The 144,179-nt window shown below is 41.3% G+C and overlaps 7 protein-coding genes and 1 pseudogene across 11 annotated transcripts; 4 read left to right on the forward strand and 4 right to left on the reverse strand.

The window, feature by feature from the left end:
• Nucleotides 1-15,141: 15,141 nt before the first annotated feature.
• On the reverse strand, nucleotides 15,142-69,162 carry ube2f (ubiquitin-conjugating enzyme E2F (putative)). 4 transcript variants are annotated; one of them, XM_031877901.1, is made up of 10 exons: nucleotides 62,842-69,162; nucleotides 60,393-60,566; nucleotides 58,781-58,810; nucleotides 56,665-56,730; nucleotides 49,167-49,234; nucleotides 46,297-46,367; nucleotides 45,971-46,028; nucleotides 36,377-36,409; nucleotides 35,284-35,346; nucleotides 15,142-18,074 (listed from the first exon to the last, which is right to left on the reverse strand). In XM_031877901.1, exons 2-10 carry the CDS (start codon nucleotides 60,505-60,507, stop codon nucleotides 18,024-18,026), a joined length of 555 nt encoding a protein of 184 aa, XP_031733761.1. In that variant the 5' UTR covers nucleotides 60,508-60,566; nucleotides 62,842-69,162; the 3' UTR covers nucleotides 15,142-18,023. The 4 variants fall into 4 exon arrangements, with proteins under 4 accessions (XP_031733761.1, XP_031733760.1, XP_031733763.1 ...); XM_031877903.1 differs by lacking the exon at nucleotides 15,142-18,074 and adding an exon at nucleotides 45,039-45,082 and having other exon boundaries at nucleotides 35,258-35,346; XM_031877900.1 differs by lacking the exon at nucleotides 15,142-18,074 and having other exon boundaries at nucleotides 34,950-35,346.
• Nucleotides 69,163-69,966: 804 nt separating this feature from the next.
• Nucleotides 69,967-76,132, reverse strand: LOC116400187 (putative methyltransferase DDB_G0268948). Of its 2 annotated transcripts, none has more exons than XM_031877897.1 (6): nucleotides 75,815-76,132; nucleotides 75,544-75,704; nucleotides 74,358-74,574; nucleotides 72,867-72,970; nucleotides 72,598-72,735; nucleotides 69,967-72,338 (listed from the first exon to the last, which is right to left on the reverse strand). In XM_031877897.1, the coding sequence occupies exons 1-6, from the start codon at nucleotides 75,923-75,925 to the stop codon at nucleotides 72,242-72,244; spliced, it is 828 nt and encodes a 275-aa protein (XP_031733757.1). In that variant the 5' UTR covers nucleotides 75,926-76,132; the 3' UTR covers nucleotides 69,967-72,241. The 2 variants fall into 2 exon arrangements, with proteins under 2 accessions (XP_031733757.1, XP_031733758.1); XM_031877898.1 differs by having other exon boundaries at nucleotides 75,544-75,715; nucleotides 75,815-75,844.
• A 2,626-nt stretch (nucleotides 76,133-78,758) lies between these two features.
• On the reverse strand, nucleotides 78,759-81,944 carry LOC116400191 (putative methyltransferase DDB_G0268948). Its single transcript, XM_031877905.1, has 6 exons — nucleotides 81,650-81,944; nucleotides 80,546-80,706; nucleotides 80,207-80,423; nucleotides 79,567-79,667; nucleotides 79,168-79,305; nucleotides 78,759-78,987 (listed from the first exon to the last, which is right to left on the reverse strand). The coding sequence occupies exons 1-6, from the start codon at nucleotides 81,758-81,760 to the stop codon at nucleotides 78,897-78,899; spliced, it is 819 nt and encodes a 272-aa protein (XP_031733765.1). The 5' UTR covers nucleotides 81,761-81,944; the 3' UTR covers nucleotides 78,759-78,896.
• Nucleotides 81,945-90,880: 8,936 nt separating this feature from the next.
• Nucleotides 90,881-91,812, forward strand: LOC116400195 (olfactory receptor 142-like; annotated as a pseudogene).
• An 8,149-nt stretch (nucleotides 91,813-99,961) lies between these two features.
• Nucleotides 99,962-100,852, forward strand: LOC116400199 (olfactory receptor 6N2-like). The gene has a single exon (XM_031877913.1). It carries the CDS (start codon nucleotides 99,962-99,964, stop codon nucleotides 100,850-100,852), a length of 891 nt encoding a protein of 296 aa, XP_031733773.1.
• A 9,610-nt stretch (nucleotides 100,853-110,462) lies between these two features.
• On the forward strand, nucleotides 110,463-111,392 carry LOC116400198 (olfactory receptor 142-like). Its single transcript, XM_031877912.1, has one exon. It carries the CDS (start codon nucleotides 110,463-110,465, stop codon nucleotides 111,390-111,392), a length of 930 nt encoding a protein of 309 aa, XP_031733772.1.
• A 12,817-nt stretch (nucleotides 111,393-124,209) lies between these two features.
• Nucleotides 124,210-125,151, reverse strand: LOC116400196 (olfactory receptor 142-like). Its single transcript, XM_031877910.1, has one exon. It carries the CDS (start codon nucleotides 125,149-125,151, stop codon nucleotides 124,210-124,212), a length of 942 nt encoding a protein of 313 aa, XP_031733770.1.
• A 4,644-nt stretch (nucleotides 125,152-129,795) lies between these two features.
• On the forward strand, nucleotides 129,796-130,722 carry LOC116400197 (putative gustatory receptor clone PTE03). Its single transcript, XM_031877911.1, has one exon. The coding sequence runs from the start codon at nucleotides 129,796-129,798 to the stop codon at nucleotides 130,720-130,722; it is 927 nt and encodes a 308-aa protein (XP_031733771.1).
• The last annotated feature ends 13,457 nt before the right edge of the window (nucleotides 130,723-144,179 follow it).

Consider the following 144,179-nt stretch of genomic DNA (forward strand, 5'->3'; position numbering starts at 1 on the left):
GCACGCCTACACTTCCCCAACACCATTTGTACTTTGTGCCAAAAGCTCTTGGAAAACAAAGGGTAATGTTTGCTGTAAAATGTCAAATATTTGTTGGCGTGACTTCTAATGACTGACTTGTAAAATATATGATCATGAGGAAAAGCTGAATAAAACATCTGATTAATGTGTTTGATACACTGGGGATTAGCACTTATGTTTCTTACGGGTTGGGTGGGATGGTATAAAAGGCTTTTGTTAACTAAGTGTTAAATATGAATGACGAATCCTGCAATAATGTATGCGTGGCTTAGTGCAGTCAGTCATCATGAATGCACTAGGTTCAAGCCCCCGTGTAATTCGCTGAAGTGTGAAAAATATGACAAAGGCAAAACTATATTTAGTAAAGTGAACAGAAAATAAAGGCCTCCTGTTCATACGTGAAGCTTCGTGACCTGAAGAATTATCCGCAAATGGAGGAATCGAGTCGTAACACTTTCCCCTTTTCACACAGATGCATTGGGGAATAGCACTGTTGCCTGAACAGAGAAAGAATAAATGAAGGTGCAGTCACACAGCATTATATCTTGCACTATAATGCCTTTGTGTTGGTGCTCTCAGAGGACAAGTCAGTGTTAAATCACAAAGTAAGGGTCAATTAAGCTCAGGTGTCAATTAGAGCAAACAGCTTCTTCTTAATTGATATTTATTAGATAAAATGGCTAACTTGTCCTCTCAAAGTCAGAGTCCTTAAGGTTTTTGGGGAAAATCCAAGTCTCAAGACATTTCAGACAAGTCTAATAAGTCAAGGGTCAAGACATTTATAACATTTATGAGACAAGTCTCAAGTTATTTGAGACAAGTTTAAGTCAAGCATCAAGTCATTCGAGACAAGTGCAAGTCTCAAGTAAATCAAGACAAGTTGAAGTAAAGTCTTGAGTCATTTGAGTCACATCCAAGACAAGTTTGACGTCTTTCCAACCAAGTTTCAACCATAGACTGTATTTGAGAAGTGGACGTAGTCGCCGTGACGTCAACCATTGGTTTGTTGAATACAGTTTTGAAGTGTCCAGTTTTGATCGTCATCTTGGTTTTTGGCCGTAGCCATCTTGATTTTTTGCAACCAGAAGAGACACAAGAATTCAGGAGCTACAACCGAACGCTGAATAATGATGATATTTTTAGGCTACTAAAAATGTTACAATTGACTTCCATGAACAAAAACACACTGTGAAAGGGTTGAAGTTCTAAGACGAAAACACAAACAACTCCGGGACCGGACAACACCGCGGTAGCGACATGTCAATCACAAGGTAGCCCCACCCTATAGCATACCCTGCTTTATTGTCTATTTTAATCTAAATGGGACCTTAATTTATTAAATGGACATCATGCTGTATTGGAGAAGACTTGAAACTAGCAATTGAAACCATAAACTCATGTTTACAATGTTTACTGAGGTAATAGATCAAGTGAGAGGTACTGTAATTTTCTCATAGATCATTTGGCAACCAGAGGAGTCGCCTCCTGGTGGGCATGAGAAAGGATGCATGTTAAAGGCACTTCAACATTGCACTATTCAGACCCATAGGTTGCCCCGATTTCAAATTAAGTCTCAAGTTCATCAGGGTAAGTATTTTGAACTCTGACTTTTAAAATGATGGTGTTGAACATTTCACATTCCTGTGTCAATCCACTACTTATTTTATATAGTTGACGACTCCTTTCAGTGCACAGGCCTAACAATTAAATATTCAAGGTTATGCAAGGACTGCTGTACGCTGCTGTATTTATTTTTTTAGTGTTCTGGGATTTTACCAGTTATGTCATGAATGTTTTTGCTTTCATTTCAGTCATGTGAGTCTTGAGTCTGTAGTTCTATGCACACTTTGTCAACGCGTTAGTCCTTGCACTATTAAATAATAATATATGAAAAAGCAGTTGGCACCCTTTTCCCTCTAGTCTCACCATGTAACCATTGTTATACAGAGGTAGAAGAGCACTGATATGATGTGTGTTCTGTTAGTCAGATAACCCAGAAAGTTAAAAAATAAGTGTTTTGTTTACAAAAAATACGCTTTTGTCCTTCTATCACTATTGGATGTGTTGGATGGATGGTGATTAATTTGTCACCCTTTCTAATTTGGTATTTTCTATGCTTTTCATACATGCAACAGTTTGTCTATTTATTTTTGCTCAGGATAAAGAATAAAATCCCTTGTTTATTATAATAATTGGCGTCGGCATCATAATATCTCACCATGTCCCTTGATGCTGTGACACAGCCACATTCCTCTTTATGTGGCAGCAACACTCCTCTCTTTGAGAGTGTGTGTTTTTAGATTCGGCAGCTGTTCATGAAGACATGTTGACGTTAATTGGTTAGCTTAATCCCCAGCTGTCCCACAGCACTTTTGGTATCATGGTGTACACAGCATGTTGTGTTCTGACATTTACAGGAGTCAACCAGGGCCTGTATATTACAATACATGACAGTCATTTAGCAGATGCTTTTATCCAAAGCAATTTACAATTCAGATTCTATCACATTTCTACACCATAGGCATAACTACAGGAGCAATTTTTGGGGTTAAGTGTCTCGCTCAAGGACACATCGACATGCAACTAGCAGAGCCGGGGATCGAACCGCCGATCCTCTGATTGAAGGATGGCCCTGCTCTCCACTTAGCTACATTCGTACATTATGGTCTAACTCAAAGAATCACAAACTTGATTTTTATTGGCTTCGCAATAAGCTGACTTAAATCTTAGAAACTGAAAGCAAAATACCTACCGCAAGCGAAGGAGTTCAAGTATCTTGGGGTCTTGTTCACGAGTGAGGGCAAGATGGAGGGGGAGATCGACAGGTGGATCGGTGCTGCTGCAGCAGTAAAGCAGGCGCTGCACCGGACCGTCTTCGTGAAGATTTACCGGTCGGTCTACGTTCCGACCCTCACCTATGGTCACGAACTCTGGGTCGTGACCGAAAGGACAAGGTTGCGGCTACAAGCAGTCGAAATGAGTTTCCTCCGTAGGGTCGCCGGGCTCAGCCTTAGAGATAGGGTAAGGAGCTCGGACATCAGGAGGGAACTTGGAGTTGAGGCGCTACTCCTTCGCGGCGAAAGGAGTCAGCTGAGGTGGTTCGGGCATCTAATCAGGATACCTCCTGGGCGCCTCCCACTGGAAGTTTTCCGGGCACGCCAAACTGGTAGGAGACCCCGGGGAAGACCCAGAACACGCTGGAGGGATTACATCTCCCAGCTGGCCTGGGAACGCCTCGGAATGAGCTAGAAAATGTTGCGGGGGAAGGGAAGTCTGGGTCAGCCTGCTTGGCCTGCTGCCACCGTGACCCGACCCCGGATAAGCGGAGGAAAATGGATGGATGGAAAAAAATGGATGAAAACAAAATAGAAATGGTCATTAGAACGCCACAACCTAATGCTAACATGTTATTTGCTCTGCACCTAGCATAGTTTTTGATGTAATTTAATGGAGGCACTAATGTTAGCGAACTTATATCTTGTTGACAAAGGCTAACTCACTTACATGCTAATTGGCAACCTATCGGTTTTGAGTTGCAACGGGAGAATCGTTTCCTCTATGTGTGGTTCATAACGTCCACAAACAGTGGCAGGCTCACTTCCTAGCTTGTCCATATTTATCTCCATCTGCCATTACAAATCAAGTCAGCGCTCTTTGTAGCATGTCTTGCCTCTCTTTGAACACTTTGTTCATTCATCTACAAGCCTGTCAGTTAGATGCTCCTGTTTTAGTTAGCATAGTTAACATGCAGTACATTGATATAATTCAAAAGTTTTTTTGGACAGGTGAACATAATTAATAAATAACAAATTGAAAATCTATTCACAGTCTGACTGTACTGTCAAACAATGTGTTTAAGAGGGCTTGCTGACAGCCATGACCTTTCTCCACCCACGCTAACTCATCATATTAAAGACTGGACTCTCCCTGGTGAATTATTTATGGAGCAGAAAGGCAATCTGAAGAGATATAGATGCTGAAGCCACACATGACTGCAAGGGCAGCAGCCATTTTGACAGCAGCAATGATGCACCGCACTGTCAATTATTGTATAATGGCCAAGGACAGTGAGTGGGTTGAGGTCAGAGAGAGAGAGAGAGAGAGAGAGAGAGAGAGAGAGAGAGAGAGAGCAGGCTCAAAGATACAAAAAGTCAAAAATATTTGCCCCAAAGTCTGTTTGCTTGTTTTGTTGTTCAGATATTAAATCTAAATACCTCTGCTGAATAGCGTCTCCTTTACTTTCTCCCCTCTATAAGGAAGGCAAAAATTAAATGTGTTAAAAAAACAAGACAAAATTAAACCAACAGCACAGATTAAAAACAGATATGCAAAACACAGTATATGAAACTTTTTAATTTTATCAGAAGTAGGTTTAGAAAATTAAGCTTTTAATTTCGTAATTTTATTTATTCATGTTATACAACCCATAATCACCATCCTCAGTTCTTAAGGTTGCAGCTAATGTTTTTACAGCAAATTGCTTCACCTCCTTCATATTTCTAATAGGTGATGTATGGTAATCCTTATCGGGAAGAGGCTGTAAATAGCTGCACACCATTAGCTGCAGTTTTATTTTTTACATGATCATTTTCAGCAGTCACTAACGGATGTGCTGCAGAAGAACAAGAGGGGTATGAAAATGTACCTCTTCCAATTGAAATGAGTTCTTTAGTCTTACCGGTAGAGTATTCATTTGCATCCAAAAGGACGCTTGAGAGAAATCTGACATCGTAATATTAGGTCTCACCGTTTTTTCCAAGTGTCAGAAAACTCCAGAGTTGACCCATTTTACCACACAGGAAGGCACACAACTTATCAGCACTGTCTATCTATGTCATGCACGCAGAAACTTTATCTCTAAGCTGAAAACTAAAGCGACAATTATGTCTTTAATGCCCCTCTTTTCCTGCCCCCCCCCCCCCCCCCCCACCCCACCCCACACACACACACACACACATTGAGGTTATAAAAGGTAATGTAGCCATCCACCACATGCTCACAGAAACAGAAAGAAAACCTTTAAACCCTTTGCCACGGGCAGCACAGTTAAGAAATATAATGATAAATTGGCATGCAGTGTGATTCGGCTGCAGGGTGGTGCATGTGAGATGAAGCAAGACGAAGACAAATGAATGAAATCAACGCATTAACGTAATTACAACATTGGATGACAATACAAATCCTTCCGCAGACATATTTAGTTTACGCATTACTGCAGACAGAACGCTCGGGGCCGTACCAGATACCACACTGAAAGCACACACCGCGGGCTTTATATTGTGCGGCTCTGTTTTCATCATGAGGATTAACTGCTTCTTGTCTTTGAAGAATAATAATCCAAAGATCACTTTACTCCCTAACGCACATGTCTCTCCCGCTCAGTCGCTCTGTTGCCACTGTAAAGTTTGTCGCCGCTGCAAATCATAAGAGCAGGTCTGTTTATATCAGGGCGGAGGAAGTAAACGGAAGCTCCCTCTCTGGAGGAGTACTCTACAGCCCTCATGATGTATAAGTGGCCCGAAGACAAGAGAGGTGCAAGAAAGATGTCCTTTGATAGTTCAAATGCTGTCTGCTTTGTATAACATCATTCAAAGGTCATCCTGCTCTAAATATTCTGGTTAATATTGTATGCTATTTATACCGTCTGAAATATTGAGACTTGACGCAACGCGGCCCATTCAGCAGCCGTTCTGTAGCTTTCAACTTTATCCCTTGTTCTTCGTCTGCACATCGAGTTGACAGACTTTAACGAAGTTTTAAAAAAATGTCCTACTTATCCATGTTGGTGTCCAAAAGGACACAATTGACAAAACAGCCTCACCACGAGGTGCGTTTACGAGATGTTCTCTTGTCTTGTTTTACTGATAAATCTTTTCATATATAGACACAAACTAGTTTTACGGAAAGGAGCATTTAGATGGTGCTATGGCGACGATCGTGTAAGTTTCGTGAATGTCGCACTGTGTGAGATGGTTCTGTCTTGGTCGCAATCTGTGTCCAACTGCCGAATATCAATTTGGGACAAGGCAAGTTGTGCCGTCAAAAAAGAAAAAGAGAAGCCTATATGAGAGCAGAATAATGTCATCAAGTCATCCACCTGCGCTGCCACAGCTCGGCAAGGTTTTCTTTCTTTTTTCCACCCAAACTTCTCTTTCATTTCGCATCAACGGTTTTGGCTTGAGGCTGTGCACATGTGTCCTCTTCCCACTTAGCTTTTTTCAACAATGCAACAATGTATGCCGTGTCATTTCCTGTCATGTTCTGATTGGTTGGTTTGTAGATGTGGGTCATTGCAGCAGTCACATTGTTTGGCAGTGGTGACAAAAGCTCCAAATGGATGTGTGTCACATGTGCAATCTAGGACCACCAATGTGAACCAACAGTAAAAAAAAAAAGTTCCTCCATGATGACAATAAGATAATATATCACTGTGACTGGTGTGGAATATCATTTAATTTGAAAGTTGTCCATCAGTCATCGTTCATCCGTCGCCAGCTGTGATGTCGGAAATGAAGAGAATGCTGAAAAAGAAAGGAGAAAAAAAGTTTGGCAGAAGGCGTGAAGGGATAACAGGTTTACGGGTTTTTTTTTGCTCTTAAATCCATTGTTGTCAATGTTGACATGTGGAAGGACGCGCGTTCAAAAGTGAGAGCGGCACCGTGCGCAAGCGTTCCCGAGCATCTATTTTTCAGGCTGCGACGGCTGCGCCCAGAGATAAAGATTTTCTTTTTGTATATTCCAACATTTGGAACGCTGCCGATCATGTGACGAGGAACAACCAATCAGAGCCGGCAGATATCTTTTCTTTAGTAAATATATGGAGAAGTTAATCGTTTTAGTGCTGGGCTACCCAGAGCTTTATGATCTGTTTTACGGACTATTTTACGAGCTCTTTCCGTCCAAAGATGTCACAACATCTCGTTAAAAAGGTCGGCCAAACCGAGGATGACAAATCAAGCTGTTAAGCTTCTGTGAGGCATTGCCAGTCCAGGAAATCCATTTATCTTTGTTTTGACTTTGTTCAGTTTAGTCAGTGAGGCTTTCTGCTGAACGTCATCATCATCGTCACTGCAGCGTTCAGGTTTTGTCCCATAAGACGGATCCAAGCGTCTGACGTCATAAAGTGATCCCACTCTCCTCCCCCTGAAGTCCCTGCAGGTTAATAACAAACGGGGTAATGTCCTTCGCAGATGTCCGCTGTTAATGTTGCTACATGTTATTTTCGTACTGTGTGTGAGTGTGTGTCAGAACTCCTCCAGTTCCCAAGTGCCTCTAGTGTATTTCAGACTTGCACGCGTTTTTCCCAGCAGAACCTCAAGCAACATTTCAATCTGCCAACAGGCAGTCTGGGAGATGAGTCGCTGACGAGAACTGCACAAAAAAAAGTAAAAATAAACTGGTCAAGAGTGTTCTGGTGACTCGATATAATAATAAGACGAAGAAGAGGAGGAAGAAGAAGAATCTCTTGCTTGTGAAATTGTGGTTTCAAATCTGTTTCTTGACATTCTCCACACTTCTATCATTTCCATGTCACCGTGGTTTTGAAAAACAATATGGAAAAAAGCAAATTACCGAGCACATATTGCACGGTGCATGGGTATGTCCGCAGCGCCAATTTATCTTCTCGGTCACATTAAGCAGTTTCATCAGAGCAGTCTCACGCTCTGCACTCAGAGCCCTGACAGGGATCTGTCTCAGGAGACAGAGGGGGGACAGCGTTCAGGAATATCACCCCTCCCTCCCATAGATTCCTGTACTGCAGTATGGTTCAGTGTGGCCGACGGTTTTAAAGTTTGACGGCAAGAAATGATTTGCTCACAGAGGTCATTGCTAGATCTGATTGGTTGAGCCGAAACCAATCAGCACCTGGTCGCCCGCAGGGACCATGCGAGTCGCCCGCAAGGCATGTTCTAAAAATAGCACTAGTCCCCATGGAGCTCCTTCTAAAAATTGTAGTTTCTGTTCTTTTTGAATCAAAAACGCTTGCATTAATGTATATTTTAAAAGGAAGAGGCCGCACTAGGTTTTCAGGTTCCGAATGGCGGGAGCTCCCCATTGGCGCCGGACGCACCGCCCCCGCCGCGATCGCACACCGTCGTCAGGTCCGTCAGTCCTCGGAACAGGCCGCGGGGGCAACAACTCGTAGGTGGCGGGGGTAGAGGCGAGGCAACGCAGTACGATCGAAAAGGCCCAGACTAGCGGTTTGAACGCAGGCGACCAAAGACGCTCGCGTGCCTCGGAGGGTTGGATCCCCCCTCGGCTATAGACGAGACTTTTTACTAGTTTCTACGTGGAGAAAAAGGTACCCAAAAAAAAGCTGGTGACTACAGACTACAGGCAGGCTTCATTGCGCAATGCAAAGTTGACCCAGATTTCCCAAAATGTGGTGATTAGTACTAATGTAATAGGATTCATTTAAACATGTGAAAGAGTTGATTTTTTTATTCTACATAACTGATAAGTTGTATAAACATGGGACAGAGTTCAGGATGTGTTCAAAAATGTTACGAAGGTAGTGGTTAGTACAAACGAGTCATGATGTGAAGATATGACAGTTAATTTCCTAATTTTTTTTAGAAATGATCATTTTTACAAAAATATAACAGGTGCGATTTTGAACAAAATACACAATCATTTTTAATAATTATTGTGAGGAATAATTAACATTGACATGTGATCAGTGTCTTCACACATATTATTAAAAGGTGATCTGTGCAACTATGTTATTCATGAAGTTTGTATCAAACAAGTAGCCCTTCATACTGCTCAGTACCCTTGAAGTAGCTCTCTGTTTCAAAAAGGTTGGTGATCCCCTGTTCTAGACCGTATATAAGAAGTGGACCTAGTTATCGTGATGTCACTCATTGGTTTGTGGACTGTCGTTTTAAAGTCTAGAGTTCGGCAATTTCTCCATTGCCATTTTGAATTTCGTACGTTGCCACGTTTTTTATTTCCGCAACCAATGAACGGAGGTTGGAATGCAGAGTAGCGACGTAGTGACGCCATATACGGCTCTGGTAGCGGCAGCGACCTGTCAATCACAGTAAGTCCGCCCTAAAGCATACTCTGCTTTATGGTCTATTTGACTCTAAATGGACCATCATTTACTAAATGAACATCATGCTGAATTGAAGAAGACTTGAAACTAGTGATTGAGACCATAAACTCATGTTTACAATGTTTACTGAGGGAATACATCAAGTGAGAAGTAGGGTCACTTTCTCATAGACTTCTATACAATCAGACATATTTTTTTGCAACCGGAGGACTCGCCCCCTGCTGGTCAGTACAGAGAATGCAGGTTTTAAGACACATCCGCAATGGCTTCACTCGTCAGAACCGGAGGTTGCCGCCTGCTCTCGACACATACAGACTTGCACACGCTGGTGAGGAAAGAGAATGTTCTGTGGTTCACCCCACATATGGCGAGTCCATCTCGTTTGTTTGACTTTGTTTTCAAACAACATGACAGCTGACAGTGTTTTTCATCAAATAGGTGATGAGCAAAATCATGTACATAATTCTGCTGGATGTGTGCCGGTTGGCACCGATAATGCTCTTTTGATGTGGGCGTATATAATGTGTTACATATGCATAATTGCTTTTCAGTGCTCACCATGGTGTTTGAAAGTTGAAAAAAATCATACGTGCAGCTTGTCCCTTTTTCGACTTGTTCGTATGTGTAGCATATGTAACGATTTAATTTGCGATTACCATGTAAAGCACTCTGATTTGCATTTATATGAAAAACATTTAAGTATTGTGACTTGCAGTGGGATTCAATGTCAACCACCACCACTCAAGGGCTCCGACTCTAGAACCACAGTTAACAATAATGTCAGAAATACGTGCCGGTGTGACATTAGCTTTGTTCCAATGCAACAAAGCCATAAGAAGCGGAGATGGGTCTTTGTTTAATTACAGTAATGTACTCATTGTTTCTGCTTCTGTAAAAGTGGGCATGACTAAATTCATTACTGTTTGCAGCCTGCCAAGCTAATCTCACAGAACAATGACATGCCTCCCACGGCTGGCAGGAGCATGTGGGCAGCGTTTGAAGCGGAACACAGGAAACGGAGCGGCGCTCTCTGTTGAGAGGCACAACTGTGCAACGCCACACAGACACGCGTGGGCCTGCACACATCTGCCCATTCATTTGCACACACCAGGGGTCTCACTTATAAAACAGTGCGTAGGATCCATAACTAACTGTTTGCGTACATTCAAAGAAGGAAATGCACGCACGCCAAAAAATATTCAGATTTATAAAACTTTGCGTACGCCTGCCAGTGAGCTATTTCCTTTTATAAATCCCAAATCAACCTGTAAATGTGCGCAGCTGGTTCAGCCTCACATCCCGCCCTCTACACGCCCACATTCAACCATACATGGTTAATCAAAGCACCTTATGAATGTTGATGAAACATGTTAAATCAAGCCTAGTTGCTGTTGTTAAGTTTCTAAAATGTGCACATTTCCTACTAATACTACTAATAATGAAGTCCATTCTTCCCTAACATATTTTAAAGGTGCACAGAGCATGCGTAAATATCGATGCATACACATTTTCATCACTCTATGAAGAAGCCGCCCTTGGGTTAACTCAACTTTTTGTGTTGAACAGCATGTCACATACTTGCAGCTGCTTCACAGTAAAAACTATCTTGCAGCAAATATTATAGCCCTTTTTCAACATGCACCTCATTGCATAAATGTTTTGGCAATTGCGGATGTTGGTTTTGTGTCTGATACAGCAACGTAGTCACTTTTGTAGAAAGGCCCCTACAGCAATCTTATTCGGCAATGTTACCACCCCTCTCCTTTACTGTACGATCACAATCGTCATTATTCAAGTCTTGAATTGCAAAATACACTAGCATTACTGTCTCGAGGTTGTCTGCTTCACGCCAACTAGTCAAGTTGGAGTTTACGTCCATGTCTGTACAAAATGTCATCATCTCATTGTTTTATCCTATTACATATTTGTGTTAAATTGACAAAATTAGCATATGCTTTTTTAAGTTACAGCCATAAAAAACTTGTTTTATTCGGTCACAGTGACCTTTGACAACCAACATCTAATCAGTTCATCCTCGAGTCAAAGTGGGCGCTTGTGGCAACTTTAAAGACATTCCCTCTGGGTGGTCCTAAGATATGGTGTTCATAATAATGGGAGGGAGAGACGGACAACCCGAAAACATCATCTAACCGTGATGCAGACTGTAAGAGAACAGAAGGCAGTCTTCTTCCTTGGCATTATTATTATTATTATTTTCCAATTCTTTACTGTTATCCAGTGGTGCTACCAGTCTTTCTGTGCAGATCCTGAGTGGTCTGAATGAATCCATAAAGAACATTTACATAACGGCCTCCTTTGTCTGACACAAAGCTATTTCACTTAGATGAAGCCAGCATGGTCTGAAAGGGGCTCATGACAGACTGGGCCATGCACTGCTGCAGTTTCCTACATACTGTATGTGTTATCTGCAAGAAAATAAAACGTTAAGGCACTCAAGGCTTCATGATGATGACTTCTTGTAGACACATAAATCCACAAAAAATAAATGGATTCAAGTATTTATCTTAAACTCAGGTTCCCTTCTTACAGTGAAAAAACACTTTCTGTTATCTTTCTAGTACCCTGTATGCACAAAGAATTGTGACACACTTGGAGGCTTTTCAAATGTCTTTACGTGCTCATAATCGTACCGACTATCCCAAGAACAGTGGCTTGTGGTGAGCGAAACGGTTTCGAGTTAATGTATATAATGCTGCTGGATGTGTACAATGCTGTTTGGCACAGATAATGGTCTTTTCTGTGTGCATAATGTTGTCGGGGGTGTGCATAATGGATTATGTATGCATAAAGCTGGGCAGTGCTCACAGTAGTGTGTATATATATCTCCAACTTACTGCGATCCAGCGGTGCCACCACTCCTTCCCCGAAGATCCTGTCGGGTCTGAATGAAGCCGTAGATAACATTTATAGGCAGTTAATGTCTGAAAAGGGCTTCATGACAGAGAAAGAGGTTTTAGAGAGGGTATGTTCAGAGCTGCAGAAATGAGGTGCAGCTTGGAAACAGCCAGGGTCTGCCAGCGTGGCGGATGAGATGAGCTCGAACGATGGGAGAGGAGAGGCAGGAGAGGAAGAAGCAGCTGGCACCGAACGCCCACCAGGTCAGCAAAACAAACGCACAGACAGACGGAGGAAACATACACACACACACACACACACACTTACTGTGTGCACATGTGCAGTGAATTAAGGAACAAAGATGAACCTTTGACATCTGATCCATGTCTGCCTTTAGGGATGACTGACTTACTGTCATCCCGGCAGGCGAAGTCCCGCCCCTGCCGGTGGACCGCAGTGAGATCTTAATTCGGAAACAATACCTATGTTAGTCAACGAGGTGAGGTGGAAAAGTTGGTTTATTGATAAAAGCAAAAACGACAAAGTGCAACGAAAACAGATTTAAAGAATAAATCATGGAAAGATGGAACATGCACGCAGGAGTCCCTTATAAGGATAAGGATAAGTATTGTCATTGTAAAAACATACAACGAAATTAATTTGGCGACTCATCAGTCAGTACAGCAGCAACAGTTAAAAAGTGTATAAAATAATTAAGACAAGACGATTTAAAACAAGACATTAAGTAAATATATACAAGATCAAACAAGATAAAGCACAGGCATCAATGGCTACAAAGTGAAAAATGTGCTTAGTTAAAGTGTCGTGTTATTGACTATATTTGTTTCACCGCAGCACTGTCCGGTGTGAGCTGGGTGGGGTTTGGGGGGGGGGGGGGGGTGATGGAGGAAACCGCTCTGGGGAAGAAGCTGTTCCTCAGCCTGTTAGTCCGGGTTTTGATGGTCCTGTATCTCCTTCCTGATGGTAGTGGAACAAACAGACTGTGACCCGGGTGTGTGATGTCTGTACAGATGTTGCTGGCCTTCTTCTGGAGGCGGCCAGCATACACGGTGTCCAGGTCAGGCAGGGTAACTCCCACAATCCTCTGTGCTGTTTTAACCACCAGGGCCAGGTCCCTCCTGTTCTCTGCTGTGCAGCTGGCATACCACACAGTAAAGCACTGACAGAGGATGCTTTCAATCACACTTCTGTAGAAGTTAACCAGAAGTGCAGGGGGCAGGCCAGCTTGTTTTAGCTTCCTCAGAAAGAAAAGCCTCTGCTGGGCTTTCTTTACCAGTTATTAATTTAACCCAAACCACAATATTTTCCTAAACCTAGCCAAGTAGTTTTGTCATCATGTTATCCTGGATTAGCTAAACCACGGTTGTTTGACTTGTTTTCTTGTGCTGTATAATAAAACGACAGTGGCGGTTTGATTCACTACATGTACACTGAGTGGAAAGTAGGGGTGTGGACTTCCTTCATTTTAAAATAAAGTACAGTGTATGTAACATTTAAGAAAATAGTTGACACCTACTTTTTAATGAAATATGTGCACATTTTGAAGTTATATGGATCCACCCAAGTATGATTTTTGCTTTGCATTATGAAGTTTAAGTCCTGTAAACTTCCTGCCTTAATGAACTACAACAAAGATACCAGGAATATATTTCCCTTTGATTGCCCCATGAGTGTGTATGAGGAAACGACTCAGGAGATGAGTTATGAGATAAAAAAGGGAGTAGGCCAGATAGATGAGCTTAAGTACTGTCAATCACAGTGAGATGGGTGGCAATTACTCCAATCTTCAGCAGAAGAGTCTTATTCAATTTTATTTGATTAAATCAGCTTTTGTACCTCAGAAATCTCCCCAAATTACCTTAGAATAAAGAAGTTTTCTTTATATGTGCTTTCAAAAGTTACACTCTTGTTCTGCATGTAACTTGTGGATTGCATTTTATTTTTTTTAAAAGATGTCTGTCCTTAAACTCCAGTCCCAAGGGAAATCTATTTTCAGTCCCACAGTCCCAGTAGGTTAAATCTTCTAGGTAACAGAAACAGACATGACACATATTTAAACCAAGCACACAGCTCCTATGCAGGAGTGTCGACTGCGGCCAATTTATGTGACAAATGACCCATCATTTACACCCATTAATCTCTTCCTTAATGTGTCTGGCAGGTGTGCTGTCAACAGGCGCTCTGTGGGGACACGATTTGTGTTGCTCCTCATTATTTTCTCACCTCCTCCCCAAGGCATGGTTAATGGAAATATGTACTTTTAGTTTAATCGGGGCAAGTTAAAGAGGACCTGTCCAGAATGTGTTTTGGATCAGCAGGTAGGTGTTGTGAGCAGGACAGCCGAAGAGCTGCAGAAAATGTGATTTATAGCATTCAACCATCTCATTACCTGGCTGTGGCTGTCAGCTGTCAGTGCGCGCACAAACGCACACACACATATACACAACTTTCCTAAGTTAGTATAGCTACAGGGGGATTGTGCAGTTCAATTGTGTTTCCTCCAAAACCAGGTATAATAACAGACTGTGTGGGTGACTGGCAGATGTTGGCAGTGTGTGTGTGTCTGTGTGAGTCTTCCTCAGCCAAGTCAAATGGGTGAATGGCTGTAAATTGTTGGATGGACTTTAACATTGTGTGCATGCATGTGGATGTAGCCCACTCCTGGCTAATTATACCTCACTGCTAGGTCAGTGAAGAGCAGAGGGATGGACTGTTACTGTACAGCATAAGTGTAGGCAACACAAGTATATCTATAATTTCCCAAAAGTTAACTGAAAACAATCAGCAGACCACTGAAATAATAAAATAAATGACAAAAAAAATGTATAACTCAAGGTCCACTTACTAGATTTCTTCTGGTGCTTTTAGCCATGGGAAAAGCATGTTCCATAGTTAAGTTTCATATCAGCCTCGCATCACGTTTGCAGTAACACACACTGACACATGGTTAACATTGGTTGGAAAAAATGAATGGTTTGTGTCAAAATAATACTGTAACAATGTAACTATCGTAAATAACGACAAACAACAAACGTTTTATCCGCTTAATGATTGATGGTGAAAATAATTGGCACATTAGTTGGTAATAATCGTTGTTTGCAATAATAATTATAACTTAACTGAAACTTCTGTCTTGCAAAAGATCGGTCGCAAAAATACTTAAGTGAATGAAACACACAAGACGCATTTGTTGTATTTATATTCTCTTTTAATATATCTTAAAAAAATGGATATACAATCTGAGAAAGAAACGGTTGAGGATATGAAGAAGAACAAATTGTTAATCTTCTCCTCTGGCCCAAACATGGCATTAGCCCAAGCAGAGATATGGTCGCAATAGCATCCTGGGAGAAATGAACACTGCTAACTGCCAAAGTAAAGGACATATGACAAGTCAGAGTATTAGTAAGGCTAACATTAAGTACAGAGTACAGAGCTACCGTATCCTGGAGGCAACTGCTACCACGACAATGAACTGCCATGGTGATAGGCAGTTACATTAGCCTTCCAGGTTTGAGTGGTCCAACACCATGCTGGAAAATACCACACAACGCCCACATTCACATTTGCTTTCAACGGACCAGGTTATTTTGTCATATTGTGAGGTCCTTTATTTCAGCAGAGTCAGTGTTCCCTGTTATTCGGTTTACTTTCACCTAGAAAACACTAACAATTTGAGCTGCTGAACCCTGGGCCAGAATAACAGGAGCAGCAGCAAGAGGGAACCAGAGCATGCTAACAAGTCACATCATTTCAACACATCATACTTTAACTGTCCACACACCAAGCGCTCACAAACACACACACACACACACACACGCTCAACAAGCACATGATATCAGTCATTGCACACACACACACACACACACACACACACCGTTGACATAAAATCTTCAACAACTAGATTTCTGACATCCTTAGTAAATGCACCACTGGTCAGATCACATAGACTTTGCCTCATGCAGACGTGTGAACACGAAGCTGAATGGAGTGAGAACAGTGTAGATGTTCAGATATACGACTCAAACTGGAGGCACAATGCTAGCTAGGACCAAGTAAAACTCACACACACCCTAGTATACATAGAACACACCCTAGCATACGTAGAACACACCCTCACTGGCTAACTCAGTGACAGCCTCTCTTGCTTTCTCTATCTACCACACATACAAAATGAACACGCAGTTTGTGGCCACAATGGCAGTGGAATAGCAGCACCTACTCAAGTTCACCAGCAAGCTAACAAGTGAGCTAGCAAGCATTGTAGCAAGCAAGCATGCCAACTGGCTACCGAGTGAGCGACTTGTTTACCTTCAGTCATCCGAACCTGTCCGGAGTGCAACACCTCCAATGTACGTACACTTTGTATGGACGTCAAGAACGACGCATAACTGAGGAAAAGTCAGAGTCCTTCGCGCCGAGTGAAAGACTCTGAGCGAGTGAAAGACTCTGAGCGAGTGAGCTAGTAAGCTCACTCGCTGGCGTGTTACCTCACTGGCCTGCTTGCTATCCTACTGTTTTTACTGTATGAACCTCTGCAATTATCTAGAGGTTCACATCCAATGACAGTTAAAACATACAGTTGATACACACACACACAAAGAGAAAGGGAGAACGCAGTTCTGTCCCTCCAGATGAACACACTCTACACGTTAGCTTGGGAAATTCCCACAGCAACCAGAGTGAAAAGGTGTGTACAATGCAGTCCTAACAGTCTTGGGATAGTAAGTTGTCTTTTATTCCATATTGCAGCACGATGACAATGACATGAAACAATAACTGTGAGGTAAAAGTGCCGGCTTTCAGCTTTAAAGGAATACTTCACCCACAAAATGACCATTTGTATATCAGGAGAAATAAAATGTTTTCTTCAAGAATTCAAGTCCTAATTTTAGGACCATGATCGTAAATATACAGATCAATGATATCTTGTTCTTTAGCTGCTAAATGCTAGTTGCTAACTGTGTCTGTTTGCTGTGAAAGGTGAGAATAAACCAAAACAGTAAAGTTTTGGGACTTGGGATTTTAAAAACCTGAATCAGTACTTTAAACTCATAGTCATTGTTTCACATTAAACCCATTGAAGTACAGAGCGACCACACACCAAAATTAGTGCCATTGTCATAGTACTTTCTGATTGCACTGTAGTATGAATGAACCTCTCCATCCTCAACGGAGAGAGGTACATGTGGTTGTGTGTGTGTGTGTGAGTGACACAAGAGGGACTGAGGGAGGAAAAACAACAAAAGGGCAGTGAGGAGAGGTGAAGCTGAACACAGTACAATACATTTGGCTGTGGTTTTAGTAGTTGGACTTTATCCCACTGGAGCTGAACACAAAACAGAGTGTGTATGTGAGTGGTGTGCGTGGGTATGCACATGCAAGGAGAATGACAGACCTGACAACGCGGCCATTCACATGCTGTGTAGTGGAGCCGGAGGCCTGTGTACACGTATGTTTACCTTTTACTGCAGGATGTGATGCTGTGTGTGTTTATGTGAACTCATGCATTTTTCTCTTTAGTGACACAAACATAGCAGGCACTGAAACAGTGAACTGATAGCAACAGATATTCTTTCTCTTAAATTGGTCAATTTTCTTTTCTTCAAATAGCTGAACGCAACTTTATTTTTTTTTTGAGCAACGGTTCATCCCCACATCCCTTGCCAGTCGTTACCGTGGCTCGTCTCTGGCTCAGGGACTCCTCGGGGGAAGCGGCTTCATTCAGTGATTTCGCCACAATGACCGGACATTGAGCGGGACACTCAATCTATTAGGATGATTAAAGCGTAATTTTCTTTTGTATGCAAGTCTTTACTCAAACACATCGTTTTTGTATTTTGTTATTTTTCTGTTTCTTATTATGTTCTTGCAATGTGGAGTTTATTGCAATCTTGTGAACAGCAGGGCAGCAAGGGGAGAGTCAAAGAGTCAGCTGTTGATTGACGTGTGTGTGTGTGTGTGTGTGTGTGTGTGTGTGTGTGTGGGGGGGGGGGGGGGGGGTAGTTGGCCAAGATTAGCAGTTTGGTTGGTTGGTGCAGGCTGACTCAGGAAGCCCATGCTTCTATCATCTGGCGTAGCGCTTGATGTAATCTTGAACCTTACTCCGAAAGTCCTCCTGGATTGGAGAAAGGTAAAGAGAGAGTACGAGAGTTAGATGGAGAAGCTAGATACCACACATTTATAGAAGGCGGATGAGAGTCAAGAGTGGAAAAACTAATATAATCCACCATGTTAAAACAAAAAAAAGACAGTAATTCATCGACATAGGCACACATCTTTGGCCAACTCCCTAATTAGTGTGTATGACGCTTTTTGTTGCTTTAATTTAGAATTTTAAAAGCATATATACTTTTTAGTGCTGGGCAACGATTAAAATATTTAATCGCGATTAATCGCATTGTTATGGCAAAGTTCAATAGTGAATTCAAAAGTAGTGTATTGCGCACTTTTATTTTAAAAGTACCACTATATGAACAAAAGGGCAATAACATTTGGTTCACGAGATGCAGGTAGCATGTTTTATACTTAATGTGAATATAATTCATACTTTGTTGGCATCTTATTCTGAAAACCGGATGTTCGTCTGAAGAAACCGGATGTTGTCTCACGTTCATCTTTCCGCTAACTTTCAAAGTCCTTCGCTCGCTCCCGATCTGTGCCGTTTAAATGCGTTTACCGTGAATTTCAGCATATAGGTGCACTAAAATGTAAGTGTCTGCTGAGTTGACCACGGAGATCTGAGTGTCTGCTGACTTTACCGCAGCGATATCCAGTAGTCTCCAGGGAGAGCAACAGCTGGTGCAGCTTCTCTTTTTATTTCAGCCCCCCCCTCGACCAGAAGCGGAAGTCACCTTTTCTCTACGGCAACCCTGAAGGGACATCATATCTCCAATACAAAACGATAAACATGAGACAGACAGACAGTCTGTTACAATAATAATAAATTAAAAATACTTACCTGTTTTTTTTTGTTGTTTTTTAATTATTATTATTATTTTTTTTTTTCCCCATCTCAAAAGGCTCAAGGACGTACACACGCGCACACACACACACACACCTGACTATAGGATGTTTGCTGGCTTTTATCCCACTGTTCTTGTCATCCTCTTGTTGTTATGTATATGTATTGTCTCTTGTCTTTCAATAAAAAAAAAATAAATTATAATAAATTTTAAAAAATGCGTTAACGCGCGATAAAATAATTGTCGGCGTTAATTAATGAATGCGTTAAAGCGAAATTAACGCGTTAACTTGCCCAGCACTAATACTTTTGCATATTTGACTACGTTCTTTTTAATGTAATTGCATTTTGATCATTCAGAGAACAGCTCATCTAGTGTAGGTGTCTGTGTGAAAGAGTAGCACATTACATCTTATTCATGGTGTCTGTCATTCGAGTTGACTTTCTCCTTCTGGTCGTGTCTGCCCTCTCTAACCCCCTTTCTAGGTTTTCCTCTCCTATTAATCATGCCCCTGCTGGTCGTGCTTGGCTTCTTTCCATCCCTCCGTCACTCCCTTTGACCCATCCCTCCTGGTTACATCTGGCCTGATGGAGCCCTGTGTGACCTCTCCTTCTCCTGGCAGCCCTCTTTCATTTCCTCGGCTCTGTCCCATCATTTCAAGCCTACGTGAATTTCTTCTTCGCCCACTGGTTTGTAACTTGGTTTGTTTGTGTCTACATTCTCTTCATATTTCCTGCAAACTATTTTTTGACACATCAGGCAGAATGTTTACAGTACACACACGATGCCATGGATTTGGTTAAAGGCTGCTATTAATTTGAGCTGCGGCAGCTTTCCCCTCTGAAAGGATTTCCTTTATTCCATCTGTACAGAAAAGTGCACGGCTTAGCAGAACTGCATTGTGGGTCGACACGTTGTACATCATAGGAACTGTCGTAATTGGTCGCACGCTGTCTGCGGCTACGGGGACATTCTTTTTCCGGGATTAATGATGAAGCAGCCGGCATTGTTTCGGCACCGTCAATGTTACACATAGAACTGAATTAGCTATGACTTCCAAGCAAAGACTGCTGAAACAATTCACATTGCTTCTGAACGTGGCTCTGATCAGCAGTTTGATCACACTGTGTCCAATCGGATTTCGATTTTGGAAACAACAAAAAGGTCCCACATCTCAATTTACTCTTAACATCACTAAGATACACTTTAATATTTACCCAGTTTATTTGTAGCTAAACTAACAGTGTACTGCATGTAGAGATATCATTTAGTTTCTATGTTTGCATCCTCCTCTCTCTCTCTCTCTCTCTCTCTCTCTCTCTCTCTCTCTCTCTCTCAACTTGTTAGCCCCATCGCTCCTTCATCAGCACAGCGGTCTGGGTCATAACGTGACGCGTCATGTCCCCGCTGTCCAGCAGCAAATTTCACATGCGAGTGTCCCACACCGACTTCGGTGCACTGATTTACGCCCCAGCTCCGGCGAGGTGGTCACGCACACACTGCTGGGGCTTGAGTCGAGATTCAGAGGACGTGAGAAAAACCGAGAGTCGGAGAGAGAGAGAGACGGGGGAAAAGACGCATGACAGATGACAGACAGGAATGCTGAAAAGCTGCCAGCGCCAAAAACTCCAGCAGCGATGACAGCAGTTTGAGTATCCGTACACAGCAGGATGATGGATTGGCCCCTTTGACGCTGAGGGAGCTCTCCCTCGAGGCCCTATTTTAATTAATGCCACAAGTGCAGCGAACAGAGCAAAGCGGCTGGGGTTTACAGGTGCACGGACTGCGTGGGGATCTCCACGTGCTCGTGCTATGTTGGTTTATTCAGGTAAAACAATGTGAGGGACGACTAGGCTTAACAAATGATGAGGGAAATTCAGAAATTGGCTATTATTATGCAACTGGGAGCTCAGAGATGCTCCCTTCATGTTGAGGCTTCTAATAATCAGATTTGTTGCAGTTTGAGGTCAGTGATTCAATTAATTCAATATTGTTTTTAAACTTAGAGCTCGGAGGCGAGGCGTATAATTCAAGCTGTGAGCAATGTGAAAGGCAGCAGATCGACTACTCAAACATATCTCATTTAAGAGTCCTCGAAGCAACGAACAAATAAATTGAAATGGATTGGACCATAATAACACATTGATAGTATCTATTTCTGTGCTCGCTCTGCGGGCTAATGTGCTCACAAAGACTATGCTGACGCTCAGCTGATATGATGTCGACCAGGATCAGTGTAGGGTGTTAACATGCTAACACTTGCTAATTAGCACAAAACACAAAGTACAGCTGAGTCTGATGGGTATTTCATTAGATTTGCAGGTTTTTGTACATAAACCAGAGTATTAGAGATTACTGGATATTTAATGGAATGGTAGATTGTTGAACCGATTATGGCAGTATACGGAGAGTTGAAGTTACAACGAGGAACTTTTAATTAGTTTTGAAACAGTCTAAATTTTATACTGAGGTATAGGATACTATGGGACCTACATAATTAAATAAGACCATTAGTGAGAAGATTGGCTATTTGTCCATACTTATTGTTATTGCTTGTCATTAATGCTACACGGTCCAATTCCATCTAAATCGAACAAAATCCTACAGGTTCACCAGAAATACCTTCAGCTAAGACTCTACCGGGGCCTCCAGCAGCAACAAGCCCACCGCGGAGAGACCAAGATCTGGCTTTGCTACCGCCTTCGACCTAAAGTCGGGAGCTCCTCCAGCCAGGAGCAGAGTTTCACCTCGCTGCAGCGTCGGTCCCCGCTGGGAGCCAATACTGACACCACGTTGCTGGAGGCCCAGGCCGTATTGATGGGCCCACTGGAGGGAAGGGATGCACGCAAGAACCAGAACCAGGACTAGAACGGAACAATCTGTCAGGTTTTCTAAAATGGAGCCTGGTGCTCAGAAAACACTACCTCGGAAATCAACACAAAATTCTCAAGAAGGATCACCAAAGGCACTAGTATTCATCTTCTGGGCACCATGAATCTTTCACAGCAATCCATCTGACAGTTGTTACACTTCTAATGCTTTCACATGTTGTTAGTCCTGATGGCACTTTCTGCAATATGAATAACTTTTGTCCATCTGTCTGTGTAAAATGGACAGCACGAGTAAATATGGGATGTTTGTCACCGCTCATCTACCCGTCTGTCTCTCTGGCATCTTCTGTCGACCCAGCTGTCTTCTAACAAGCTTTTGCAAACATTTGGGGGAAAATCCACGATAATCCATCCATTTTCCTCCGCTTATCCGGGGTCGGGTCGCGGCGGCAACAGGCCAAGCAGGCTGACCCAGACTTCCCTCTCACCGGCAACATGTTCCAGCTCATTCTGGGGGATCCCGAGGCGTTCCCAGGCCAGCTGGGTGATGTAATCCCTCCAGTGTGTTCTGGGTCTTCCCCGGGGTCTCTTCCCAGTTGAATGTGCCTGGAAAACCTCCAGTGGGAGGCGTCCAGGAGGCATCCTAATTAGATGCCCGAACCACCTCAGCTGACTCCTTTCGACGCGAAGGAGTAGCGGCTCGACTCCAAGCTCCCTCCTGATGACCGAGCTCCTTACCCTATCTCTAAGGCTGAGCCCGGCCACCCTACGGAGGAAGCTCATTTCGGCCGCTTGTAGCCGCGACCTTGTCCTTTCGGTTACGACCCAGAGTTCGTGACCATAGGTGAGGGTAGGAACGTAGACCGAGTGGTAAATTGAGAGCTTTGCCTTCCGGCTCAGCTCCCTCTTCACCAAGACGGTCCGGTGCAGCGCCTGCTTTGCTGCTGCAGCCGCACCGATCCGTCTGTCGATCTCCCGCTCCATCTTACCCTCACTCATGAACAAGACCCCGAGATACTTAAACTCCTTCGCTTGAGGTAGGCACTCCGTCCCCACCTGGAGGGAGCAATCCACCGGTTTCCGGCAGAGCACCATGGCCTCAGATTTGGAGGTGCTAACTCTCATCCCCGCCGCTTCACACTCGGCTGCAAACCGCCCCAGTGAATGCTGGAGGTCACGATCCGAGGAGGCTAACAGGACCACATCATCTGCAAACAGCAGAGAGGCGATCCCGAGACCCCCGAACCTGACGTTCTCCACCCCCAGGCTGCGCCTAGATATCCTGTCCATGAAAGTCACGAACAGGACCGGAGACAAAGGGCAGCACTGGCGGAGGCCAACACCCACCGGGAACGTGTCTGACTTATTGCCGAGAATGCGGACACAGCTCCTACTGCAGTCGTACAGAGACCGGATCGCCCATTGTAACGGGTCCAGCACCCCATACTCCCGCAGCACCCCCCCACAAGAACCCCCGAGGGACCCGGTCGAAAGCCTTCTCCAAGTCCACAAAGCACATGTAGACTGGTTGGGCAAACTCCCAGAACCCCTCCAGTAGTCTTGCGAGGGTAAAGAGCTGGTCCACTGTTCCACGGCCGGGACGGAATCCGCATTGCTCCTCTTGAATCTGAGGTTCGACAAACGGTCGGAGCCTCCTTTCCAGCACCCTGGCATAAGCCTTCCCCGGGAGGCCGAGTAGTGCGATACCCCGGTAATTCGAGCACACTCTCCGGTCCCCCTTTTTGAAAATGGGAACCACCACCCCGGTCTGCCAGTCCATGGGCACTGCTCCCGACCCCCATGCGACATTGAAGAGGCGTGTCAGCCAGGACAGCCCAACTATGTCCAGTGCTTTCAGCATCTCAGGGCGGATCTCATCCACCCCTGGCGCCTGCCGAGGAGCTTTTTGACTACCTCAGCGGCCTCTGCCAGGGATATGGGTGAGCCTCCCCTTAGATCTTGTCGGGTCTAGATGTTGGTCGGGTTTAGGAGTCCCTCAAAGTGCTCTTTCCACCACCCGACGATGTCCCCTGTCCGGGTCAGCAGTCCCCCCCCTGCTGAGAACAGCCTCGGGTAAGCCCTGCTTTCCCTTCCTGAGTCGTCGGATGGTTTGCCAGAACCTCCTTGAGGCCAACCGAAAGTCCTTCTCCATGGCCTCCCCGAACTCCTCCCATGCCCGAGTTTTAGCATTCGCGACCACCGCAGCTGCAGCCCTTCTGGCCTGCCGGTACCTGTCAGCTGCTTCGGGAGACCCCTGGGCCAACCAGGCCTTGAAGGTCTCCTTCAGCTTGATGGCTTCCCTCACCTCCGGTGTCCACCACCGGGTTCTCGGGTTGCCGCCACGACAGGCACCAATGACCTTCCGGCCACAGCTCCTAGCGGCCGCGTCCACAATAGAGGCTTTGAACATGGTCCATTCGGATTCCATGTCCCCAACCTCCCTCGGGATGTGTGAGAAGTTCTTCCGGAGGTGGGAGTTAAAGACCTCCCGGACAGGGTCCTCCGCCAGACGTTCCCAGTTCACCCTCACTACACGTTTGGGCTTGCCGGGTCTTTCCAACCGGTTCCCCTGCCATCTGATCCAACTCACCACCAGGTGGTGATCACTTGACAGCTCTGCTCCTCTCTTCACCCGAGTGTCCAAGACATACGGCCGCAAATCAAATGATACGATTACAAAGTCGATCATTGATCTCCGGCCTAAGGTGTTCTGGTACCAGGTACACTTATGAGCCACCTTATGTTCGAACATGGTGTTCGTTATGGCCAAACCATGGCATGCACAGAAGTCCAATAACAAAACACCATGCGGGTTCAGATCGGGCAAGCCGTTCCTCTCAATCACCCCCCGCCAGGTTTCTCCGTCATTGCCCACGTGAGCGTTGAAGTCCCCCAGGAGAACTATGGAGTCGGTAAGCGGCGCCCTTTCCAGGACCCCTCCCACCGACTCCAAGAAGGCCGGATACTCTGAACTGCTGTTTGGTGCATAAGCACAAACCACAGTCAGAGCCTTGCTCCCCGCAACCCGTAGGCGCATGGAGGCGACCCTCTCGTTCTCCGGGGAGAACTCCAACACAGCGGCGCTCAGCCAGGGGCTCGTGAGTATCCCCACTCCCGCCCGGCGCCTCTCACCCTGGGCAACTCCGGAAAAGGACAAAGTCCAACCCCTCTCCAGGAGCTTGGTTCCAGAGCCAGCGCTGTGTGTGGAGGTGAGTCCAACTATATCTAGCTGGTACCGCTCCACCTCCTGTACCAGCTCTGGCTCTTTCCCCGCTAGCGAGGTGACGTTCCACGTCCCTAGAGCTAGTCTATGCTGCCGGCGATCGGCTCGCCCAGGCCTCCCGCCTGACCCGCCACCCGGTCTGCATTGCACCCGACCCCGATGCTTATCCCTGCGGGTGGTGGGTCCACAGGGTGGCTGCTCCATGCTGTTTATTCGGGCTGAGCCCGACCGGGCCCCATGGGTGAAGGTCCGGCCACCAGACGCTCGCCGACGAGCTTCCCTCCTGGGTCTGGCTCCGGGAGGGTGCCCCGGTTTCCCTGGTCCGGGCGAGGTGACTAAAGTCCGTGGGCTGCTTTTCATTGGGGTCGTTTTGAACCGCTCTTAGTCTGGGCTCTCCCCTGAGACCTGTTTGCCTTGGGAGACCCTACCAGGGGCTAATGCCCCGGACAACATAGCTCCCAGGATCACTGAGCCACTCAAACTCCTCCACCACGTTAAAGTGGCGATTCCACGATAAATGAAGACTTAAACATAAAATGAGGGAGTAGAAGGTTTGGAGGGTGCACAACCCTATTAATGCCATCGCACACAAATTTCCAAGATAAATTTACAGAGATTGTACTACTTTCTTACTCACCCATCCTTCTATCTTACAACAGAAATCTGGCTGAGACTGCAAATGACTCTGGCGTTCATTAGTTTGAAGACTCCAAGCACACCCTGCAGTCGATTACAAACTTTGCACAGCTTACTTTTTTTTTTTCTTGGCTCTATTTCACACTGCAGAAGGCAATTAATTCTCCTCTCCAGCGATCTGTGCAGGTACTCAAAATATGTACCGTCATCTGAAGGGAGGGGATGCAAATTAAACCCTGCGGGTGCAAACAGTTACTTTAAAATCTGCTAAAAGTGGGTAAATAAGCAACGGAAAGCCCCCGCATGGATCAGGTAAGCAGACTGCAAAAGAGGAAAGATGAAGGTGAGGTGTGAACGGGGAATAGAGAATCGAGAGAGATGACCAGGGACGCAGAGGTGTGTGAGAACACTCAACAGTCCTGGGTGTTTTTACACTTCGGCTGGCTGAGGATTTTAGTCAAAATGTCAAAGCCCCCTCGTCACATCTGGTGTGGGTTTCATGTAAGTGAACTCCCAGTGTGGTCTACTGGGATGTCAAAGCCTTGCGCTCCACACTCAAATGTTGAATGATGGCGTCGACTGAGCGTGTCACATCACGACTTTCTTTTAATTTTATGAGGCACTGAGGATGAAGTATAAAGAGAGGTGTAAGTGTTGAGATTATCCACACCGAATACTTGTGTTTGATGACGGACTAAGATTTCATGAAAACACAGATGGCATAGAGGGGAAAAAAAGGCTAGATGGTGTCTTGACTGTTGACCTCTTTTATTGAAAGTATTTAAATTGTTTTCATGTATTTGCTGCTTTGCAAGCCTTCATCAAGAGGACAAGAATCAGTTGGTGGTGCTAACCTTAGCTCTAATGTTATCAGCTCTCTGGCACAGTTTAATACTTAACAATTCCTCAAGTAACATTTCTTTAATGACCCACCACGTGTTCTTTAAAAGGAATACTTCAGCCACAAAATGACCATGTGTATATAAATCGCTCGCCCGTGTTACCTTGAATTCTTGAAGAGAAACCTTGTTGCGAGTAAGCGGATAAAAAGTGCTTTTGTCTCATTTATCCGGCCCTATGCACACTACTTCCTAAATGCACGCATCATCGCTAAAACCTTACTATTTAACACACTTTTCGTACAAATTTGAGTCTGAAGGGTTTTTAATAGTACGTTTTTTTGCAAAGATGCATGTGTTTGGGAAGTAGACAGCATAGGACTGGATAAATATGACTTGGATTATACTGCAGAGTTTGTAAACAAATGTTTTGATATAGTTTTGCTGTTGTTGAACTCGGCCCCTATTCGTTTCAGTTCATCGAGACTTTTCGCCGTTATTTTTCTACTCTTGGTTCACTGTGGAGAAATGTTTTCCTTCAGAATTAAGGCGACACAGGTTGAGTAATTGATTCACAAATGAACCATTGTGGGTGAATTATCCCTGTGAAGCTTTCAGTATTTCTTTTTAAATTGCCTGTATACGTATATAACAAGTAGTAGGAAGTTTGGTTTATTCAACGTATTTATAAACTAAACTGAAGAGAGAGAGAGCTGGGAAAGGGATATGGTTTGCAGGTGTAAGTGTACATAAAACTTATCGTTTATGAAAAGTGAGTTTGAAGTTATTCTGAAGAATGAATCCACATGACTCGTTGGAAGTACGTTTTGGCAATGAGTGGGTTCTTTAAAGTTGTTGGTATTTTTAAAAAGCAAACTCAAGACCTACCTCTTTAGTCTGGTTTTTAATTGAGCTTTAAATATGTATCATTCTTATTATTTATTGTATGTTATCTTTGTAGTCTGGCTTTTAATTGGGCTTTGTTTATGTATATTTTTAATTATTTATTGTTTTTTACCATTTCAGTCTGGGTTTGAATTGGGTGTTATTTCTGTATATTTCTTGCTATTTATTTTGTTTTAACTTATTAGTTTGGCTTTTGAATTGAGTTTTCATTTTTAAATCTTTTTAATTATTGTATTACACCTCTTTAGTCTGTATTTCTGAGCTTCATTTATTTAAAATCCTACCTCTAATGTTTCCTCACCGTAAATTGATATTTATGCCAGCTTCCTGTTTTTTTTTCTTCTTCTGTAAACTCCAGTGGTGGGCCGTCAGGGCCAGCAAAGCCTTCTCAGCTGGCCTAGACAATCACAAAATTATAGCTATTTTATAATTTTTCATACACTACATGTATTCTAAATATTTTTCCCATTAGCTTATTATCTCATTGTAAAGCTACCGTCTTCCTCAGTTGTTCTGCTTCCAGCCTGCAGCGCTGTTTCCAGCGCAGCTTGTTTTAAGTAGAGCTTTTATCCAATCAGATTTCACCTCTGTGTCTCTAGGTAAGAAGAGAGGCCCGATGCCCTCAGACTTACAAGTGAATCCCTTTGCAGTTTAAGTAAATGGGGACGATATTGTTGATTGTCAACAAAACATTTGCAGCCCTCAAACGCATTAAAACGTATTTAGGAAATACAATACTGTCTTCACTGGCGTCCATGAATCGAGAAGGACCTCTTACTGGAACTGAACCGCACCGATGTACTGTACAACCATGCAGTGGCGGGTCGTGCATTTTATACCTAGGCCTTCACTGCTGTCCTGCAGCTGAAATACCACCTTATAACCACATTGTGGCGCCACAGCTATTATTCATTTTTAAGGCTGTAACTATGTACATCTTCGTATTAAACCGTTTGGTACGAGTCGTTTGAATAATGCTAGAGCATTTAGAAAATGCAAAACCTAAATTCAGGAAAATATAATGTTCTCAGCTGGTCTGGCTGTGGGATCCACCATCATTCCTTAATGACAAGCCGCGACCCAAAGAGATTATCATAGGATTTTACTTTCACAACTTGAACGTACTGCTCTGCAATGTCTTTCCTCGTCTCAGTCTCCTGTGTCATGGTGCATCTCACTCAGTCAGAATGCCCATATTTGATTGACTGAATAACTTTAAATTAATCAATAAAGAAAAGAATATTCCTCTTTCTTAACTTCCACCCTCGCGGTAAGTCTGCAACTCCATTTGCAAACCGAAAGTTAGTGCAGCTGCTATCGCACACACACGGAACTGAGACAGCAGCAGAGATCAGAGCTGTCAGCGTGTCCTCTGAAGACCACCGTCTTTCACTGCTTCGCTGCCACTTCGACACTGAACTGACAGAACAGGTACGCTCCATAACGCCTTGTATGTTGACAAATAATAAAAGTTGTGCCCTAAAAAAAAAAAAAATGCTTTAAAGTGGTTTCCCGTCATTTTTCTTGATACTTGTATGTTGACTTCGTCATATAAGACAAATAATGATGAAGTAGTTTGTCTTTGTTTTGTTACATTATTGAGATGAGGTATGTAAAACTGACATCCGAGGGAACGTTAACGGTGAAAACACGTCGTGATTGACGTGGTGATATTCAAACGCAACTGGTCGTTGAATTTATGCATTTAAAGATGACCTTTTTTTTTTGTATTTATGAGAATTCTTGGCCATATTTATATCATCAATAAATAGCTTTGTAAATTTCCCCCCCAAAAATGTTTTGATTTAATCTATCGAGTCGTTTGGCAGTAACCGAACTAGTTGGCGGTCGTTGCAAACTGCTGCCTCAGCACGTACTTTATCATAGTTTTGCTGCTTATAACCAACTAGATACAGAGCTGGATGTAAAAGGTAGACACGCAGATACATTTGAAGACATGTTTCATCACCTCTTACAAAAACACTCAAACTGAACAAGGACGAAAACAGCTAGCCCCAGGTATCAGGCTACAAACTGTAAAATAAAAATAAAAAACAAGAAGAAAAACAATATTGATAATCAGTGAACAATGTTGTTCCTGTTTTCATGTGACTGAGGAACCGCCCTGATGTCTCTTCCTCCTTTGGTACTCTAATGAGACCCCACAGCACCACAGGGATCATTGCTTAGAGCAGAAAAGCTAATAACGGGGATAGAAACCAGATCGGGATCCAGTAAATGGCGTGCGTGTTTTTGTATTTGTGCGTGCTTGAGCTTGACATGATGGATTATTGACCGAAGAGGCTAAGCCACTGGAGGTACCCGAGGAAGCCAGAGCGTGAGCATGTAAGATAGACTCACACTGATGAGCAACAATCAATGTAGATGTAGAGAATTTAGCATGCGGAGGACGGCGATGAGGATCGTTTGAACTTCGGAGTCCCAGCCTCCGTGCTCCGTTATCACGGAGGTATAATATCACATTAGGATAAAAATCTCATGCAATATATCTTGGATACATTGCCAACAAAATGATGTCGCTATACTGCCGACTTCCGAACTCTTCTGCTTTCTGGCAGATGAGCCTGGTGCCATTTTATAGACTTTCGACATTTAAATAATGATGCGTGTTCTTGCCGCTGGGTGGCTGTATTGAAGGGTAAGAGCTCAGTGCACTTCACACTGTATCCGTCTCTGCAGTGCACAGGATGTATTTAACCCTGGTGTTGTCTTAGGGGTCAAAAATGACCCGCAATTATGTTTAGCAGCATAGGAAACCCCCCTCTTTTTTCAACTTTAAATTCAATGACTTTTCCTAAAATGACCCCAACATGAGAAAAAGTTAAACATTGCCTTTGTTCATATTTCCATAAAAGCTGTACACCAACAGGGTACAAATCTTGTCTTTGGGGTCATTTTTGACCCGGCAGTTATAAAATCATTTTCATACTACAGAAACCATAAAAAACACACCACAACAACACACACACAATAAATTGAGATTACATGTGCTACTGATTGAACTCAGGGAAAACGAAAACTTTCTCGCAAATATGCAGCAAATGCAGTCAGAGGCTATAAGGGTGCTGCAGATGACAGCACCTCCAGACAACTGGAAATGGATGGATGAGATTGACTTGCGTGCCTACATCGGACTGCTAATCTTAGCAGGCATGTATAGGTCCCAAGGCGAGGCTGCATCTAGTCTTTGGGATGGATAGAGTGGAAGGGCGATTTTCCGTGCAATGATGTCACTGAAAGTCTTTCATATTTTCTCAAAAACGATACGATTTGATAATCATGAGTAAAGACCTGCAAGGCGTGTAACAGACAAACTTGCGGCCATAAGAGAGGTCTGGGAGAAGTGGATTCCAGATTAAACAGTCTTTCTGCACTGTGAAGAGGAAAAACTTAGATATTCACAAAGTTTGTGATGAATGACCCCATAGATTTGGGGTTTAAAATGCAATCAAGCTGTTTTATTTTAGGGGTTTAGTGAAGGCGGGTGATTTTTGACCCTTAGGACAAGTGGTGTTTACAGAAAGTTAAGACAACACAAGGGTTACGATACTGTATGTGCAAAATTTCCCAACTGTGGGACCAATACAGGATCGTCTTATCTTATATTAAATATTTTTCGGATATTTTGACCATTTTCTTCCACGTAACACATGTGGTATTGTGATGCACTCTAGATGACTGATGCAATATGTTACAGTTTATTTGGTACACCTGTAGGATCTCATGCAATCCAATATAAAGTCCTATATCCTATCCTGTCTTGGTGAACGTTTACACTTCTGTTGGTGTGCGATGATTCAATACTATGGTATTTTTTGGGGCCATTGTTGCCATTGAGTGGTGTTTCTAATACCCTGCTCCCTTCACATATGTATTTCTTAATACATACTGCTGCTGTTTGAAAGCAAAATGCCGGTTTAATATTTACTTTTTTTGTTTTCCAAAGTTGTATTAACACCATTCGCTATTCATTTTTTAATGTTTTGCAGCTATTTGTACAAGGTTTATTGTGAAACATACCACACACTCAAAATCTGCTTAGAATGAGCATGTGTAGCATGGAATGTACAGACATGAAAAAGACTTATCCCTCCTGGTCTGCTCATTTTGTTAAAACATGTCAATTTCAAACAATATCTTCCACACATTCTTCTTATGCTACGGAGAAGCTTAATTAGCATTTATAGATATATATATTTTTTTAAAGGATTTCAAAGTGGCACAGGGTGTGCACGTTTCACAGTTCAGTACTCGTCAGCAGACAAAGAAGAATCCCTCGACACCACACAGAGGACATGCTCTCACCTCAAACTGACAGTCTGCAATGTCAATTGATATTTCAGGATTCTCTATGAAACACGTAAACACAGCTAATGCCGGAGCTGCAGACTCTTTCAAGCCGACTGTCCTGTTCCATTCTAGTGCCAGCTGTACCAACTGTGTTTGTAATACAGCTGTCTGCGCACACGCTCGCTCGCACGCACGCACGCTCGCATGCACTAAATTGCCCATGAAGATGCTTCCTTTCAGCCACTTTAATTCAGAGAGGAGCCACAGGAGGAGTTCCACTTCAAAAGCTTCAACACACGAGCGCCAGCATCCGCATTAGTTCGTGCGCACTGACACGCACACACTCCCATGGCTTCACCCACTCGCTGCTGAAGTTGATTACGGTAGGCGGCGACTCAGTGGGAGTGGGTCACGGATAGCCGACTTTGTGTTTTCAGTTGTTGTGACTCTGGAGAACCACAACAGCACACCGAGGCAGCGCTTTAACTCAGCGTTAGAAAAAGAAAATATTTGAATTGTCTTTTTACAAGTTGTCTTCCTTTAATTTTGCAAAATGATCATATTATGAAAACATATATCAATTAGATCTTCTATGAAATCACGGTTCAGTATTCATTTTCCAGTTTTGTGAGTGTGTTGCATTGTTTAAATTAGCTGCTAGATACCTGCCCTGTTGCTTTTGAATGCTGTAAGGAATTAAATGGGTACTTTAACTTTCAGGAAAAATGCTACTTCACTTCGGTGACGACATCGTGCTGAAAGACTCACAAAAACTGCACAGCGGATGCATTTCACACTCAAATAAAACGGCGGGCTGTGAACATAGTACACTGTGTAGTAAATGAGGACTGATTTTGCACACGGCCGTGGTCAGAACAGCTTAAGGCACGCTTAAAGAAGGCGGTAGCTCTTGGTAACTGGAACTCACACTTTTCATCGGGATGGTGGCAAACTGAGAAAAGGAAAGAATGGATGCATCCTAAGTAGGTGCAAAGTTCTGTAGGCATTGAAAAAAAAAGAGAAACTATTGTAGCGCAGAGAAATTTGTAAAAAGCTTTGGCTCACTAACAAATGAATATCGGTTTCTAAAATCGCCATGAAAGGCTCCCAGTTGACAATCTCCTCCTTCATCTGGGTCCATTGACTCATCTAAACAATCATGGCCTCAAACCAGAAATGATTTCTTGTGCAGCTCCCTCTCACAACACAAAAACTCTTTCACATCTAATGGGGGTCACATGGCGACCATTATCACGCACTGCTGGGTGCATCCCAATGCATCACGGGAAAGGGTACGCGCAAAGTGCCAAAGGTCAAATGCTGTACATTTTAAAAAAGGCTTTCAGCTCGTCTCAACTCAGGCTCAACTAACAACTATTACTCCGGTCAGCAGGCTCCCTGCAGAGTCGCGTTAGTTCGGTCGGCAATCCAGGAAAGCAATTACTGAGAGAAAGACTGAAAACATCGGTTTCCCCACTTTCTGACACCGATGAAGAGCTGAGCGGAGAAGTGCAAATGGGGAGACATAGAGGGAATAGGTTCAGTATCAATTAGCCGGGGTGCCTATCTTTTTGAAACATCTTGTGTTTGCTTTGCTTGGGGGGGGGGGGAGATCAAATACCTCGATGTCAATATTGCTACTATCTTATAGGGTTGACCATCGGTGCTGTTACACAATATTTACACAATGACATGTGGATACAATGACTAAGTGGGTAAAGGCAAATAATAGAACAGATGATCACATCTTTTTACTGTAATGCAGCCTTTAAAAGCAGGAAAAGACAACAGTTATGCCATATATTACCATATCCAAAATCGAACCGCATATACAGTATAGCCTCATATCATAATATCAATATAATATTGAAACAGCCCTGCATGTAGTGTACAGCACTTCGAGTGGTCGGAAGACTAGAAAGGCGCTATATAAGTGCAAGAGAAAGTATAACTAAAGTTACAGTTCATAAAAACCACACACACAAACTAACAGCTTGAGGGTGCTGATTCGACTCACAGATTGCAGAGTCTGCCGTCTACTGTCGAGGACCAGAATTAAAGTACTTATGTTAAAAAATATATATCTACCACAGTCACAGCCATCCTCTGCTGAGAGGCTGCTGTGTGCTCTTCAGCCCACTATACCGGATTAAAGCACTCTCAAGTGAATATCACATAATCCCACCTAAAAAAGAAAGTAGTGTAGCTTCAGCAGCAGCTGTGCGTCCTGTCCCGATATATTTTCTATGCGGGCTGAAGGTATGGATTAATGTTGCACGGTGTATCGATACTAAAAAGGTACCGCGGTACCCGTACGTTAAAAACGATACGATTTTGCATATTTTTAGTATCGATACTTCATTAAAATAGCTCGATCAGAGCGCACTCACTGTTCTGCTCCCTGTCATGCTGCCTGCAGGCATTGACTGCAAGGGGGCGGGGCTGCCCAGCACTCACAGCAACAGGCAGCGCTCACACACAGCAAGTGCTGCAGGGGAGACATGCATTAAGGTCCGTGTACGTTTTGATAGTCTGTTTTACCGTTCAGTCGAAAAAACGGCAATACGGAAATACCATTGTATTCTCGTTTTTCGTTTCAAACCAAAAACGGAAAAACGAAACCAAAAACGGAAATGGAGGTCCGTGTATGGTCCCCACTGACATACAGAGACCCGTCTGCAAAACTTGTTTCAAAGCCACACAGACCAAGGGAGGCAACACGTCTAACATGGCAAAGCACCTTTCAGACAGACACCCCGAACTTTTCAAAGAGTTCAAAGAACGACAGGTAAGCAAATGTGATTATAAACATGAACACCCCCAAACTCACCCATAGACAGCTAACACGAGTAGCCTTAGCCTAGTTTGAAGACAAGATCATGAGGTCACAATGCACACAAAAGTGTACTAAATGAAACACAACTGATGCAAAATGGCTACATGCTGGTGGAGCCTGAGGGTGGATCTTGAGCCAATTATTTTTATTTTTAGTTCAGGAAAAATAATTATTCCATGAATTAAGATAAAATATGAAGTGAAAATACCAAACTCACTATGCAAGTAAATGAAGCATTGTTTATCCACCCACTCCCACAGACAGTCAGACAGATGCCAGCAGAGTCAGCAGCAACACAGAGACAGAGTTACGTACCTTCCAGCTGTGTTTGAAAGCCAGCGGAAATATGAGAGAGGCTCAAAAGATGCGAAGAGGTTAAACATTAATATTAATGCCATTTGTTAAGTGTTCAAAAAGCTGGGCAGGAACAAGCTGGTAAAAAAGGGAACCGTACAGATGTTTTATTTATTAGTATTATAGATAAATATATCAGTATCGTATTTGTGGTATTGTATCGAATTCTGGTATCGTATCGTAAGTATCGGGTATCGTGATATTTATGGCAGGTATCGTATCGAAGTCATAATTTTGGTATCGTGACAACCCTAGTATGAATATGATTATGGAGGCTATAACCATATCTGAGACGCGATGGGGAGGCTTCGCAAGTGAACCGTCTGCCTGTCAATGAGTGCAGTCACCGTTTGGCACCGAATTTGTGTCCGGCAATGAAACAGAATTATAGATACGATCACCCCGATTGTGCCAGTGAAGCCTCACCTTGTCTTTCAGATGATGTTCCGCCGCATCGATGTTCAAAGGGTCATCGAAGTTCAACAGGTCCTGGAGGAGAGGAGGAGAGAGGAGGGGAGGAGAGAGGAGGAGAGGAGAGGAGAGGAGAGAGAAAAGGTACAGAGTGTGAACCCACAAGTGAACAATCATGAATAGAAGATCTTTGCAAAGTTCAATACTTCCATGTGTGGGTCACATTTTTTCACAAAAGAAAAAGAAAAAAAGCTGCTAAAGGAGATATTGCCTGCCGCAGCACTATTTGCTGTCTGCAATGTCACCCCGGATTCTGCAACTGCTGCAACAAAAGAGTATAATTATGCTGAAGTGATGCCACGCACAACTAATCGCGGCAAGATGCAGAGCGCTGTTAGAGAGATAAAATATATATTTTTTAAAAGATGGATGGCCTGAGAGGCTGTTTCCTGATTATGAGGTAAGATTTAGGGCACGACCGCACATCAATGCGGATTACCGTCCCCATTATCACCACAGACACACTGAGGACCTCAGGGGAAGGGTGGATGCTTTCGAAATGCGTTCGATGATAGACTTATGCAAGCTTGCAATTAGCAGAGTATTTTGGAGTAAACTAAATAATGTGTTTACTTTCAGCTGCTTACTCAGCTGCATCCAAAATGTTTAGTTAAACTATTGAAACTAAAACGTATATTATTGTCTAATTTAGCATATCCTCCATTCCATTTAATCAAAAAACCCAGAACCAGCTGGGGGTGAATTTCCACAAGCATGATGTGCAATCAATTTGGTTTTTATTTTCCCTTATCACCTCAAATTGCTCTTCATACTGAGAAAGATAATTTAACTTATTACAGCTGTAAAGAGAGATGAACAACAGCCTTACATAGAGTCAGCATCAGTGTCTGTTAAAAGAGAGCTCCCTGGTCTTTTCATTATTTCCTCATTTAACAACAGGAATCTGTGTGCGCATACACAACCATTGTTTTTTTCCTAAAACCTGCACAGACTGTTCATGCGCTGGCTGTTTGCCCGGTCAGTGTGATGTAGGAAGTTCAGTTTCTAACAACAAAGCAATGTTAATAAAAAAACAAGCACAACTTACAGTAAACAAGGAGTTCAATCCCCAGACAATGTCCTGGAAAAAAACAAATGGAAAAATATGAATGATCAAATAGTATCACAGTTTCAATATATTCATGAAAACATACACACTTCACAGAGGAGCCCAGTACAATTAGACCAAAAATAAAAAAGTCTTAATTCTCACTTTATTATATATTCTGAATATATCCGTATTCTGAATTTTTAATCAGAATTTTCTCAGTTTTTATCAAGTCTAGTCCTTAAAACAGATAAAGTAATTATTGTAGGTGATTTTAATATTCATGTGGATGTCAAGAACAATAGCCTCAGTACTGCATTTATCTTAGTATTAGATTTGATTGGTTTCTGTCAGAATGTACAGAAACCCACTCACTGTTTTAACCACACTCTCGACCTGGTTCTGATTTATCGCATTAACATAGAAGATTTTATAGTCTATCCACAGAACCCTCTTTTATCGGACCATTATCTAATAACCTTTGAATTCCTACTAACGGAGTGTACACCGGTAAGCAAGAGTTACTACACTAGATGTCTATCTGATGGTGCCGTAGCTCAATTTAAAGAAGTGATTCCGTCTGTATTTAACTCAATACCGTGCTTCAATATAACAGAGGACTCCTGTGCTAACTTTAGTCCTACCCAGATTGATCATCTTGTCGATAGTGCTACAAGGTCACTGAGAAGGACACTAGACTCTATTGCTCCTTAAAAAAAGAAGTTAGTAAAACAAAGGAGGTTCGCTCCTTGGTATAACCCTGAAACCCGCAAATTAAAGCAAACATCGCGAAAACTTGAAAGAACATGGCGTTCCACTAACTTGGAAGAATCTCGGTTAGTCTGGCGAGACAGTCTTAAAACGTATAAGAAGGCCCTCCGTAATGCCAGAGCAGCTTACTACTCATCGTTAATAGAGAAAAATAAGAACAACCCCAGGTTTCTCTTCAGCACTGTAGCCAGGCTGACAGAGAGTCACAGCTTTGTTGTGCCGAGTATCCCTATAGACCTCAGTAGCAATGACTTCATGAACTTCTTTAATGATAAGATTATAATGATTAGAGAGAATATAAACAATGTACTGCCCTCGACTAGTACCGATCTTTCCACAAATAGAGTAACCTTAGAAACAGCTGTAAACCCTGATATATGTTTAGATGGCTTTACTCCCATCGACCTTGACAAATTGACTTCAACAATTTCTATGTCTAAACCTTCTACCTGTCTCTTAGACCCTATACCGACTAGGCTGTTTAAAGAAGTGCTACCACTAATTAGCACGACTTTATTAGATATGATCAACCTGTCTTTACTAACAGGCCATGTACCACAGTCCTTCAAAGTAGCTGTAATTAAACCTCTTCTTAAGAAACCCACTCTCGATCCAGAGGTGTTGGCCAACTATAGACCGATCTCTAACCTTCCCTTTCTCTCTAAGATCCTTGAGAAAGCAGTTGCGAATCAGTTGTGCGACTTTCTACGTAACAATAGTTTATTTGAGGATTTTCAGTCAGGATTTAGAAAACATCATAGCACAGAGACAGCTCTGGTAAAACTAACTAACGACCTTCTAATCGCATCAGACAAAGGACTAGTCTCTGTTCTTGTCCTGTTAGACCTTGGTGCTGCGTTCGACACGATAGACCACTACATCCTGTTGCAGAGACTTGAACATTATATTGGCATCAAAGGAACCGCACTGAACTGGTTTGGATCCTATTTATCGGATCGATCTCAGTTTGTTTATGTAAACGATGAAGATGAAGACCGACGTCAATTATGGAGTTCCACAAGGTTCTGTGCTTGGACCAATCTTGTTCACCTTATATATGCTTCCTCTAGGCAATATTATCAGAAAACACTCTATAAACTTTCACTGTTATGCAGATGATACTCAATTATATATATCGATAAACCAGATGAAACCAATCAGCTTGCTAAACTGCAAGCATGTCATGGATGACCTGCAACTTCCTGATGTTAAACTCAGACAAAACTGAAGTTATTCTAATAGGCCCAGAACACCTCCGAAATCAGTTATCTAATGATATAGTTTCTCTAGATGGCATTGCGCTGGCATCCAGCAGCACCGTAAAGAATCTTGGAGTTACCTTTGATCAGGATTTGTCTTTTAACTCTCAGATAAAACTAATTTCTAGGACTGCCTTTTTTCACCTACGTAATATTTCAAAAATCAGGCACATCCTGTCTCAAAGCGATGCAGAGAAATTAGTTCATGCATTTGTTACCTCTAGACTAGATTACTGCAATTCCTTATTTTCAGGCTGCTCTAATAAGTCTCTTAAATCTCTCCAGTTGATCCAGAATGCTGCAGCTCGTGTACTAACAAGAACTAAGAAAAGAGATCATATTACTCCTGTATTAGCTTCTCTGCACTGGCTCCCTGTAAAATCTAGAATAGAATTTAAAATCCTTTTACTTACCTACAAAGCCCGAATTGGTCAGGCACCATCATATCTTAAAGAGCTTATAGTACCATACTGCCCTACTAGAGAGCTGCGCTCCATTAATTCAGGGTTACTTGTGGTTCCTAGAGTCTTAAAAAGTAGGATGGGAGCCAGAGCCTTCAGTTATCAAGCTCCTCTTTTGTGGAACCAGCTTCCCGTTTCAGTCCGGGGGGCAGACACACTCACCACATTTAAGAGTAGGCTTAAGACTTTCCTCTTTGATAGTGCTTATAGTTAGGGCTGGCTCTGGCTTGCCTTGGACCGGCCCTTAGACAAACTGGTATAGGCAAAAACTACAGGGGGACTTCCTTAGGATACACTGAGCACCTCTCTCCTCCTCTTCTTCACCTCTGTCTTTGATGAGCATTGATGTCCCATTAATGCTCATTACTAACTTTACTTCTTCCCCGGAGTATTTGTGCTTTCTCGCCTCACAGGTTACCATGACCGCAGTTTTATCTGGACACTGGTCCTTCAACCATCCATGGCCCTGCTGACACCTACTACGATCTTCATTATTAACCCTATTACCGATACCATGAATGCACAGTACTGATTTTGTCTCTTCCCCGGAGTCCTTGTGCTTTCTCTCCTCACAGGTTTCCATGGAGCATGGTTTCATCTGGACCCTGGTCCTTCCTCCTACCATGGCCCTGCTGACTCCAACTGCTAATATCACTTTTATTATTACTCGCATTACTATTTCATATTACCGATACCATTAATGCACATTATTGACCTGCTTCTTCACCAGAGTCTCTGTGCTTTCTCGCCTCACAGGTTCTTGTGTATCCGGGTTATACCTGGAACAGGTCTTGCCTCCTGCCGTGGTTCTGTCATACATTGAATGTGCTGTAATTACATTGAATGTGTTGTAATTCACTATCCTGTTCTACACATGACATCTATTGCACTTCTGTCCATTCTGGGAGAGGGATCCCTCCTCTATTGCTCTCCCACAGGTTTCTTCCTCTTTTCTCCCCGTTAAAGGGGTTTTTTGGGGGAGTTTTTCCTGTTCCGATGTGAGGGTCCTGGGACAAGAGGATGTCAAATGTGTACATATTGTAAAGCCCTCAGAGGCAAATTTGTAATTTGTGATTTTGGGCTATACAAAAATAAATTGAATTGAATTGAATTGAATATAGTATGGATATAGTATATCACCAATCTTGTGAATAAACTTGGAATATATAAAGTATGAAGGAAGCGAATAATCCCTCATAATTTCGTGGGAGGGCAATTTAATATCTAATATTATTATAAATTCCTTTTAGTCGTATGGTTAAAAGAAAGATCTGTTCAAAGCAGAGGCACAGAATCACCGAAGTTAAAAATCATCAAATCCCTGAATCCTGTCTGCAGGAGCCATGAGACTCTTTAATATACCGCCGTAACATGCAGGCTGTGATTCTACAGGAGCTCAGACAGCAGCTATAGGCTGAAGGGTTCTGTGTAAGGAAAAACAAACACGGCAACATAATAGCCTTTTTTCTTCTTTTTTTTTTTTTTTACTGTAGCTTGCGACTTTTATTATCCCCCTGCTTTCTACTTAGAGGAACAAGTGAAATCCCAGCTAAGAACAGCAGTGACATGGTGGCGGAATGTAACAGAGACCAGCTAATAAGGGCCGATGTATTTCACTGGGAGCAGCTGTAAACAACAGTCAGCGGGTGCGCCGATGGAGGATTTCAAGATAATGATTTCAGGGATTCTATTCAGTTATGTTTCGCTCATTCCACACACAAGTATTTATTCAATTTACATAGTGAAATTAATCTTTGAGGTAGCAAAATGTCTGTTTGCTAAGTGTGATACAAGCAAAAGAAATGTAAAATAGCCGTACAAACCAAACAGTGGTCTTGTTGAACCACCGTTATTAAAAATAGACATGCTAAATATTTGATGAGGAGACATAGAAGAGGCAATTACGTGAACGTAGGCCTACTCAACCATTAAGCAGCCTGCCTTATTTCATGTTTAAAATCAGTGTTATAGCTTCATATAATATAGAAATATCTGCCATTACTATTTTTATATAGTCATGACCATATTACTATATGTTGGAGATAAAACCCAGTGGAAATGTTTGTCTTTCTTCTCCCTAATGCGCAAAAACAACCGGAACCAAAACAACCGTGACCCAAAAACCGCAATACAAACAGAACCGTAGTCTTGTTTAACCGCTGCACAACTATAAGCTACCTGAGCTTAAGAGGCGCGACGCGTAACGAAACAGCGTACGCTGTCTTTACACAGACATCGATTCTGCTCTGTTACCATCTTCTCTGCCGGGTAAACAACTCTGTCCCGCCGTTCCGTCTCTGTGCCTTTTATACAGAACACCATGCCTTAATAGTCCCGCCTTAACCGGGCTGTGTGCAAGGTGCAGAACTGTTTTGTTGCACCAGAAAATCAGCAACACAGGAGGTTAAATTGTCCCATTTTTCTGCTCTCCACTTTTACAGTGAGCAGATACGGCAGCTTTAATTCATCTATTTGAAAGGTGAAACGTTGCACAAATGCATTTTGTGCCTATTACATGAACGCTACAATGCCAAAGAGTGTGTATAATGAGCCTGACTGTGTGCTCACTGAATAGTGTTGCTATAATGAACACAAACACACTGGAAAATGAGCACATATTATGTATGCAAAACTGCTTTCCTCACAGCGACTTCTTCCAATCAATGGCGAGGAAGAGAAGTATTCAAAACAATACACAACTGAGACTTGAATATTTCATAGATGACAAGCCATCTGTGTGTTTTTCAGAGCAAAATCACCAAATTTTGTCACCATCCTACCTTTCACAGTAAACCACACAAGTGTTCTTTGGCTGTGACACAAAACAAGTGGTTGTTGGCACAAGCAAATCATTTTCCCAGGAAAAGAGCCAACCACATAAACATTCACACCACGTAACATTTTCTTTTTTACATTGCTCATTTGGTTATTTCTTGAACTCATACCCTAATACACTTAGCTGTCATTAGCATCTTGTTTGTGTCTGAATGCCTGGTGTGAAAGTTGATCTGCAGCAGGGCATCAGGCAATCTCAACAGCTCTCATAATGAAAGTGTGGACGTGGATTAGAGCATGTTTTTTTGATCAAGTGCTTTCACTGATTGCTTGAGTTTCTGCTGTCGATAGACAACGCTGACCAGGATATAACTTAATCAAGGCTTAGATAGAATTTAGAAACCAGCACATCATAGCATAATTGAGCTGCACATCAAATTGCACACCATTTCACTTCATGAAAAGATATTGAAGAACGAAAATAACGGAAATGGTCGAATGGTCAGTTAGCAACCCCATTAGTTCGTTAGCATAGCTTGGTCGCCAACGGGACATTATAAGAGACATGATTGTTCCATCAACTTCAGTCTTGTAACCGTCTGCTAACTGTTGCTTTTTAGTGGAACAGTTTTTACTCCAAAGTGAATTTGCGCAGCACAGCTACTAAGCTACGATAGCATACTCTCAGAGGTCACCACTGTCAAAACTTTTGGTAAACGGCGGAAGCTTGTATGTTAAAGTTCATCAGAGTTGAACTCTACGCGGAACATAAGCACAGATTCATTTCAGTGAAGCGATTGCACTGGAGTTAATTGATTTTCCTACGAAAGAGTTGGTGTTATAAACCTGCTGTTCTCAGACCTAAATCCAGTAACACAACATCGGGACAACAACGTAAATGTTGCGTTAAATCAAACCATCAACACTTGCATTAAAATAATTTGTTACGGGAGGATAAAATGTGTTTACTTTAATGTTACCTTTCAACCTGTTAATCCAAACCTTGTAGATACCAATGATGTGGTGAAGAATGTTTTTGGGATAGTAATAATGTAATAAGCGACCAGGCAATTTTGTTTACGCACAGAAACCATTTCACGTTTTAGATATGCATCTATTGCCGTCCCTTTTTTTGTGTGATGTTAACATAAGAAAATTGAAGACATGACATAAAGGTTCCAGTATCACCATTAAAGTGTCCACTCCAGCTGAACATTGGATCTGACCACAGACTGCTATCACATTGGAGCCTGATTTTACTTAATATAAAAATAACTGTTTATGACAAAGCAATTTGATTTTGAGCTAAACTTGTATTGCCTGTTTTCCTTGCTGTATCATGTGATGGACATCATGCAGAGTGCAACATAATGTGTTCAGGGGTATGGGGACACTGAACCGATCATGATGACATTACCATAGCTTAAACTTTAGCTTGACGGTTCTTAATTACATGGAATGTGTTCTTCATTCTGTACAGGAAGGCTACGGCTTCTTCTGAAAGCAGAGAAAGAAGACCCCCCCCAAGTGTGCTAATGTTTGCAGACAACACCAGAAACAAGGAAAAAGGAGAGGGGTAACCTGGATTGAAACAAACCCTTAAAACTAAAAAAAATAAATAGGGAGAGAACCCTGAAGGATAAGACAGATCCTGACAATAACTAGAAGTCTTGGCAGGAAACTCAAGAGGTTTAAGAGCATTTCATAATATCCTGTTGGACCCTAGCCCTATTTTTAGCCCTCTGCTCGAAAATTGCATACCCATACTCAAGAGAGTCCCCAGCTTTAACTACAAGGTCTATTTTAATAATTTTGATGCTAGAATACTGGTAACACTTGTGAGATGTGTTGAATTGTGTAAATATTGTGTATATGTTACTGGTTAATAACTGATACACTTATGGCACAGCTCAAATTGAAAAATTTCCAGGTTCGCCTGGAAAAAAAGCACTTGTATTGAACATATTTTTTTTTAATAATGCAGCTGCAAGCCTAAAAATACGCCACAGACATAGAACAACACGTTTTACATGTCCCCACAACATATTTTACTTCGATTGAGTGAAGCAGGCCAGCATAAATGGTCATAAAAATCAAAATTTTGATTTTCAGAACCAACTGTTGCATTGCTGTATACTAATTTTATTTACTATATAACTAAATATTAACTATATATTCACTTTTCTTATCACTAAGAGTGTTCAATAATCCTAATAAAGCAGTTTGACACCATTTTGAATAATTTTGAGCAGTTATGATGTGTCATATCTGTCATTCATAACAATAAATGGCTCATGTGTGTCTATGTGACCCTGGTAAGGCCTGTGCTTGGCTGATTTACTCGTGTGAGACCTTTTTAGATGCGGGATAGTCCAATGGGAGCCATGCGGGGGTGTTTGAGAATCTCCGTGTCTGTTTACTGACTAGAAATCGCAAAATGCTGGGCGAACCCCCCTCTCTACATGGATTGCTCCACCTCACAGAATCGTCTGCCATTTTGTGATTCATTCCGCCAGCGCATTGATCTCACTCACAGGCATGCAGCACAACATGGAGGAAAGAGCTGCGCTGAAATCCGCTGGAATAAATCCGTTTTACATCGCCAAAACCGTCAAAACGTAAGTTTTTTTACCCAATTTTTTTTCTCGTGACCTGTGGCTGATGTTGGCATGTATACCCATAACTTTTGAATGGTTTGAAAGAGAGTAATTTCGACGCCGCTGCTCGTTTCCGGGTCGAATCACGAGCCTGCTAAATGTGCTCATCCGCCATGTGCGGTCCCTGCTTCGTGATGAGAGAGCCATAGAGAGAGCATAGGTCGTAGATTTTTGGCCAAAATTGTGGCAAATCTTCTAGATATGATATTAGTTCATGTATAATTGTGTTTGCAGTGTTTACAATGGCTGGTATGATGATGTTGCTTGGACTTTTCCCGTTAATTCGATATTTAATGTCTGGAGCAATAATCATATTTCTTTATGAAAAATGCTTTCTACGACACACTGAATGCTACACACTCTAAAACAGACCCCCGTGGGGGGCTCTCGGGTCCAAAGGGAATGGATGATCCTCTAGACCTCAAGAGAATCTGGAACTGAAGGTAGGAGGGCCTAATCTAACCCGCTAGATGATTTGTTACACAGAACGATCAGAAAAGCCGTCATTGGCAACATTTTCAAAAAAATACTTGGCAGGCGATTGGATGGACCATTGGCCAATCAAACTCTTGCTGAAGCCAGTCGGGAGAAGAGCGAGAACATCTTTACTATTGAGAAAAGCCTTCAGTGCCATTCTTTGCTCCTCTTTCAATGAAGACAGGTAACGCATTACTTCCACTTCTGAAGGCAACTGCATCCAGCATGCATATGTTTACATATTTCATAATTACAATCGCACCCCAGTGCAGTGACTGAGAGGAATGTTGATCTGGCTCTGCCTCCCTGCAGAGAAGCACAGTCAGGCGTAGATTGGATCAGAATGCTTATTATTCATGGAAGGTAGAGCTTCACCGTATAACTACATTCAGTTCCACAAGGTAGTCGCCATCAAAGGTAATTTTAGCCAAATCTTGAATCGTGATAGCAGACGTGCCCCACTATCACTTTTTTTCAAGTACAAGTACTTACATTTGGGCACTTGCCGAGACAGAGTACCGATATGAGTACTTAATAATACTAGAATACAGTTCTTACAATAACTTTTTAACGGTGTTTCATTTTCATCAGATGTTTATCACTTTCTGACTGTATCAAGTGAAATACACAAAATGATGACATTTCAACATTTAACATTCCAGAAAAAAAATGCCCACAGTAAAAAAAAAGTTCTTCAAGAGAGTAACGTGTTGTTTCATCTTTAGATTCTGTATTCATATGCATTCTGCAGAATCGGTAGGCAACAGGACAAGATTTGGGCATCGGAAGCATTCTGGTTACCGTTTGTAGTCCGAGTAGTATTGACCAATCAAGGTGAAGCCTGCTTTGGTTGAGTACAGGTAAACAGTTCGTGCTGAGAGCAAAAAAAGCAGAACGCATTGGCCGAAATGAAATCTGGGAACCCATCGGCTATCGCCTGATGATGATTTTGCCTATTATTGGTTTAAAATGAACTTGTAAACTGGCTACTTTTGCTTTTGAAACAATCCGAACAATGAATTAGCATCTCAGGTTGCTAATTGGAATGTTTACAATGAGCGGCACACGGAAGAGGAAGTCTTGGCCCGGATATACGCTGGATACACCGAAGAACCCTCGAAACATAGCCGAAGAGTTCCTATTGCTTTTTCTTTAACAAAGACACAGTCTCTTGAATAAATACAATTCATTTACCTGTAAAGTTCTAGTGGGGGCCCAGCCTGTGCCATCAATAGAGTGTTCCCGCAATAAGCTGAAATAAAATAAAAAAGAAACAGTGTCAATACTTGTATGTTATCAAAGTCACTTTGTGGCAGCTTGTCGTTGTACATTGTTGCCCTCATGCAACGCCAAAGGTTACAAACTCAAAGACCACTGTATATAAAAGCTGTGACACAGCTGTATCTGGGTGAGAAGGGATGTCTAGTTTAGGGAATACTGTATATTTACGGTTTCCATCCACTTCTTAGCAGGAAGAACAATAATGTAACATAAAATAAAACATGTGTAGGAAGCATTACCTCAAGCAGATCTCTCCAGTCTCTGTGATGTTAGGATGCCATATTCTGGTCAGACATCTCACTTTAGGAGGCTGAAACACGAGCGACATTTTTATTCACTGAATGATTTCATTTGATTTTAAACAAACTTTTAATATACACTAGTCTGAGAATATGTATGTCATACAAGTCTTTGCTGAAGGTATAATAGAGAAAACAAGTCGAATTGAAGGCTGAGGGTTGAGTGTGAACAGGAAAATACTACATTGCAGTAAAGAGGCATTGGTGAATGGACGTGCTTTACTAGCAGAGCGTTTGGCCTCAGAATTAAATCAGAGCATAACGTCAAGTACACGTTTTCATCATTATGTAAGTATGATGTAGTGATGTATAAAGACATTTTTCTTCTACTATAACACAGTTATATAATTACCACTTCAATGATTTTGGGTTTTGTGAGCTATTTTGATATTAAACCGAGGTAAGATCCTCAATGACTCTTTTCTTTTCTAGGTAGATAATGTGCAAAATGCTCGCCAAACCAATTCATTGGTATTGTCAACCATGTAGACACACAAATAGACATTTGGCCAAGAAGAGGCAACAAGGCCATAAAATAAATAAATTAAAGAAACTACAGTATTTGCCTCTCTGGTTTAAATATTTCCTGTAAAATGTGTATTTTCCCATTTTTGAGAGATTCTTAAGTCGTGAGCAGTCAAATAAAGCAGCCTTCAAAACTCAGGCCAGTGTCCACACATGGTGTATTCACTGTTGTTGGTCAACATGGACGCTTCTGTGCCTTCTGAGTCTGCATACGCTCCATGTCCCACTGTGCTTTTGGGCTTTAAACTTTTTGTTAGACAATTTTCAGATAGGGGAAGGCAGACCTGCATGTTTCAAAATATCTACACATTTAGAATAAAATGTACTTTTTGACTTTTTACAAATCTAAGACATCCAGTATGACTGCTCTCATAAGGTTAAACAATAACATCTTTGAATATTAGCGTTGCATACTGCAATAGCAGAAACACAAAAGTCATTTTTCCTGATTTGTATAAGCAACACAAGCTGTTGTAAAATGACTATGTTGGAACTTCACCATGTGGCTGAAACAAAGGAAGAGGCCTGTTATTGTTCATATATGTTAACAATCCTATTGATATTAATACTTGTATTGATATCAATGATTTAGTTTTCATACTTGCTAATAACCACACCTGCCAGATCCCAACAACTACAATCATGTAATGGTTTTTCATTGTCTTGGTCACACTGAAGCTGTGGCAGTGATGGAGAAAGGAGGATGCAAATAATAATACCGAGAGCGCTCACGAAAAGCTGTGAAGAACAGGTCGTATCGATTGCCTCCATACTCACCAACACCTCTTTACTGCAATGTAGTATTTTCCTATTGTTCACACTCAATACTCAACCTTCAACTCAACTTGTACGAGACCCTGCTGCAGTAATACGCTGCTCTTCATGTGTTTTCACACGATCCTCAAGATCGTCATCCCAAAACGAACTCAAACATTGTTTTGGTTAACTTGATGCATAGAAACCTAATTACTCCACATTTGTAAAAGATTCCAAAAGCCAATTTCCATTGGATTTTGGATCATTGCAGAAAATTATCTCTGGCAAACACACGTTCACGTCTTGTTCAGCGAGATAATCTCCACAAATAAACACAACTTTAATGATTTTTGAAAGGTGAACGCAATCAGTAGAAGTAAAAAGCTAACGTTAGGCTATAAATGAACTATACCACAGTCACATGAGCGTAAGTACACAGTACAAGGCTGTAAAGGCGGCCCAGTGTTTGGTGTGATGATGTTTAGTAGTCTGCGTTAGCGACTTTAGTTAGCAACCACCTTTTTTAAAGACATGTCAAAGCTTCTCAATTCACGAGAGAGTGTTATTTAGCGGCTGATTTTATTTCGTAAAACAAAGCGTTAAAATCTCTAAACTTGTGTTGCCACAGACCTTATTTCAGGCATTTAACCAAAAACCCATTGACTTCAAGAAGAGGGAGCCGAAAGCGCAAAAATGCTGCCTCCTATCCAGGATTTAGGACTCATTCCTTCCACATACTATATTTTTGTACAATGTAGCCGCATTATTACATCTAACATCATGTTAATAAGCAGTAATAGGCGTACCGATGAGGAATGCTGCTGAACATTTCTGTCTGGGCACATTGCTCATCCCACAGGAGCAATTCTCCACTTGAACACCGCTAGGCCTTCCTTCATGAATCGATTAACCTTTCATGATTGAATGCTTATTATTTATCATTCTGTGGCAGGTGCCATAAAACGGCAACAGGTGGCTGCATGTAGAGGAAACAGTGTGTGTGATGAAAGACGAAGATACAAAGCAGACGTACATGTGCAGGGATACATAGAGACACCAACAAAAGACAGATTCTCACACACTCACACACACACACTGGCATGGTGAGTTAGGCCTGTGTAGCAAGAAGTAACAGGCTAACAGATAAAGAAAAAGGTGAACAGAGGATCTTCAACCTGTGAAGGTCAGGTGGAAAAATGATGCAGTATATTCTGCAGAGCTTCCACACAGAGAATAGAAAAATCTATTGCTCAGTACCCTGATATTCCTGTATGAACTTTAATGAAAGGAAATGGGATTTTTAGAACACCATGCACATATTTTTAGTTCATTATTTGAACTGACTTCATGCACAAATCAGCATGACAGAACATAACAGACCACATCCGACGGCAAATCTGGAGTCGTTATTTTCATGGGCCAAAACAGGAAGCTGCCGGCTGATGCTGATGACACAGATACACAGGTGGGCATGCAGACATACAAACACACAAACAGACACGCAAATGAGAAATAACTGGAACGCTCACCACCATGTTATAGGCTTCGGGGACGTCTATTTCAAACTGAAACCTTCCACTTTGGTAGTAACCCTCATCTGGAAGAAGACGGAGGGAGACAGACAGAGGACAAAGGTTTTCAATAATCTACACACATTACATTACAGGTTAAGTTTAATGACACTCCAATTTATACATTTCTGTAGAAACAGGGCCTTCAATTGTTGTCATACACTGCTGATCAGGGTTTAAAACATGTGTCGGAGACAAGTTTTAAAGTATCATGCAGTGAAAAAAAAAAAAAGATAAAAAAACCTTAAGAGCTAATCTTTAACACAAAGACCTAAACCCAAAAGAGAATAGTTGCTTGTAAAACTGGAAAATAGCCAAAGGAGCAGATGAGTCGATAGATAAGTAGATTTTCACTTGGTTTTCATGTTTCCCACACGTTCAAAAACACTGCAGTTTAGAGTGCACAGGTTCTTCTGGCAATGAAGACAGCCCAGAAAATGCATCTTGAAACGGTAAAGTATTTTCTTCAATGAGAAGCAAAAGCAGAAATGATGAACCGGTTTGGGTAGAAGATTGAAGTCCATTCTTCAAACGATGAATTATAAAGGGTCTGTGTAGCTGTGCTGCTAAAAGTACCGGTGAGCAGATGAAAAACGATCCTCGAAGTCCAGTTTGAATATTAACAATCCATCTCTACAATTGCAAGATTAATATTAGAATAAAGTCACAAAGTAATCTATTTAGAATGAGTACAAGCTCGTATTTGATTTGCCAAATTGGTCTCCCTGAAATGGAGGTTGCGTCTCTCTCGACCAGCTCAACCAAGATCAAATATGTGTGTGACAGGATAGTAAATGAGGGCACCTGTAGGTCAAAACACAACGCTGGCTTAATCCTCTGTTTCCATCTCGCAATGGCCGACGACGTTTCACGCAGACACACCTAATACCCTACACTAGTAGACGAGGACAGATGCAGAGAGGGCCATATGCAGGTGGAGAGCATGTACGATCATTCGTGTACGCACCTCGTAAATTTTGATATTTCTTCGTCGATTTGCTGCGACCTTTGTTTGACCAGTTTATATATCTGGCTGCAGCTATTTCAGGGATCAGAAGAGGACAAGTTGGAGATCAGATTTGGACAGAAAGAAGAAGAAAAAAATAACTGCCTGTTAGAGCTCACACAGGTAGACTGATACTCTTGGCAACTTCTGATTGAACTCAAGAAAGTGAGAGACAGATAGTGAGCCGTGTGTTGTCTCTAAATAAGTAGCTTGCTCAGCTGTCGAACATGGACCACATACCAAAATGCACATCTGTGCTATATTTCAAACTGTCTCATTCACATATGTGGAGAGGCAAATGTCTGATTTACACCTTAAAATTATATGCAATTCAAATTTACAAAAAAATAAAGATACCACAGTCCTTTCAATGCTGCTGACACGGTATTAATAACACTTAAAACTGTGTTTCAGAGCAAATGGTTTCAATTCAAAACTGGCATGAAGGCATCAGCAGCACCCCCCCCCCCTCCCCCTTTCGTACTCAAACACTGGGCAATTTGAGATAAGGCCTTTGTAAGAGGGCTATCTAAACCTCACCCAGATTCCATTCAGGGCAACAAAGACGGGGGTCCAATTTAATTAGACTACACAAACAGCCTCCCCTGTATTATAAATGAGACGAGGGAGGACAACACTGTGAGAAATAGAGATACAGCTTCAACAAACTTTCAAGTCCAAAAGAGGATGAAGAAAGAATCAGCGACGCGTCAACAACCAAGCGACGGGCGGACAGAAAAAGGGACAAAAGAGAGCAACAAACTGAAAGAAAGGAGAGCATCTACTGACTAACAGAGGCAGTCAGAGGTCATAAATAATTCATGAGTGTCTTCAGTAAACTGGAACAATCAGTCTTTTCTGTCACAAGACACTGCAAACTGTACACACACCGACACACACACATATTCAAACAACTAAACTCCAACTCTTCAGGGAAAATAGATTCTAGACATAATATGTTCGGGAGCCCAAAGGTTCAAACAGAAAGATGCAACTTAGTTGGTAAAAGGAACGGTGTGTAGCATTTAGGGGGATCTGTCGCCAGAGAGTTTACTAATAATAAGAATGTTTTTTTGAGTGTATAATCACCTGAAAATAAGTATCGTTGGTTTTTTGTTACCTTAAAATTAGCCGTTTATATCTAGACACAGAGCGAGTCCTCTACATGGAGCCAGCCGCCATGTTTCTACAGTAGCCCAGAAGGGACAAACCAAATGCCGGCTTGCTATCGGAAACGTCACCGCTAGATGGCGCCAAATCCAACACACTTTAATGGAAGGAAACTCTTACAAGATGCTTATAGACGGCTGTGGATCAGTGGTAGAGCAGGGTCATCCTTCACCAATCGGCGGTTCGATCCCCAGCTCCATTAGTCCGTGTCGATGTGTCTTTGGGCAACAGGTGTGAATGATTAGTTAGCGTCCTGATTGGCAGGTGGCACCTTGAATGGTAGCTATTGGCAACCTATTGGCAACCGCTAGATGGCGCCAAATCTAGAAGGAAACTCTCACAAGATGCTTATTTACTTCTGCTGATGCTTATCAGGTAACCATGGTAATCATGTTAAATGATTTAGCATAACATATGTTATGCTAAATCATCCATCCTTCAACGCAGTCTGAAAACACCTGTTACTTAAAATGTAAACTGAGCTCTTGTCCGGATCAACAATTTTGACGACCTAACTGCATCGAAGAAAACCTCCCATGAGGAAGAAATCAGCCATCATCCCCGGATTAATTAGCATAATTGGGATTTCCCCCTGTAGGAAGGAGGAGTGAAGCGGAGTTTACAGGTACAGGGGCATGACTGGTGTTGACAAATAATTACACGTCCATAAAATGTGAGCACAATAAAGAGTGACAGCTTATCTGTAAGAACGTTTTACGGTTAAAAAGGGACGCTAAAATGCGTTACTGAAAACATTTGAGGTGACGCAGTAACAAGAATTTTGATTCACATTTGATCGGGGGCTTCGCTAGCAGTGATTCACAGCTGCGGAAGAGACTCCTCTGATTTGTTTGTTTTTCTTTGGGGTCGATTTGGAGTTGAATGCCATTAGGAACACCAAGAGGAGGCGGAGCTTGATTTTTTTTTTTACAGATTACCAAGTGTTGCTTTAACAGAAGATTGATTCCCACCAGATATGCATGTATATGTTGTATGTTGTATATATTATTTGTCTCAATAAGAAAAAAAGGTTGAACGTGACTAAACTATACTTTTTGCTATTATGTACTTTTTTTTTTTCCAACACACACTAGGACGGGCTGCACGGTGGTGTAGTGGCTAGCACTGTCACCTCACAGCAAGAGGGACCTGGGTTCGATCCCGGGTGGTCCTTCTGTGTGGAGTTTGCATGTTCTCCCCGTTGCAGCGTGGGTTCCCTCCGGGTTCTCCAGCTTCCTCCCACAGTCCAAAGACATGCAGCTTAGGTTATTTGGAGACTCGAAATTGCCGTAGGTGTGAATGTTTGTCTGTCTCTATATGTGCCCTGCGATGAACTGGCGACCTGTCCAATGTCAGCTGGGATCGGCGCCAGCGCCCCGCGACCCTGAACAGGATAAGCGGTTTGGATAATGGATGGCTGGACACAATAAGACCTCTTGCTGACCCTTACATATGGCCGATCTCCAAAAGAGTATTGCTAATGTATCAAAGTTTGCAGGTTTCTGCAGGAATGTGCACAACAATACGTCAATTATTCGTACGCAAATGGAGCAGGAAACAAGTTCTCATGTGAAACACAAAGACGACGCAATTTTCCTTCATTATTGCATTTCTAATAATCCAAACAGGTGAGGATGCGTTCACCCCAGAGTGTTGCTGCTGTCCCCATTCCTCAGAGACACAGGGGTCCGGAGCAGCGGGGTCACGACACAGAGCGGTTGCATGGGAAAAGGAAAGGAAACTAAAGAGGCGTTCCAACTGGTCAGAGCTCGAAAAACATCACTGATTCCCCCACACATTTTCAGTTGTCAGCAAAATAAAAAATTGAGTAATGATTCATGACTACTGTTCATCCAAAGTAAACAGAGGAACTGCAGTTCTCGTGAGAAACGTGGAGAACAAAAAGAGAAGGAAACACAAAAGAAAAAAGGAAGAAGCACTTACGTGAGCCTTGAGCTGTAAACTCTCCCCATGACTTTACCTTACATTGGTTTGGATATGAGAGATATTTGACAACCTGCATCCTGAGGGCGAGTTCCCTTTGCAATTGTTATTTTCCTGACCACTTCCCCGCAGTGCAATGAATGCTTCCGTGTGTGTAATGCCTAGTTACCAAACTGCAAACGGAAAAGGAAATTTGACAGCACAGTATGAAGACGGCAGAAAAAACGAGACACCTTGCACATTGCATCTACTACAACTACAGAGACACACCGAGATGACTTGAGGTGCTATTTTTCTTCTATTAATATACTTCCATTACATTTATTTTGTTTGTCCTGTAAAATATATGAAATGTAGTTAATGGATTACTGTTAATACTTTACTACCAGCTGGTAGAAAAGGGGAGAAATCAGACAGGTCTACAGAAAAATATATTCACAGACTTTCCCTCTCACGGGTCACACTGAGGCCTCTACATGAGCATTTTTGTTTACATGCTTATTTCCCTTAATGTACTGTATTCGGTCTGACTCCAGAGTACCATGGTCCCCTGGCTGTAGTATAAAGATGATAAACTGAGGGCTGTGTGTTGTGTGTGTGTGTGTGTGTGTGAGAGCTACACACACACCAGATGTGATGGAAGGCAAACACAGAGAGAGCAGGTAAGAGTAAGAGAGAGAGAGAGAGAGAGAGAGAGAGAGAGAGAGAGAGAGAGAGAGAGAGAGAGAGAGATTAAACAAGGTAGGAAATACTAAAAGAGAAAAGAGCAAGAGAAAGGAAGTAAAGGGTGGGAAGAGGGGAGGGGGGGGAGACGTTAAGGGAGACAGAGGTCCTGAATAATTGAGGAAGACTTTCTCTGACAACTCAATCTCCTTATCAACTCCCCTTCAAGAACATGACACCAAAATCTTCTCTCCAATTGCTGAACTTTGTTTTTCTCTGCTAGATTTCGCTGACAAAGACCTTTGTGAAAACTTAGCTGGCGACGCAGCCTATAGGGCTCTGCGAGACACACACACACACACACACACACACACACACACACACACACACACACACACACACAAAGCATTAAATTAATTCACCACTGACTTAAACATCAAGATATCCTAACATCTTAGTGTGCAGAAAATGGATGCAGTGACTTCTGTAAACTCTCGTTACAAATGTAATAGACAAAATAAGACGCACCAGATAAAAAGACCAATGATAAAATTCGGTGACCAGATCTCTTCAACCACACAGAACATTTTATAATATTAGCCTCGTCCTCGTCATCTTACGAAAAGTGATTCCTCATCTTTTCTTGCATCTTTTTACGAATGTCCAGCAACACGTGTCAATTTCTGCTCGTCAATGTGCACAAAGTCTTTTCAAAATAAACTTCCTTCGTCTCAGGGAACAACTTAGTTTTTAGGTTTAGGCGACAAAACTACTCGTTTAGGTTTCGGAAAAAATCGTGGCTTGGGTTCAAAATAACTGCAGAAGTGGCGTTACAAATGAATCGATGTTGTGACTGCTGGTCTCCTGGACTAAAGTGCAGCGTTTTGTCAGTCATTACACTTCCTTGTTTTGTGATTAAGTGGAATAAATTTAAAAAATATATTTTGTGGGATATGTACAAACAGTGCATTACTTTTATTGCTGTATTGGCCTGAATTTAATTGAAAATGGACTCCTACTTGTATAGCTCCTTTCTAGTCTTACGACCACTCAAAGCGCTCCTACGTGAGCAATTTGGGGTCAAGTGTCTCGTCCAAGGACACATCGACATGGACTGGAGGAGCCGGGGGTCTGACCGCCGATCTTCTGATTGAAGGATAAACCCCCCCCCCCACACACAGAGTTGTGCGCACACATTTCTGTTGTTACAAGGGATTACTAACAGGATTATCACTTTCAGTTGTACCTCCAAATAAAGTGGTTCAGATAGTCTGGTACAATGTTGCCAAAATTTACAAACTAGATTTAGATGAATTCATTTGAGATTAGTCAACAATGTGTCAGGTGTCTGATTATGGTCCAAAAAGTGTTTGACAATAACGTGTGACTCTATTACCGGTCTCTTTCTTTGTCCCTCTCTTTCCATTGCTCACTTCGCTCACACACAAACACAGAGACATGTTTGTCTCAGTCTCTTGTGCGGCTTGTGTCCTCCTTGAAGTGAGAAGGTAACATTGGGCTCGAGGACGGAGAGAGAGAGAGTGTGTCTGACGAACACAGAGCAGGTAAGAGGAGACTCTGGAGACTCGTGGTAATCCCACACCAGCGTGCTGGGTGTGTCCAGTATTCCACGGGTGGCCCATTTTGCGTGGAACACTGCTGAGCAAGCAGACTGCACTCGGGGAATAACGACGGTGTGGCAGTCGAAGTACGGAGGACTGGAGTGCCCGTTTCAAGAGAACACTTCAAGACACACATGGACCAACCAACATGTGCGGTCTCCCACCACATCGCACACAACATACTTCCCCCGAAACCACTCAAACCCTGCATCTTGTACGAAATGAGAAAGCAGTGGATATGGCTGTTGGCGGCTCAGAGTGCTTTCACATTTAACCTTTTCGGTTTGGTAAAAAAAAGAAACTCGGGTTAGTACGGTTCGTTTGGGCTGATGGGAAAGCTGTCGATCCAACGCCGGTGCGTCCCAAAACAACCGCGACCGAGGCAGCTTGAAAAAGTTTTATTATTAACCGACCACAGGATTCTTCAAAAGCTAGAATACTAACAAATCCATCTGCTGGTAATGAAATCCATTCAGGAAGCGATCTTATAATTGATCTACAATTAATGAATGCTAATCAACACGTAGGCACATCAGCGCAGGTGTTTTTCCCTCATTAATAGGTCGAAAGCTGTTAAAACTGCTGTGCTTGTATCCGACTCAGTGTACTTTTTCAGTTCATTAAGTCCAGACAGTGATCCCGCAGAAATAAGCCGGCCGTCTGAGAGCGCTCAAAGGGGGCTTTTGTACACTCCTGTCTCAGCCTGTTATGAGTCATTATTCATGACATGCAGTCGATTTGCAGTCTAATAACACACAGCAAGTTTAAGGTGGTTTCTGGACCCGTTTCCATCCTGCACTTTTCCTGAGCTTTGATATGGGGGTTAATTAAATCGCAACCCTAATTAAAAACTCTTCACCAGCAGACTTGATCGGTGCTCACCTTTTTCTTCAGATATTTAAGTCTGATTGAAAATGCGTTTGATTCTAAGACAACATCAAATTCAGAGCCCGCCGATATAATGAGCAACCAACAACGCTGCTGCATGCCGTCAACAGAGCAGTTATGAAATGATTGAAGCAGTTAGAAAAAGAGGTGATTTTTCTCTTACCGGGAGACACTGCCAGCTGAAAATGATGCAGCTTGTCCTCATCTGGGAAACTGGCTTTGCATGTACCTGGACGAGAACAAATAAGGGGAGGGGTGTTAGTTATTAGGGTCAAAGGTGAAAGCCAGGAGCAGCTGTGTGAAGGTCTAGCATTAGTTTTGATTACTTGACTGTGTGTCAAAAAGTGGCATTAACATCAGTGATATATTGTATCTGTATTAAATCCTTCCTGAGCCTCAGTGTGTTCACACAGACTGCAGGATTTATGCCTTGGGACTCCGTGTGGCACCACATTCCCCCCTGGTGTTCAAGGACGTGTACTGCGCTCAAGATGGGAGAGCTTTTTGTTTTTAAACCATGTTCATGTGTAAGAAGTTTTCAATCAAACTTATCGCATCAGCTCCTTTCACCGAGTAACCCCCCAGAACGCTGTGTGTGTGTATAACATATTGTTTGTGGCGATGAGTGTAATGAATGCGCAGAAAACACTGAATGAAAAAGTGAATCCACTTTTTAGTCGGGCAGTAAAACACAGCACTCTACAAGCAGCTGAAGATCATTTTATCACAGCTGAAAGATTATCACGTTCCCCAGCAATCATCAGCCGTATCAAATAGCATTATGCAGGATTTAAAGCATGAATTAAAAATCAAAGTAAAAGAATGTGTGTATGTGTTGATGTGTCAAGGTCTGTGGTAATGTAGGAGGGATGATATTATAGCAGAATATCAATGTTTATTTGATTTAGATACTGTTTTTTCTGCAACATAGACATGCTTAAACTCCAAACTCATTTAGCTTAAGGCCTCTTCTTCTGCAGTGGAAAAGGACCGACTATCTGTACATGACTCCTATGACAGGTCTGTAACACTCGTCCAGTCTTAGTGTCCATATAGAGTGAACCCTGACTACACCAGCACCTTTCTGAAAGGTTCAGAGACGTTCAGCTTGGACAGCTCGGAGCAGCCGCTCAAAGAAGTTGGAGCGCTCTGAGAAAAGAGGCTGGGTGCAGAGCTTTTTCTCTATGCAAGAGCGAGCGGCCGCATATTCTCCTCATTTGGAACAATTGTAAACAAAAGACCCTGGTGCGGAGAAGAAAAACGCTATATGCGTAAAATCTTCTCAAAATCGCTTGAACAAATATGTTCAGACAAGTCGTTGGTTTGTTCTCTGTGTTTTGAAAGCACCACTGCTCACTCAGAGAAGACTCTAGAAAACAGCTTCTTTCTTTTATTTTTCCTGAGCTCCTGTCTGCCCAGAACGGTGAAAGTCCTTCAGTGTCGTACGGCAAGTCCACATCCACGGCACAAAGCACAAGTGTTGAAGCCTCATGAAAATCAATACTTTCCACAGGACCATATTTCATCACTATTGCTGGTAATGGAGAACGGATCGGGATGAGCATTACAGTCAAGGAGAGCAGGATGCTTTTCTTAAGTGGTGCACATCCTCATTCAACATGCATGACAATAACCAGGCTCATTTCACTCATTTATGTGGGTGTGCTGGACGATCTGGTTAAATAAATACTTCATTAAATACTCTTGATTTCAAAACAGTATCAGATCTATTCATTCATAAACAGAATTAACTGTTTTGAGACATTTACGGTGAAAAAAATAATCCTATTCTGACTGAATAGCTTTATGCCACTGCAATGCAGTTTAAAGTACTGTTAGAAATGACCTACACCTAAAAGCATTAAAGCAAAATGTTAGAAAATGGAGTGCATCTGTGGGGTTGGTTTTGTCTTTGTGCCTTATCTGAAACATTTGCAGAATTGTTTTAATATCCCAAAACACAAAATGTATTAATAATGATCAACCAAGTCTGAAACAATACATCAAGCCACCTTAATCCTCATTAATTGATATCGTAACATAAAGAATGTTTGTTTTTTTCCTGAGTTGAGAAGATTTAAGAACTTGGAGGACACTATTTACTTTACGTCGGCTGTTTATTTAATATTTCTGTCCCTTTAAGTCAGTTATTCAGCTCTCACACTTTCAGATGTGGGGCTGCTGAACAAACACTAATGCAAACATGGGGAGGAATGCAAAGTCAGAGGGAGTCTGACTGAACTGAGAGCGGTGTGTGTGGAAGTGGAAAGCATACTCACTAGGGAGATTGGCTTCAAGTTCTGCAACTTCTATTGAGAGAAAAAGAAAAAGAGTCATGAATAAGGGAGGAGAGAAGATGGTAAATACAGAGAGCCACGCGCACACGCGCACGCACACACACACATACACACACCGACAGCTGACACTGTCAGGACATTTGCTCTGCATAAAAGCATAACGTCTAATATGCAAGTTGTAAAATGCGTGACACAACACAATGCTGCAGAGGAACAACAGTGATTGGCTGGTAACAGAAGGGGGGAGGAAAAAACAAAAAGAGAGGAAGGAAACGACAAGTGAGGAGCAGAGGGTGTTGCCTCTGCATCAAGTCTGGTTGGATTTGTTTTTTAAACACTCACAGGTTCTCTTGTTGTGTTTTCACACCACCGACACTCCTTTCAACGTGTTTATGCATCAGCTGGTTTAACACTTCAACACTTAACAAAAAAAGACAAAGGGGGGGACGGGGACGTGCTTGGTCTCTCTGTTGTTGCTTGTGTGAATGCTGAGGATTTACCAATGTTATTTTTACAAACATTGTCATGCATTCAGATCATTAAGAGATTGTTTCAGTGGTTCTCAGCTGTGTAGCGTTAACACTGGTGTGCCTCACAGTGATATCGACCGCTTTAGTTTTCCCAGTAATATATGTGTTATTAGACAAGCACTGCATTACTTTTCTCACATTTAGTTATTTTGCATGGCCACTGAAGCTCTTTGAAGAGTAATGATCGGTACCGGGGATGCACCAATAGCAACATCGGGCATTCAGTTCAACTCCATGTACTACATACATTACTATATAGTACACTATACGGAATTTTAATTTCTGTTTCAGTTTTGACCAATTTGTTGCTACATTAAAAAGGTTGGTGTAAGATATATTATTTTAATAATAAATAATTAAATACATTTATATGCATCTATTTATTTGCTACATTTTGTTTTACAAAGTTAAGCTAAGAGAGACAGAAAAGCAAGTCCCTCTAATGTCGTACTAGAGGGCATTAGACAGGTGCTTGTGAGATTACATCCACCCACACTTATATAGAACTCTATATGATATTGGACCAGCATTGGACAAACCACTTTTGAATCTACTCTACACCAAATTATAGCCTTCGTTTCACCGGTCATAGTGATTGGGTATAATAATGCCATCAAGTATATGTATGGACTAAAGCAAAGACAGGTGAGAACCCAGAGAGGTAAAAACATGATGGGAAATGGTAGCCGGCACAAGGTAGACAGCCGCTTGAAATTTAGAGGAGGAGAGAGGAGACAGGTGCCTGGAAGCTGCATCTCAAGGCAGCGAGAGAAGTACCGATAAATAAAACCCAGGCAGAAACATGGTCAGAGAGAAAGAAGAGGAATAAAGAGACAGAGGTAGAAACAGAAAAAAGAAACAAAAGGAGAAGTCCAAACATCCGTGGAGGAAGCGGAGCATGAATTTATATTTCTGTATTGAAATAAACCACAAAACAGTTAAGAAACAACTTTGTTAGGGCCTATAGTGTCTGTCTATAAGTATTTAGCTCGTCATGAGTTTGTATAAAAGAAAGCGATGCAAGCTGACAAAGTGATGGACGAAGCGGACGGCGACCTGGGTACCTTTGGTAAGGAGGCGGTCCCTGATGGAGACCCTGTGGGCGGAGTCGGAGGCTCCCGAGGCACGGCTCGTCTTTCCCCCGTCGTCCCTCTTCAGCTTACTGGCCAACGTAAGCATGGCTGCTGTGATCTGCCTCGGTCTACCCCACGCCTGGAGCGCTACGCTGCTCAATAAGCCTGACAATCACACAGACCGTGAAGAAGAAATGAGACAATATAGAATAGAGGGGGGAGAAAAAAAGTGCTTATAATATTCAAATATAAAGTCACACCGGTTTCCTCTCACAGGCCAAAAGACGCACGAGAGGTGAACTGGCAACTTTAAAATCGATCGCCGATTGTGAATGTGAATGACAGTCTGTCTAGATGTTTCAGTCCTGTGATAGACCGCCGACCTGTTCGGGTCCAATGAGTTGGAATAGGCTCCAGCCCCACACCACACACACAACACTCCACAACAAGTGGATATACGTAATAAATAGGCTGAATAAGTGAAAAACAATACCGATGAGGACCTTTCAAGTTACTTTCTATCGAAGGCCAAAGCTCAGTTCTGCTCAGAAATGACAGACCTTGAGATCTTTTCACATCATGCGAGTGCTAGTTAAGTCAAGTGCCTCCTATACTTCCTATAGAAATAAACTAACAACTATGACACCATTCCATTCCAGTGGAATAATGGAGTTTAGACTCTCTGTTGTGATAAGACATGTGGGGCCACAAGCTGTCGAGCACAAGTGTTGAGTCTTGTTGTAGGAGAATGCCTGAAACTGGCGTAAATCTCTTGAACGTTTCTAAACACAAATACCTACTCTCTACGAGAAATTAAATGTATGCCGTATAATCCGAAGGAGTGGAATCCTGTCCATCTGCTCTTAACATTCATGACTATACCTTTACTGCTGTGGTTTCCATGGTTATTCAGTAATAGGACCGTTGCACGCCGAACGTGGAACTCAGAAGTTCATATCAACATGATAAGAAGTAACTTAACGATGGCACACTGTTTTAATTATCTAAGAAAAGGTGATTGTACCAGACAGAGGGGAGCCTACAGAGACAAGCATCACCAATCAGCTGATAGCACGAACGGCCTTTTGACTTGCTGAATGATATTTAACAGACTCACTTCAACGTCATGCTCCTGCCAACGTCTCTCTGAATGCCACAGCAGGAAGCCGATATCTATGGCACGACGGTGTTAAACTCAGAGGTCAAAGCATTCGCTCTTTGTAAACACGTCTCACTGTAACTAGTGACGCATGAGTCGGTCTCTGCCTTTGCTGTTGTTTACTTATTCCCCTGGGAGTGTTTTCTTCTTGTGCATTCATTGTGTATATGCACAAAGAGAACGTTTCAAAATACGTATCCATATATTATCAAATGACCTAAAAACTGAATTATTCTAAAATGTTTACAATTAGGAAGTGATGTTTTGCACACTTTAACAAACAAACAGAATACATTATGACATCTGAAAATATTCTAAGCAACTTCCCAAAAAAAACATCACCTCTCCCGGTAAAGCATCATCCACACAGCCCACCCTTGATAACATGCTCGCATCGCTGACTAAAGGTAACAGAACTCAGTCTCAGCTGATCCCTTCTGTTGTTTTGGAAATTGTTCTGCTCCCACTAGTTTTCTGCTAAAGCCCACTGTTACTCCTTTACTAGTAGTACAACTCTGCAGGGGGTGCAGGGGATTGTTAACCTCTCTAGGGGAGCGTGTTCAGTGTGAGCTCATTTGGGGAGCAGCAATAGCAGAAGGTATCGGGTATCATTGTCACCCAGTCGGACTCAGTGCCCACCTGCCTCGACTGTCAGTCACTGCACCCTAAGGTTGCTCACTCACACGGACTACCTGGATGTTAGTCGAACAGCTGCATGGGGTGGATTCATAATAACGCAGTAGGGACAAAGTCATGCAGCATATGCGGGGGGGACCACTGCACACAGGTTAACACAACTAGCTAGCAGATAAACACACACCTGCACTGATGGAAAATATATCGTCTTTACTTTAAATTGGTAGATTATGGAGTAAATTCACAGAAAGGGGTGTAGTCTGTCTTTGATGTTTGGGACTAAATGAGTCCAGCTAACTTGGTATCAAACACAAGGAAGTGCGTCTCCCTCGAGACAAAACCTCTCGAACTGAAACCAAGATTAATGCTAATGTAACGTAAACACTTTCAGAAGTTAAGTTACCGCCTCGTCACTGTACTTTTAACTTGTTAACCAGTGGTCATAACAAGCGGCTAACACCGCTAATCACAGCTAGCTAGATGCAATGTTCGAGCTTAAAACTAGTCTCAGCTCTGGCTTATTCCTTGCGCATGTGCTTGAGTGCAAGAATAAATGTCACTCGTTTTAATTAGTGAAAGGCGCACGCAAGTTGTTAATGAACTATCTCTGCTAGCCAGTGTTAGCTTGTGTGTTGCCTTTTTTACCTGCTTTCTCAGAGCTAGCGCTCCGTGCTACACCATAATCAGCCGCCCTCCTCTGTTCAAGGCGCTGTCTGCAACCCCAGCCGGAGGTTATAGGAGGCACGTCCGACTGTAAATAACTTCAAATGTGATTATTTCGGGGGCTCGGAGTGGATATAAACTGATTGGAGAATCAGCTGTCAGAACTTCGCTCCGGTGTCATGGGCAACGGAAGCGCAGTACGGGCCGTTTGTTATTGTTATCCGTGTAGACATGGCGGCAGATAAACAGTTCCGCAAGAGCAGAGGACGAGTTCGAGTCGGTTCTTGTAGGTATGAAAATGGAAATACAGTCGCTGAATCTGTCGGTACTGAATGGAATTTTTTGCTGTCGTGTTATAGAATGCATAAATATGATTATTTATGTTATTCATTTCTTATTAATACGCTAGAAAACCCTGTTCATTAGCACATAGCCCAGAATAGATAAATCCCCTTCCCTTCCCATCTTTTCCTCATATAGCCAACTGTTTGTTTTTTTAACCAAAGTTCAAAATGAGCTCTCTATAATCAGATGAGATGAGAGAATATATTTGCGGAATAAGAAGCAGCATCTATATTATAACAGTCTTATTATTTGTGGGTGTTATATTCTGACCAACTGTTAGGGTTCAAGATGATGATACTAGCTAGCAGCATTTTTATACTTTATATTCATTTTCTTTACTATTGGATATGATTTATTTATTTATTCATTGATGTATTTTTGCTGTCTTAATTACCCCCAAATTTAACTGGTTGATGACATCTGCTAAACTTCACAATAACACAGCACATTTGAAAAACATAAAACATACAGACACACACACACACACACACACACACACACACATACAGTACACATGCCCTGAGCAGAGCACCATTTGCAAAATGGAAAGCTGAGACTCACTGTTTGACAGAACAGCTCATTCGCTTTGGAGCGAACCCATTTCACCCTAAAGTATCTGGACAAAGCTGTGATTCACTCAGCCAGTTGTTACGGACCCAGGGGCATGAGGGCTGTCACTGTAAACAAGAACATGCTCTCGACTGAGCTGCCTGGTTAGATAAAGCTTTTTAAAGAAAGGAGTCTATTAATCTTGGAGCAGATGATTATATTGTATTTCATCTAAATCTGTTTAGACAGATGTTGGCCATCAGGCTTTCTGCGATGCAGATACCAAAGTAAGTACCAAACTCACCCCTCTTCGCATGGTGTGCTTCACACAATGCTTTTGTTATTCAATGGTGCCGACTGAGGACAAAGCATACATCTGTACTTATTAATGGGAGTGATACTACTATGTTGTAGAGTTGTAACAAAATGGAAGAAAACTACCAAAAAACACTTTTATCACCTGAATACTGAAAAACATTATGCAGATTGACATCCAAACAATGAAAAGATAAAAATCAGCACAAAAGCTACAGTTGGTAACCTTGATAAAAATAAGTTTTTGTTCATGTTTGCTCAAATTGTCACTATATAAATTGTCACTATATCCTGACAGTAGTATCCCGACAAGGCTGTGAAAAATCAGGTTTCTCTGCCTCCTTTTAGTGCTCCTAATTTGCAAGATTCCACGGCGTCTTAAGGAAAACAACGAATCAGAGCTGAGAAGTCTCGAACGCAGCTGTCAATCACTGCTCTGAAGCTCATGAACTCCGATCAAATTGTCACTGATCAAATATGAATTTAGATTTTTGCTACGGCATTGGCTTTTTCTTGCCTCAAATGTTTTCAAAAAACACATTTTAGTGCACCGTTTAGCTGTTTAGCTGGGAGGTGCTTTGTTTTGGCTCTAGTGTCTTACACATGACATCCGGGTCACAGTTTTATAAAAGTTACTAACTGTAGCTTTAAGCGAGGAGAGGTGAAGCCTTGTCAGGAGGAAGAGATTGAGAACAGAAGGTCAGAGAAGGGATCAAGAATAAATAAAATTAAAAAATTAAAAATAAAAAGGAAAGAAGAGAAAAAAAATTTTAAAAAAATAAATAAAAAGAATTCTAGAGAGGGAGGACTCTTTTCTGAACTCACTGAAGATTCCAACAAATGAAACTCTCCACCCTCTCCTCAGACGACCCATTGAAGAGACAATTCAGTACAGAAGATGAAGGCATTCACTTTGAAATAAAATATTCCTGTCACTTCTAAGTCTCAGAGCTCAACAACGATGTAAAGAGGGGGATAAGAAAAGTTTGTTGTGCTTCTCTAACCGAAGGTCGTAATTAAATGATGCGGATGTCCCCTAAGTAATTCCAGAATTCTGTTTATTTTTTACGACAGTTTTTGAAAACTGAAATGTTAACTGAGCTTCAGACTTTATTTTTTTCAACATTATCTTTACTGGTTTCATAACACAACAGCCCTCAGGTGGAATAATGCAACAACGTACAGGAATGTAATCTCATAACTGCCAAATCACCCCACCTCTCCCTCCCTTCATAGCCCACACAAATCCAACCCATCCCTTCAGGTCCTACCGCTAATTTAGCTTTTAACTTTGATGTCTGCAGAACAACAGTGACTTGGAAAATGTTCAGCTCAACTCAAAAAAGACATCTGTTGTTTGCGTGCCGGATACAAAAATATTAGGATTCGTCTCCTGCTGCTCTGTTGCGAACAATCCAGGGTTTGGGTCATCTCGAGGGCAATAAACTGGTCTCACCTCACGCCCATGACTGAGATTAGTTTATTTCAGTGATGTTTCAGTTAATTATGCACTGAACAGGTCGTGCAATATTTATTGTACAACACAAAAACAATCTGGGGTTGATGGGAATGTCATCAAGTTTGCAGGTATTTCGTCAAACCAAAGTACTGGACAAATTAAAATTTCAACCTAAAGATGGCTCTGGATTAAAGTTACTATGAGGAGCTTAACTGATTATGAAATAGTCTCAATTTTAAAGTGATGCCTCTACATGACCTACATAAGTATCATAAGACCATCAGCAAGAGGTCTGGCTATTTAAATATAGTTCCTCTTAATGCCTGTCATCGGTTTGGATTCCGCCCAAAGTCAGATGAAATCATGCAGGTTCATCAAAAACTCCTTCAGCTCAGACTCCAGCGCGGCCTCAGCCATTGGCCAGCCCGTCGCGGACAGACCCGGATCCAGCTTCGCTGCCGCCTTCGAACTGGAGTCCCAGCGAGAGGTGGAGAGCTCAGCGCCCGGCAGCAATGTCTTCTCGCCTCGCTGGAAAACACTGCTAGAAACCAAGGCCGGATTGCTGGGAGGAACGGGAGAACCAGCAATGCGTGGGGCAGACTCTCAGACCATGCTGAAGTAAAATTAAAGGTGTTCTAAAGGGAATCTGGTGGTCGGAAACACTACAACTTTCATCCACAGTGACCGTACTACAGCTTTCATCGTCAGGGACTGCACTACAACTTTCATCATGAGGGACTGCACTACAACTTTCGTCCACAGGGACCGCACTACCACTTTCATCGTCAGGGACCGCACTACAACTTTCATCCACAGGGACCGCACTACCACTTTCATGGTCAGGGACCGCACTACAACTTTCATCCACAGGGACCGCACTACCAATTTCATCGTCAGGGACCGCACTACCACTTTCATCCACAGGGGCCACCAGATTCAACACAAAATTAAAGTTTCTTGTAGTAGCTTTAAAGCTCAGGGGAACACCAACATCAGGAGGATTCGTCCTCAGGGCACCATGAATCTTTATATAAACCATCCAATCGTTGTTGAGATATTTGAGTCTGGACCAAAGGATTCTGGGACCTAGCTCAACTGAGAATGTTTTTCTTTTAACTTCCACAAAGAATTGAGCTGTCACCTCTGTCACTTACAACGCTCCTATTTTCTTAAATAATGAGTGTTATAGCCTACCACCAGTTTCTCTGCTTGTACATTAAACTGAGATCTGCCCATCATTTAAATCAGACTGTGACTGCAGTGGCAGTAGCCCCAGTGGCTCTGATCTTAATCATGTAAAAACAAAGTGTTACACTGGGGGCTTTGCTCTCCCTGCTGGACCACATGACCTAGATGTGAGTGTAGTGTCTACTCAGTTTAAGGGGAAAACAAAACTCTGCAACAATATGACTAATGCACATGTCACAAATCCTATTTTATGCTGCGTGTTTGCTTTACTTCTGCTGCACTATAAGCTGTTAAGAAAGTCAGGATACTCAATTTGAAATGAATCGGAGAAAGCAAATTACTTATGTGCAAGAGCGCAAGATCTAAAACGATCTTTTTTTACGTTAAGTTATGCATCTAACTTTTTATTGAGCATTTAAATTAAATTTGAGTTAAATGTACTGCAGCAGTTACTGCAGCAGTCTGAGAAGTGTGAGTCTCTAATTCAGTCTGATTCTCTATTTCAGGTTAACATCTACCAAGCGCCAATTTGTCGTGTTAGAAAAAGACATTTACAGCCACTACGAACACATTGCAGGACAGCCGTTCCTACAGTAACAGACGTTTTTCCCTCGGGGTTCCATTAGATATAAATTTACCATTAGAGACTCAGAAATAGAGTGTGTAACTTAATAGAAAAAGGGCACTGACGCAGACAAAAAGTTGGTGGCAATACATTGTGGTACTGTCCTCCGGCATGTCGACATCTGATGTAATGCGTGTTGTGTGCAAGTACAAAGAGTCATAGGCTCAAAAAAAGCTTATATTACCACATGACTCATGTATTGAATCATGGGAGGAATTCCCCCCCCTCCTTTGTACCTCTTGATGCCTCTTGTTATGGAGGAACACAGTACACTCCAAAAAGTGGAAACATTTTTATTGAAAATGAATATTATTAATGCACAAATTGTGTGAGTACAACATCCTTCTACCAATTCAGTTAGTTAGACAAATGGTTTAATTAACAAATGTCTTTCCCCTGATCCAGAGGGATGGGAACATCTGCGCAGCAGACACGCCAGAAGTGCTCACCGTTTGACAGAACAGCTCTGAAGTCGGTCTGACTCACGCTGCACGTGTTTGCAACACGTTCTCGTTCCCACTTGTCACATGCTGGCGCTTTCTCAGACAACTTGGCATCACTTTGTAACGCACTGGGTAGCCGCACGAGCACGGTCGCAGTAAACACACGGTTAACGTCGTGAAGTCAAGCAAAAACACTCGGTCATGTTCAGGCGGCAAAACCACTTAGTTAGGAGAAGTAGTTGGGCTTAAAATAAGTAAGTAAACCAAGTAACGCGAAAACAATGTAACATAAGCACGGAAAATGCATCACAAACACTGAAACACGCACACCGGTCTCCTGGTTTAAATGTCCTGTGTCCTTGTCTGGACTTTAAACTTCGTCATAACAATCCTGAAGCCTTTTCTCTGCAACGTCTAATGATGACGCAAATGATTTTACGTTGTAGTTTCCTGAAAGCCTAGTGCATGTCATACAGAAGCTAATGGCTAACTTGTGAGTCTCCTGTCACAGAAAAAAATTATGGAAATTCTTTCTCTCTCTCTCTCTCTCTCTCTCTTTCTCTTTTAGACACATACACACACACACACACACGGACACTTTGATTTGAATATGGGAGGATGAAGAAAGGTGTTTCTCATGACTAATACAAATGAGTATGCAAATGAGTTGTAACTCATATTTGTTTATTCAAACATGAGGCTTGAAAAGTAGTTTTGTGTGATAGTCCTTTGGGGTGGACTTTAGGTTGTGAGTGACTCCTGAAGTATCCCTTTCATAATATTGCATGTAGATGAATACTCTACCTATAAGGATGATGGCCAAAGGTGTGTGTGTGTGTGTGTGTTGTGTGTATAAAAGCGAAGTCTGTGGCAGACACTGATGTCCTGTATTATAGAAGGAAGGATGATATGATGAAAAGACGTATTTCAAAAATAGATCAATAACGACATTTCACTTAAAGCTGAGCGTGTGGGGAGAAGAGATCGCATTTCACAGGATGGAGAGGTTTTCCATCAATAATAGCACCATGTTCGTAAGAGATCTGAGAGGAACTTTGTGCTCATACAGCTGCAACAACAGATAGAGAAGAAGTCTCGGATTCACCAGATGGTGCCATGTTTGTTTTTGGGCCTGTTGCGTATAGAGTGATGCTGGGGTGCCTGACGTTAGCTTTTCACATCTGCCGAATGCAAATACTTGAGTTTGCCACAGAGCTTATTTTCTGCAATAATTTAGTAATAGTTTTTGTTGAACCACTGGAACCAGTGTGACGCGAACTTCCGGGGCTGCCCGACAAAAATACATGATCCCTGCAGCACTCTTCAGCAGTGGTTCTCAACTGGTCTGGCTGCGGGACCCACCATCACCCCTTAATGACAAGCCACGACCCACGACCCAAATTATATATATATATATAATTTGGGTATATCTATATTCAAGAAGTCTAGTAGTAGTAACGTCTCTGTGTAGTAAACAACTGCCAAATCAAATAAGGAAAGTACACATCAATTATATTTTAACAAATATTATTCTTATTTTTCAAATTTAACTGTATGGATTATAAATAATACATAGAAATACATGAATAAATGTTCTTCTCATTTCAAGTAAAATAAAGGCTGGATTCGAAAATAAATTACGCAACGAAATTCATTTTAGAAAAATTATTTTCACTGAAATGATCTGCAGCTTTAAATTCAGTTCATTCAGGGTGAAGTGAAAAAGCCACAATATAATATTTTTTTCATCTTCTAAAAAAAGAAATTAGTGTTGGAATAATTCACTTTTATGAGTCTGTCCAGTCAGAGTCTAATGACTCTGGTCTCTCTGGACATTTTTCTCTTTTGGTAATCGTCCTATGATTTGACTTTCACAACTCTCACTACAACAGTCCTGCTCTGCGTTCTATATCCTTGTCTCTCCCCCGTGTGTCACGGGGTACTTCTCAAGTCTCTTAATTGCATCCCCGTTTCCCTCACTTGCGTCTTAGTCCATCCAAGGGATGCATGGAGGAAACCATGCATGGAGGAAACCATGCAAGGAGCGAGGAAACGACAATTAAGAGACTTGAGAAGTACCCCTGGTTTGTGTACATCTCACTCAAGTCAGGAAACTTGTCAGAATACCCATATTTGATTGGCTGAGCTGCATCACCTGACATGATTCACAACGCATTGGTTGGTGTTTTTCCTGCACCGCTGAACAAGCGCCGTAAATGCTGGAATAATTCCGCTGCATAAAAAATGCCCTTCAAAATATGTTATGACTCAAGAATCAAACACATAGTGATTAACATTGTGATTCACCTTCTTTTGATCAATGATACTTTCTATTTCACAGAGAAATAAGCTCACACATACACACACTTACAGTAGGACTGTGTGGTGTGACTACAAAGGCTTTACGGCAGAGGGAGGCCAAAGTCGGATGCTGAAATAGCTCAAGGCTAGAATATAAAAACGTACAACTTGCCGTCACTGTGGTACCAGGTGCAGACCATTCAAATGTGTCCGCTCACAAAACCTGCATCGATCAGTTGGACCACAGCCTCAAGTCACGCCGGCGGCTACCGGCATAGCACAACTGAAGGCTGAACACTTCTACACTGCGCTACACTTTCTGTCCGTAACAAATGTCTTCAGCACAGACTGAGATTCAAACACCTAAATAAGGCCAGCCCTCACAAGTTAGGGCATCTGGGATGTTTGGTGTTTGTAGGAATGTGAGTAAAGAAAAAAAACAAGTGCAGGATTCTGTCAGAGCAGATCTGCCAGTGGTAGAAAAAAGTTGCTGAGAGCATTTTCCACAGAGATGTGAGAACCGTGACAAGCATCACAAACACGACTAATGACAAAGTCTGTGAGACTTGTAAGGAAGCATGAGTCAGCCAGTGGGACTTTTTCTTTTAATACAGAGATACTGAAGGTCAGTGAACGTGTTCTTGGATGTTTCCACTCTCTGGTGTATTCCAGCAAACAGAGAAGGGGGTTAGTGGTAGCGGTCCCCTGCTAGATTATAGCAAGGCCGGTTTATCCACAGGTTTATCCCGGGGCATCAGTCAATTGGCAGCAAATGACTAAAAGACAAATATATATTATTTACTGAAAGAGATGCAAACAGTTACAAAAATAGCTGTTATATCCAGTTTGTATGTATAATGAAAAACTATTGCCATCGGGTAAGTGCCTTCTCAAAATCACAGCCGAGTAGTCCAAAATGATGCGTTGCCGGCAAATTCGTTGTCATATCAGTTCAAAATGTATCAGGTAAGAGGTTGTGCATAAGCGAAAACTACAAAAAGAAAAATAATCACGGGCACGGCACATAGTCACGATTCAAATTGTACCCGCATTCGCAAGCTTTTTTGTTCGGAAAGATGCAAGGAGGGAGCTGCAGGCAGCTGACCCTCCAGTCTATTAGCCTGTGTGTCATTTGGTGATGGTGGCTTCTCTGTGCTCCGGTTATCCTTGTGTATAATGCTTATGGACATGCAGGCTACTTTGATGAAGCGCATTAATTAAATACGGTTCCCTTTCGAGAGCAGCTTAACATAGATTGATCAGCAAACATTTAGACTGCTGGTGCAAAGGTAGCCTCAGTCAGGTGTTTCAAGATGGCAAGACTCTTAGGAATCAGCCTTAAAAAATATAAACTCAAGGCTGACTATAAAGCAGCTGAGGTTCAAGGAGACCTTCAAGCTTGGCAAGAGAGTCTGAAGATGTCTCAGAATGATGAGAGTCATTCTCTGTCTGACTTTTCACTGGTGCAGAAAGGAGCAGACGTGTCTCAGCTCTGACACTATATATATATAACTATATATGTATATAATATATATACTGTATATATATAGAGAGTTATATATATATATTTTGGTGTCTCACATGAAGACAGTGCCAATCATCACTTTTGATCCCATGTCTCCCTCTAGTGGTACATGGTACAACCTCTCAAATACTTCTCTTCTATACTTCGTTCACAGGGGGAGAGCCATAGAAAGTGAACCATTACGAGTAGATTATTTACGATATTCAAGTGTTGCTAATGCATAAGAAGGCTTCACACAAAGATCATCTGTGTACTTTCGCAAATCACTAAATGTTCAAATAAAATGTGTGTGCATGTTGTTTTTTTAAGAAACAGCTGATCACCTGTAGAACCTCCCTTGGTGTAATTCAAAAGCAATAGTTTAAGAAAGCCGAGAGTTAGATGACAAAATGTATTCCACTCTCATGAAAGTGAATAGTAGTATTACCAAAAGTTTCAAGCAATTCCTTTAAAACAATTGGCATTTGTGGGCAAAAACAGAGCTTTTACATGTGTAGCAAACATCTAACAAACTAACTTGTCCTGTATATAGATGTCTAGGAGAAAACTTTCACTCAGAAAAGTTGAGAAAAGACTGGGGGGTAGCGTAAGGTTCTTCATGACTTCGTTGAAAATGCGAGCACTGGCAGGAGTCAGGCTTCCTGCGGTTTGCAGGCCAGGAGGTAAAAATACTTCACAGCCACCACCACCTCCGTCTCCACAGAGGTCACCCTCATTATGTACATCAACCTGGGGAGACAAGGTGTCATCATTCAGTCAGCGGGTGTAGTTTCACTTACCTCTCCAATATGCCAGTTTTTACGGACCCATTAAACATCCGTGTAATAATGTCATCTGTTGAAAGGATGTTTAGCTCCAGAATGTAGATAAATGTAAAAAAAATGAATTCATAGGTCAGCAATGCTTATCATTTTTATAGAGCATTGTCAAACATGTGTGATATGGACGCATGTGTATACTGTACTGTATGGATGATTATGCATTTTACCTTTGACGGATGTCTTGAGAGAGTGCGGTGGCTTTCTGCATGTCGTCTTTCAGCAGCGCCTGATAGCTGGAGAAAGACTCCACCAACCCCATGTAACTGGACAGAGGCATAGGCCTTTCCACCCACACGCACTCGTACCTGTAACACATAAAACAACACAGTCAATGTGTGTACTGCACATTCACATACATATCACTCACTGACGTTTTTTTTTTCTAAACCAGCGATGGGATTTGCAGAAATTGACCAAACGAAAAACATGCTCTCACCACTCCTTGTCAGGGTAAGGGATGGATTCATAGGCCTTCCGGTAAATCTCAATAGAGCTGGGACCGAGGTGGGCACTGCGGTAAGGCTGCAAGGCTGCATAAAACTGGTGAAACCAAGAGACAGGGAGTCATGAGGTTGTCACCACTGTAATAATAACGGCATATATGTATATATACAGCATACCATGAACCGGATATGTTTTCCTCTCTGATGTGTTTTAAGCTATTTAACAATACCTTTAGTACACAGCTATATGTGTTTGAAAGATAGTGTATATTTTTGCTAGTTATTATTAATATTTTAATGGTGTCTGACACCAATTTATATTCCACATTGCAATTAACTGCTAACTGTGCCCCTCTGGAAAGCTTCATTGACTAAAAACACCCACAAGATGATGCTGTTGTTCATTTTTGATTAACGTAAGACACCTCAGAAGCATAGGGGGGAACCTTTTTTTAGATATCACCATTAAACTTGTTGATTACTTACATTAGGACAAATTTATTTTTTTTGGATCACAAGTTTTCTGAAAATGTAGAATGGATATAGATAAGAAATAAACTGGAAAGTTTGGTGTCAAGCTACTGGAAATGTATTGAAATTTCAATAATTTTGAGGAAATAGCCTTTGAAGATATGTATTCTAAGATCAACTTTGGAAGACACTACAGATGACTAGATGACTTGGGTTACAAGTTTTCTAAAATTTGATATGCTAATAATGCATTATCTAATACTAACTTTTGGTGAATATAAGAGAAATCTAAATACGCAAATAGACAAAGCATTTAAACAACCACCTAAATGTGCGTTTTGGATGTTTTCTTCCCACTAGCCTGAAAGAACACGTTATATAAGCAAAATAGCCCAAAATCTCAAAATTGACCAGTGCGTGTCCTGCCTGGTTTTTGCCTTCTCCTTGAAGGCCATTAATTGTTCTGGAAAGACATGTCTAATAAAGATGACTGAGAGTATGTCTCCTACACCTGCAGAACTGCAAAAAATAGGATTCTCCTTTTGAGTTCATGAGTCAGGCAGATGAGCCAGGTGGTGATTCTGGTACAAAACCCCAGCTAATGCAAAGGGGAGAAACAATAACGGTATTAACATGCTTTTGTCTCTGTGTTTTCCACTACCATAAAAAGTGTATAAAAGTGTGTATATTTCTATGAAATATATAAAAATATAATACCTGTTTTTTTCGTATTTTCTATGATAAATAATACATCTCAATTGCAAGCCTTTTCCACAGCAGACATGTCACAGTAGAAAAAAACACAGGTGTAAGTAATAAAATGAATGATGGCAGTTTCAGGGTCCTGGTATTGCTAACACTAGCTCACGTTCACACTTTCATGGATTACTGGGACACTTGGGACCAGGGCAGAGCCATTGTTAATATTATTAGCGACACCTGTGCTGTATTTACAAACAGCCTTACATGCACATTTACAATAACTTCTCTCAGGTGAATGTTCTTGTTAGCACCTCTTTGCAGACTTGGTTGAGTGTATGTGAGCAGCAGTCATTGTAGCTGAGCTGCATGTCAATGGTGTAGTTGAGCAGAGCCAAGCAGCCACGGGGCTTCAGGACTCTGTGGGCCTCCTGGAGAAAGCGAGGTCGGTCAAACCAGTGGAAGGCAGACATGGCCGTCATCAAGTCCACTGAGCTGTCAGCCAACGGCAGCTCCTCGGCCACACACTGTCTAAAGACAGAACAGTATAGCCGAATCAAACTTCTGACCACTGCCGACAGTAGGATGAAAGGGAGAAGGTTTGCAGGTAACCACTTTTTAAATTATTTTGAATCCAATTCCTATTCCTATCCAATTCATATCTTGTATCAAATGACATATCAATTACAAATCAATCATTCTAAATCAATCATTCTGCGACAGCCAACAAAGCTCATTTTAAGTCACCTTGCATATCGACACGAGACCTTTTTTTTTTATCCTCTTTAAAATTCAGCTGTCCGTCAGTGATGAGCCTATTTGGCATTGCAATTGACTGATAAGATAACTGTGCCCCTCAGGAAAGCTTCATTGACTAAAAACATCCACAAGATGATGCTGTTTCACTTGCTGCCTTCACATTATAATCTGCACAAAAGATCCAATTTATGTGTGGCAGCAATACAATTTTCAGCAACAAAATGTAAAGCATTACTATTGAAATGTTAAATAACGTTGTAAATTGCATTAGGAAGTTGGTCTTTCATTTAGTTTAAAAAAAAATGTGCAAAATAGTTCTAAAATCAATTAAAAGGAAGATTTTTTTTCTCCACATACTGTACCCACCAACCTTGTGTGACAAGCCACATATCTTGAGAGGATTTCACTGTCCTGTGCTGACAGCACATTTCTTCCATTGTCTGGGCCTTACTGCATGACCGACTTTCACCAGACAAGGGTCACATTGTTCTTGCTTTGGCCTAGATTCAATGAAATAGCTTACAAGATTGTCAGAGCTGCAACTAATGATGTGATGTTAATGGTATAGTTGTTGATTTTAACTTAACATTATTTACATTATTAGGCTTGCTTGATCTCACACTCTTTAGCCAGGGAAACAATTATGGCAAAGATAAATTATCTAATAGGAGACACAAGTTGCATTCAGAGTGCATTGATGTAATTTGAGTTATACAAAAAGATGATTTGCTCCACACTTACCTATAAGTGATGTTTGGCTCTTTGGCATACTGCAAAGCCATTTCCAGCTGGGCAGGACTAACATCTGTCCCCACCACGGAGGCAAAGTGTTTAGCCAGCAGCAGTGTGCCCTGACCTGAGCCGCAACCGACATCCACTGCCAGCTCAAAGGGATGACCCATCTGACGAAATACTTTGCATGTTATATGAAATTCCTGTAATGTTAGTTTTGCTATTATCCAATGACAATGGTAATATATCCTTTTTAAAATACATTTTCCATGTGCACTACCTGTTTTTCCAGGAAGTTAAGCACTTTTTGTATCAGATGATCTGATGGAGAGATCCTGTACCTCCAGTAGGATGAAGCATGTTCCTTTCCTTCATACAGACGGTAAGCCATAGCTAGGTGATCCCCTCTCTCAACAGCTAATCCAGCATACGTTTGAAAAAGAGAAAAAAGCTATGTATTTTATCTTGTGTTTTGTTATTGGATAAGAGGAACAAACTTCCACATTGAAAATCCTGTTTAGTCCCTTCTGCCGGCAGTCACACTCTCTCTCACACACACACATACACACACACACACACACACACACACACACACACACACACACACACACACACACACACACACACACACACACACACACACACACACACACACACACACACACACACACACACACACACACACACACACACACACACAAAAGGGGGCAACAGGGGTGCATGGGAAAGGGAGGTCCCCTTACTTTCACTGGTATGTGGCATGTTTGACAATGAACTCCATTAAAGGAACAGTTCCAAGACTTTTTTTTCATGATGTGGCATCAGTGTTTTACATTTTTTTCTGAGCATGATCCATGTAATCCATGATAATTATGTTGAACGGAAATCAAAGTCAAGCAGGTCTGTGGGAGTATAGATCAGCTCATGTGATAGTATTAATTTCTGTCAGAAGCAATCAAAACCACTTGGAGATGATGAGGGTGATGTACGAATGGTATGTGGAAGAGTGTTACAATAACATCCTGTCTGCAACTCTCCTTTGTCTGAATCTCTCAGAATCCGAAACGATTTATTACCAAGTTTGTTTACTTGAAAAAGGGAACTTGACTCGGTGATTAGTGCATAACAATAGACAGAGTAAAGACATCATTAAAAATACAAATATGCAAATTGCTCATCAACATAAAAATATGTCTTTTATTAAAGTGTCTGTTTTAAACATGTATAGTTGTGCAAGGATGTGTAAATGATTGTCCAGGGGGTGTAAGAGTCCGAGCGGCCTGGTCAATGTGGACTGTATTCTTGTATTTCATAATGTCAAGTTGCTATTTAACGAGGGCTCTTCGTTATTCATTGTCAGTGTTGTAGAAATGTGACACCCTGATGTAGTTGTCAGCAGAATTCAAGTCAGTCTGTTTCTTAGGTGTAAAAAGCAGTAAACTCAAAGAACTCAAATTCCGACAATGGTTTTATTGTTCAACCATATGAAAAAAAGTCTCCAAGCAATTGACCTTTTTCTAAGCCCTCGCTCCAACTCTGTCAATCTGTCAGAGCTACATGGAGCCCAGACTGTCACAAACTGCACTCCCTGAAGAAATATTTTAAATATCTAATTTATGTAAAAACAAAAATGCAATTTCAGAGAGAAGCAGACAGAAGGGTCTACAATATGAGTTTGAAGAATGTATCCAGGATGTCAAACTGATTCAGCAGTGAAAACAGGTTAAAAAGATAAAGATAGAAGCTAAAGCCAGCAGATCACAGTGTGAAAGCCAGGTAAGTCTTCATTTAGTGTTTCAACCATTAAAAAACAAAAGCAGCATGTGCATTACTATAACAACATTTTCAGTTAGCTTAGAATAGATTTACTAACGCTAGTTAAAGATGTGCTAAAGCACTCTGCTAATGTTAGCTCCACAGATTTTTTCATAGAAATGTAATGTATTGGAAACTTATATCTTTTTCCAACCTCTCCAGGTGACCAGTATCCAAGTTACATAACGTTTTACCGTGACGAGCTCCAAATACATGAAACCAGCCAAGCCCGATAGATGTCGGCCCCTGGTCAGAGCTGGCAAAGCTACGCTATAATTGGCCTGCAGTCCATGGGTGGGACTTAGTGAAAGGTCAATTGTGATCTGTAATCATTATAAAGGTCAGTTACTTTTAAAGGTTAACATTAGCTTCAGTTAGATCTCACTCTGGTCAAAACTTTAATTATATTACTATAACGTAATTATTTTCCTACTGCAAGTTGACTTACTTAGAGTGAGAATATGTAACTTTTGCTAAACTGTCATAGTGTCTCTTTAAAATGTGTATAACTCACCCCTTATGGTGTGAGGAATAATGGGTTCATGCACAAGCCATTATAGGTGGTTTTTGTTACCATTACCCTTTTTAAGTCACTTTTGGACACTGAATCTTTACTATTGCACATGTTATGCTAATTTATACTCGATAATATACCCGTACTATCCAATGATGCCGATAATCTTGCTGTTTTATTTTAACACCACAACTTGGATTTGGTGAATGCCATTAGTTTGCCAAGGACAACTATTGCTGTTTGCGTACAGTATATCCATTCATGTGCACGTTCTATCTCTCATTACTTGTTATTAAAAAGATAATTACTGTACATTTTTATAGGACAGATTTGTTTGCATTCTGTTTCTTTGTGAAAAGCTGTAGCATGAACCCAAGTTACTTAATAAGCTTCATTCGCAGTCCACAAAGCAGGTACAACCTCTCCAAGCTGTCTTCTACCCCTCTGTGAAAGAACAGAGAATAAAGAGAGCACCGCAGCAGTAACAACAAATAAATGGACCAAGATGTTGAAACAACCAAACTCCTGCAGTTTTGTGCATTTCAAGTAACTAGATTAAGAGCTGTCAAGAGCTTTGCAAAAAAAAACTTGACGAAGCACCCCGTCTGTGAAACAACAGTGGTATGTTGTGCTTCTAAATAATCTCCAGTTGTGTAACCTCTCACTTTGCTTCAAGGGATCAGTTGTTTCCTTTGGGAAACTATTTGAGAGGTGCAAAATGAAACTTTAAGAGAAGCAAAATACAGTTTGTCATATGTAAACTGGTCTAAACATTCTTCCCTAAGACAATAAGCAGTGTGTGAAGGATTATATAGCATAAATCTGGTCAAAGGTATTCGTCAGCTGATTTTTTTCACTTGTGTTACACAAACAATCACTGGGAAAACAAGAGTTGTACTCAGAAAAAAAGGGTTTATTTAGAAATGTCCCCGTTCAACAAATGCAGTCAAAAATTGGACGGTTTTCAAGTTAATAAATTGCAGATTGCGACGACTAAGACCCACAAACTCACTCTCAAAACACACGCTGTTGATTATCCTGGTTTTGAAGCCAGGATGCAGAAATATTCCATTTCCTGCTCTATTTCAGTGTCAGGAGACATGACTCCCATCTCCTCCAGAAACCTGTGAAGCAGTGCAGTGATTGATTATTCAGCTCAGTACTCAGTGGAGCACCACAGAAAAACATTCAGACAGTTGAAGTTTATAAAAAAAGGATCATTATAATAGCAGACATGTACAATTCATGTATGTGTGTGTGTGTGCGTGTGTGTGTGTGTGTGTGTGTGTGTGTGGATAGATGACCTCTTTTGAGTCTTAAGCAGCAGTTCGTCAGCGGCCTTTGGATCTTTTTTCTTGTAAAATTGGAACATGGACCAGGTCTCAATGAAGCCCACCAGGTTCCTCACCGAGATTGACGACTTCACCTGAACACTCTCAATCCTGTTGTATCATTATATTGATGTATTATTACATATAAAGACAATTAAACAATACTGGGACATAAAAACACTTATTTTTCATTTAACTGTGCATTTAGCATTAATTCCAGGCAACAATAATAACTGCATTTCTGTGTCACGGATTAAGTTACGATCGTGATTTCAGCGCTGAACCAGTTTGTTAACAACTTAAATCTGTCAGCAGAAAATGATATTGTATTTAGCTATCGCAGAGGTGTGTTTAGGTTTGTGTGGTGATTACCTCTCTTTGTCAGGAAAAGGGATGGCAGAGTAGAGCTCTTCCAGCTTACCCTCACTTACAGTTACTCGATTGCTAGTGTATGGCAACAGCACCTGCCTCACCTGGAAGTGGATGCATATGAATGTTTAACCATCCCATTTTGTATTGAATTTGTGTTGCATGAATACTGTGTCTGTCTCCCTGTATGAATAACCAATAAACAAAGTAATAATACATTTAATAATATAATGGAAAATGAGTTTGTGTTCTGACTACTGGACTGTCGACACAGAAAAAAACAGACTCAGACCACTGGGTTGGACTGCAATCAGGACAAGCAAACGGAGAGCATAGTTTTCTTTTCATTCACTTCTTTCATTATTGTAGATGACGAATAGAAGTCAAACAGGTGGTAGAAGCTTACAGTAATTGCAATGGTAATCTTTGCAGATGTTGTGCTACTGTTTCATTCATTTATTTATCAAAAAAGACTAGAATGTACTTTTGAAAGAGTATTGAAAGTGTCCTGGTACCGAGAACTGACACTATTCGTGGCATAATTTCCCTCAGAAATGTTTACCCAATAACGATACCACCAGTCAAAAACATATGCACTGCGGATCAGGTTTGACACGACTCCCATGATAGAGTCTTCACCCACCTCTTCATATATGTGATTGAGTCTTTCTCCACAGTCCTGGTAGTGAAGTCTGGTGTTAAGGTCGCTGAAGCCCAGCAGAGCCACGCAACCCCGGGGTTTCAAAACCCGACTTGCCTCGGCCAGGAACCTCAACTGATCGAACCAGTGGGCCGCCGACGCTGCCGTCAGCAAGTCTACAGAGCAGTCCGGAAAAGGAAGATCCTCTGCTGTCCCCCTCCTGCAAGTGCAGGAGACAGGTCACACTAAGTAATACTTCTGAAACATTAGCATTTCAACGTCATTCTTCATTGCCAAAGATTAACTACATCCACACGAATAGAGTGACTCACACACTCCTACCTGTATGTGATGTTAGGGTACCCTGGCACGGCCCTGGCCTCCTCCAGTTGACACTCACTGATGTCGATACCCACCACTTCCTGGAAGTGCGGCGCCAGTAGATGCGAGTTTTGACCCGTACCACATCCCAGATCCACTGCCAGCACATGTGGCTGTCCCTTCTGAGGATGTTAACAGATGTGCAGAATTTATTGAACAGTGGCGGCTGGTGGAAAATTTTCTAGGTAGGTCTGTGCCACATCCAATCAATTTCAGCAAACATCCCAGTATGATTTAAAGCAAAAAAAATTAAGGTATCAAACATGCATTACTACTTTGCATTACTACAAAAAAACTTTTCATTCACTTGTTTTTATTTTGAATACATTGCTGTATTTTTCAATGTTCAAGACCACAACTTGAACTTTCAGATTCACATTTTTTTTTCAAATGAACAAAACTTTTGACCTGGATTTAGCTCCATAGTCTGCTGTCTGATTGTGAGGTCAGGCTGATCTGGGATCAGCTCTTTGGCCTGCAGAATCTCCGCCAAAGTTCTCCTCTCAATCGGGTCTTGGAGGAGCAGTGCTCGCGCTGGCGCTTGCGCTCGCCTGTAGAGACTAGTCCGGACGGGAACGCGCAGATTCTGCCCGAAACTGAATCTATTTGAGGACGCTGATTGGCTACACATTTATATCTTTAATCAGCAATTGGCTAAACTGCTTCATAGACCCGCCACTTTTGGGCAGTTTCGCCAGCGCCCCAGCCAGCTGAGACGTGCACACGCGGAGAGGACGTGCAGACAGGCGGAGAGGACGTGCAGGAAAAGCATGTATTTACCGCAGATATCATATTTTACACATATTACTGGGTGATCCCATATTTCAAAACCACAAATATTGACAATTTGTATAGTTTATTATTATTATTATTATTATTATTATTATTAATTTTATTTGTTGTGGCTCAAGGTGGGGCGGCGCCCTAGCGCCCTCCAGCCGCCGCTGTTGTTGAATATCGCAAAATAGAAAAATTACTCTTGTTTTGTGCATCAAATGGGCAGAATAAATGCACTATGATACCCGAACGGACCTTATTATCACAGTTTATTTGGCCATGGCATACCTTTTTAGAGAGGTATTGAAGAATGATGTTGTTGAGCTCCTCTGGAGGTGTAAAGCGATACTTTTGGTAGGCGGAGGCATGATCCTTCCCCTCAAACAGCCGGTGTGTCATTGTGTTTTTTTACTCTTCTCTTTCTGTGCTGCTGACAATTTTGCCCTTTCTGAGAAGTCTCCTTTGTTCGTTCTTCCCGTCTTCTTTGCGTTTGTTTCGTTTCCTTGCTTTCAGCCTCTTTAACCTGTCGTGTACCTCTATTCCTGCTGCTGTTCTCTATCTACACTTTCACACACTGCACTACTTCACCCACTGAAGCTGCTGATTAGAAAACAATGCCTAACAGAGACAACCCCTTTGTCTTAACCCTTTACTGGCCAGAGCATGCATATTGATACAATGAGTGGAAAACACTTCGGATCTTAGTTGCCACACTTCTGCAAGTGCACCAATGTATCTGCATGTGCTCACATGTACTTTTTGCAAGTGAAAACTCAGTCTCTGTCTTTTGCTTCGATACACACTTTTATAAAACTGCTTAGTTTCTTATCTAAGTGCATGCATTTTAGGCAACAGACCGGTGTGGATGTTGCATTCACAATCTCTCATGTGCGCTCCTCAAGATAGATCCTTATCTAACTATTTAAACTTTAACTATATTTTTTATTATCATTTATAGATACGTACACAAAATGTTGCCCCTGCATTTTAAGAGTAATGGTCTGCTGTGAGGTGCCAAGGGAGCTACTTGGGAATCAGTGTCTCCCTCAAGGACACTTGAAAATGCATTTAAAGAGAGGTAATGAAGGAGAATATTGTTGAATTAATCTTGCACGACCTGCCCATATATGTTGCAGTGTTTGACTAGGTTTTTTAATCTGCCATTTCATTCATCACAATTGCTGCATGGTGTCGGCAGTGTCTCTAGAAAATCATGTTACTTTTAGTACAAAGTACATTGAATGAAAGTACCATAAAAAGTGTGACTTCTACTGTCATAACCCACATGATCTCACATGAATGCGAGAAATGAGTGGTTGAATGTCCTGTGCCTCCTCTCCCAACTGACGTAGTCTTTCTCACTGTTCGTACTAAGTCACTATCTCTGAGGCTTGTACATTCACGTGGATACGTTTTTTTTCATGTGTCCACCACGAAAAAAGAATCCTAATTGACTTTCATTGCTTTCATCATTTGCCACCACCACGTAATGTGCTGTTAAGAGATCATGGTCATTTCACGTACTTCTGTGTGATCAGGCTGGTCATCACAGTCAAACATGTGCGAGGTCACAAGGTCAGTCATTTCTGTTTTTCCAAAACCAAGGTTACACTTGTGTGTTTGCTTGTTCATTCTCTTGACCAATTGCCAAACTGAAAAACACATTTGTTTTGGTTTGGTTACCCAGGGTGGCACTCCAGGGTAGCCAGGCATGTTTTAATTGCTCTCCAGGGATAATGGAGATAATGGCCTGTTGGCCATTTCCAACTTAGTCACTCTACATTAATAACCTTTGAAAAATAAAGCATACAGTGTACCGTCCCATGGGCACTCATTAATGTTGACATCATCAAACATTGCATCAGAGGCATTGAGGGAAACCCATTATTCATCATATCATATGTTGTTGGACTGTATTATACAAAACATAATCAACAGATTACATCACATGTGTTCCATAATAATTTGTTTCTCTCTGATCCTTAGTAACTCAGATTGGTACACATGGGCGTACAGAAGTTATTGTTGGATACTTGTTTGTTTACAGGTCTAAGCAATTATTTGATAATCATTTCTAAAGATAAATCGTTCTAAATACAATTCTTGCACACTACTATAAATCATAAAGTTCAAAAGTACTATACTGAAAACCTCAGAGCTAGTTTGGCTCAATGAGACATTTTTATCAGTATTTGTTTATCTGTGTTTAAAGCATTTAAGTATCGGAGATGAATGCACAACCAACTGGACTTGTACATTTGTTTCCTCATTTATTTGCTTTACTAAAGAAAAATCCTTGAACAAGAAAAAATGGGTGTGATATTGTTTTTACTGTCAACAACTCCCATTAAAACAAGTGAATCGATCCTGATAGCAAGTAGCCTGTTGTCTGAGTTAGTAAGGTCTGATATACTGTTGTCGAAAACTATTATTTTGACACTTTGCATGTAACGAGTGAAAACTAACACACCGTCATTGCCACGTCCAAAATTGATTCTAGAGGGTGACCTAAAATGTCACAGTCTGGAGCTCAGGGCCATAACGTTCAAAAGTACTATACTGAAAATTCAGAGCAAGTTTGGCTCAATGAAAATGTTTTATCAGTATTTGTTTATTTGTGTTTAAAGCATTTAAGTATCAGAGATTAATGCACAACCTACTGGACTTGTACATTTGTTTCCTCATTTATTTGCTTTAAGGAAAAAAAATCCTTAAAAAAAAGAAGGTGTGATATTGTTCTTACTGTCACCAACATAGCAAGTAGCCTGTTGTCTGTGTTGGTAAGGTCTGATATACTGTTGTCCAAAAGTATTACTTAACACATCAATGACCAACATTGTCAGACTGGGGGACATGTTCCTTCATCACAATGAACATTAGGTTATTTTGGTCCAGTGATACATACTCAAGCTTGCTGCTGTAAATACTCCCGAGCATACCGAATATGCCTCAATTAGCTTTAAATTAAGCGATTTTCATATCATATCACAGCCTCAGAAACCCCCTTTATGACAGCAAAATAATGTGTGGCTGTGTACGTGAATATTTGTACTCACTTTTCACAGTGATTGATGAGCTGCAGACTTTTCACCTGGCCTTCCTACCCACGTGTGGAGTCCATCCTCCCAAGAAAAACGATAGCATTGGTTTTTCAGCATTTCAGCATAGTTCATTTACGAAGTTCTGTGAGGTGTTGTAAAAACCTGGTCTCAACTCGTCAAATACCAGCGGTTGGTCAGTGCCCCTTGATGTCTGATACAGTAAACCCACCCGCATCATTATTGGACGGTCAGAGCACCTGACCTAGTATAATGAACAAGATAGTCACCACAGGGTGAGTGGGAAGGGAGGCGTATGGGTCAAACAAACACAGCACATTCATCCGGGAGACCAGTGTTCTTGTCCCGTGTGAAACTAAATGTAAACTTCAACATGTTGTCACTGCTTCTTGTGAGTCGTTAATGTCGCTATAAGTGACTCAAGTGAGTAGCTAGTTTGTGACTCGTTTGTCATCCGGTAAACACATGAGTTGCGAGTCAGTCAAGTTAACGTCAACCACGCTCTTTTCCTAAACCTAAATACGTGGTTTTGTTGCCTATACCTAACTTCCTGTGAAGACGGAGGTTTATTTTGACACTTTGCATGTAACCAGTGAAAACTCACACACTGTCCCTGCCACGTCCAAAACACTGACGCTAAAGTCTCAATCAAACGAGACCAACCAAACGAGGTGTAAGAGAAAATAAATAATAGAGAAAATAATAGCACCATTAATTTTGTACTAAATTAAATAATGTGTAAATAACAAGTTCAACTGAAATTCATTATCAATTATGATATTGCTCTTGGACAAAGTGAATGAGTTATAAAAATTATGTAGAAATAAAATATATAACGGCAACAATTACAGATGGTGTGTGTATGTGTGTGTTTGTCTGTTTCATAACTGGTTACAAGCGTTCACTAAGCCTCGTCATGATAGTGTGCAGTTGTATACCTTATGCCACTGGTTTTGCAACTGGAATTTATAGTTTTAATCCAGAATTTGGCCTTTGAAGTGGCTTGTTCTGTCAATGTGTTTTTCATAAAAATAAAATGTGTGGCTGATGCAATTGATTATTCTTCTTTTAAATCTTAACCTGCAGAACTCATTGGGAGTCAGTGAGTATGTACTGTATATCAACATTGGCCATATATTGTCATTAATCATTTGTTTTTGAAAATGTATGTACGCTAAGAGTTATTCATCTACTAAGCAATCTTTATCAGGATCAGCAAACGTTTTTTTATCTTCACCATCTAATCCCCATTCGATTACGAAGTGAGTATCAATAATTGGTTGATGTGTTTTGCATACACATCAACATAGATTCCCCATTGAGTGATGACTGCAGTGACATATTCCTGTGTTACAAGATATACAGGCTCTCAGCAGCTCCTGTGAAGCCACAGCGGGTTTACCTGCCGTGCCACACAGAGGACACACAGCATGAACAACATTTAGGAGTTGGTGATTTGCTTATCTGGTTTGATTCAGTGCTTTCCAAATACAGTAGGTACTGTGGTGGAAAAAAACTATTCAATAGTACCGAGTGAGTCCTATAATACTGAATACTGAAACAAGAAACATTGAGGAAAGAAATTTTTTAAGTATTTATTCTCTGGCCAGAGAAGGCTTCACCGTCATACTGACTGCAAAAACAGTCTGCAGAGGAATGAGCCAAGAGTTCAGTTTGTCTCCTGCTCTTAACCATCTCAGCACACAGTAGGGGGGAACATCAGGTATTTACATTACAACAATTGATCAGCAATTTCAAGCTCCCCATTGCAGTCACCCCTTCGTCTTCTGAGCCTTGTCACACAAAGACATGTGTCTTTATTACCTTTGATTATCCCTGGGAATCTTCACACCTAAACATTCTCTGGTTAAACTGCAACCCCCATTTGGTTACTTCCCCTTATCAAAGCAAAGGCGGAGATAACCCATATGGTCCTGTCACCACTCTCCTCAGTACACACTCATATGTCACATATAGTTTTGTTAGTGAGTAAGGCACATAAACTAAATCACAGTAGAAATGTACTAGCACACTAACATTTTCTATCACAGTACTGCCTGAGGCCCTGTCCACATTACTCTGCTTACGTTTGGAAACACATATGTTTTGCTACGTTTACACTGAGCGGCCACACTACGCTGGAGTTTTGGAGCACCCTAAACGGAGGAGTTTGAAAACACCCCCGAGGTTGGAGGTGTTTGAAAACTCCGGGGTTGCGTTTGAGTGTGGACGGTCGGAAACTGATGTGTTTAGAAAAAATGACGCCCACACCCGTGTTTGCTACTGTATTGGTTCTTAGCAGCCATGACGTCTCCTTCCCTGATTCGTCACACTCACTATCACGTGACCCGTACCCGGAAGAAAACAAACTGGGCTACCAGTGATTCATTTCAACATGGATAACGAATTTCAAGCGTTGCTTGCTTTGTTGTCTGTACTAGCAGCTGTTGTGTAGTAAAAGTCTGCATTTCTGTGGAGGAAGCAGCTGTTATTGGAGCGATTAGCGAGTGGCGCAGGGACGTGCGGTCAGGGGAGGCAGGGGAGCCTTTTATTTTATTTTATCATATAATGATAAAATAAAATAAAAATTAATATTTATCTGCTGATCTGTGCTATAAATGTAATTTCTGTATGATTACCATCATTTTTGTAATCAAAATCGCTGAATTTGCACATTTCCTGTTCAAACAGAGAGGAGACGCGAGGTGATGCAGCGACGAGCTGTGCCTCACCTCAGATTGCGCAATCCCCACAAACTGGGTTGAGCGTGTGCCTTTTGCTCTAAGGTAATGTCAAAACCAACCCTTAACTAAACAGGTAACAAGGAGTTTCAGCTGCATTGTAACCGTCGAAAGGATCCAGCTGTAGAATTATCTTTATTCGTCAAATCGATCTCTGCTACTGTCTACAGGCTAAATAGAACAGTACTTTTCCCCTGTATTTTAACCTCACCATGATCTACATTACATAAAAGGTGACCGGAAATAAAGCCAGTTATTATGAATAGATACAAGATAAAATAACAAACAAACCTCATGACAGAATATCAGGTGATACATTGTTTATACAGACAGTGAAGTCAGTTGGGTCTTCCTCCATGTGACCACGTACTCAGGGGCTGGGAGGACATCATCCATCTGTCTGCCCTGCTCTGCTCTCATAGTCCTCACTTTTGGGTTCAAACTCTGAGGAGGATTTGACAGCTTCAGAGAACAGAAACAGATCTTTCGACAGGAACGCCAAACATCACTCCAGGTTCGTCTTTTGGAGTTTGCAACAGTGCAGGCAGGCCTACGGTCTTGCAAGTGCAGCTTTTACATGCAGCATGCCAAGACAAGAACTAGGGGATCCACTAGGAGAGCCTTTTTTCTTCTCTGGGACCATTTCAATTCGCAACTTAGCATGCTAAGTCATTAACAAGGCCAATGCTCATGTAAGGGAATAGCACATCTGATAACAAAGCTAAACAAATCCATTAACTAAGCTCAATGGCAGGGACTGTGGGTAGTTAGCCTAAATCGCTAGCAAGGGTTCTGCTGTAGTCAGGTTTCGGAGTGAGGTGCAAATAAATTGAGGAGGGGAGACTGATTTGTTGTATCGAGTGTATCAAGTGAAAATTAACAAAATATAGTCTCAGGGTTCAGATCTCAAATTCTCGTCAGGTCGGGTTTGAAAGTTGCGGGTACGATCCAAATTCTGGTCTTGTTTTTTGGCCTGTGCAGGACCCTTGTTTGGATGTAACAGCAAGCTACAAAATAAGGTGGAGACTTTAGCTGTCCAAGTGCCTCGCTCCTGCAATAGATTGCATACGAGATTGTAGTGTGTGCGGGTCCTGCCCAACGGAAAGGACAGGATCGCACCTAACACGGTGGTAACTCTGTCAGTAGTCCGACCTCAGAGGACTTTAGTGTCCCTCTGTATGAGTCGGAAGTGTACCATTGGCCTTTTATCTCACCCCGTAGCTGAATCGTTAGGATTTCAGAATTTTTGTCTTTCTGAGAGTCTTGTACGGCTGCGCCCTAGGAGCTCTCAGTAGGATGTAACCCTAAGACCCCGTATGAGTAGTTACGTAGAGCGTAACTTTACTACTTACTACTGCTTATTTTAGTTTTCTCACCATTTTTGACTAACACTGCCAAGTCTTCACCCAGGGAACTTACCTTAAGCTCCTCTGGTCACATATGTATCACACGTTTCCAGGGCAGGGAAAGAGGGATAACTTGATCTAAAAACCAGAGTCTTCAGTTTGAGTCCCAGTCACTTACAAATGGTAATGCTGTGTTTTTATTAAAGTTTTCTCAAAACGGTTACATAAAACAATTTAAATTCAAGGAAAGTCTATGTGGTGCAAAATATATCAGTCACTGTAAGCTGTTTTCTGATAGCAGAAACATCTCACAAGGTCTTCTATAAAAGAAGGGCAATCTAGTCTCTAAACTGGAAAAAATCTCTCTCCCTGATAGCAGAAGGGTCTTCCAGTCACCCCTAAGGGTGAAGCCAGTCACCCCTAAGGGTGAAGCCCGTTCTCTCAGTTTTGCAGCTGCTTTTATGCTTAAATCTGGGTGGGACTCTCTGGTACAGCACTCAACTGGTTTGAATCCTACTTGAAGGACAGAGAATACTTTGTGTCTGTAGCTAATTACACATCAGAGCTGACTAGAATGACATGTGGTGTTCCCCAGGGTTCAATACTGGGGCCTCTTCTGTTCAACATCTACATGATTCCACTAGCTCAGATTATGGAAAACAACAAAGTGTGTTATCATAATTATGCAGACGACACACAAGTCTACATAACTATATCACCAGGGGAGTATAATCCCATACAAGGGCTGGGTAAATGCATTGAACAAATCAACAACTGGATGTGCCAGAATTATTTTTAATTAAACAAAGATAAAACAGAAGTAATTGTTTTTGGTACCAAGGCCGAATGATTGAAAGTCAGCGCTCAGCTTCAATCACTGATGTTAAAAACCACAAACCAAGACAGAAATCTAGGTGTAGTTATGGACTCAGACCTCAACCTGAACAGCCATATCAAAAATATTACAAAATCAGCCTACTATCACCTGAAGAATATATAAAGGATTAGAGGACTTATGTCTCAACAGGATTTGGAAAAACTTGTCCATGCATTTATCTTCAGTAGACTCGACTACTGTAACGGTGTGTTTACAGGTCTCTGTAAAAAGTCAATCAGAATGCTGCAGCTGATTCAGAACACTGCAGCTCGAGTCCTCACCAAGAAAGTGGATCACATCACTCCAGTTCTGAGGTCTTTGCACTGGCTTTCTGTCCAACAAAGAATTGACTTTAAAATCCTGCTGTTGGTTTATAAAGCACTGAATGGTTTAGGGCCAAAATACATCTCTGATCTGCTGCTACCTTATGAACCATCCCGACCCCTTAGGTCGTCTGGGACTGGTCTACTTTCTGTTCCCAGAGTCAGAACTAAACATGGAGAAACAGTGTTCAGTTTTTCTCCTCCACATATCTGGAACAAAGTCCCAGAAAGCTGCAGGTCTGCTGAGACCCTCAGCTCCTTTAAATCAAGATTGAAGACTTTTCTGTTTGCTGCTGCCTTTAATTGAACCAGATTCAAGGATATTAATCAATTTCCTGCATTTCTGTATTTTAATACAGTATTTTATTTCTTACACTGCTTTTTAGTGCTTTTAATGATTTAATGATGTTTTTAATGTTTCAATGAATGTTCTTAATTGTTTTTAAATCTCCTTTTCTTTTGCCTTATGTTTTGATGCTTTTAATGGTTTTATGTGAAGCACTTTGAATTACCTTGTTGTTGAAATGTGCTATAGAAATAAACTTGCCTTGCCTTATCTGAGGCTGGAACCTCCCTCTAAATCATGAGTCACTCACACATGAGTCCTCCTGTTTCTGGATCAACGACAGGATGTTTAACCGGTTTGATCCTGTTTCAACAGGATGAATTATATAAGGCTTGAGTGACTTTTTTACATAAAAAGTGTAAACAAGTTATATGTTGTAATGGTTATACTTTTATGCTTTCATATTTTTCTACAATCTCTTAACAAGTTGCATATGCATACATGGTCGAAGCTATTGCGAACATACGGGTGTGCTATTTCTTGACTTCCAATCGAAATAGCTGGTTTCATATCAATGTTAAAACCTTAGGAACCTGCCTTCTGAACTTCATATGAACTTTATTAATTATAAATATTTTCACAACAAAAATGAATTTCATTTCCAATGTTCCTTTAGGTTTTATGTATTTTATGCATTGCTCATAGAGTACATTGCGGCACGCTGAAACAAGGAGGTAACCTATTTCTAAACATTGATTGGCTGGTTTGAATTCCCAGCTCATGTGTGACTGCAGTAAGACAAGATATTACTAACAGTAAGATGAGGGAGCAAACACTCTGTTAAGGATGAATGTACATAACACAGCGCAAAAAGCAATTTTCTAACCATGATGCATAATGTTTCTCATGTAAAGTTGTTTTTTCTTTCAGGTTTAAGTGAAACAATGAACTACAGAGTTGCTCTCTTCTCTCTCACTTTACTGTGTTACTGTTTCATTGTGCTGGTAAATGTTGCTCTTATTGTGACCATTATCTTGGATAAGACCATGCATGAACCAATGTATATTCTATTGTGCACTTTCTGCATGAATGGACTTTATGGAACAACAGGTTTCTACCCCAAGATTCTGTGGGATCTGCTGTCTCCCGTTCATGTGATCTCTTATTCTGGATGCCTTGTTCAGGCTTTAGTGATGTACTCAGTGCCTGCAGTGATCTGTATATTCTTGCAGTTATGGCTTATGACAGATATGTGGCTATATGTCGACCCCTGGTGTACCACTCTATCATGTCAAAGTCAAGACTCTTACTGTTAGTGTGTTTCTCCTGGTTAACGCCTTTTTGCATTATAGGCACAAATATTATCCTCACATCTAGATTAAAGCTATGCAGCCCATATATTGACAGACTTTTTTGTGTGAATTGGGTTATTGTGAAACTTGCTTGTTTCCCAGCTGACACTTTTGTAAATAACATAGTTGCATACATTACAATAATCATTTACGTACTTCATGGTTTTTTCATATTTTGGTCCTATGTGTATGTCATCAAAACTTGTGTGAATTCTTTAGAAAACAGAGCCAAGTTCATGCAGACATGTGTGCCACATTTAGCCTCCTTGTTCATTTTTCTTGTGACTATACTGTTTGATGTAATGAATATGAGATTTGGTTCAAACAATTTGCATCAAACACTTCAACATTTTGTGGCAATAGAATTTCTCATCATACCTCCCGTTGTGAATCCTCTCATTTATGGTTTTAAATTGACCAAAATTCGGAACAGAATTCTGGGTGGAATTACTTTTAAAATTAAATAAATTTTGTCTTACTCAACAAGAAAACTCAAAGGTCTATAATAATGCCATCATATTATTCTAAAATATGCACTTTGCATATGGCATTTTTTGGCATATTTACATGATCTGCTTTTCGCAAATTGTTCTAAGTAAGTTAAGTAAGTTATCAAGTAAGTTATTATTTGTGTATTCATCTCAAATGCTCTTTGTAAATGTAATTGTTTGCACTAAATATCCCTGCACATTTATTTAAATGTATTTTATTTTTTGCAGTTAGGATATATTATGAAATATGAAACCTGAAACTTGTTCTTACATTTTTAACACACTTGTCAGTGGCTTTGCTTTTGACACTGTACATGTATTCAGCCTTTTAAACACGATACAGCTGAACTTGCTTCAAAAGAAAGAAATAGTATGGTAACAAGGCCATAGGCAGAGGAGTAACATTTTTTTGACTGCATAATAAAATGAGGTATGCAATGTACATTTGTTCTCTCAATTTTGAAAGTTAACTCCATGTTTCAGCTGAGAAGAAGAAAGAACTTGAGACTTTAGAAAACAGGGCAAAGTAATGTAAACATGTGTGCCACAACCTCCTTGGTCATTTCCTTATAAATATACTTTTGGATGTCTGTAATATCAGATTTGGTTTAAATCTCCCTCCAAACATTCCAAAAGTTTTTGCAACAGAACTTCTTATTATACTTCCCATCATGAATCCTCTCGTTTATGTTTTTAAATTGACCAAAATTAGGAACAGAATTCTGGGTTGTATTACTTTTAAAATTGAATGCATTTGTCTTCTGTGATAAGGAAACTCAAAGGCATGTAATAATGCACACATACGTTTTTTTGTATATGAATTCTTGAACTTTAAAATATGAACTTTGTATGTGACATATTTCTTTTTCCATATATACATGATCTGCCTTTCGCTAATGGTCTAGGTACATTTACAGATTTGATTATTTGTGTGCATATCCCAGATCATCCTTGTAAATAAAATTGTTTGCTTAAATATCTTTTGTTTTGCATTGAAAGCTTTTCGGATGTTCACTTGTCTGCCTCATTGTAGTTAGAAGTTAAATGAATGTAAATATAAAACCTGAAACGTGTCATTATATTTTTAGCACACTTGTCAGTGGCTTTGCTTTTGAGACTGTAGATGCACAAAGGTCAGAAGACAGATATGCCAAAGTAGAAAGGATGTAAAAAAATAGATCATAATATTCAGCCTTTGAAACATGACACAGGTGAACTTGCTATCTGCAACAAAAAAAGATTTATATGACATGAAGGCCCAAAGCAAAGGAGTAACCTGTACCTTACTTGGGCTGCATGATAACATGCACAGTACATTATCTGCTTTTAGCTAATGGTTAAATGTATGTTTTTGTATTTATTGTGTCCATATCTTATGATCCTTGTACAGGAGATCAATCTGTTTGCCCTTAATATCTTTGCACTTTTCATTAAATGCATTTTGGACGTTTACTTGCCTGTTTGAAAGTTCTTCAGTGTATCATTTCATCAGTGAAACTCATGTCCTAGTGAGCAGCAAAATAGAAGAATAGAAGAAAGAGCATTCTACCTTTCAAATCTAAGCTGCCTTTTCTTTGTAAAACTTTGTTGACTCACTTAAGGCGGTCATTTTTCAATATTGAAATTGATGTTGATATTTTAAATTTGCATTACTTATTTTCAGCACAATTAAAATAAGCAACACATTGTATTGCCTACTTTACAAAACACAAATAGATGCAAATAATTATATTGTATATTTGATCTAGATTATTTACCATAACTCCCATGCTTTAAAATCTTTTAATGTATATTTTACATTTCAAAACGGCTCTGTTACACGCCTTGCTTGTGTTAGTGAGACCTTGTTCAATTCAACTTTCAGTGAATTCAGAAGGATTGTGTGACATAATTGTGGCACATATCCAACTCGATAATGTTTTCACAACATTGACAGTGACACCTTTCTCTTTATTTCTTTTACATAAAAATGCAATAATATAAATATAGAAATATTTTTGTCAAAAAGTTAATATATCCTTCTTTTGCTAACCACCCAACCTTAAGTAGTTTTCCAGTTCAGTATTTGTAGTTTGGTCTCTTATGTTCAGCAGAGTTGAAGAAAAGTAAATTGTAATTTGGAGGGGAACGACCCTTTTTCCTCGTGGTAATGGCCGGCAATGTTGGTGGACAAGGATATAATCAAATAAGTCACAAGGTTTAATATTGCACAATATCAGCAGTTACAACACATGATATCTAACACTCTCTGAATCAGCTGATACGGTGTCTTCATCCCCCTCTGTGGTGAAATTCAGCCCAGTTTTTTAACTGGTGCATTTGATGTTGCTGAGCTGTCAGGTGGAAGTGAGAAGTCTGTCCCTAGCACTTCCTTTTCAGTCACCTGTGCAAGTTTTTAAGACTGAAAGCTTGGATTGGTTGAGGTCCACTGTGTAGTCCGCTATATACACGAAGAATTTATGACACAATGATGCAAAAAATATTGTGTACAGTAGTCTCACAGTAACCAAATGCTTACCATAATTAGGCTTAGGCAATGGCCTAGGAGGCATTCATTTATAGGCTTATAGGCAAAATATGTATTACCTGTTTGAAATACGTTGAACCGTTAGTACTACCCAATTGAAGCACACAGGAGACCAGGAAGAGTAGGTAATGATTTTTAATGCCAAACTCAGCATACTCGTCGGAGTTGTCCATCTTAGCATCCTCCTCAGCATCATGGGGTGTCATCCTTCGCTTCCTCGCTGTCTTCGTCGTCCGAAGCCGCAGAGGAAAGAGGGGAAAGAGTCTCCAAGATGGAGCCCCACTGGATGTGGAGGTCTTGGATGGCTGGTCAGAATGGCGGCAGTGGAACTCCCTGATGAGTCGGGCGTCCAGGATGTGTCTAGCCGAAACCCAGGACCTCTCTTCTGGACCGTACCCTTCGCAGTCAACTAAGTATTGCAGACCTCTTCTATGGCGGTGGGAACGTAGCAGGCAGCAAACCATGTTGGCAGGATATCCATCATTGAACCGTGGTGGTAGTGGAGGCGGAGTAGACGGAACCAGTGGGCTTTCTTGAACCGGCTTGAACTTGGACCACGGCAGCTTGAGTCTCACTGCTGCTGGATTGACGACCTCTTGGATCACATGTCACTTTTAGTACAAAGTACATTGAATGAAAGTACCATAAAAAGTGTGACTTCTGTCATAATTTACCGTTACATAGTGTTATGTTCAAAATTTCTCATACAAAAGGCAAAGGAAAAAGCCCCCCTCCTTGTTTCAGAGAAGAAGAAGCACGCAGAGGATAAGAGGCAGCCCCCCCCGCCCCCACTCTCTTTCTTCCATCAGCAAGCAGGGCCGAATCAGCTGGTTGAAGTTTAAATCAAAAGGAATTTAATATACTAACAAAAGCAAATGCAGTTACAAACTGAATTACACTATCAATAGTAATAGTAGTGAAATAGCTATGTAAACAAAGTAAAATATGTCAACACATCGTGAACGTCACTTCACAATAACTCAACAACACTTTGAGAACACTGGTCTTGGACACCGGCCTCCCGGTTGAATGTCCTGTGCCTCCTCTCCCATCTGACATAGTCTTTCTTACTGTGTATATTAAGTCACTAGCTCTGAGCCTGGTACATTCACGTGGATGCATTTCATTTGTGTGTCCACCACGAAAAAAGAATCCTAATCGACTTTCATTGCTTTCATCATTTGCCACCACCACGTAACGTGCTGTTAAGAGATCGTGGTCATTTCACGTACTTCTTTGTGATCAGGCTGGTCATCACAGTCAAAAGGTCACACGGTTTTTCCAACTAGTGTGTTTGCTTGTTCGTTCTTTTGACCATTTGCCAAACTGAAAAACACATTTGTTTTGGTTTGGTTACCAGGGTGGCACTCCAGGGTAGCCAGGCATGTTTTAATTGCTCTCCAGGGATAATGGAGATAATGGTCTGTTGACCATTTCCAACTTAGTTACTCTACATTAATAACCTTTGAAAAATAAAGCATACAGTGTACCATCCCATGGGCTCTCATTAGTGTTGACATCATCAAACATTGCATCAGAGGCATTGAGGGAATCCCATTATTCATCACATCTAACGTCCTTTCAGATTTTCTGTCACTGAAGCCAGTAAACAGCGTAACTATCCCTCAAGCACTGTTTCCATACCTGGTGAAGATACACTAGGAATGTCAAGGCAGTGGTGGGCATCAAGGATGCCTGAGGGACCAATAAAAGTACACAAACCTTTCATCCCTCATGACCTATGTGTGTGAATGTCTGTGACCAGTTCTACTGTATTATACAAAACATAATCAAAAGATTACATCACGTGTTCCATAATTATTAGTTTTCTTCTGATCCTTAGTAAATCAGATTGGTACACATCGGTGTACAGAAGTTATTGTTGGATACTTGTTTGTTTACAGGTCTAAGCAATTATTTGATAATCATTTCTAGAGATGAATCTTTCAAAATACAATCCTTGCACATTACTATAAATCATAAAGTTCAAAAGTACTATGCTGAAAACCTCAGAGCTAGTTTGGCTCAATGAGACATTTTTATCAGTATTTGTTTATCTGTGTTTAAAGCCTCTAAGTATCAGAGATTAATGCACAACCAACTGGACTTGTGCATTTGTTTCCTCATTTGCTTTACTAAAGAAAAATCTTAAAAAAAGATAAAATGGGTGTGATATTGTTCTTACTGTCAAAAACGTCCATTAAAACAAGTGAATCGATCCTGATAGCAAGTAGCCTGTTGTCTGTGTTAGTAAGGTTTGATATACTGTTGTCCAAAACTATTATTTTGACACTGCATGTAACAAGTGAAAACTGACACACCGTCATTGCCACGTCCAAAACTGACGCTAGAGGGTGACCTAAAGTGTCACAGTCTGGCGCTCAGGGCCACTGACCAAGCGTCGGTATTTGTCGAGTTGGAAGTGAGACTGTGTTGGTTGTAGCATCAGGTAGACAGCAAACTAAACTCCCTTCATGAATATGTGAGTCAGGATATAATTGTATGGCCTCAAATCTTTAATGAAGTGCATGTAGTCATGAAAAGTGAGTGAAACGAAAGAATAAAAATACAGTACAGCCTCTACTACAGCCATGCTAGCAGCTTTCTGAGGCTGCACTTCATGGACAAAGCGATGGTTTGAGCTAAATACTAACATCACCGAGCTAATATGCTCACAATGACAATGCTAACATGCTGATGTTAAGCAGGTATAACGTTGACCATGTTCATCATGTTATCAGCACAAATTAAAGCTAAAGCTGGTGGGAATGTCATTACGACATGGGACGTCTTCTGGTGTCTTTATAACCTAATGAAGGTCCGTTATGAACATAGACTGTATGTAAGAAGTGGACATAGTCGTTATGCAGTGGTGGGCCGTCAGGGCCCGCAAAGCCTTCTTTGCTGGCCTAAACAGAATCACAACATTATAGCTATTTTATAATATAATAATTTTTCTTAAATACACTACATGTATTATAATTTAGAACAATAGTTTTCCCATTATCTTATTTCAATCAGGAGAGACTTGTTTTGTAATTGAACAATGATTTATTTGAACCTGCAACAAATATGAAAAGTGCAAAGTCTTCGGCGATTGGACTCCATCCTGAAGTTCTATCACCGAGGGTAGGGATACTGAGGTCCAATAGGCCTAATCCCTCCTAGAGTCCAGACACTGGTGGTGGTGGTGAAAGGAGTTGCTGCCATCTGATGATGAATCAGGAGCATGGCTGTGATACTGACTGGAGGTGACTTGGGTGGAGGAGGGTCGCATCTGCTTAATGCTGAAATGACAACTGACAGTAGCAGAGAGGAGAAAACTTTAAAGTTTGACAGCAACGATCTGATTGGCTTAAGGAAACTGTGTGCCGAATCTGGTTGGTTACTTAAAAGTGCACACCCCCAATCAGCTGATAGAGTAATTACAAGGAGAGGAGAGACAGAGATTACGAGTGAGTGTCTTCCTGACTGAACTTGCACTTGAGCTACATTTTCTCATTGCACAGCAACTGTCTTCCTCCGTTGCTCTGCTTCCAGTGCAGCTTGTTTTAAGTAGAGCTTTTATCCAATCAGATTTCACCCCTGTGACTCTAGGTAAGAAGAGAGGCCCGAGGCCTGCAGACTCACAAGTGAATCCCTTTGCAGTTTCAGTGAATGGGGACGATATTGTTGATTGTCATAGTGTTCAACCAATCAGATCTTTAGTTTGACATGTTGGGCGTATTCTTTGAAGTGCCAGAGCCTGCTAGCTGGCCTAGCCATACGTGATTGGTCAGTGGGCTAGCCTGACATGTTGGGCGGTGACAATCCCATAATCTGCTGCCTCTCTCGAGCGGACATTTTCAGCCCTCAAACGTATTAAAACCTATTCAAGAAATACAACTGGGAAGGCTCGACTGTCTTCACTGGCGTCCATGAATCGAGAAGGACTTCTTACTGGAACTAAAACGCACGGATGTACTGAACAACCGTGAGATTAAACTCTTTATTAACTGTGGTAAGTTAAATGCGTTTGTTATTACATCTGCAGTAGCTTTAATTTGCTTGTTGGTATATTATTATTTGTACAACTTGTTTTTATGAAGATTTTTGTTTGGTTTAATATGTGATAGGAACCATTGTTACGTCCAATGTTGCTCTAGGGACATATTTACCGTTGCCGGTGTTGCCAACTTGCCGACTTTCTCGCTAAATCTGGCGACTTTTCAAACCCTCATGGCGAGTTTTTTTTGTCAAAAGCTACTAGCGACAAATCTAGCGACTTTTTCTGGTGTTGTTAGAGACTTTGCTGGTGTTTTGACTGTCGTTAACGAGAAGCGGGTGCTGCCGTGAGCCCCTCCGCCCCGCACCAAAAGCACAAACAGGCGGTAACTCTCACAGAAGCCTCACGCAGCAGTCCCAGCTGCAGTCAGAGCAGAGAGGAGACGCAGTCTCTGCGTATTCTCGGCAGTTAATGTATTTATAGGTGTTGGCTTCATTTTTACACGAAACAAATAATAACCGTACCTGTGTTTCAGCTGCAGGACAGCAGTGAAGGCCCAGGTATAAAGTGCATGGCCCGCCACTGTCGTTATGACATCACCCATTGAGAGTCTTTAATAATAGCAACTATTCATTTTGTACTAAATGTAATAATGTGTAAATAACAAGTGGAACTGAAATTCATTCTCAAGTGAATGAGTTATAAAAATGATTTAGAAAGAAACTATATAACGGCAACAATTACAGATGATGTGTTTATGTGTTTCATAACTGGTTTCAAGCGTTCACTAAGGCCTGTGATGATAGTGTGCAGTTATATACCTTACGCCACCTTATACCACACTTGGAATTTATAGTTTTAATCCAGAATTTGGCCTTTGAAGTGGAATGTTCTGTGTTTTTCATAAAACTAAAAATTGTAGCTGATGCAATTGATTATTCTTCTTTTAAATCTTAACCTGCAGAACTCAGTGGGAGTCAGTGAGTATGTATATCAACAATGGCCAGATATTGTCATTAATCATTTTTTGGGGAAATGTATGTACGCTAAGAGTTATTCATCTACTAAGCAATCTTTATGAGGATCAGCAAACGTTTTTATATCTTCCCCATCTAATCCCCATGCCATTACGAAGTGAGTATCAATAATAATAATAATGGTTGATGTGTTTTGCATACACATCAACATAGATTCCCCATTGAGTGATGACTGCAGTGACATATTCCGTTACAAGATATACAGGCTCTCAGCGGCTCCTGTGAAGCCACAGCGGGTTTACCTGCCGTGCCACACAGAGGACACACAGTCAGCATGAACAACATTTAGGAGTTGGTGATTTGCTTCAGAGTTGGATTTATACAGTACATATAACTGTGACTCTAGCCATTCTGATTTAACGTACTTACTTATTTGCTTGTTATTGATTGTGACTACATGTTTCTTGTTATTTTTAACTCTGTTATCTGGTTTGATTCAGTGCTTTCCAAATAGGTGTCAGTGTCAGTGTCAGGTGTCAGTGTCAGGTAACAAGGAGTTTCAGCTGCATTGTCGACAGGATCCAGCTGTAGAATTCTTTATTAATCACACGATCTCTGCTACTGTCTATGGGCTGAATGGAAAACAGTACTTTTCCTCCGTATTTTAACCTCACCATGTTTGTAAACCTAGGCAACTACCGCTACCTGGCATTTGTGCTGTGTCTCCTGTTGTACGCTTTTATTATCTTAGCTAATCTTGTCATAATAGTGTTGATATCACGAGAGAAAACTTTACATGAGCCCATGTATATTTTTATCATGTGTCTTTCTATTAACTCTCTGTACGGCTCTGCTGGCTTCTTCTTCAGATTTCTGAGAGACCTTCTGTCTGATACTCATTTGATCCCACGCACAGCTTGTTTCGCTCAGATCTATGTCATTTACACCTATGCATCTTACGAGCTCACGCTGTTGGGCATCATGGCCTATGATCGTTACGTTGCTATATGTCAACCTTTAAATTACCACAACAAAATAACATCCAAGATGGTCTCCAAGTTGGTTGCCTTTGCATGGATTTATCCAGGCTTTTCTATTGCAGCCTGTGTTTATCTAGCCTCCAGACTTCCATTGTCTGGTAATAAGATACCGAAGGTTTTCTGTGCCAACTGGCCTGTTGTAAAATTGTCATGCGCCAGTACTGTGATTAATAACCTTGTCGGCATGCTTGTGTCCACAAGCACCGTCTTTCTTCCCCTGGCTTTTGTCATGTATACATATATACGAATAATTCTCACTTGTAGGAAACGCTCTTCAGAGTTCAAGAGCAAAGTCATACAAAACTGTCTGCCGCACATTGTTACATTCGTCAATTACTCCGTTACTGTGTTTTGTGATGTTGCTCTCAGCAGAATTGATCTTGAAGCGCTGAATCCATTTCTAGCAATAATTCTATCACTCGAGTTCGTTGTGATTCCTCCCATTGTGAATCCTCTTGTGTATGGCCTGAAGCTACCAAAAATTTGAAAATGTTTGTTAAATATGTTGTCATGCTCAGAACCTGAGAGAACAAACCACAAAAAATAGGAGTAGTGTGTGCCGTTTCAATAAGTAAGTGGTCTGATCTATACTGAGGTTTTTCATCATCAATTTCAAATCTGCTGCAACAATGATGTGTTTCATCGTAAATTACTTTGTTTTAAATCAATGTGTAGAGATCTGTTTATAATGTTTTATGTTATGTTGTATTCAGTGTTGTAATTAAATCAAATATACGTAAATATTCTTTCTGGCACTCTTGATTGACAGAAAAAGAGTTTGAAAAGTGGTCTTATTGTATGACATAATAGTGTCACCAGGAAAAATGGCATTGTGAACTTTGGAAAATGGACATTTAAAAAAAAAGAAACATGATCTACATTACATAAAAGGTGACCGGAAATAAAGCCACTTATTATGAATAGATACAGGATGAAATAACAGTAAAAAATAATGAGCCTTGAGAGTTTTGGAGTTTTTTAAGGTTTTAGTAGTTAATGGTTATATTGCATTTATTGTATGTTATCATAAATTATTTCAGAAGCTATTTTAAAAATGTTTTAAATATTAAACACACAATCTCGATATATTTTTTCCCATAAGTTTTGAATGAGTAGACTGTGCCACTTTGCATGCAAGTAATACTTTATAGGGATAGGGGAACAAAAGAACGTGTAAATAACTGTGTTCTATCTCTTGACTACCAATCGAAATAGCTGTTTCAAAAAAGTTTGTCAGAACTTTTAAACAACAAATGAGCACTGAACCGGTCTAACTAAGACCCAGATTAACAGGGAATGTTATTGAATGAACTTTTTTTTTTTAATATAACACGTAACTATATCAGTCTTGAGGAGCCTAATTATCTGTTGAACTACTAGAGCAAATCATGACTAAGATGTGAATAATTTTGCTTCTGCCTGCCATGATTGTGGCTGTAACTTGTTGGTTATCTCTTCTTGTCCACAAAGGAAGTTGTTTAAGGGTGACTCTTCTACACCTCATGTGTCACCTCATATGATATTCACATTGTCTGCATTCAGCTGATTCTCTGTATGGTGATTGTTTTTGTTCAACATGTCCAAGAGACAGAATCATATGAACGGACAAGGTGTGAACCACAACGCTGCCTTACATATGTCCTTGACAATGCCACGCTGCGTGTAGTGAGAGAGGTTAACAGTAGAAGGGTCTCTTCCAGTCTACCTATTAGTTTGGGAGAAGTACTCACAATAACATCCCACCAGGCATTTCATGGATGGGGCCTTTACTAGCCACACCATCCCCAAAGCACGCAAACAGCTGTTCAGTGTATCTGATGAGGGCTGTTGAACTCATTTCGTTTCCACATTTATGTTTAAAACATCAATTTGAATAGCTTCCCTGCTCCATCTCTCTATCAGTTTGGGGGTCCTTGGCCTGAAAAACGTTGAAGACCCCTGGTTTATAAAGTATAGAGTTTCACTGTCAACAAGGGCATCATTTCATCTGAGGTATACCTTTCCAAATGACAAAAAAGCTATATGAAACCCTCGCCCTATTTTTAGGCCTCTGCTGGAAAATTGCATACCCATACTAAAGAGAGTGCAGATCTCTAACTACAAGGTCTATTTTAATAATTTTGATGGTATAATACAGGTAAAACTTGTGATACACTTGTTCAGATGTGTAAATATGTTACTGGTTAATAGTGAATGAAGATGAAACACAGCTGAAATTGAAAAGTTTCAGGTTCACCTGAAAAAAAGCATTTGTATTGAAAATATTTATTTGAAATAATGCAGATCCAAGCCTAAAAATACACCACAGTCATAGCACAACATGTTTACAGTCTCCACAAACAAATTTTACTTATATTGAGTGAAGCAGGCCAGCATAAATGAGGTCTGAGTACGGACAGTCAAGCCAAATTCTCATTTTTGGAACCAGCTTGTTGTGCTGCTCTATTCTAATTTTATATACTATATAACTATATTAACTATATATTCACTTTTTATCACTAAGAGTGTTCAATACATCCTAATAAAGCAGTTTGGCATCATTTTGAACCATTTTGAGCTCCCATATCTTTCCTCCATGGAATTTTCTCCTCTCTGTCTGTGTCTCTGTAAGCCTTTGTAAGGCCTGTGATTGGCGGATTTCATCATGTGACACCTTGTTCAATGCGGAAGAGACTCATGAAAGCGGTAGGCGGGTTATTTAGTAGCTTGAGAGACTTTTAGCCACTAAAAATCTCGATTTACGCGGCACAACCTCCATGCATAAAGTCATTGGTCCAGCAGGGAAATGCTGACCATTTCGTCATAGAACCTCCCAGAACCTCCATTTTCTTACAGACAGAGAGTGCAGGGCACGGACTATACCGCTGACACGGATTTCAATGCATTACCTGCGTTTTTCGTCATGAAAATCACCAAAAGGTACGATGTGTTTCAATTTTTTTACTGTGGAGTGGCTTGTTGTTCGTTGGCTTTATATACGTATGTAACTTTTGAATGGTTTGACGGAGAGGAACGAGGAAGGTGTGATTCGACTGGCGATCGAATCCTCGTCCTTTTTCATGTATCCATCTGCCATGATAGCTGCCAGCTTTGTGATGGGAGATGCAAACGGAGTGCATAGGTCGCCAATTTATGGCGAAAAATACGTGATATTGTGGTAAATCTTCTAGATATATTAGTTTGTGTATAATTGTGTTTGCAGTGTGTAAAATGGCTGGTAGGATGATTTTGCCCAGACTTTTTTCGTTAATTCGGTATATAATGTGTGGAGCATTCATTATATTTGTTTATGAAAAGTGCATTCTACGACACGCTAAACGGTCTCGCTCGAACCCCAAATGGGGCTCGGTCGTCACCAGAAGGTCTTAATAAGATCTACCAACTCTGTTTGCTTTGGTTCAGGTAAATGTTTCAACATTACATCCAGATTGGCAAGTAACTCAGAGTTTTTAAGATGTCCTTTCAAAATGACATCATCTGGTGTATAACACTCTTCCTCATATTCCTCGGTCGGATGAAAAGGTGGAGGTGAATGACCAACCGGAACCACTGCAGCAGTAGAGGCAAACCCCGACCCAGGACCTGGCACAAGGGAGCGGGCAAAGTAGGGTTTTAAAAAATTAATGTGGCAGAGCTGCACCGACTTCTTTCGATTAGGGGTCGCGATTAAATAATTTAGGTCAGACACTTTTCGGGTCACTGTATAGGGACCAGAGAACTTAGCCTGGAAAGGAGAGCCAACTAAATGCAAAAGTGCCAGAACTTGATCACCAGAACTAAATTCACAGCATTCTGCACGTCGATCATACGGACTCTTCATTTTATTTTGAACTGCCTGTAGGTTTTCTTTCGCCATTTTATTTGCCTGGTACAGCCGCTGTTTAAAACCATTTACATGATCTATTACGTTTTTTGGAGCCTCCCCAGCTTCCCAGTCCCTGTGTAGGGACGCTAAAGGGCCTCGCACTGTGTGACCAAAGACCAAGTCATTGGGACTAAAACCCAAGCTCTCTTGAGACACCTCCCTGGCTGCTAACATCAGCCAAGGTAACTCCTCCTTCATCGTTTGGTGAAACCTTTCTAGAGCCCCCTGGCTCTGGGCATGGTATGCGCTGGACTGAGAATGTTTAACATTTAACTGGTTCAACACTTCTGCAAACAACTTTGAACTGAAGTTCCCCTGATCAGATTGAATTATTTTTGAGATGTCAAAAATAGACATAAACTGTATCAGCGCCTTTACAACAGACTTCGTGGTAATGTTTCTGAGAGGATATGCAGCTGGATAGCGTGTAGCCTGACATCACTGTGAACACAAAGTTACTACCAGCTTTTGAGCGTGGCAAAGGACCAACACAGTCAATGATCAGATGCTCAAATGGTTGCTCAGCAACTGGAATAGGATACAAAGGAGCAGGCTTTATTGTTTTATTTGGTTTTCCAGTCAACTGACATACATGGCAAGTTTTAATGAAAGCATAAATGTCTCTTTTCAACAGAGGCCAGTAAAAGTGTCGCCTAACTCTATCATAGGTTTTTCTTACGCTAAATTACCTGCAACTCCATCATCAGCAGTCTGAAGTACAGCAAGTCTTACACTAGAGGGCAAAACAATTTGCAAAGTTTCTTCCATCATAAAACCCTCTCCCTGAGGAACCCATTTTCTCACCAACAGGCCATCTTGGAGAAAATAACCATGGGCTGAACTCTCCACCTCATCATCCTGGAGAACTCGGTTGTACAGAGCCTGAAGTGTGGGGTCACGTTTTTGCTCTTTCAGAAGGTCACTGCAAGACACAGGCAAGGGGAAAGCAGGCACAGGAAACAGACATTCTTTTCTTCTCTGAGCGTTCAGAACTGGAATCACCACTGGCTCGGCTCATAGCACGTGTCACTGTACAGGTCGGATGTATAGCAGAAGGTGTTTTGGAGGACTCCGGCTCTTCTACCTGGGAGGATAGAGTATCCACTGACACCTCAGGCCACACCCGATTGCCAGCCAGGTCATTTCCTAAGATGACCTGTACTCCCCCCATAGGCAACGAAGGGCGCACTCCCATGATCACATCACCTTGGACCAGATTTGATACTAGCGTCAAATTATGGTGTGGCGCAGAAAAGACTGTCAAACCCATCCCTCGGACCACAACACTGGAACCAGCATCTATTTTGGAATCTGCGTTGAATTTCTCTCCTGAAACAAATGATTCCAGAGCCCCTGAATCTCTTAATATTTTTACAGGTACTTTTATCTCACTTCCTACCAGTGAAACATAACCATCGGACACAAATGCAGCATAACCAGGGTCAATCTCCTGCTCTCCTCCTCTCTCCTGTTCTTGATCCAAAACTGTAACCTCAGTCACTGACTCTGACGAAGAAGGTTTTGTGTGTGCCTGCACGGCAGCAATGACACGGTCTCTTTCTTCAGCATTGAAAGACACAGCAGCCCCAGATGGTTTTGCTGGTAAAAACCCAGGCTTTAATTTTTCTTTTAACATTGGACACTCATTTCACCAGTGACCCTTGCCAAAACAATAATTACAGACACGATTGGGGTCCATCCTTCCCCGTAAAACCCGGTCTGCTTTAACTGAACTGGTCCCTTCTGACCAAAACTTACTGGAGTTTTCTCCCACATTACTCTCTCGGAAGCCTAAATCTCCACGACCACGGTTCTCACCGAAATATCCTTTATCAGTCAGGACAAACTCATCTGCCAATCTAGTAGCATCTGTAACCTTGCTTATTTTCCTTTCCTGAATGTAGGTAACAACACGGTCAGACTTGAACTGTTCCAGCAAGATTAATTCTTCAAGGTCCTCCATAGCATTTACCTGTGAAGCAGCACACCAGCGACTGGTAGCAACCACTATCAGTAACACTCAAGGCTAAAAAAGCCTCCTGGGCCTTGCCAGTGAGCACACACTGAAGCAAAAGAGTACGCTCAGCATCCGACCAATTTCGACCCTGACATTTTCGAAAATGTCAGGGTCCCTTTCATTAAACTTTGGAACCAACCGTAGGTTAACAGCAACATCAAATGAGGGAAAAACAGGAACAGGTAGTACTGACTCTCCTATCTTGTGTGGATCAGCCTGAAGCTTTCCTTCACTCATAAGCTCCAGCTTATATCGCTCCAACTCTAATTGTTGTCTTACCTGAACATGGGCTAGTTCAGCCTCCCGAAGATGTGCATCTTGTCTTAACTTTTCTAACTCCAAATTATTTTTATGTTCGTCTTGCATTTGTAGCAAGATAAGTTGTTTTTGTTGCTCAAATGTCAAACCAACTCCAAGTCCAGTCAAAACAGGAGCCATTTTGGAAACTTTGACTGACTCACTCACCCTGGGGGAAACTACCTCTGAAAATGTATCAATTTCTACAGGTGCCTTTGCAATCCCCACTATGACAGGCAACACTTTTTCCTCCAACAAGTGATCCTTTAATGTGGCCAACAATTTTTCTTGATTCAACTTTTTAGGAAGTTCAACATTGTAATAGTCCGCTAATGTCAAGAGCTGATCCTTTGTGTAAGAATTTAACAAATCAACATTTGGAGACTGAACAAAGTCTTCAATGGAAGCCATTTTATCAGTTCACCTGCAACCCATTTAGGCACTTTTCCAACAAACCACAATTACAATTAATACAAAGTTTTTCAACCCAAAGCTAACGGATGACAGGCTGCTTTAAATAAGGAACCCAATTCCTCTGACTAACTGCCTAACCAGGTCTAGCTGAGTAACTCATCCCTAGTCTTCATGCAGGTTAGTGGCAGGATAAATTAAGCACAAAACCCAGTAACCCGGTTAACCTTCAGCAAGTTGAAAATCACCTAGACAGTCATGGAAGTGCCCCCGAGCCATTGCTCTAACCACGTACTGCACCAAAACAACAAACAAAAAAAAGAAAAGGGTCAATGAGAGACGGCCAGTGCCCCTCATTGCTTATGCCTATCAGGAAAAGGGTTCCAAATGACTCACAAGCCTGTACTACTAACTGCAGGTCAGAAAACACAATTTGACCAAAAAAATCTGTGTGGAAAACTCCCTTTAACAAAGTTACATTTAACAATTTTCCAGTACTAACCTTTCCAAATCATCCCGGACGAGCTAATCTGAAGCATTTGTTAAGCGTTTGCACTAAGTGCAATTTGCCCCAGAGGGCTTAGTGGGATGACAGGAATGTTTTCACTAATTTGTTACCACCTGGCTCAAGGCCGGCAACAAAAAGGGAGGCCACACAGAGATCTAACACAAAAACAGTTTATTTAGCTGCACAACTTCCGATTGCACAACTGATTAGGCTGGTTCAGCAGGCCCTGCTGAGCGAGAGAGACAATAGACTCCCAGAAGGCTGTCTTTTATTGCCTTCCTGGAGGCTCCAATCAGATCATTGGATGACTGGTGCAGGTAACTCCTCCCACCAGGAAACCCTGAGCAGGAACACAGCCAGCAGAGTGAGAGGGTCGTCACAGTAGGAACAGGGGAAAGCCGAACAAGTACAGAAGTTTGCTGCGGCCCAGCAGGAACAGCTGTCGAGCTTTGTTTAGTCGGCTGGAGCCTCTGACACAGCAACAGGCTTGAGGTCTGCCTTGCAGCTGAGTAGCGGAAACTCCCGGCTGATGGGAAGCTGACACTATGGGTACTCTGGGCCTGCCATGATTGTGGCTATAACTTGCTGGTTATCTCTTCTTGTCTACTAAGAAAGTAGTTTAATGCTGCGTTCACACCAAACGCGGCGCGAATTATTCGCCCGAGTAGATTACATACAAAGTCTATGCACAGACGCGATGAGACCGGCACGGCGCGAATTTGTGAATTCGCGTCCATCGCCAAATCGCCCCAAACGCGTGAGTTGAAATTTTTCAATTTCTGCGAAATATTCGCGTTACGCCCCGGCACGATAGCCTATCAGTGTTGAGTTGCTTCCCCTGTCATCACTGACTTCCTGCCGTTGTTGAATCAGGAAATAAATACTGTAGCCGTCTGTGTTCACCCAGAGCTCTACAATACCTCATATCAATAGAGACCGGACCAAACTATGTGTGTGTAAACCATATGGTACAAACAATGAATAGACGCTGCCGTATTTACGTCTAGATGACGTTAGTCTGAGTGTTGGTGGAGCTGTTGTACAATGTTAGCATAGCCTAGCACCGCTCCATTGAGAAGACAAATAGCCTACAAATCGGCATCATTTCTGCCGGAGAAGACAAGTACAAATCGGCATCATTACGTAGTTATTTCGGAGTCCCTTTTTGTCGGTTTGTTGCCGTTAAATCACAGCCAAATCAGTTTATTTTGTGTTCACACAGCTGTAGTAAACAGCGACCTGTGGCTTGCTAGACACAGTGAATACAGCTCGATAAAATCCACGGAGCTCCTCTGAACAATATTATGAACCCAGACATGACGGCGTTTAGTTTCCCGGGATATCTATGACTTCCACAACACGTACTAAGCAGAAATATAGGTTATTTTTTCCATGGTTAATGGCGGACAGTTGAACGGCTTTCAGGGCGATAAGCCCCGCCCCCTCTCCAGCGCGATTTGCGCGAATGTACACAAATGGTCCCCGGCGAGACCTGCGGCGCGATTGACGCGAATATGTGGCGCGATGAATTCAAGCCGCGTTTGGTGTGAACACGGCATAAGGGTGACTCTTCTACACCTCATGTGTCACCTCTTATGCATATTCTCATTATCTGCCTTGAGCTGATGCTCTGTACGGTGATTGTTTTTGTTCAACATGTCCAAGAGACAGAATCATATGAACGGACCAGGCGTGAACCATAATGCGTTTTTTTCCAGCTGTGAAGATAATAGTTATTCAACTATTATGAATCCCTTGATGAAGTCAGCCGTTTTACTGTTATTTTTTTAGTTTCACCATGGACAAAGAACGTTTTAAGATGACCTCAAAATACTGACAAATTTACAAAGAAATTGACATAATTTGTTTCCCCTTGTAAACTCTGTTTTCAGATGTATTCACCTGGCACAACATTTCTAACATTTAGTGACACTATATCTTGCAAAAATATCTTGCTGGGCCTTGACCTTTTCAGGTTAATGTGACGACTTTTGCCAGAAGTTAATGTGAGCACCTTAGGCATCACTCCAGGGTTGTCTTTTGGAGTCTGCACCAGTGCACGCACGCCTACGGTCTCGCAAGTGAAGCTTTCGCATGAAGCATGCCAAGACAAGAACTAGGGGATCCACTAGGAGAGCCTTTTTTCTTCACTGGGACCATTTCACTTTGCAATTAAGCATGCTAAACAAGCACGTCATTAGCAAGGCCAATGCTCAAGTGAGGGAATAGCATATCTGATAACAAAGCTAAACAAATATCCACTAGCTAAACTCAATGGCAGGAACTGTGGATAGTTAGCCTAAATCGCTAGTAAGGGTTCTGCTGTAGTCAGGTTTCAGAGTGAGTTGTAGATGAATTGAGGAGGAGAGACTGATTTGTTGTATCGAGTGAAAGGGAACAAAAATATAGGCTCGGACTCAGGGTTCAGGTCTCAAATTCTGCAGTATTAGGCGGGTCAGGTCTGAAAGTTGCGGCTACAGTCCAAATTCTTGTCTCGTTTTTTGGCCTATGCAGGACCCTAGTTTGGATACAACAGCAAGCTACACAAAAAGGAGGACGCTATATCTGTCCAAGTGCCTCGCTCTTGCAATAGATTACATACGAGATACATATATGGTCAAAGCTATTGCAAATATGCGTATGATCTTTCTCTTGACTTCCGTTCGAAATAGCTGTTTTCACATAAATGCTACAATCTTCGGAACCCGCCATCCGAACTTCATATGAACTTTATTAATTCTGACTATTTCAACGACAAAAATTAATTCCATTTTCAATGTTCCTTTAGGTTTTATGTATTTTATGCATTGCTCATACAGTAGGTTGCCGCACGCTGAAACAAGGAAGAAACCTTTTTCTAAACGTTGATTGGCTGGTTTGAATTCCCAGCTCATGTGTGACTGCAGAAAGACGAGATATTACTAACAGTAAGATGAGGGAGCAAACACTCCGTTAATGATGGATGTACACAACACAGGGCAAAAAGCAATTTTCTAACCATGATGCATAATTTTTCTCATGTAAGGTTGTTTTTTCTTTCAGGTTTAAGTGAAACAATGAACTACAGAGTTGCTCTCTTCTCTCTCATTTTAATTTCTTACTGTTTCATTGTGCTGGTAAATGTTGCTCTTATTGTCACCATCATTTTGGATAAGAACATGCATGAACCAATGTATATTCTATTGTGCACATTCTGCATGAATGGACTTTATGGGACAACAGGTTTCTACCCCAGGATTCTGTGGGATCTGTTGTCTCCCGTTCATGTGATCTCTTATACTGGATGCCTTGTTCAGGCTTTAGTGATACACTCATTTGTCTGCAGTGATATGTCTATTCTTGCAGTCATGGCATATGACAGATATGTGGCTATATGTCGACCCCTGGTGTACCACTCTATCATGTCGAAGCAAAGAATCTTAATGTTAGTATGTTTCTCCTGGTTAACACCTTTTTGCATTTCTGCGATGAATATTATTCTTACATCTAGATTAAAGCTATGCAGCCCATATATTGCCAAACTTTATTGTATGAATTGGATTATCGTTAAACTTGCTTGTTTCCCCGCTGACACTATTGTTAACAACATAGTTGCATACATTACAATAATCATTTACATATTTCATGGTTTTTTAATAGTTTGGTCCTACGTGTATGTCATCAAAACTTGTGTAAATTCTTTAGAAAACAGAGCCAAGTTCATGCAGACATGTGTGCCACATTTAACCTCCTTGCTCATTTTTCTTGTGGCTATACTGTTTGATGTCTTTAATGAGCGATTTGGTCCAAATCTCCCGCCAACCATTCAAAATGTTATTGCAATAGAACTTTTTATCTTACCTCCCATTATGAATCCTCTTATTTATGGTTTTAAATTGACCAAAATTAGGAACAGAATTCTAGGTATTACTTGTAAAATTCAAAGATAAGGAAACTCAAAGGCATGTAATAATGCACTCATATTATTATTGTATATGATTTTTTGTACTTTGAAATATGAACTTTGCATATGGCGTACTTCTTTTTCCAGATTTACATAATCTGCCTTTCACTAATGCTTTAGGTTAGTTTACAGATTTGATTATTTGTGTGCACCTCCCAGATGATCCTTGTAAATGAAATTGTTTGCTTCAATATCTTTTGTTTTGCATTGAGAGCTTGTCAGTGGCTTTGTCAGTGGCTTTGCTTTTGAGACTGTTCATACACAAAGGGCAAAAGACAGATATGCCAAAGTACAAAGAATGTGAACTTGGATCATAATATTCAGCCTTTGAAACATGACACAGGTGAACTTGCTATCTGGAACAAAAACAAATGTATATGACACGAAGGCCAAAGGCAGAGGAGTAACCTGTACCTTACATGGGCTGCATAATAACATGCAAAGTACATTATCTGCTTTTACCTAATGGTTCAATGTATATTTTTATATTATTTGTGTGCATATCTTATGATCCTTGTACAGGAGATCAATCTATTTGGCCTTAATATCGTTGCACCTTTTAAGCTTTGTTGACTCACTTAAGGCGGTAATTTTTCCATGTTGAAATTGAGGTTGATATTATAAATTTGCATTACTTATTTTCAGCTAATTAAAAGGAGCAACTAATTTTATTGTCTACTTTACAAAATATATATACAAGCATATAATTACATTATATATTTTATGTAGATTATTTACCATAACTCCCACATGCTTTAAAAATCTTTTCATGTACATTTGACATTTTCAAAAACGGTTCTGTTACACGCCTTGCTTGCGTTAGTGAGACCTTGTTAAATTCAACTTTCATTAATCTCAGAAGGTTTGTGTGACTTAATTGTGCCATGTGTACAACTCGATACAGATATCACAACATTGACAGTGACACCTTTCTCTTCATTTCCTTCACATAAAAATGCAATAATAGAATTTGTTTTCGTCGAAAAATGTTTGCCAAAATTAGGCTTACTGCGATGGCCTAGGAGGCATCAATCATAGGCTTATCGGCAAAATATGTCTTACCTGTTTGAAATACGTTTTTGTTTGTCATATTCACTTGCTGCCATGTTAATTTTGTCTTTGTCAAATATAGATAACAATTAAAGCTTTAAGCAGCATTGATCAGACCCTTGCACCTTTGTTTTGTGCACATCGAGGGTACTGGCTGGACTCTGGTTGATGCGGCCATGCATTTGTGTGACCATCAGACACTGCTTCCACGAGTTAGACGTTATTGCCTGCGTGGACCAGTGATGTAGCCAGGTCTTTTTGCCAGGTCTTAAGCCTTGAATGTTTTGAGTGGAGCTCTGAATACAATCATAAATGTAAGCCTTTAAAGATCAACAAAAAACAGAATGTATGTGAATGTGCTTTAGTGTTTGTCACATAACAGACTGTCATGTAAATGCAGGTCTCAAAACCGACTGTTTATTCTGAAACTGTATTTTGACGTTGCGAACTGTTTCCGCTTCCGGTTGCGCTAATCGTAAGGCAAGGCAAGTTTATTTGTATAGCACATTTCAACAACAATTTAATTCAAAGTGCTTCACATAAAACCATTAAAAGCATCAAAACATAAGGCAAAAGTAAAGGAGATTTAAAAACAATTAAGAACATTCATTGAAACATTAAAAACAGTCATAAAAACAATAGAAAGCAGTGTAAGAAATAAAATACAGTAGTAAAAAGCAGAAATTGATTAATATCCTTGAATCTGGTTCAATTAAAGGCAGCAGCAAACAGAAAAGTCTTCAATCTTGATTTAAAGGAGCTGAGGGTCTCAGCAGACCTGCAGCTTTCTGGGACTTTGTTTCAGATATGTGGAGCAGAAAAACTGAACGCTGTTTCTCCATGTTTAGTTCTGACTCTGGGAACAGAAAGTAGACCAGTCCCAGACGACCTAAGGGGTCGGGATGGTTCATAAGGTAGCAGCAGATCAGAAATGTATTTTGGCTCTAAACCATTTAGTGCTTTATAAACCAACAGCAGGATTTTAAAGTCAATTCTTTGTTGGACAGGAGGCCAGTGCAAAGACCTCAGAACTGGAGTGATGTGATCCACTTTCTTGGTCTTAGTGAGGACTCGAGCTGCAGCGTTCTGAATCAGCTGCACCTTTCTGATTGACTTTTTACAGAGACCTGTAAACACACCGTTACAGTAGTCGTGTCTACTGAAGATAAATGCATGGACAAGTTTTTCCAAATCCTGTTGAGACATAAGTCCTCTAATCTTTGATATATTCTTCAGGTGATAGTAGGCTGATTTTGTAATTGTCTTGATATGGCTGTTCAGGTTGAGGTCTGAATCCATAACTACACCTAGATTTGCTTAGTTTGTGGTTTTTAACATCAGTGATTGAAGCTGAGCGCTGACTTTCAATCGTTCGTCCTTGGTACCAAAAACAATTACCTCTGTTTTATCTTTGTTTAATTGAAGAACATTCTGGCACATCCAGTTGTTGATTTGTTCAATGCATTTATCCAGCCCTTGTATGGGATTATAGTCCCCTGGTGATATAGTTATGTAGATGTGTGTGTCGTCTGCATAATTATAACACACGTTGTTGTTTTCCATAATCTGAGCTAGTGGAAGCATGTAGATGTTGAACAGAAGAGGCCCCAGTATTGAACCCTGTGGAACACCACATGTCATTTTAGTCAGCTCTGATGTGTAATTAGCTACAGACAAAGTATTCTCTGTCCTTCAAGTAGGATTCAAACCAGTTAAGTGCTGTGCCAGAGAGTCCCACCCAGATTTTTAGTCTTTCTAGTAGTATGTTATCGTCGACTGTGTCAAATGCAGCACTGAGATCCAGTGATACTAAGACTGAACTTCTGCCATTGTCTGTGTTTAAGTGGATGTCATTGAAAACCTTAACAAGAGCAGTTTCAGTACTGTGGTGCTGTCGAAAGCCTGACTGGAAGACATCAAAACTGTTATTTACAGCCAAGAAGTTGTTCAGCTGTTGAAAAAACGCTTTTTCAATTATTTTACTTAAAAATGGGAGGTTTGATATTGGCCTATAATTTTTCATTATTGCGGAGTCTAAATTAGCCTTCTTTAGGAGTGGTTTAATAACTGCAGTTTTTAGGGCTTGTGGGAAGACACCTGAGAGAAGAGATGTGTTTACGATTTGTAAAAGATCAGTGGTCATGCAGTTTGAAATATTTTTGAAAAAGCGTGTTGGTAGAATATCCAAGCAGCAGGAGGATGACTTCAGATAATATATAATGTCTTCTAGGCTTCTACGGTCGATTGAATGAAATTGTGTCATATTTGAATGGATGTTATTCAGAGATGGGGACAACACATATCCTGTGGTTGGTGTGGAGGCACTGACTGCTTGTCTAATTTTCTGAATTTTCTCAGTAAAAAAGGAGGCAAATTGATTGCATGCCCAGGTGGATTGGAGCTCAGCAGCTACTAACACTGGAGGGTTTGTTAGCCTGTCGACGGTAGCAAATAAGGCACGTGTATTGTTATTGTTTTTGGTTATGATGTCACAGAAGAAGGACTGCCTTGCATTTCTAAGTTCCAATTTATAATTGCGAAGTGTCTCTATAAAGAGAGACTTCGACATTTATTTTTCGCCACCTGCGTTCAGCTTTCCGACACTCTCTTTTCTCTATTCTGACCAGCGTAGCATTTCTCCAAGGAGATCTTTGCTTACCCGAGACAACCTTCACTTTAGTGGGTGCAATGGCATCAATAACATTTTTAACTTTAGAATTGAAGCTATCTACAAGCTCATTGACTGAGATGCAAGAGAGGGCTGGTGTGGAGGAGAACTTCTGAATAAATCGTAGATCCTACGTGAATCGTAGATCCTACGTAGGACCAACAGTACAGTCAGATCGAGTCATTGATGATGTAAGTCATAGAACTGTAACTTTGGGCCTATGTGGCGTAACTGTTCCGTTTATAGTTTTACTTATGTTCTTAAGTGCATTTACTGTCAGTAAGTGTTTGTCATGTAATTAGCCGTTCAAATAATAGTCCAAAGTTGAGCTAAGTGGCTAACCTGGCTAGCGAGCCTGTATTCCTGTGAATGTATGTGTATTTGCTTTAGTTAAGGGTTTACTATTGCTAATACTTCGGTTATGTAATTCGTTTTCTGTGTATATTTCAGAAACTCATTCAACATCGTTCAACATCTGTAAAAATCTTTCACCAAACTATAACACTGTATGCCAGACTGAATACAGTAACGTATGGAACAAACAGATGTCTGCGTGTTCTCTGACCGGAACCCTGTAGTGGTCAATAATCATCTTTACCCCAGTCTCTCAGGGGTCGAATCCCCAACAGTACTATTAATGAAAACTCCACGTACAACCGCGATTTGAAAACTATTGTTATTCAGTTTTTGCTCTCCAAACATCTGATTTTGCACATATTTAGATCAAAGAAGTCTTTTGTTCTGGCTTGCCCACAAATCCCTTTAATAAATTAAGTGTTTGGAGCGCTGTATTCATAGAATCCTGCTTACGGCCATGGTTGCCAGTAGGTGGTGCTATGATTATAAGTTAATATTGGCATGCAGAAGCCCTCAAAGCATGACTTTTATCAAGCATGTCCAGTTTGGGACAGTTTTGACAAAGTACAGTTAAATTACTACAGCTTGATGGCGAACCATGTGAAACGCCATTCCATGAAACCTCAAGCTTTTGATAACTTTTAATCACCAAGGTCTTTGGATTGTACTGGCCAAATTTGAAGTTGATCAGATAAATTCCCCAGGAGGAGTTTGTTAAAGTACAGCGCCTGGAAATGACAAAAGAAACATGAGAAATTCACACAAAATTAAAAATGGCCGACTTCAGGTTGGTCTTGGAGCATGGACCCATGTGACTTTCTTTTAAGTACATGTGATACATGTACTTACCAAATTTGGTATGACCAGGTGAAACGTACAGCGAGGGCTGCATCGATGAAATTGGTAGTGGGCACTATCGAGCCGACTTGCCACTTGATAACAAAATTTAAGACTTTAAATGTGTGTTTTCTTTTTTGAGGATTTTTTGCCCCACAAAAACACCTTCGTTTTTCATGGTGAAGAATGAGTCGCCACAGCAACACCGTTCCATGAAACAACAATCCGTTGATAAGTTTTCATCACAAAGGTCTTTACATTGTAGGCTACTAACACAATTTGAAGTTCACCCGATTATTTCCCTAGGAGGAGTTTGTTAAAGTACAGCACCTGGAAATGGCAAAAAAAACACAAGAAATGTATACAAAATGAAAAATGGCACACTTTCGGTTGGGTTTAAAGCATGGCCCCAATAGATTATTTTTATGACCATGTGATATTTCAGTTTTTCTTTTTTAATAAATTTCCAAAAATTTCTACATTTGTTTTTTTCTGTCAAGATGGGTGCTGAGTGTACATTAATGAGAAATAAAATGAACTTTTTTGATTTTAGCAAATGGCTGCAATGAAACAAAGAGTGAAAAATTTAAAGGGGTCTGAATACTTTCCGTACCCACTGTATGTGTGCGTAGTGGGAGGAGCGAGGGAACAGCTCAGCGACGTATGACGTAGTTGGGACGTGGTGACGTCTCTCATGCGCGAGACTCAAAATGGCGGATAGCCAACAGGAGACCCGGCGTCTATACGTGCCGGTAGTCGTTTAGCACGTAGCTACATTAGCTCAAAGCTATATATGTGTGGGGATTAGTAAAAGAGAAGGGAAAGGAACAAAACAAAATGAAATAAAACAAGGGATTAAGATCCTTCGCGCTGCGCGGGAGTACGGAGATTGCTCTCTCAGTCAGGAGAGCAAGAACCGCGACTCTTTGTCTCAGCCGGTGGTTTTGACCTCCTGAACTGATGAGGAGCAACTTCAACCTCACTAGGCGGCTATCTCAACACAAATCACGGTAGCATGAAATACACTAACTTCTCCACAACCCCAACGATCTCAGCGACCGTTAGTGTCGACGATTACAGTACTTTAAGCACACAAACAAGATAATATAAAACACAAATGAAACTCTCTCTAACTCTGCCCAGAATCTATTTCGCCTTATGGTACGATGCAATCGTGGTGATTGAGGGGGGGTCCTTCTGAGCTTCGGTGGGCTCAGGCAGCGCGGCTGCGTGCCGCGGGAGGTATTCTCTCGGTGGGAGAGAATCGCTTCGTCTGGATAAGGGAATTTCGCGTCCTTATGACCGGAGCAAACGAGGCGCTTGGTGGAGAGTGGAAATTCTCGCTCTCTCTCTGAAGAAGTCTTGCTTCTTCACTTCTGCAGGAATAAAAGGGCTCGCTTCGTGGATACGAACAAAGATAAAATAGACAGTTTGGTGAATTCGGCCAGCGAATATAAACTGTTAAATCTAGGTTTTGGTTAAAAAGGGGAACAATGTCACTGCCAAGAACATCCAGAAGCTGCAATACATCCAAAACAGCGCTGCCAGGATCCTGATGAGAGTCCGGAAGTATGAGCACATAACACCCATTCTGCACTCACTACACTGGCTCCCTGTCTCATTCCGGATTGACTACAAAGTCCTACTACTCACACATAAATGCATAAATGGACACGCAGCTCCCTACCTACAAGAAATCATCACTCCCCAAATCTCCACCCGCACCCTCAGATCATCAAACAGCTCACTCCTCCGGGTCCCCAACACCAAGCTCCGCACCATGGGTGACCGGGCCTTTGGCTCGGCAGCTCCACGCCTATGGAACAGTCTCCCTGACCACCTAAGGGCAACACAGACACTGGTCTCTTTTAAAACTGGCCTAAAAACCTTTTTATTCAGGAAGGCGTTTCTGACCTAAATCACTGTCAGTTATTTATTTTGTGTTTCTGTTCACTCACTTGTGCTCCTCTGTTTTTCCCCCTGTCTGTTTTGTTATTGTGGGCCATGTGCTTATGTTTTGTTTTTGTGTCAGCCTATAGTTTCCACCCCCGTGTTCCGCCCACTTCACGCCTCTCTCCTTAGGCTCAGCTGTGGCTCATTCCAGTGATCGCAGCTGGCTGACTTAAATACCTCGGCGTTTCACCGGCGCGTCGTCCGTCCGTCCGGTTACCAGTCTGGTCACGTAAGTCTGAACACCGATTCAGTGAAGATCGTAATCCGTTTGTTTTTCTGTTCCTTCAGTTTTGAGTGCGGTCGAGTTTCCCTCCCGACTCGGGAGGCTATTCTGTCCTGGCCTCGGTTGAGCTTCCCTCCCGACTCCGGTGGAGAAAGAGGAGTGACTTTAATTTGCTGGACAGTTAGTCTTTGTTTTTTGTTTGTTCATTCTTTGACTCCTGCACATTTAAATAAAGTCTTGGCTGGAGTAAAACTGCTGTGTGTGCGTGCGTTTGGGTCCACCAACACACTACCCCATAACAGTACTGGCTCTATGGCACTCTGAGTTTTTTTTTAATGAAAAGTGCGTTATAAATAAAATGCTTTATTATTATTATTATTATTATTATTATTATTATTATTAACAACGCTGTGTGTGTGCCTCCTGCTACCCCGGAGGGATCGATGAAAAAAGCATTGAGGTGGGGGTTGCTGGTGGTTTTGTAGAAAGGTGGCTGAACCACAGGGGTCCTGGGGTGTCTTGGCCCTCAGCCAATTAGATTGCAGTGGTGCTTTCAGGTAACTTCAGGAACGCATAGTTTTTGGGGGAGCAGGGTCGTCTTACCGGAGGTCCCGCCTCGGCATCCCTGCTCTCGTCCAATGAGAGCAGTGTTGCATTTGGGGGGAGGAAACTCGCACCCTAATGTGAATTTCTTCAGAGTTGGGGGTTTGGTGCTCATCAAACTACAATCAGGATGAAACCTTTGCTTGCAAAAGGAAAGGCCTGACTCTCTCTTTGTTCCACAGCACATGTAGAAGCCATATAGTCAGATTCCAACAGTGGCACGGGGGATGGTCAGGCGGATGCTGGTGGGCGTGCTGGAGGTAGTGCTGTAGCTGGTGGGTGGGGGGAGATGAGTCGGAAGGAAGCTGGGGTTGGTTGCTGGTGGACCTGTGAAAAAAAGGGGTGCATTTAAAATGGGATGGTTAGTTACATATGGGTTATGGGGAGGGTAGGGGAAAAGAGGAGTAAAAGCAGAGACGAGAGGGAACGAGGGGTTTTGGCTGTTGGCTCCGCCGTAGAATCCTGCTGTTGGACCTGTCTGTGTGGCTAAGGTGGCCTGTGTTGAAAAGAGACTGCAGGGTGAGATATCCCTAATGCAGAGAGAGTATGGAGGGGGTGCGATACAAACTGGCCATCTGGAGGGGCTGGTGTGAGTGACTGGGCTTGTCTGGTCATGTTGTGCGTCATGACATCATCGACGTAGCGCCTGACGCTGCACCGGGAACCTGAAAGTGCTCTGGTGGCTCGGCGATCGAGGGAGGTGTGGTGCTGAGCATCCGTGAGTAGTTTGAAGAGTTTTCCTTTTCTGTCGGACTGATGGAAATGGATATTGAGCTGGGTGAGTGCGTGCTTCAGTCGAGAGACTGTCCACTCGGAAATGCGGGATGTATGGGGTGCTATCGGAGCGTTGGCGTGGAGGAGAAGGGTCGCTGTGGTTTTGGCCGTTGTTCGGGCGGCTGGATCTCGAGCGGGTGGAAGAGCGGCGTTGGAGAGGGGCGATGTCCCTCGGACGCTGGAGTCGGGATCTCCCCTTTGGGCTGTTGGAAGGCGAAGGACAGACGGCTTCGGAATTGTCCGAGGATGTCGGAAGCCGCGAGGGTCGTGGATGGTTGATCTCAGCCGAGTTTGCTGGCGGCGAGAGATAATGGGAGAACGTGCCATCGCCGGGACTTCTGGAGTATCTTCTTTGAATAGGTCGTTGTCGGAAGGAGTGAGGGTGATTTCCGGGTCCATGTTGTGAAGTACGTGGTTGAGGGCTCGGGAATCGCATGTCATGTGGAAACTGAGTCGAAAGAGGAAGTGAACAGGTTTGTTGTGCTTAAATACTTGTGCAGAGGAAATTAGCTGTGTCCAGGGCGTGGTCCCCGTTCCTGAACTAAGTTTATAAAACTCAATATGTCCCATTATCCACGGCTGCCCTCTGCTGGTTTATGGTGGACATTTTGGTGTGCAGGTTAGTTATGCAATATGGGAATATGTATGCAATGTAGGGTTGAGGGTGTATGTTGTGTGTTGGCTGTGACAACTGTACCACCTAGCTACCGTCACCTACACAATAAACACCAAACTACATTCATCCAAAAAAAAACTTGGTGTAAACAATGCAATTTTGCTAGAGTGTACCTCTCACTAAGGTCGAATTTTAATTACCGTAAGGCCACAACACAGCTAACTATAACTGGGATAAGTTTCCAACTCATATTGCCTGGGCTGTTTCAGTGTGAAATAAAAAACTCAAAAGAAATCTTGCCCTCCAGGTTAAACAGCAAACACTTACCACCAATATCAAAAATATTATTTAATCCTTCACGTCCCCATACTGGCCACCACTCTAACAATTCACCTTATTATATAAACCTAAAAAGGGAAAAGTACATAAGCTAAAATGTAAGGGCACGGTCGGATCTGAATTGGTGGTATACAGACATCAATCTGATTGCATAATATGGATGAAAATACAAAACATGCTGAAAGGCTCTCTCTAATACTCATTCAAATGACAGACCAAATCAGACCCAAGTGAAACCACACCGCCAGTTAAATATAACACCATCTATTAATATAAATCAAATTCATTCGGAATACAGGTTGCATCAAGCAAACAATAACCATGAGGCTCCCGCTGTACTCCGGCACAATAAACTAAACATTTACAAATTATCGCTTAAACCCCGTGTCCCAACAGTTCCAAAGTTCCTTAATGTAACACAAAACAGTCCGATGACAAATAAATCCCCAAAACAAAGTCAACAACAGGTCGAAGCGTGGCGAGATGCCGCGATTCCTTAGCCCATAGAAACTCCCACTCCCTTACCACAGCCTGTTTAGCTGGTGGTCCTCTGTGCCATTTTCCATTGAAGTCTCTCGCTTGTAATCCATTAAAAGTTTCCTTCGGATCCTTTTGCTGAGCAGTCGGCGGAAAAACCTCAAAGAAGAAGAAGAAAGTTTCGCGTGCCTGTGGATGTTTATGCCTGCTTATGAGCGCCAGCTCCAGCACAGACCTCGTGTTTTTATAAATCATGGCCGAAGCTTCGCCAGAATGATGGAGGGGTTTGTTTCTAAGCGCGCACGGCTCGTCCGGTTGTAATAATACTATGAGTGAGGAGCGGAGGACCGAGGCTGCCAGGACGGAGTCATCAGAGTAGTGTAAAAAAAGTATTTCAATCGGCTCAGGCACCGAAAGGAAGCACCGAAATATGCGTTGCGTTTCGGTCCAGTAGATACCGGTCGTATAGGAACCGGTGCCATATCGGCACCGATTTTCGGTACCCAACCCTAGCCACACATCACCTACAACTCTACCAAGAAGGACCCCCACCCCGTCAGTGAGCCTCACTTGTAACATCCACCTTTGCAGCTACGACGAACTCCAGCTTCTGCATGGCGGTCAACGCCATCATAGTTTTACCCTGTGGCAGTTGCAGACTGTCTGCAGGAGGGCCGTCTGTCTGTGGTCTGACAGAGTGACGTCCCCATGTATTCGGGCGGGCAAGTACTGATTAGCCGCAATGCTAATGCAAATTCTCATTGGCCGAACTCATGCTCCTGATTGGAGTGGAGGATAAGCCATAGAGTCCAGTAGAGGGCGGAGCCTGTGTGAGTTGGAATATTCAGGTCATGGCAGTGATTAAATCTTTTGTAGCATTCGTTACAGTTAGTATGGGAATGTCTGAGCCCTTAAGTTTACTAATATTATTGTTAAAATCATTATTATTAAAATGTTAATTTATTTAAAAAATATATAGATGTTTAATTAATTATGGAGAGCAATGAAATTAATTTATACGTCGGTCTCAACACATCTGAGAGTGCATTCTAAGTTTTATCCACTGCTATTTTTATGTTTATACAACTTTTTTGTTATTTGGAAAAGTATACCTGAGATGAAATGATGCCCTTGCTGATAGTGAAACTGACCATATCAGTCGTCATATTTAGAAAGTAATTGCAGATAGTGTTTGTTTTGTTTGACATGTGGGCGACTGTGGCTTAGTGAGAGAGCAGGGTCGTCCTTCAATTAAAGGATCGGCAGTTCGATCCCCGGCTCCGCTGGTCACATGTCGATGTGTCCTTGGGCAAGACACTGAACCCCAAAATTGCACTCCAAAATTACTCCCTATGGTGTGCGTGTGTGAATGTTAGTTGGTGGTGGGCACGGTAGCCACTGCCATCAGTGTATGAATGGGTGTGAATGGGTGAATGATGACAAGTAGTTTGAAAGCGCTTTGAGTGGTCGGAGAGACTAGAAAAAGCGCTATACAAGTAGTCCATTTACCGTTTATTGGATAGTATAAACCTGACATAATACATACATACACATTACATAATATGTAATTGTGACAGTACAAAGCTCATGCACGTTACAGTAAAGTTTGCAATATTTTTCAGTAAGTGACAATTTATAATAATTTGACACCTACATTTTTAATATTTTTCTGAATATCAGATCTGTTGGGATTCTTGAAAAAAAGGGGATACATGCACAATCCCGCCAGATGCAGAATTATTCACAACTTGATCATTATTTGCTCTGTTAGTTCAACAGATAATTAGACTGCTCAAGGCTGATATACGTAGTTACCTGTTATTTACTGAAAAAAAAGTTTATTCATCAATATTCCCTGTTAATCTGTGTCTTAGTTAGACCAGTTCAGTGGTCATTTGCTGTTTGTTCTGACAAGCTTTTTGAAATATTTGCCTCATTTTGTCTTTTATTTCTTTGTGTTTCAGTTGTGAATGTTAAATCACAAGCAGGTCAATGACATTTATGTAAAAAAATCATATATATTTCAGATTTTATTCTATTTATTTTATTCTTAAATACAAATAAGACAAACAGTGTAGTCGCCACTGGACCTTGTGAGTAAAGCATTTTCTTTATCTGTGCACACACATGTTTAACAATATGAAGCACTGAACAAATGACTAGACTCGGCTGAATAAGATTAATGTAGATAAACAAAAGATAATACATTTGGAAAGTACATATTTTACTGTATCATCATGTCATCCTCATTTTAAAAATACTACCCGATTAAAAGAGGCATAAGATTCAGCACCCTAAATCATGAGAAATTAGAACATTCTATACAAGTAAATGTAATCCGAGGTAATAAAAAGCAAATATTCATTAAAAAGGACATCTTTCAAGAAATACTGAGCTAATATTTGCTAAAGGTGCCAAACCTGCAGCCTAATAATATTTATTTAACTCCAGCAAAACATGCAGACAACAGCCTGTTAAGCAGTGCATGTTTAATTCATGTTTAATTTAGATAAAACCTAGTATTGTTTTTCAAAAGTAAAAACAGCGATTTCTGTTTCACATTTCGGCATATTAAAACCATACATGAGAGGATTTGTAAGAGGAGGAATGACAAGAAGTTCTATTGCGACAACATTTTGAAAGGTTTGAGGAAAGTATTTTGAGCCAAAAAGAGCATATAAATGACATCAAAAACTATTGTGACATGAAAGATAAGCAAGGAGGTTAAATGTGGCAAACATTATTTGCATGAATGTTGCCCTGTTTTCTATAGAATTTGCACAAGTCATGACAAATAATTAAAAAAACTGTACATTAACCTAGAGCATTAGCTAAAAACAGATAATGTGAAAAAGTACAATAATTTATATATGAATAATGCATTATTGTAGGCCTTATCAGTTTCCTTATCTAAGTACTTTCATTTTAAAAGTAATACCACACAAAATTCTGTTCCGAATTTTAGTCAATTTAAAACCATAAATGAGAGGATTCATAATTGGAGGTATAACAAGATATTCTATTGCAATAAAGTTGTCAAGTGCTTGAGGTAATTCTGATGACCCGAATCTTATATGCATGATATCAAACAGTATAGTCACGAGAAAAATGAGCAAGGAGGTTAAATGTGGCACACATGTCTGCATGAACTTGGCTCTGTTTTCTAAAGAATTCACACAAGTTTTGATGACATACACGTAGGACCAAACTATGAAAAAACCATGACATACGAAAATGATTATTGTAATGTATGCAACTATGTTGTTAACAATAGTGTCAGCTGGGAAACAAGCAAGTTTCACAATAACCCAATTCACACAAAAAAGTCTGGCAATATATGGGCTGCATAGCTTTAATCTAGATGTGAGGATAATATTTGTGCCTACAATGCAAAAAGGTGTTAACAAGGAGAAACACACTAATAATAAAAGTCTTTGCTTTGACATGATAGAGTGGTACTCCAGGGGTCGACATATAGCCACATATCTGTCATAAGCCATAACTGCAAGAATAGACAGATCACTGCAGGCAAATAAGTACATCGCTAAAGCCTGAACAAGGCATCCAGTATAAGAGATCACATGAACGGGAGACAACAGATCCCACAGAATCTTGGGGTAGAAACCTGTTGTTCCATAAAGTCCATTCATGCAGAAAGTGCACAATAGAATATACATTGGTTCATGCATGGTCTTATCCAAGATGATGGTCACAATAAGAGCAACATTTACCAGCACAATGAAACAGTAACACAGTAAAGTGAGAGAGAAGAGAGCAACTCTGTAGTTCATTGTTTCACTTAAACCTGAAAGAAAAAACAACTTTACATGAGAAACATTATGCATCATGGTTAGAAAATTGCATTTTGACCTGTGTTATGTACATCCATCCTTAACAGAGTGTTTGCTCCCTCATCTTACTGTTAGTAATATCTTGTCTTACTGCAGTCACACATGAGCTGGGAATTCAAACCAGCCAATCAATGTTTAGAAAAAGGTTTCCTCCTTGTTTCAGCGTGCTGCAATCTACTGTATGAGCAATGCATAAAATACATAAAACCTAAAGGAACATTGGAAATGGAATTCATTTTTGTCGTGAAAATATTTATAATTAATGAAGTTCATATGAAGTTCAGATGGCAGGTTCCGAAGGTTTTAACATTCATTTGAAAACAGCTATTGCGATTGGGAGTCAAGAGATAGAACATACGCATATTCGCAATAGCTTTGACCATGTATGCATATGTATCTCGTATGCAATCTATTGCAAGAGCGAGGCACTTGGACAGCTAAATTGTCCACCTTATGTTGTAGCTTGCAGTTATATGCCATAACTGCAAGAATAGACCTATCACTGCAAACAAATGAGTGTATCACTAAAGCCTGAACAAGGCATCCAGAATAAGAGATATTATGAACGGGAGACAACAGATCCCACAGAATCTTGGGGTAGAAACCTGTGGTCCCATAAAGTCCATTCATGCAGAAAGTGCACAATAGAATATACGTACACACACACACACTACATGTACACACACACACTTCCCCCCCCCCCCTCTTTTCCATAGTCTGTTGATTTTAGATAGTGTGCTCATGAATATATAGTTGTTAGTTTAGATATGAGTTCACTAGATCATTAGTATTAGAACGTAATGAACTCTGTTATATTTTAAAGAGCAGCTGTCTGACTATTTTGTGCATGTATTGTGATAATAGCTATATATGTGGTCTGTGCTCGAACTTAAACCGTCACTTTCACTCTGAATGTGTAATAGTACTCAGACTATTGACATTGTGAGTGAACACTAATTATGAGACTTAGTTTATTGTTTGGTTATTGGTCCCTGTTCGCAGGGTGGTGCCCCGTTATTATTAATAATCGTTAATAATTGTTACTGACATTAATAATTCTATTGATGTCAATACTTTAGTTTCTTAGATGCTGATAACCCAAACACGCTCCTTTACGTTCCCAACACCACACACGCTTAGGCAACAGATTCTTGCAGGTAACTACATCAACCTTGCTCAACTAATCCATCCAGTCACATGCAATCCCCATATCCTGAGGGAATTAATCACCGCTTTTGGACCCATCGAACTCAAACAGCCACTCCCCACCCGATCCAAGGAACTCACCTCGGCCGAATTTGCCTACTCTTTCTCCCTGTACTGTGATATCATCTGCTCCATTTTCCCCGACCGCAGGGCCGAGTTGGACGACTACTTGGCACATATACTCGACCTAGCCTTGCAGTTCGGCGGTAATGGGTTCTACACCTACCACTTCCTGTTCGCATCCGAAGCCGTCGGTCATGTGCAGCAGTTCAACCAGGGAATGTACTGGGGAACACTTGACCCAAAACTATACTGCAGAGTTTTTGCAGCTCGTGCCTCTCTTAATTGCAAGCTCTGCGGCGCACCCTCTCATACGGCCACCACATGCACCCTCACAGCACCCCTGCCCTCCACCTCAGCTTCCCGTAAACGAAGCCCCCCCATTTACCGCAGCCTGCCCCCATTAATCCCCCCACCATCCATCACCCCTAAACCAGAAATTAACCAGCCAACCACCTCCGGCCATCCCCCCAGAGTTATGGACAAAAGAGGTAGACCAATCCTCTACCAGGGCGGGAGGATGGTCTGCAATAACTTCAACGACTTAGGATGCCAATCCTCCAGCTACCTATTCCTCCACACCTGCTCCTTCTGCGAGGGGGCCCACGCAAGACCAACCTGTCCCCATAAACCAACAAAGCACAGCAAGTGTAAGTACCTCAATACACCAATTAACATCCACGCCCTAGCTTCCGCCCTTAAAACTCACCCAGACCGCTAGTTCACAAGCTTCCTCATCCAGGGTCTCACACATGGCTTCCACCCAGGCATGCAGGTGAAGCCAGAATCTTCCTTCACATGTAAAAACTTGCAATCAGCCATCTCCGAGCCCGTCACAGTCAACAAGCTCCTGGCTCAGGAAGTCAAAGACTCATACATGATAGGCCCACTCATTAGCCCACCTTTCCCTATATTCAGAATCAGTCCAATCGGCATTGCTATTAGGAAATATTCAGAAAAAAAGAGACTCATTATAGACCTCTCTTCCCCCCACGGCTCCACCGTTGCAAGCATCAACAGCAGAAGGTAGAGGAGTTAAAAAAGACACTGGTGTCACAGCAGACTATGTTCACCAAGGTAAAATCACAAAGTGAGGCTGCCGTGAAAGCTGGTTTTGTTGTGGTTGAAGAAATGGTAAAAGACCGGGCTGATTTAGCTGAGGGGGAGTTTGTAAAGCGGTGCATGGTTACAGTGTGCGACATCATGTGTCCAGACAAAAAGCAAGCATTTTTAAATGTGAGCTTGAGCAGAAATACTGGTACGTGTATGTGAGCTTGCCACCGATTTACAAGCACAGTTGATGGAAAAGGGAAAAGACTTCATTGCATATACCCTTGCTGTGGATGAGAGCGCTGACGTGACTGATACTACACAGCTGTCAATCTTTATCTGTGGAGTGGACTCCAGTTTATGCGTTACAGGGGAACTTTTTGGAATTAAATCAATGCATGGCACAACCATGGGAAAAGACATATTTGAGGAAGTATGTAAAGGTGTGTATGAAATGAAACTGGAACAAACTGACGGGACTGACGACAGAAGGAACACCTGCAATGTGCGGTAAAAAGAACGGATTAGTGGGGAGGATGCGGGAGAAGATGCAGCGGGAGAAATGTGCAGGTGAGCTGACAGCGTATCACTGCATCATACACCAGGAAACGCTGTGTGGTGAAGCTCTCAAAATGGAACATGTAATAAGCACCGTAACACAGACGTTAACTTTATTAGAGTAAACAATTAAATCAGCGCCAATTTCACTCTTTTCTTGAGGAGAGAGATTCTGAACATGGTGATGTGCTCTATCACACAGAGGTGTGAAGGCTAAGTCGAGGGAAAGTGCTGAATAGATTTTTTGAGTTGCATGAGGAAATCTGCCAGTTTTTGGAAAACAAATGGAAAAACACCACAGAGCTCTGGGATGAAAAGTGGCGATGTGAGCTGGCCTTTTTGTGCGACACAACGAAGCATGTCACTGCGCTAAACCTCCAGCTTCAGGGACGTTTGATCACAGACATGTATGATGCAGTAAGAGCTTTCCAAGCCAAGCTGGGAGACTCAGATGCTGTCACAGCTCTGCCACTACTATCCTGTTTTTTCCACCTCTCACTCACCTATTCAGGTTATTCAGTGCACCTGCCAGTCACACTCACCTCATCAGCTCATTACTCTCACCTGCTCACTCTGCTGCATCCACTATTTAAACCCCAGTCTCACACACACTCATTGCCAAAACCTTCCAGTGTATACCCTTGGACTGATTCCCCGTTACCGACCCTGCCTGTCTTGGACTACCCCGCCTTGCCTCTGCCCCGGTAGCAGCCTTCTGTTCCCAACCACGAGATCCTGCCGTTTTTTCCCTATGATTCTTCTACCTGTTGTGTGTCCAGAGGAAAATAAAGCTCTGATTCAAACTATCCATTGTGTCTGTCGTACTGCTCCTGGGTCCTTAACAAACCTGTTACAGATGCAGCAAGGAAACTTGGGTCACTTTCCATGTTGCCAAACACTGACAAACCCTGTCTCCACCGCTGTCTTCCCGACATTTTGCCGATACACTGGGTGCACTTGGCACAGAGTTCACTCAGCGATTTGCCAACTTTGCAGCTCATAAATTTAAAGTTGAACTCCTCAGCAATCCGTTTGCGGTTGACGTCGACACAGCACTTGTGCACTTCCAAATGGGGCCGATAGACCTCCAGTGTGATGACACACTGAAGGCAAAGTATGACTCCGTGGGCGCTGCACAGTTTACAAGCTTTTACGTTCCCCTTTTAGCGTCTAAGGGATGCGGGGAGTAACGATGTTAAATTCCCAGGGAAAAGAGAGAATGAGTAACGGATCAGGTTTAACGAAGGAGTATTTATTAACAAAACGGTTAACTGCTCACACGGCAGCAAATGAAAACTTCTTTCTTATGACCAGAAAGCGACACTACTTGACAAGCACAACAACAGCCCACACGGCTGTAACTGGGGTGATCCACTGATCCACAGCAACACGCGCCCACACAGCTTCACTACTGAGGTTTTGGCCCAAGGGGTTGTTCATGAGGCGCTCCTGTCCTTTTAACAACCGCTAATCGTGATTGAACGCAGCCGTGTTAGTTTATTCTGACTACAACTACAAATATGATGTTTTCATAGTGAATAGTAAAAGCGTTAGGAACTTACGTCCTATTAACAAAAATATTGTTTTAGTTTTTATTTATTTATTTACCTCATACAGTAGATTGCACCATGCTAAAAATGAGTTTGCTCTTTCTAAAAGTTGATTGGTTGGTTTGAATTCCCAGCTCATGCATTGCTATAGTCAGAAGATATTAACAACTGTGAGATGAGGAAACAGGCACAGTGTTAAGGACGTTTTCTAACCACGATGGATAATGTATCTCGAGTAACATCATTTGTTCTTTCAGGTTTAAATGTAACAGTGAACTACAGAGTTGCTCTCTTCTCTCTCACCTTATTATCTTACTGTTTTGTTGTACTGGTAAATGTTGCTCTTATTGTGACCATAATCTTGGATAAGAACATGCATGAACCAATGTATATTCTATTGTGCACTTTCTGCATGAATGGACTTTATGGAACAACAGGTTTCTACCCCAAGATTCTGTGGGATCTGTCGTCTTCCGTTCATGTTATCTCTTATTCTGGATGCCTTGTTCAGGCTTTAGTGATGTCCTCATTTGTCAACAGTGATATGTCTATTCTTGCAGCTATGGCTTATGACAGATATGTGGCTATATGTCGACCCCTGGTGTACCACTCTATCATGTCAAATCAAAGACTCTTAATGTTAGTATGTTTCTCCTTGTTAACATCTTTTTGCATTTCTGCGATGAATATTATCCTCACATCTAGATTAAAGCTATGCAGCCCATATATTGATAGACTTTATTGTATGAATTGGATTATCGTTAAACTTGCTTGTTTCCCCGCTGACACTATTGTTAACAACATAGTTGCTTACATTACAATAATCATTTACGCATTTCATGCTTTTTTCATAGTTTGGTCCTATGTGTATGTCATCAAAACTTGTGTAAATTCTTTAGAGAACAGAGCCAAGTTCATGCAGACATGTGTGCCACATTTAACCTCCTTGCTCATTTTTATTGTAACTATACTGTTTGATGTCTTTAATCTGCGATTTGGTTCAAATCTCCCTCCAACCATTCAAAATGTTATTGCAATAGAACTTCTCATCATACCTCCCATTATGAATCCTATCGTTTATGGTTTTAAACTGACCATAATTCGGAACAGAATTCTCGGTATTACTTGTAAAATTAAGAGATAAGGAAATTCAAATACATGTAATAATGCATTCATATTATTTTTGTATATGAATTATTGTACTTTGAAATATGAACTTTGCATATGGCATATTTCTTTTTGCATATTTACATGATCTGCCTTTCACTAATGTTTTAGGTTAGTTTACAGATTTGATTATTTGTGTGCACATTCCAGATGATCCTTGTAAATGAAATTGTTTGCTTAAATACCTTCTGTTTTGCATTGAAACACACTAGTGGCTTTGCTTTTGAGACTGTAGAAGCACAAAGGTCAGAAGACCTTTGTGCTTCTACAGTCAAAGTAGAAATGATGTAAAAAATAGATCATAATATTCATCCTTTTCAGCATGACACAACTGAACTTGCTATCTGCAACAAAAAAAAGATGTATATGACATGAAGGCCAAAGGCAGAGGAGTAACCTGTACCTTACTTGGGCTGCATGATAACATGCACAGTAAATTATCTGCTTTTAGCTAATGGTTGAATGTATATTTCTATATTATTTGTGTGCATATCTTATGATCCTTGTACAGGAGATCAATCTGTTTGCCCTTAATATCTTTGCACTTTTCATTGAATGCATGTTGGATGGTTACTTCCCTGTTTGAAAGTTCTTCAGTGTATCATTTCATCAGTGAAACTCATGTCCTAATGAGCAGGAAAATAGAGGAATAAAGGAAAGAGCATTTCTACCTTTCAAATCTAAGCTGCCTTTTCTTTGTGAAATTTTAAGTTGTGTTGACTCACTTAAGACGGGAATTTTCAATGTTGAAATTGATGTTCATATTTTAAATTTGCTTTACTAAATTTCAGCAAATAGAAAACAGAGCCACGTTCATGCAGACATGTGTGCCACATTTAGCCTCCTTGCTCATTTTTCTTGTGACTATACTGTTGGATGTAATGAATATGAGATTTGGTTCAACCATTTGCCTCAAACACTTGAAACTTTTGTGGCAATAGAATTTCTCATCATACTTCCCGTTGTGAATCCTCTCATTTATGGTTTTAAATTGACCAAAATTCGGATCCAAATTCTGGGTGGGATTTCTTTTAAATGACTTCTGTCTGACACAACAAGGCAACTCAAAGGGCGATAATAATGCCATCATATTATTCTAAAATATGCACTTTGCATATGGCATTCTTTGGCATATTTACATGATCTGCTTTTCGCTAATGGTTCTAGGTAAATGAAGGGTTTTATATTATTTGTGTGTTCATCTCAGATGCTCTTTGTAAATGTAATTGTTTGCACTAAATATCCCTCCACTTTTATTTAAATGCATTTTAGTTTTTGTTATTCTGCCTCATTTCAGTTATGAATAAATATGAAATATGGAACCTGAAACTTGTCATTACATTTTTTGCACACTTCTCAGTGGCTTTGCTTTCACGACTGTACATGCACAAAGGGCAAAAGACAGATAGGCCAAAGTAGAAAGAATGAGAAAAAGATTATAATATTCATCCTTTCAAACACGATACAGCTGAACTTGCTTCACGGACCAAAGAAAAAATGATTATGGCAAGAAGGCCATAGGCAGAGAAGTAACATTTTTTGGGCTGCATCATAAAATGAGGTATACAATGTACATTTGTTGTCTCAATTTTGAAAGTTAACTTGTGTGCCACATTTACCTTCCATGCTCATTTCCTTGTGAGTATACTTTTGGATGTCTGTAATATAGGATTTGGTTAAAATCTTCCTCCAAACACTCAAATTAGTTTTGCAATAGAACTTCTCATCATACCTCCCATCATGAATCCTCTCGTTTTTAAATTGACCAAAATTAGGAACAGAATTCTGGGTTGTATTACTTTTAAAATTGAATGCATTTGTCTTCTGTGATAAGGAAACTCAAAGGCATGTAATAATGCACGCATACGTTTTTTGTATATGAATTCTTGAACTTTAAAATATGAACTTTGTATGTGACATATTTCTTTTTCCATATTTACATTATCTGCCTTTCGCTAATGGTCTAGGTAAATTTACTGATTTGATTATTTGTGTGCACATCCCAGATGATCCTTGTAAATGAAATTGTTTGCCTTAAATATCTTTTGTTTTGCATTGAAAGCTTTTCGGATGTTCACTTACTTGTCTGCCTCATTGCAGTTAGAAGTTAAATGAATGTAAATATAAAACCTGAAACTTGTCATTATATTTTTAGCACACTTGTCAGTGGCTTTGCTTTTGAGACTGTAGATGCACAAAGGTCAGAAGACAGATATGCCAAAGTAGAAAGGATATAAAAAATAGATCATAATTTTCATCCTTTCAAATATGACACAGGTGAACTTGCTATCTGCAACAAAAAAAAAAAAAGGCCCAAAGCATGACATGAAGGCCCAAAGCAAAGGAGTAACCTGTACCTTACTTGGGCTGCATGATAACATGCACAGTACATTATCTGCTTTTAGCTAATGGTTGAATGTATATTTTTAAATTAAATGTGTGCATTTCTTATGATCCTTGTACAGGAGATCAATCTGTTTGCCCTTAATATCTTTGCACTTTTCATTAAATGCATTTTGGATGTTTACTTGCCTCTTTAAAAGTTCTTCAGTGTATCATTTCATCAGTGAAACTCAGGGGCGTCATTTTAGGGGGGCTGAAGCCCCCCTAAAATGTTCTTCAGCCCCCCAAAATAATTTGGCATTATTGGCTTTAAAAAAAAAAAGATCTTTTTTGTTTTTTGTATGTTTTGTGTGCGGTACCTTTAAGAGTTAGGATTTGGGAGTGACGCGGATATGAAAGCTAGTTTATCCGTCTTTCCTTTACAAGCAGGAAAATTATTTCTCTCTCTTTATTTGAGAAAAGTTCATATTTGTGTTGTCAAATTTCACAATGACCCTGAAATTCTGTCTCTTGTGTTATCATATAATGAATGCAAGCAAAACTACAGAGCAAAATCACACTCTTTCTGATTGAACCAATCTATGAACTCTCTGAAACAATGGATATCCGTGGCCCCAAATGGGCCCCAAAAAAAATTGCTGCGCGCAAACATGCCTCTCCCCTTGGGGCTAAGCCCCCCCCCCTTTCTTTGAATCCTAGAAACGCCCCTGGCAAAACTCATGTCCTAATGAGCAGGAAAATATAGGAATAGATGAAAGAGCATTTCTACCTTTCAAATCGAAGCTGCCTTTTCTTTGTAAAACTTTGTTGACTCACTTAAGGCGGTTATTTTGCAATATTGAAATTGATGTTGATATTTTAAATTTGCATTACTTATTTTCAGCACAATTAAAAGAAGCAACACATTGTATTGTCTACTTTACAAAACACAACTATAAGCATATAATTATATTGTATATTTGATCAAGATTATTTACCATGAGTCCCATGCTTTAAAATCTTTTAATTAATATATATTTTACATTTTCAAAAACGGCTCTGTTACACGCCTTGCTTGTGTTAGTGAGGCCTTGTTAAATTCAACTTTCAGTGAATTCAGAAGGATTGTGTGACATAATTGTGGCACATATACAACTCGATAATGTTTTCACAACATTGACAGTGACACCTTTCTCTTTATTTCTTTTACATAAAAATGCAATAATAGAAATATTTTTGTCAAAAAGTTAATATATCCTTCTTTTGCTAACCACCCAACCTTAAATAGTTTTCCAGTTCAGTATTTCTAGTTTGGTCTCTTATCTGCAGTTGAAGAAAAGTAAATTGTGATTTGGAGGGGAACGACCCTTCTTCCTCGTGATAATGGCCGGCAATGTTGGTGGACAAGGAGGTTTAATATTGCTCAATATCAGCAGTTACAACACATGATATCTAACACTCTCTGAGTCAGCTGATATGGTGTCTTCATCCCCCTCAGTGGGGAAATTCAGCCCAGTTTTTTAACTGGTGCATTTGATGTTGCTGAGCTGTCAGGTGGAAGTGTGAAGTCTGTCCCGAGCACTTCATTTTTAATCACCTATATCACCATGCAAGTTTTTAAGAAGGAAAGCTTGGATTGGTTGAGGTCCACTGTGTAGTCTGCCATGTCCGTAGGCCAAGAATCTTTGACACTATGATCATCAAATATTACACAGTGATCAACTCAAAAAGCAAAACATATTGTGTACAGTATTCTGACAGTAGTCTCACAGTAACCAAATGTTTGCCAAAATTGGGCTTACTGCAATGGCCTAGGAGGCATCAATCATAGGCTTATAGGCAAAATATGTCTTACCTGTTTGAAATACGTTTTTGTTTGTCATCTTCACTTAATGCCATAATCATTTTGACTTTATCAAATTATAGATACAAAATATATAGGCTAAATATATATCTATATGGAACCCAATTGCAACACACAGGAGACCAGAAAGAGTAGGTAATGCATTTTAATGCCAAACTCAGTAGAGCATCGCAGCGTCGGAGTTGTCCATCTTTGCCTCCTCCTCAGCATCATGGGGTGATTCATCCTTGCCTTCCTCGCTGTCGAAGCCACAGAGGAAAGAGAGAAAAGAGCTTCCAGGATGGCGCCCCATTGGGTATGGAGGTCTTGGATGGCTGGTCAGAATGGAGGCAGTGGAACTCCCTGATGAGTCGGGCGAAACCCAGGACCTCTCTTCTGGACCATACCCTTCACAGTCAACCAATTATTACTTCTACAGCGGCGGGAATGTAGCAGGCAGCAAACCATGTAGGCAGGACGTCCATCAATGAACCAGGGTGGTAGTGGAGGCGGAGTAGAAGGAACCAGTGTTCTTTGTTGAACCGGCCTGAAGTATTTGACTTGCAGCAGCTGCTGTTTTGCTGGAACTGGTGTGATGGCTTGTCATGGTTACATACAGGGCAGGAGTTGACAAACTCTCTAGTGACCTCCTCTTGGGATGCCCACCTGAACCATCGCTGCAGAACCTCCCTGGTGCGCTGGAGTCCTCCTTCCCCATCAAGTGGGAAAGGGCGTCAGGCTTGATGTTGACGGAACCGGGCCGGTAAAAGAGGGAAAAATTAAACTTAGTAAAGAATAGCGACTATCTGGCTTGTCGTTAGTTCGGCCTTTTGGTGTACTGAATATATTCAACATTTTTGTGATCTGTCCCCTTGAGCCAGTGACACCTTTCCTCCAACACCAGCTTGACAGCCAACAATTCCCGGTTCTCAGTGTCTTAATTCCTCTCAGCCAGGGAAAGTCGTCTTGAGAAGAAGGAGTAGGGGTGGAGCTTCTAGTCCACCCCTAACAAACTGTCTGTAAGAGTCAGGAACTTGAAGAATGGGGCCTTGAGGGTCTGAAAGACCTCCTCGGCCAAGGAAGACCACTGGAACGGCACCTTAAAGGATGTAAGGGCCGTAAGTGATATGGCCACATGGCTGTAGCCCTAGAGCAGGGGTCGGCAAGCTGCGGCTCGGCTCTTCAGCCCCTCGGCTCTTCAGCCCCTCTGTTGCGGCTCTCTGAGTCTACATCCAAACTAATACGTTTTTGTTTTAAACGATCTCCATCCACATGGCATTTCAGCATCGTTTTCTAAATAAGTGGTCCCCAACCGGGCCGCGGACCCTACCGGGCCGTGGATCATTTGGTACCGGGCCGCACAGAAAGAATAAATATTATATTATTTCCGTTTTATTGATTATCAGAGTCTGAAAGAAGTTTTATTTTGAAAAATGACCGGATTCTCTCGCAATTTCATCCGCCTGTGCCCCTTGACACATGTCAAGACGCTCATCTCGCTCACGTGATACGTTAACTCATAAAAGCCCGCAAACTAGCGAAAATTATTTAAAAGCTTTTGGAGAGCGTCTTTGCAAAGGGGAAAGGGCCACTAAGGAGACAGAAGAAGAGCTACAACTTCCAAGAAAAAGAAAGCTTCATTTAACAGACAATATCAGGAGTCTAATTAAATATCAGGAGTAATTCTGACGGTGCTAAGCCCGCTCTGCAGAATATGTGTCGACAGGAAGATCAGCTGCTGGAGATTGTAAATGACGGTGGCCTTAAATATATGTTTGAGACAACATCTCTGCTGGTGTTTAGATTCAAATCAAGGCTGAATATCCTGAGATCGCCACTAAAGCACTGAAAACCCTGCTTCCATTTCTAACATCCTCTTTGTGAAGCGGGATGTTCTGCAGTGACGGCAATCAAAACAAAATTACGGAGTAGACTGGACATAAGGAACAGACTTCGGGTGTCATTGTCTCCCATTACCCCCAGATGCGACAGTCTTGTTGCAGAGAAACAAGCTCAGGGCTCCCACTGATTCAGCGTTATTGTGAGTTGTATTTATTAAAGCATTTTATTTTTGTTTTCATGCGGTCATATTTTATTTTGTCGTGTTTTTCCGCCACACCTTGAAGGCCGGTCCATGAAAATATTGTCTTGCATGAAACCGGTCCGTGGTGGAAAAAAGGTTGGAGACCACTGTTCTAAATGATCTCCGTCCAGACTCAAACGCCTGAAATCGAATATCACGTGACTATTCACGTACAGTGGGCATGCGGGTGGGTGCCGGTGTAAACAGGAAGTGGATTGGTTGCTCAAAGCCGCTAACGTGACTTCAGACGGCCGCTACGTAGGTCTGATAACGCCGCTGGACACGCTGCTCGCTCCAATAACAGCTGCTTCCTCCGCAATAATGCAGACTTTAACTGGACAACAGCTGCTAGTAAAGACAACAAGGTCAGTAATACCTGACCTTAAATAAAAATGTTTTAATATTTTGTCAACTAAAATGTGCGTCACATCCTATTACACCTGTCAAGCGCCTTTCCCTGCAGGTGGCTAATCATGATTTTCAGATCCTCGCCCTCCGTAAACTATCAATGGATAAATCCAAAAAAAGAAAAGTCACGGAGGAAAATAGAGTTTAATTCTGCGTGGACATATAGTAAAAAATAATATAAAGTCAAAATAATTCATTGTTTCATTGTATTTTCACTCAAAAACAGGGTATACTTTTATGTAAACAAGGTCTATTGGCCCTAAATTCCAAAATGAAGGGAACGATTTGTGGTAATGTGTTGGACTGAAGTAAGACTAAAGGTGTAAAACAGAATTGATTGACAATTTATACTGTATGCTTTAAAAACAGTCAAACCAGGTGGGGTCATTTTTGACCCCAGAGGACAACAGGTGTATGGCAGTCGGGAGGACAACACAAGGTTAATCAATAAAAAAAATTTTTTTAATTTTTTTTAATCAAAAATGATATTTTATTTAATTTATTCAAAATTATCTCTTATTTATCAAAATGTTTTAATTTATCAAGAAACAAAAAGTAATAAATAAGAGGCCTTTTGTTTGAAACGAACAAAAGTTGAATGAGGATCCCTCAGCAGTGTGTGCGCCTACTGAGATGAACTCGCCGGTGACGAGCAGACCCGAGCTGCCCGTCAGGGTGACCATGGGACTCGTGCCCCGAGGTCTGGCCACTCCCTGTGAGCGCCCCTGATACAGCAAGATACTGTGAGAAGGGGGAGAGAGGCGAAGTTCAGTTCTCTCTCTATGTGAATTGCTCACCTGGCCTAATGGGAGAGCGTGGCTGATAGCTCACCCCTCCCTGATTTGCCTCAATGCCTCCGCTTAAGGGAACCTCGGACCGGTAGCTGATTTGCCCTAAATGGTAATAAATCGCCAACACGAGCCCAGTATCGATAGCTCGTTTGCTTTCTTTTCCGAATCGCCAAACAGTGATATACTAAACAGTATCGCTCGAATAGCCGTCGGTCTTACAAATTCTTTTATTGAATTTATTGATTTTATATAAAATTTTAAATTTATCCGTCCCTGCTCAGAGCTCAACAGATATAAAGCTCCTTCAAAATCAAGCGGGACTTCTCCGGGTCTCTCTTCACTATAGAAAACTGGCGTTAGCCTATGTATATGTGTGTGCGCATTAAGTATGCAATCAGTTGTGTGCCGTGCTGAAATCGCTACAGACTTACCACAGGGGCTGAGTGGTCCCTTAATCGGAGGAGACCTCTACTCTGCAGGTTTTCCAAAACAGATGAAGAAAAAGAGTCTGTCGGAAAAAGCTAAATCGTTACTTATTTATTTTTGTCCAATTGAAAGTATATTCTCTTGGTTCAAATACAGAGGAAAAAGTGATTAACAGGAAAATATAAAAAATCAACTAAGTATTTTTAAAAACCTCTTGTGCCCTCAGCTGAGCAGGCTGTGTTCAATTGTCCGGAGAAATAAGTTTAAAGATTAACCCAGCGCAGGTTCTAACCTGGTGGGCTTCTCCCCCGACTCAACCCTTTTCCTTGAAGACCGAGAATACTTATACTCTTTAACAATCCCTGGGGCTTGGTGCCTCCGTGAGGTAGGACCGTATCAGGCCTGGATGATCTTACTGTTTCTCCAAGTCAGCAGTATATGCCAACACTATTATATTGGCCGGTACTCAGGACACATGACATACCCCGCTCACTGGTTGATGCCTTCAGGACACAGAGATACATGACACTCCAAACAATACATGATTAGAAAACATAAAACACCTTCAATTGAACGTAAGATTAATACCAGGGTTTTCTCATATATGTGCTTGCCCAGCTAAAGGATCAATGCAGAATGCAAACCTCAGCAGTGCCTTCTGTGTGAACTTGATGTGCAATGGTGGGGAAAGGCCCCCACCATCCCTGCTCCCGTGTGTGTGTGTGTGTGTGTGTGTGTGTGTGTGTGCTCCCCTTCCCCGTACGTCTCCACGCAGAGGCTATGTGACAACAGAATCCTGGCTGTTTAACAGGTACATTCTTACAAGAAACACAGCTTCCTATGTCTCTCTATTTTATTTTTGTTTTTCAAAATTTTTATCTGTTGTTTTTTAAGGTGTTTGTCAACACCTAATAACCCTGGCCTTCCGTCTAGGAGCATCACAATTTCGCAAAACACTCCACCATGTCCAACAAAATACTCATAATGTCCAATGGGCTTGTTGAAAGCCTTCTACCACTCGTCGCCCTCACAGATCCGGTGATAGGCATTGTCACAGACATGTTCAGGGCAAGGAAGAACTGCAGTGTAGGATTTTTTAAAAGACGATATGGCCGGCAGGGGACCCTCCAGATGGGACCCTTACCCTCACTTTTAGTTGGATGCTGTCGCTGACGACAACCCCGAGAAAGGGCACCGTGTGTCTGTTACTATGCATGGATGTTTTCTTCCACACTTAGAACTAGGTGTGCTGGAGAGAGACCTTCCACTGAAGATAAACTGGAATAAACAAACAAGACCAGCGGGGCGATTTTGGGGAGATGTTACATTGCAGTTTTTGTAATTTAATGGTCTGCCTCTAAACAAGAAGTGAGAGCCGCGAACGAGTCGCTGCAGCAGGATACCTGCTCAGCAGGCAGCCAGCACAGCAGAGAAATACAGTGAGGAAAACAGCGTGTAATGCCGGAAGAGTGGAAAGCCTAAACAAGACATGCTTTGGTGAGTTTTATTTTATTTTTGTCCAACTTAAATTAAGTGTGTTTAACAAAGGGTTGACAAGGAAATTAAATCTGCATTATTTCTAGTGTAAAAGAGACGGTTTAATTCAGAAGGTGTATGATGGTATTTTCTGTTATGGTGTAAGAAAATTTCCTTTATTGGTAATGTAGGCACAGCCGCCACGACTTCGCAAGTAGGAGAAATCAGCTTTTTCCGTCAAAATAGCATGCACTGGGGAATGTATTCCTTCAGGGGATTACATTTACTATCAGAAGTGATTGGACATCCACAAAGATGAAGGCAAATTTCCCTTTTAAAATGGTGGAGGGGTTTGCGCACCATCATGACCCTGGGAGCTGTGTTGTTGGGGACAATACTGGCAGGGTTGCCCAATGCAAATTGGTCCTCGGCGCATCATGATCTGTTCTGCTCTGAGTTTGTTTTTTTTGTATCTTATCATTATTTCATAGTTTCCTGTTTTATTTTGATATATTTACCTTTTTCTAATTTCCGAGAACTTTTGAAGAAGTGCCGGTACTGCGTACCGGTGAGTCCCAACCAGGTGGCTACCTCCAGTTCTGCCGAGTCAAGCCGCTGAGGAAGAGTCTTAAAACTTGCATTCTCTACTGACAGGCGGTCACAGGCGACTCCTCTGGATGAAAAAACAAGTGAGATTGTATGGAAGTCTATGAGAAAATGACTCTACTTCTCACTTTATTTATTACCTCAGTAAACATTGTAAACATGAGTTTATGGTCTCAATCGCTAGTTTCAAGTCTTTTTCAATTCAGCATGATGTTCATTTAGTAAATTATGGCCCCATTTAAAGTAAAATAGACCACCAGGCTCAACCAGAGATGATGAAAGCACTGGTAAGTTCCTACTGCCTTCTCTTTTTGTGTGAGCAACCGGTGTGTACACTGATAGCTACTTGTGCTCCAGCCTATAAAAAAAAATGTAAACTCCAAATTCACTGTGTTATCTTCTTGTACTTGTATATTACCTTGTGTAACTTATCTTGTATTCTGCATGTTCTATAATTATATTATATTATATTATAATTGTCCCACACAGCAGCTGGAGATGATTCTACTGCAGTTCCTGGTTCAGGTGTAGAGGATACCACAGCAGATGATGATGCGGGTAAGTTAACTATATGTTGCCAATGTAAAGTTAATGCTATGCATTTGTTTACATTAAATTGATCTTATTCATGTTATAATAATTAAGATAAAGTTAGTAAGTTCCCTTTTTGCTGTCACAAAGTCTTTATCTTAGTTAGAAAATTGAATTGTGTGAACACAAGTAGCTAAACATGTTCCAACTAATTTCACCCCACAGCTCCAATGGATATTTGACAACCAACGTCTTCGGTTTCTGCTCTCTGTCTCCAACAATTGATCCTGCTCAGTGGCCATCAAATCCATCTGACCAAGAAAGGACTGACTTTGTTTGCCGGGGTCCTGTGCAGGTAAAGAGAGACTTTAAATTCCCCAAGTCACATTTTAATAGAAGCTTTCACTACCAGACGTAATTGGTGACATATTCAAAGCAGAATAATGCACTATACTGCTTTTGCTGAAAATTGTTTTCAAAGAAGTCCTCAAAGCTCACCACAGAGGGACAGAATGACTGGGCCTTATTCGGTGCAATATTGAAGTCTCATGAAACGAGTCCCTATCATGGCGACTCATTTGATAGCATGGAAGGAATTAGAACTTCGAGTTAAAACGGGAAAAACAATTGATCGGACGGGAGTGGTGTAACGGACGACTGCCGACGAATGCTTTTCTAGTCGCCGATCTCTGATAATGTTACATTGTAAACAACCAACCCGTGTTTAAATTGACAGGAGAGCTAATGATAGCAGCACCGCTAACGGACAACAAACAAAGGTTCCACTCAGTTACATTATGAAGCATTCAGGCTCTGTTCAGTGAAAATGAGAATTGGGCAAATGTAAAATGTAGTGTTAATTGTAGTGTTTACAACAACATAAATAGATATTAGAGAGGGAATTATGACCTGTTTTACGCAACCTCTAAGCAACTTATAATACATCATAAAAACTACTAATTACTAACTAAGATTTGTTTTAATACATAAAAATACAATATTTTATTTCCTTATCATTTGGATTGTGTGTTTTTAGGAAGAAAAAAATACTATAAATGAATATAGCAAAGTAAAAGGGTAACATTTAGAATTGTTGATGGTTTACACTGACCTCAGAGCGGATGAAATTATTTTCTGGACTGTGGCAAAAAAAATAAAAATAGTCTGGAGCCTTGTAGACCAGCTGTATAATCAAACAATGAAGGGAACGGTCAAGAGTAGATTTTTTAATACTGGAGGTGTGGAGCCACCTAGTGGACACACACAGTTAATGTCAATGTTTACATCTTCACCACAAAGCATTCGGACAAAAACTAAGTAGGAGAAAAAACGGCATGTGCAGTCAGCTTTACTTTGAGTGTTTTAGTGAGTGCATTTAATTAACAGTAGCATCATCAGATTGTCTTTATACCTGCATAAAAACACTATGTAAGCATTCAAATTACTGCTGGAAAAAAAAGGGCGCGAGCAGGGCCCCCAGGCGTACAGGGCCGGCCCTGGCACTGGGTGTACTTTAAACTCTGAGAAACTCAAGGTGTTGTAAAGTAACCCCCTGCTATCTGATGGATCATCTTTTTGTTATAAAATAGTTTGTTCCCAATTGACTGGTAAAATAAAAAAAATAGCTTCTTAAATTTGACCATATACTGTGGTACATACTTTTTTACAGAAGAAAATACATGTCATTGCATGAAACCAATGATCTGTTGATCATAACAAATCAAGACACCATTATGTTACGATGGCATTGCCATCAGTGCTGAAAAAAATAATTGAAAATGGAATCATGACTTTTAAAAATAAAAGTCAAATGGAATTGTGTATTCGGTGGATTGTGACACTCCTTTAATATAGTTTTGTTTTTTGCTAATGGCCAAGCCATCTGCAGTTATTCCTGCGAACTACATTTGTGTGAGTGGAGAATATGATGCAATGCAAATGGTTTGTATACCTTATGTCCAACATGGAATTGTTAGTGTGAGTCATGAAGGTAAAAGTCAAGATTAAGACATGCAGGTGAAGCGATGAGGAAAGGTTCTGGTGTGAAACACTGACACAAATCCTTTCTTATGTCTCAATGTTACGGCTGAAATGAACATGTAATAATTAGTGAGAACATGCTACAGTCATCTAACCAGTTTGAAACTTTTCATTCTGTTGGTTTTTATTCTAAAAATCATGAGCGGAAGTACATTTAACCGGCGGTACCTTGAAACTCCTCCTTAAGCGAGGCAGACGGCTGAAGGGACATCCCCTACCGCCTCCACACCGCTCAGCGGCGCTAGTGCACCATCTCCTCTGCCGACCGCGACAAAAATATCAAGACGAAGGAGAATGCCGACAGCAGGCTGTGAACACTGCAGTACATGCGAGCGTACAACAGCCCTCATCCTCTGTTCGGGTTTTTTTCCTCCTTCTCTCCAACGCCAGCGACGACACGGAGGAAAACAGTCACCTTTGTTTTGAAGTGAAGTGGCGGAGAAGATCACCAACGTATCCGGAAATCCGAACTTTCCGTTGCAGTACCAAAACCGTGAGTAGGCTTTCGGCGTGTTATTTCGTTTTTTTTACGGAGGATGAAACGAACGGGGTTTGCTAATGTGATTTGAGGTTCCGGTTGTATTTATGTAATATTAAGGCTGGCGATCCTCTTGAATGGATGTGGTGACTCGCCGGTCAAAATGACAACAGTGGTTCACAATAATATGTACTGCTACCTCTGTGAGCGTTGCGAAATTACCTCGTGTGTGTGTGCAGCGCGACAGCGGGATTTATGGCTGTCATCTTACCTCAGCTTTGCCCTGTCAGTGGTGCCTGTGAAGGTCTCACCGAGAGACCGCATCATGTAGCCACAATCCGCAGGGATACAGTCATATGGATGCTATGCTAGCTGCTGCTGCTGCAACGTATTGGAAGTGTTATGCAGGTATGCGTCTCAGTGTACGGAT

This window comes from Anarrhichthys ocellatus, unplaced genomic scaffold (assembly GCF_004355925.1).
Source record: "Anarrhichthys ocellatus isolate YVR2014 unplaced genomic scaffold, GSC_Weel_1.0 scaffold154, whole genome shotgun sequence".
NCBI lineage: Eukaryota > Metazoa > Chordata > Actinopteri > Perciformes > Anarhichadidae > Anarrhichthys > Anarrhichthys ocellatus.

Coding starts and splice junctions, on each gene's coding strand:
- LOC116400187 (XM_031877897.1), bottom strand. CDS start 75,925: ATGGCTTACCGTCTGTATGAAGGAAAGGAACATGCTTCATCCTACTGG. Junction 72,971..74,357: donor TCAACCAAGTCTGCAAAGAG/GTGCTAACAAGA, acceptor TGGTTTCACCAG/TTTTATGCAGCCTTGCAGCC. Junction 72,736..72,866: donor CCTTACCCTGACAAGGAGTG/GTGAGAGCATGT, acceptor TATGTGTTACAG/GTACGAGTGCGTGTGGGTGG.
- LOC116400197 (XM_031877911.1), top strand. CDS start 129,796: ATGGATAATGTATCTCGAGTAACATCATTTGTTCTTTCAGGTTTAAAT.
- LOC116400199 (XM_031877913.1), top strand. CDS start 99,962: ATGGAAAACAGTACTTTTCCTCCGTATTTTAACCTCACCATGTTTGTA.
- LOC116400191 (XM_031877905.1), bottom strand. CDS start 81,760: ATGACACACCGGCTGTTTGAGGGGAAGGATCATGCCTCCGCCTACCAA. Junction 80,424..80,545: donor TACCCTAACATCACATACAG/GTAGGAGTGTGT, acceptor CTGCACTTGCAG/GAGGGGGACAGCAGAGGATC. Junction 79,668..80,206: donor TCAATCACATATATGAAGAG/GTGGGTGAAGAC, acceptor ATCCACTTCCAG/GTGAGGCAGGTGCTGTTGCC.
- LOC116400196 (XM_031877910.1), bottom strand. CDS start 125,151: ATGATGCATAATGTTTCTCATGTAAAGTTGTTTTTTCTTTCAGGTTTA.
- LOC116400198 (XM_031877912.1), top strand. CDS start 110,463: ATGATGCATAATTTTTCTCATGTAAGGTTGTTTTTTCTTTCAGGTTTA.
- ube2f (XM_031877900.1), bottom strand. CDS start 60,507: ATGCTTACGTTGGCCAGTAAGCTGAAGAGGGACGACGGGGGAAAGACG. Junction 49,235..56,664: donor TCAGCTGGCAGTGTCTCCCG/GTAAGAGAAAAA, acceptor GTCTTCTTCCAG/ATGAGGGTTACTACCAAAGT. Junction 35,347..36,376: donor GATTGAACTCCTTGTTTACT/GTAAGTTGTGCT, acceptor CCTCTCCTCCAG/GACCTGTTGAACTTCGATGA.